At 36.3% G+C, this 142690-nt stretch overlaps 13 protein-coding genes, 1 long non-coding RNA gene and 1 pseudogene across 18 annotated transcripts in view; 6 read left to right on the top strand and 9 right to left on the bottom strand.

Annotated features, from left to right (window-relative positions):
• Window positions 1–2371, top strand: part of LOC142545051 (adenylate isopentenyltransferase 5, chloroplastic-like) — a 2894-nt gene extending 523 nt beyond the window's left edge. The window contains exons 1-2 of one of the 2 annotated variants that reach the window (XM_075652040.1): window positions 892–984; window positions 1119–2371. In XM_075652040.1, the coding sequence (XP_075508155.1) occupies window positions 963–984; window positions 1119–2131 (1035 nt within the window). In that variant the 5' untranslated portion in view covers window positions 892–962 and the 3' untranslated portion in view covers window positions 2132–2371. Of the gene's footprint in view, window positions 1–891; window positions 985–1118 lie in introns of those variants that run through there. The other variant, XM_075652041.1, reaches the window with a different exon arrangement.
• A 45836-nt stretch (window positions 2372–48207) lies between these two features.
• LOC142544492 (uncharacterized) lies at window positions 48208–49390 on the bottom strand. Its single transcript, XM_075651535.1, has 3 exons — window positions 49151–49390; window positions 48613–49068; window positions 48208–48501 (listed from the first exon to the last, which is right to left on the bottom strand). Exons 1-3 carry the CDS (start codon window positions 49388–49390, stop codon window positions 48208–48210), a joined length of 990 nt encoding a protein of 329 aa, XP_075507650.1.
• Window positions 49391–49904: 514 nt separating this feature from the next.
• Window positions 49905–50648, bottom strand: LOC142544491 (uncharacterized). Its single transcript, XM_075651534.1, has one exon. It carries the CDS (start codon window positions 50646–50648, stop codon window positions 49905–49907), a length of 744 nt encoding a protein of 247 aa, XP_075507649.1.
• A 9662-nt stretch (window positions 50649–60310) lies between these two features.
• On the top strand, window positions 60311–68459 carry LOC142547782 (DUF21 domain-containing protein At4g14240-like). The gene is made up of 13 exons (XM_075656239.1): window positions 60311–60709; window positions 61319–61395; window positions 64778–64861; window positions 64997–65110; window positions 65324–65407; window positions 65537–65608; window positions 65861–65928; window positions 66529–66616; window positions 66689–66762; window positions 67136–67487; window positions 67562–67608; window positions 67691–67772; window positions 68152–68459. Exons 1-13 carry the CDS (start codon window positions 60460–60462, stop codon window positions 68227–68229), a joined length of 1470 nt encoding a protein of 489 aa, XP_075512354.1. The 5' UTR covers window positions 60311–60459; the 3' UTR covers window positions 68230–68459.
• A 6427-nt stretch (window positions 68460–74886) lies between these two features.
• Window positions 74887–77834, top strand: LOC142547781 (uncharacterized). Its single transcript, XM_075656237.1, has 6 exons — window positions 74887–75160; window positions 75792–76028; window positions 76197–76308; window positions 76390–76564; window positions 76720–76960; window positions 77400–77834. Exons 1-6 carry the CDS (start codon window positions 74986–74988, stop codon window positions 77687–77689), a joined length of 1230 nt encoding a protein of 409 aa, XP_075512352.1. The 5' UTR covers window positions 74887–74985; the 3' UTR covers window positions 77690–77834.
• Window positions 77835–79035: 1201 nt separating this feature from the next.
• LOC142547780 (glutamine synthetase leaf isozyme, chloroplastic-like) lies at window positions 79036–83575 on the top strand (annotated as a pseudogene).
• A 460-nt stretch (window positions 83576–84035) lies between these two features.
• Window positions 84036–88090, bottom strand: LOC142547779 (protein FAR1-RELATED SEQUENCE 12-like). Its single transcript, XM_075656236.1, is given in 4 exon segments — window positions 84036–86513; window positions 86515–86582; window positions 86943–87045; window positions 87969–88090. Coding segments are annotated over 2 exon segments (2295 nt in total). The 5' UTR covers window positions 86575–86582; window positions 86943–87045; window positions 87969–88090; the 3' UTR covers window positions 84036–84278.
• A 1242-nt stretch (window positions 88091–89332) lies between these two features.
• LOC142547777 (serine/arginine-rich SC35-like splicing factor SCL28) lies at window positions 89333–93247 on the top strand. 2 transcript variants are annotated; one of them, XR_012820729.1, is made up of 8 exons: window positions 89333–89559; window positions 90142–90219; window positions 90326–90490; window positions 90600–90658; window positions 90877–90916; window positions 91730–91930; window positions 92023–92278; window positions 92536–92619. XR_012820729.1 is itself a non-coding variant. In XM_075656235.1 (7 exons), exons 1-7 carry the CDS (start codon window positions 89423–89425, stop codon window positions 93022–93024), a joined length of 750 nt encoding a protein of 249 aa, XP_075512350.1. In that variant the 5' UTR covers window positions 89333–89422; the 3' UTR covers window positions 93025–93247. The 2 variants fall into 2 exon arrangements, 1 of the variants encoding a protein (XP_075512350.1); XM_075656235.1 differs by lacking the exons at window positions 91730–91930; window positions 92023–92278 and adding an exon at window positions 93018–93247 and having other exon boundaries at window positions 92536–92799.
• A 183-nt stretch (window positions 93248–93430) lies between these two features.
• LOC142547778 (uncharacterized) lies at window positions 93431–95729 on the bottom strand. 2 transcript variants are annotated; one of them, XR_012820730.1, is made up of 4 exons: window positions 95398–95729; window positions 94711–95295; window positions 94244–94591; window positions 93431–93834 (listed from the first exon to the last, which is right to left on the bottom strand). It is a non-coding gene; the product is annotated as an uncharacterized LOC142547778 (long non-coding RNA). The 2 variants fall into 2 exon arrangements; XR_012820731.1 differs by lacking the exon at window positions 93431–93834 and having other exon boundaries at window positions 94247–94383; window positions 94629–95295.
• A 265-nt stretch (window positions 95730–95994) lies between these two features.
• On the top strand, window positions 95995–100363 carry LOC142547776 (uncharacterized). Its single transcript, XM_075656234.1, has 8 exons — window positions 95995–96141; window positions 96781–97188; window positions 97689–97806; window positions 97994–98288; window positions 98758–98830; window positions 98986–99076; window positions 99157–99236; window positions 99870–100363. Exons 1-8 carry the CDS (start codon window positions 95995–95997, stop codon window positions 100005–100007), a joined length of 1350 nt encoding a protein of 449 aa, XP_075512349.1. The 3' UTR covers window positions 100008–100363.
• Window positions 100364–100583: 220 nt separating this feature from the next.
• LOC142545050 (acyl carrier protein 1, chloroplastic-like) lies at window positions 100584–102588 on the bottom strand. Its single transcript, XM_075652039.1, has 4 exons — window positions 102396–102588; window positions 101396–101488; window positions 101051–101173; window positions 100584–100898 (listed from the first exon to the last, which is right to left on the bottom strand). The coding sequence occupies exons 1-4, from the start codon at window positions 102459–102461 to the stop codon at window positions 100776–100778; spliced, it is 405 nt and encodes a 134-aa protein (XP_075508154.1). The 5' UTR covers window positions 102462–102588; the 3' UTR covers window positions 100584–100775.
• Window positions 102589–110492: 7904 nt separating this feature from the next.
• On the bottom strand, window positions 110493–112930 carry LOC142547775 (uncharacterized). Of its 2 annotated transcripts, XR_012820728.1 has the most exons (6): window positions 112602–112930; window positions 112165–112265; window positions 111349–111998; window positions 111071–111268; window positions 110879–110968; window positions 110493–110777 (listed from the first exon to the last, which is right to left on the bottom strand). XR_012820728.1 is itself a non-coding variant. In XM_075656232.1 (5 exons), exons 1-5 carry the CDS (start codon window positions 112757–112759, stop codon window positions 110930–110932), a joined length of 1146 nt encoding a protein of 381 aa, XP_075512347.1. In that variant the 5' UTR covers window positions 112760–112929; the 3' UTR covers window positions 110493–110929. The 2 variants fall into 2 exon arrangements, 1 of the variants encoding a protein (XP_075512347.1); XM_075656232.1 differs by having other exon boundaries at window positions 110493–110968; window positions 112602–112929.
• A 1157-nt stretch (window positions 112931–114087) lies between these two features.
• LOC142545049 (uncharacterized) lies at window positions 114088–114991 on the bottom strand. Its single transcript, XM_075652038.1, has 2 exons — window positions 114641–114991; window positions 114088–114528 (listed from the first exon to the last, which is right to left on the bottom strand). Exons 1-2 carry the CDS (start codon window positions 114904–114906, stop codon window positions 114168–114170), a joined length of 627 nt encoding a protein of 208 aa, XP_075508153.1. The 5' UTR covers window positions 114907–114991; the 3' UTR covers window positions 114088–114167.
• A 1547-nt stretch (window positions 114992–116538) lies between these two features.
• On the bottom strand, window positions 116539–120423 carry LOC142545048 (E3 ubiquitin-protein ligase MIEL1). The gene is made up of 12 exons (XM_075652037.1): window positions 119869–120423; window positions 119078–119165; window positions 118848–118904; window positions 118720–118752; window positions 118548–118625; window positions 118344–118387; window positions 118217–118257; window positions 117539–117621; window positions 117374–117465; window positions 117204–117273; window positions 116960–117001; window positions 116539–116869 (listed from the first exon to the last, which is right to left on the bottom strand). The coding sequence occupies exons 1-12, from the start codon at window positions 119922–119924 to the stop codon at window positions 116744–116746; spliced, it is 810 nt and encodes a 269-aa protein (XP_075508152.1). The 5' UTR covers window positions 119925–120423; the 3' UTR covers window positions 116539–116743.
• An 8481-nt stretch (window positions 120424–128904) lies between these two features.
• On the bottom strand, window positions 128905–132950 carry LOC142547774 (serine/threonine-protein kinase PBL27-like). Its single transcript, XM_075656231.1, has 6 exons — window positions 132729–132950; window positions 132455–132633; window positions 131397–131593; window positions 130674–130863; window positions 129860–130251; window positions 128905–129760 (listed from the first exon to the last, which is right to left on the bottom strand). Exons 2-6 carry the CDS (start codon window positions 132591–132593, stop codon window positions 129179–129181), a joined length of 1500 nt encoding a protein of 499 aa, XP_075512346.1. The 5' UTR covers window positions 132594–132633; window positions 132729–132950; the 3' UTR covers window positions 128905–129178.
• Window positions 132951–142690: the final 9740 nt, after the last annotated feature.

The following is a 142690-nucleotide window of genomic DNA, read 5'->3' as shown; positions in this document are numbered from 1 at the left end:
CGTTAAATTAAATTTATATGTTGCAAGATTATAGAAATGACTAATTTTGTTGTACTTTATAATGAATGCAATGCATGTATATATTTATCATGTACGTACACAAAGTAGTTATAAGTATTCATAATTAGTAAACAGTCAACATGGTGCAATAATAATATATATATATATATATATATATATATCTTTACATTGAAAGTGACAATAAATTAGTAGATTTAACACGGAAAATTAAAGTAATTAGTCACAACATAATGATGAGATGCTTATATAGATTATAATATATAGTAGAATGAGAGGCCACTATACTTAAAATTATTCTTGACTTGTTTGATAACGTGAATACTATTTTTTTATTGGATGATAATGACAAACTCGAACAACCTGAGAAAAGTCCGAGAATTTAAAATCTTGTGTTTGTGTGTACGTGTATTAAAATATGTTTTATATATATCTACCAATCGTCGTTCATTAAAATATATACATGATATATATATCATGCAGTATGAGATGGACATATGAAACTTACACAATTGAGTGTGTATATTATGTAATTTTGTAGATTAAATATCTCTAATTTTTAGAAAGATTTTCGAGAGATATATATGGCAAGTTTAATTCAAAGTAAAGACATTCGATAATCTCATGCAAGCGGATAAGAATTGACCATATGCTATAATTTTAAGTCCAAATGCACACGATGTAACATATGTTTCATAAGATTATGTATTAATGTATATAATGTCCTCGGATTAATCAAATAAGGAGGGACGAATCTTGTGTGGAAATCTAATCACTTGGTTTGTAAAAGAAATATGTGCATGGCTAAATCTCCTTCTCCATCACATTATAAATAACTCCACCACCTCAAAGTATTCCGCAAATCGAGCTGATCTCCGATATTTAATCAAATATCGCTCTGACATAACAAAAAGGAGGTTTTGTGCATATTTTCTTGGTTTCCCATGCTCGATCGATGGATTGAAGGTATACTTGTAGAGGTTTCTTTAGTTGTTTTCTTGGGTTTAACCGAAACCAACAATATATATATATATATATATATATATGTATGTATGCATGCATGCATGTAATCATTTTACAGTACCATTTATTTCTTGCAGAAACTGCAAGCATGTTTGTTCGGTTTTTCTGTTTTTACATAAAGATCGCGTACATGAGGATCTCATTATCTGTCTGCAAGAGAATAGAGGGCCTCAGGAACATGGTGGACCAATCGATAAGTCCCGGGCAGCGTCGCAAAGACAAGGTGGTGATTGTAATGGGCGCCACGGGGACGGGGAAATCCCGGCTTTCTATCGACTTAGCCACCCGTTTTGACGGGGAGATCATAAACTCAGACAAGATGCAAGTTTACAGAGGTTTGAGCGTGATAACCAATAAAGTCACGGATGAGGAATGTCGTGGCGTGCCACACCATCTGCTCGGGATCGTCGATCCCGACGAGGATTTCACGGCCGAAGATTTCGTGTATCATGCAACCATCGCTGCTGATGCCATAACCAGGAGGGGACGACTGCCCATCATTGCCGGAGGGTCTAACTCTTACATAAAGGCACTTGTCCTCGATGACTTTGAGTTTAGGTCAAAGTATGAGTGCTGTATTCTTTGCGTGAATGTTACCACGCCGGTTTTGCATTCGTTCGTGTCCAAAAGGGTTGATCAGATGGTGGATGCCGGATTGGTGGCGGAGGCGAGGGAGTTTTTCGATTCCAGAGGCGATTACAGCCATGGCATCAAGCGGTCCATCGGCGTGCCGGAGATGGACGAGTACTTTCGGAATGAATCAGTCCTGGATGATGAAACTAGAGCCAAGACTCTCAATGCGGCTATCGATCGAGTAAAGTCCAACACATGCACCTTATCTCTTCGTCAACTCGAAAACATTTCTAGATTGGAGGAGAACTTGGAGTGGAGGATGCATCGTCTCGATGCCACCGAAGCTTTCCTCCGTCCAGGCCGGGCAGAGTCGGACCAAGCATGGGAAGAAGCGGTGACGGTCCCCGCCACCATGATCGTGGGGAATTTCATTTCGACTGTTGCTGCTCCACCTCCCTGCATGGTGCAGACAACCACCTCCTCTGGTGGCAAGGTTGTCTCTGCTACCATGTATTAGTTTCTCGAGTCATTCTTACAAACAATATGCACATCCTTTGATTATCCCTTTCATATTGGAACTTCAAAAAATGAAGTCAAATATTCGAAAACGCACCACGTGGCAAGAACCCGAATGATTCTTTCCATTTATATAGTTTGACTTGGAGTCATGCATAAGTACCTAAAATGGTCATCCGTACGATTGGGAGCATTGAAGGGTTTCTCATTTCTTTTTTGTCTTTGTTCTTTTCACTCTTTAATTTGGCTGTATTATTCATAGAGTTGACAACTCTATGGTGTAAAACAGTGGTCTATGAATAAATAATCTTTTTTATTTATTTCTTTTTCATAAGATTGGGTATCATATTCCTCGTGGAATTGCAAAATTCACTCTTAAACTAGTAATACATCATACACAAGAAAATTATTCTTAAAAAAGTAATGACATATTATATAGAATATTATCAAAGAAGAATTTTAATATTTTTTTTATGACGATGGAACTAGGGATGGCAATGAGACGGGGCGGGGGTGGGTTTGCCATCCCCATCCCCGTCTCCTAATTATATCCCCGCTCCCATCCCCGCACCCATCCCCGGATCTACCTTATCGGGGAATCCCCGTCCCCGAACTCGCGGGGATAAAATCCCCGTCCCCGTCCCCGAATCCGTTTGAAATACCCGAATATATTATTGTATTTATATATATATATAAGTATTATATTTTTTATATAATATATATATATATATATATATATATATATATTACTGTATTTATATATATATAAGTATTATATTTAATATATATTACTGTATATAATTTATATATATATATATTACTGTATATACTTTTTTATATAATATATATATTACTGTATTTATATATATATAGATATATAACTGTATATGTATATATATATGTTATCGGGGCGGGTTTGGGAGGGTTTGGTATGGGGATAGGATTCCCAAATCCGTCCCAATATATTTCGGAGATTTTTAAAAATCCCCGAACCCGAAACCAAACCCATTAACATATCCCCGAACCCGTCCCATTTCGGGTTTTCCCCGCGGAGCCCCGAAACCGCGGGGAAAATTGCCATCCCTGGATGGAACTCTCTTACTTACTATAAGCGGTGATTTTTAATTTTTTCCTATTTGTAATTCATGTATATATTAACCAGTACTAGAAGTTCTGAGTGATGAATTAATGTGGAAAAAATAATTAATATTTTCTTTTACATTCCTTTGGATTTTCAAAAGTTCAACTTTAAAAAATTCCACTCATTTTCTACGCTCAAAGTGGATCCTTCGCTCAATTAAAATTTATTGGGATTCTATTCTTGATCGAGTTGCATCACATAAAGTAATTTAAGTTATCATTAGAATATAAATAGTCGTTGTGGTCACTAGCTAGGTTGGAATAGGAAAATCGTATACTTATTAGAAATAAAAAGGTGTGAATGAACTTTTTAAAAAATATATATATTATTAACCAAAATACTTCATACACTAAATCGATCTTTTTTCCCTAATTATCTCTAACGCCATAGAGTTATCACATTCACATTTAAAAATTTCTACTAATTTTTTCGAGAAATTATTTGTAATTTTTCTATTATTGACCATATTGGAAACAATGTTCAAAAGGTTATTAGTTTATGTTGAAGATTATAGGAGTATATATATTGCAGAGAAAAGCTTAAACTCCATTGCTCCACCTACTGAAGTATTTATACATTACATCTACAGATCCACATTAATAGGATCTCCAACAAACCTAGTGCTACTAAATAGGAAACTAACTAACACACACCATAAGATTAGGTACAAGCTAACTAACTACACTCCCCCTCAAGCTTAATCAAAGATACTCAGTAGATTAAGCTTGTTACACAATTCCTGGAAGTTTGGACGTGGTAATTTTTTGGTCAGAATATCAACAACTTGACAGTGTGTTGGAACATAAGTCAAACTGATTGTGTCATCATCCACCTTCTCGCTTATGAAATGCATGTCAATCTCCACGTGTTTAGTTCGATCATGTTGCACGGGGGTTCTTTTCCATACTCAATGCCGACTGATTGTCACAAAAGATATTTACTGAACTTATGATTATCAACTCTGAGTTCCTCGAGTACTCTTTGATGCCACATTCCTTCACATATCCCTAGAGCAAGAGATCGAAGCTCTGCCTCTGCACTAGTCCTCGCTACTATAGATTGTTTCTTACTGGGCCAAGACACAATATTTCCCCAGACGTATGAACAATGTCCTAAGGTAGATCGTCTGTCTGAAGCATCTCATGCCCAATCAGCATCTGTGTATACTTCCACGCTGCGGTTGGAGCACTTTCTGAACATAATGCCTTTCCCCGGGTTTCCTCTCAAGTACCGTAGAATTCTCAAAACAGCTTCCATATGCACCTCAGATGGGTTGCTCATAAACCCACTGACCACACTTACTGAAAATCCAATATCAGGGCATGTATGAGCAAGATAAATGAGTTTTCCTACAAGCCGCTGGTACCGATCCTTATTACATGCAGGTTCATTCCCTCGTGCAACAAGTTTGCTGGTTGAGTCCATAGGGGTTTCACTCGTCTTACACCCTATCATCCCTGTGTCCTTGAGCAGGTCCATAACATATTTGCGTTGAGATATAACAATTCTATCTTTGGTTCTCCCTACTTCCATACCAAGAAAGTACTTTAAATGACCTAGATCCTTGATCTCAAATTCCTTGGACAACACTTGTTTCAGTCTGTGAGTCTTCTCCTTATCATCACATGTGATTACAATATCATCAACGTATACACTCAATATTGAGCACTTCCCTCCTTGTGAATGCTTGACGAAGAGGGTATGATTTGCTTGACACTGTTTGTAGCTATTCTGCTTGAGAACTTTAGAAAATCGCTCGAATCATGCCCTAGGTGATTGCTTGAGACCGTATAGTGACCACTTTAATTTACAAACCTTATTCTGAGTAGTACTATTACAGAATCCATCTGGAATGTCCATGTATACTTCCTCTTCCAGTCTCCCATTCAAGAAAGCATTTTGTCCAACTGCATTAAGGGCCAATCAAGATTGACGGCTAGAGAGAGTAAAATTCGAATAGTGTTGAGCTTCGCTACTGGTGCAAATGTCTCTTGGTAATCAATTCCGTACGATTGCGTATATCCCTTCGCAAATAATCTGGCCTTCAGTCTCTCAATAGTTCCATATGGCTGATGTTTTACCGAGAACAACCACCGACACCCTAATGTTCGTTTCCATGGTGGGAGATCAGTAATATCCCACTGTTCCATTTTGCTCAAGAGCCTGGAACTCCTTGAATGTGGCAGCTCTATCTTATAGTGCTTCATGTACTATTTTAGGCACTCTAACTTCATCGAATTTAGAGAAGAAGGCTCGGAAGTTTGCTGACAACTTTCCATAGTACAAGAAGTCCACCTGTTCATTTGAACTTCGTGCTCGAGGCTACTTACGTAGAGCAATTGGCAACTCATTGTCAGATAATGTGTCAGAACTATTACCAGGAATATTATCTTCCTCCGTTGAGTCAGTCACTTCATCTGGTGAGAGTTCTCGGCAGTTTGGAGTCTGTGTACCTCTAGGGATTTCTTGAGAGGTTTCTGAGGTGGTTTGAGGCTGATCATCTGATGGAGTGGCACCGTCTACTTGAGATAAGGTGGGACCTTGATCGAGAGGTTGAGTGAGTTGCGTGGGAGTTGATGAATGTATATGAGAAGGCTCTATGATAATGTCCCAGAACTGAGATTGCTCCCCCTCAATTGCAGGTCTGGTATAGAATGGCTGAGATTCATGGAATGTTACATCCATGGAAACAAGTGTTTTCCTAAGAATCGGGAAATAACACTTGTAACCTTTGTGCCTTGGAGAATATCCTATGAATATGCACTTAAGAGCTCTAAGATCAAGTTTTGAGTGATGATACTGATGAACAAACACAGTACAACCAAATACTTTTGGTGTAATGGTATTTATGAGGTGTGTGTTAGAGTATGTACTAAGGAGAGATTGGCATGGTGTTTGGAACTTAAGTGTGAGGGAAGGCATACGATTAATGATATGTGGCCGTTAGTACTGTCCTCTCCCCAAAATTGTTTTGGTACCCTATATGAGAACATAATTGCTCGCGAGACTTCCAAAAGGTGTCTATTCTTACGCTCGGCAATATCATTTTTTTGTGGTGTGTCGGTGCATGAACTCATTTGGACTATACCCTGAGATGAGAAATATTCTCTTAGTGTAGCATTGAAGTAATGTCGTGCATTATCTTAGTGAAATACTTGGACATGAGCATTGAACTGAGTTTTTATCATACGGTGAAATTCCTTGAATATTTGGCAAGTCTCATATTTATGTTTCATTAAAAATACCCATGAAAAACGTGTGTGATCATCAACTAAAAGCAAGAATCATCGTGCACCTGATATATTGGTGACTCTAGATGCCCTCCAAATATCACTATGGAACATGGAAAAGGGATGTGTTGATTTATATGGTCTTGGTGCATAGGTCCTGCGAGTGTTTTGAAAGCTGACGAACATCACAAGTGAATGAATTGATATCTTTATGAATGAAAAGAGAAGGAAACATGCATTTGAGAAACACGAAGCTCGAGTGTCCAAGACGAGCATGCAACAACATAATGCTTTCGTCTTTATTAACAACTAAACCAGAATTAAAACAAAGATTGAGAGAGGTTGGTTTTATTTCATCCTGAGGTGGTGTGATGGTTTTGAGGAGATAGAGCCTCCACAAAGCTCAGCCATTCCAATCATTCTCCCAGAATTCATGTCCTGAAAAACACACGATTCAGTTATAAATTTGGTAAAGCAGTGATGATCCTTATTGAGTTTCCTGACAGACAGTAGGTTGCAATCAAGTTGAGGCACAAAGAAAATCGATTGCAGTGTCACTTGTGGCAACACGTGAACCGACCCTATGCCTATCACACATGATCAAGAATCATCCGCAATACTAACATAGATCTCTTGTTTGCAGGGTGTATATGAAGTGAACAGGGAGTAATTACCAGTCATGTGATTCGAGGCACCTGAGTCAACAATCCAAGGAGTGGATATTTCTGTATGTAATGATGTAGCCAAGTTACCTTGTTGAGCAACATGTTCTGAGTTCACTGGTGGAGATGGAGATGTTGATGAGGGGTTGCCTTGGACCCGGTTGATGATAGACTGCAGGATGTTCATCTGATCCGGATTGAACTGAGCTACGGTTGCGACATGTCCACGCGGTTTCCAGTCTGCCGGCTTCCCATGCAACTTCCAGCATGTCTCCTCGGTGTGACCAGGTTTGCGACAATGCTCACACCAAGGACGTCCACGAGGATTTTTGTGTTGTTGAGCCTGAGATGCCACATGACCAGTACTCCATGGAGACTGATCACCGGTGGGATTTTATGTGCCTTCATGAGAAGCCAAGGCACTACTGTCAAGTGGATTCAAAGAGGTCCTTCCGAGCATAACTTTGCGATGAATTTCTTCACGCCTTACTTAAGTAACCGCCTCGCGAATGGTAGGCAATGGCTTGGTTGATAGAATCCTGCTCCTTACTTCATCTAGTGATTTGTCAAGACCAAACAAGAACTTGAAAACTCGCTTGGTCTCAACAATTTTCCTGTGAATTTTCTCCATCATCTTGACACTTCCAGCAATGTGACTCAAGGAGATCAACCTTCTGCCAGTAGCGAGTCAGATTAGTAAAGTATGCTGTGACTGAGTTCTCACCTTGTCGGAGGTCATGGAGCAAGCCCTCAATCTCAAAGAGTTCAGCCGTATTGTCTTTGCACGAGAAGGTATCTTGAACTGCCTCCCATATTTCCTTGGCAGTCTGGAATAGTAAGATATTCTCACTTATCTCCTGAGTCATGGAGTTGATTAGCCACGCCATTATCATTGAATCATTTGCCTTCCAAGCTTTGATCTGATCCACTGAGCTTTCGAGGATGGACACACTGTCAGAGAGGTGACCTTCTTTCCCTTTCCCTCGGATAAACATGAGAACCGAGCTAGACCACTGCAAGTAATTGTGGTATGAGAGTTTGTGAGAAGTAATTGAGAGGAGGGACATGTCTTGAATGCTGTTTCGAGGTTGACATAGATTTGATGAGTCTGATATTGATGATGAAGGAGGAATGTCTTCAATCTTCCCTTGCTCTGATACCATGTTAAAGATTATAGGAGTATAGTAGTGTGTGGAATATTGCAGAGAAAAGCTTAAACTCCATTGCTCCACCTACTGAAGTATTTATACATGGATTTACATCTACATATCCACATTAATAGGATCTCCAACAAACCTAGTGTTACTAAATAGGAAACTAACTAACTAACACCATAAGATTAGGTACAAGCTAGCTAACTACAGTTTATGGTATGAAAACAATTATCAAGATTTTTTAAAATAATTTATGAAACATATTTATTTTCGCGTAAAACTTCAATGCAAACGAATAATATGCACCTGATCAAGGTTTTAACATCTATCTTACGACAAAGATTAGAAGCTGTATATATAAAAAGATATGAAAACTTACTCTTTTGAATATCTGACAAAATTAATCAATAAGATTGTTTTATAAAATTTTTTGTATATATATTTATATGTTGCTAATGTGAAGTGCTAAGATGAAAAATACAAGAGCATCACATTTTCGCAATCGATTCAATAACATATAAAAATAGTACTGTAAGGTTTGAGACCTATTTTGTTTGACAGTAATGAGTATAATTGTATGTGACAGTAAATTTGTGCTTTATCAGAACTAAGTGTTGTGAGAAATGTTACGATTTTTCGGATAATATGCAGCGGAATATAAAAGTTTATGACACAAATTGACGTTAAATAAGTAAATGGACCAGAATGAATTTTGCACAAGTATAAAATACTTGCAGTTCCTCAGGGCAAAAATAATCAATAGAAAACCAACGAGTTTACACAAAAACCAACACTAGTGATCTTAAGCAAAAATCAATTTTCTCAACACGTTGAGAAAATAAAATGCTTTCTAAAACAACACTAAAACGTACTCAAGAAAGCCAAAATGTGATGTCAAAAACTGGAGCAACAAAAATAAATCTTCAGCCAACTCCTTCACAGATGTTGTCTGCAGATGTCTACAACAATCACGACAACACGTGAATTTAGCACTATTCGATCAGCAGCAAACTTGTAGATTATTTTCTCTAAAGCTCATGGCGTGCAAATGTGCAATATTATGTATATGTTTCTGCGTAAATCACCTCATTTACATTATATGAATCATCTTATTTATAGCCCTAGGGTTTATCAACAAGGAAACCTACACAATATGGAAAGTAAGAGTTTTATTAGAAACAAACTTTTTTTAAACAAAGATATCATATCACAAAAATTTTAGCATAATTATCATATCATTTACAAAAACAAAACCATATTTAAATATTCAAAATCCTATCGACAAAGAAAAATTAATCATGAGAAATAAATTAAATATAGAAATTATATTAATGTTCAAGTACAAAGTACGGAAAGTATTAGGTGTCAAACAAAATGAATATGCATCATAAATTGACCATCATGAAAATCGAAGGGTATAACAATAGAACAAAGGCACGAACACATGTACCCTTGGGCCCCAGCCATTACAATTTATTTAGTAAAATGTTTATATATATCAAATATATAGAAAACATTATATATGATTTCAATTCAAGGTTTATAAATAGAAAATATTATTATTCTATAAACTGAACGAATTCGTCACATATTATTAATTCAAAATTTTAATTGCATCACCTCATGAGGCACTTCAGTTGTTGGGGTAATTGAGATCGGAGCCCAATGACCGTGAGTTTGATTTTTCTAATCAACAATTTTTCGATCGAGTTTGTTGCACAGTACTCTTTCCTACGTGGTTTGCTCGCGGGCTGACATGATTTGCAGGTTATTACTTTATGTCCGGATGTTTAGCCAATGTTCATCCCAAAGATAACAACCGTGGATCCCTCGTCACCAAAAAATAACTTTTTATTACATTATGCCACAACCGCATGACTATGGTCTATGAGCAAGAAATATATGTAAGAAAAAAATGACACATATCAAAAGAAGAAAAAATGTGTAGGAAATGACGACAGCCATTGCCTACAACTTTTGACAAAAGATGCGTACGCCGCCTCAACTTTAGAAAAATTGAGGCACACATGCGACTCTTTTTTGAATCTCGGGCTCCCGCAATAACTCATCGATGCTATGAGATGCCTATAAATAGCAGTGATTGAGGTCCCTAAGCACACACCTCGTAAGAAAAAAATATACATCATCTACAGAGTGTGTTGAGTGCTTAGAAGACATCAATCGGAGGAAAGCCGAGAAATTAAAAATTTTCAATGGTCGGAGTTAATGCTCGATCTATTTCCGCATATTATTTATTATGTTTATATATATACGTAGAAACATGATTTTTAGAAAAATTATGACATTTGGTATCAGAGCCGTGATACCTCTGCCTTGAAAATTTGTTTTCATTTTTCCGATATCATAAAGTTTTGGAAAAATTTGTTTCTGAAAATTTTCATAAGAAACATGAAAATTGAAGATCGGATAAAATAACTTATGTGAGAATTTGAACTTGGTTGCACTTTGAAATTCTTCCTTGAAGTCTTGAAGATAATAATTGATTCTTGAATTTTTCATATGAAATGAGAAAAAAATTTAGGGAGCAAATCTTTCGGAGCGAAAAGTAGCAGAAGATCAAGAACATTTTCATAAAGAAGAAACAAAATGTTTTGCGTTCAATAATTTCAATGCAATCATCTGCATGTATGCCTTGAAACTATTGAAAATTAAAGATCCACAATATTAAAGACACTTGAAAACATTGTCAGTTGAAAACTTCAATTATTTATTATTATTATTTTTAAAAAAAACAACAACAACAATAAAATATAGACCCACAATTGAAGATTTTGTCTTCAATCATTCGATCAATTATTTAATTTTATTATTTATTTATTATATTATTAATAAATAAATAATTTGGAAATAGATTTTAATAGTTCCAAGTTCAATGCAATTTCTAATAAATGTTTAGAAATTAATTTTCCACGGGAGATATTATGTCAAATAATATAGGTATTTATTTGATGTGTACATACAAATTTAATATTATTTTTGTATTTCTTCTTGAAATTTAAAATGTAAATAATATTAAAAAATAATTGGTACATCAATATTCACATTATGTTCATATTAAATTATATCAATTTGTTTATAATTTGAAATGAAAATATCAAGTAAGATGTGAATATAATATTATAAAATAAAATATTTCAGATGTTCACAAATAAATAAATAATCCTCACTTTATCATTTTTTCAATAAAAGAGAAAAACTGATGAGGAGCCCGCATTTTCACGTAAATGTCATCCTCACTTTATCACTACTCTGATTGAAGAAAAAACTGATGGGGAACATATTTGTTCATATTAAGTAAAATGTGAATATAAAGTTATTTAATGAAAAAATTTGGCTTATAAAAATTCACATAAATGTGGATAATTAAGTTGAATAATAATAAGGTGACGTAAGAAAACATGATGTGAAGGAGCTCTTCATAGATTGGTTTAAACTGTCTTGACTTACCACTGGTCTCCATTAGGAATGTTGCTCTGACTAGGAGTTAGGTTTTTAAAGGGCCTTAGCACTACCTATCTTTCCTGGGAGCACTCTTGGAAAATGTTGATTATGTTACTAAATAATTATTATATAAAATATTAAAATAAAACGAAAATTTTTTCCGGTGAACAATATAATTTTAAATAATTGAGGAATAACCACAACATCCTTAATTATTAAAAATTATGTATTAAGTGGATTTGGATCACATAATAGACATCAATTATATATAATTATATAAACATAATAAATTTTACCCCACATAGATTTTTATTATATTTATATAACTAATTAGGTTAAAATATCAAATTATATTTTTCTTAATTTACCCACAAGAGTTAAGAAAAATGCATATTGATAGTTTTATCATAAAGTTACAGAAAAATCTTATTGAATTAAAATTTTAGCCAACAAAGAAATTTTATGTCACTAGATTCTGCGTAATGTTCATAAAGACCGAAATCTCTGCTGGTATGCGTGGTTCTGTTGACCAACATAATAATGTCAAAGAATTACTAAAGGCTATTGATGAACAGTTTCAATCTTCAGATAAGGCACTTGCAAGCACCCTAATTATGGAATTCTTTTCATTAAGGCTCACCAGTGTGAAAGGTGTGCGAAAGCACATAATGAAAATGCGGGACATAACGGCTCGACTAAAGACATTTGAAGTGGAAATGTTTGAAACTTTTCTTGTACACTACATTTTATGCACTCTTCCACAAAAATATGGACCCTTCAAAATTTCCTACAACACACATAAGGATAAATGGTCAATCAATGAATTGATGACCATGTGTGTATTCAAGAGGAATGAAGGTTGTTGATGGAAACAAGTGATAATGTATTTATGACTACACAAGGAAAGTATAAGAAGCAAGCCAAAGTCAAGGGAAAATTGAAATGAATAATTCCACCCCAACCTGACATCAAGAAAGAATCCAAGCGTTTCTTCTGTAAAAAAACGAGACACATAAAGAAGGATTGAATTAAATTTAAGGGTTGGCTTGAAAAGAAAGATATTCCTATTTCATTTGTCTGCTATGAATCTAATATGGTTGATATGATTTATAACACATGGTGGATTGATTCTGGTTCTACAATCTATGTTACAAATACCTTGCAGGGTATGCAAAACCTAAGGAAGCCAATAGAAAATGAGCGGAGCATCTATTCAGGAAACAAGATGTCTTCGCATGTAGAGGCTATTGGGACTTGCTGTCTAGTGCTGAATAGTGGTTATATTTTAAAATTGAAAAAGACATTTTACGTTCCTAGTTTTTCTAGGGATTTAATTTCAGTTTCAAAACTTGTACATCTTCTTTATTCCTTTCAATTTTTGGATAAATCAATAAATTTGTTTTATAAATCAAATCTTATTGGAAATGGTACAATATTTGATGATCTTTTCTCTATTTCTTTACAAAATAATAACATCACTATGCATGTTCAAAGAGTTATTAAAATATGTGTTATAAATGAAAATTTCTCTATACTATGGCATCGGAGATTGGGACACATCTCCATAGAGAGAATTAAAAAGATTAGTAAATGATGGAGTACTTAGTACTTTAGATTTTACTGATTTTGAGACTTATATGGACTGCATTAAGGGAAAGCATACCAATAAGTCCAAAAAAGGTGCCAAGAGGAGTACAAAAATATTATAAATTATACATTCAGATATTCGTTGTCCAGATATGGACATGCAAAGTCCGAAATACTTCATCTCTTTCATTGATGATTACTCACGATACATGTATATCTACATGCTTCATAACACAAACGAAACACTTGAAGCTTATAATGAAACGTCTGCCCTTTTTATTGCTTTAAAAGTACTAGAAATTTTTTTTTCAACACTCAATTTCGGCCATTAGCATATAACACCTAAAAATATTTTACCCCTTTAAAATAAAATACCAACCAACTAGCATTTTAAAAACCAAGTGATATAGTCATAAAAATGAAATCGTCGCATGCTTTACCAAACCTAAAAAGCAATAATATTTGAAAAGTATAGCCCATACTAAACCTCTCAAAAATCTCTCAAAAGCATAAATAAATAGTCTCAAAATCTTTAACATAAATCATAAGTCATAATCGTAAATGCGGAAAAATGGAAGCGTTGGTCCTCGGGTTGTGTGCGCCTTCAGTCCAGTCAAATCATCCGTCAAGACCTCCCTCAACCTCACCTGCATCCATCACACCTAGTGAGTCTAAAGACTTAACACACCATCATCTTTATAGCAAGTAATACGTAATACAGTCAACATATAACAGTGACAAATACTTGTACTTAAAATATCGTTTTCATGAAGATGCATAAACCTCAAACATGAACGTTTTCGTAAACCTTTTATGATGCATGAACTTTATATAGAAACATTTTCATAATGATGCATCAACATTAAGCATAAACATTTTCATGACATGCATAACATAAACCTTAACATTTTCCTTTTTCCTCAACCTGACATGACATAAAACATTTTTCATTATCATAAACATTTTTCCTTTTCCTTTGTTGAATTCAGATCGTTAATTATGACTTTCCTTAAACCTCAAAAGTCGATGGATCCATCTACATGAAACCGCAGTACTGGGCGGCGGGGGACACCAGCAACACTCTCACCGGTCAACTGGGCCCTGGCCTATCCTCTTTCGAATAGAATACGATCGTCGGGGCTCCCTCTGGGGCCTTTTCCCATAAATGAGCTCCCTCTGGGGCCTTTTTCCTCACGATATTCCATTCTTTCCGTTACCACATACCGTTACCACATATTCGTAATGATGAAAATACGATCGTCGGGCTCCAACTGGGACCGTCACCCTCACGATATCCCCAACATTATCGAATTAGTTACAATTACTTCACTTTCTTCAACGTTTTACATTCACATCACTTTACAAAATCATTCATAACATAACATTTTGTTTTTGAAACCAAGCATGCAACATGTCTTTTAAATGTCTTCCTTAAATCATAAAAATCCCATAGGCACTTAAAAATCATAATTTAATCATGAACATTTCATAAACATTTAAAATGATATTTTAACATCAAAACATTTAAAATAACATTTTGACATATTAAATCATAAACATATAAAATTCCCTAAACATTTCAAATATCATTTTAACATATAAAACCCCATAAACATTTAAAATATCATATTAACATAAAAAAATCCATAAACATCCATAACTATAGGAAATAATCATATTATCACTTAAAACAGCATTCAGGGAACTCCCATGACGTTTACTAATTTTAGGTGCAAAAAGATCGTTTTACCCCTAGACATAAAACTCCTCGATTTTGACTTTTTCTTGAATTCATTGACTTTAACACGTCCCAAATAATTATTTAAACTTACAAGAATTTTTCATAATTTTATTTAGCTTAAATATTAGACTTTTTCTTTTATCTTTAATTAATTATTTTGACGGCGTTTTAATCCCGAAAGAAATCCCAAACTTTAATATAAAATTTCTAAACTCTAAATTTAGTATTTTTATATTATTTTAGCCCTTGTGAACCATGACTCGACCCCCGTGAGCCGTTTTTCAATTTTTTCTTAGTTAAAAACCCCTATTTGACACCTAAACTTCGACCTCGAGCCAACTTTCGATTTTCACGAGTCACCCCCGAACCAAGTTGATCCAGAACTTGACCAACATCCTAGAGTACCATACTGGACCCTTAGACCACTTAGAAACCTATCTCAAAACCAAAAACGAGAACCCCACCTTCACCCATAAGCTGGCCGAGAGTTTGGCTTTGCTAGGACTCTACTTTCTTGCGCTAGGACCTAACCAACGAGCCCAGCCCCTGAACCAACACATTGTGCACTTCCCTAGGACCCTAGTGCATCACCTTAGGCCAGCTCGAAGCCCCCAGGCCGAGCCCCTTGCCCTACGCGCGGCTGCACATACACGCAGCTGCTTGCGCGATTTCGGGTGGGAGTCCTAGCATGGCTAGGACTCTTTCCCCATCCCTTAGATCGAGTCCCATTGTGGTTAGGACTCTCCTTGACCCTTCCCCAACTCTTAGCCAGGCCCTGGGTTAACCGTGACCCAACCAAGCGCCCATGAACCCTAAACCGACACACCCCATGTGCATGACAGAATTTTCTTTTCCTGAACCAGCTTGCTTCGTTTGTAATTACAGCGTGTACGGTGGTGTTCTAGGACCCTAAAGCGTGTAAAAACCTTACTTGATCTTTCCCTAATCATGGCAGCCCCTTCATCATATATTAAACATGAATTTGCTTAAAAAATCTTAAGTTTTCTCATGTGTGCATGCTATATCCGAAATTCTGAAAAAAAATAAATCATGTTCTTCATGCATACAATAATTAAAATGATAGTATGATATGATGGATGAGAAAAGGAGATGTATGGCGTGCCTTTGCGTTTTATACGCACGAAATAACGTTGGCGACGAAGAATGGATCAAAACCTTGGCTTGTTTCCCCTTTGCACCTACGAAATTTCTTTCCCTTTGTGATGTGTGTGTGCCGTGGGGTCTTTGAGAGGGGTGGGGAGAGTTTCAGAAATTGTGAGGTGTGTGGCCGTGAATTCCCTTGCAAGAGTAGGGTTTTAGGTGTTTTATATATATTAAATACACTAATTAAATTACTAACTAGGCTTTAGGCCTATCAAGCCTTTAAATTAAGAACATTAGTCTTAATTAGGATTTAATAAAATATTAACAAGATTTTTGTTTAAATAAATTTGTGAATTTATTAGCCGGATTGCCAAAAAGCTCGTATTTTTAGTGAAAAACCAACACCGATAAAATTTACGTCCCGGCGTATAAAATCACCTCAAAACGCCATATTTTCAAAAATATGAAAAACCATCAACCTTATTTTAAACAATTAAAAATAATTATTTAATAAAAACATTTTACGTTTTTCAGCCATCGGTCTCCGTTCCTCGATCGCAACTCGAATAACCTTTTAAAAATATATTTTAATGCAACCATGAAGAAAATATATTTTAAACATGTAAATATGCACAACATAATTAATTTATGCAATTAAAACATTTAATTAAAATACAAGATAATTTAATAATTGCATGCATGTGGTTTACGAGGACCTTTAAATTTTCGGAGCGTTACAATATAAGGTTTCTAAGGCTGAAGTGGAGAAGCAATGTTAAAAACATATTAAGATTGTGAGAACTGATAGTGGTGGAGAATATTATGTTAGATACACCGAGAATGGACATGAACTTGGTCTGTTTGCGAAGTTTCTCCAAGAACATGGGATTGTTGCCCAATATACTATGTCTGATTCTCCGGACCAAAATGACGTAGCTGAAAGGAGAAATCGAACATTATTGGACATGGTGCGGATCATGTTAAGTATCTCAAAACTTTCTAAATCCTTGTGGACTGAAGATCTTAAGACAGCTGTGTATAAATTAAACCGAGTTCCAACTAAGGTTGTCCCAAAGATGCCATTTGAGTTATTAAAAGGTTGGAAACTGAGTTTGCAACATATACGTATTTGGAGTTGTCCTTCTGAAATAAGATTTTACAACCAACATGAAAAGAAACTGCACCCAAGAACTATAATTTGATATTTCATTGGATATGCCGAAAAATCCAGAGGGTATAAATTCTATTGTCCATCTCACAAAACTAGAATTGTGGAATCAAGAAATGCAAAATTTCTTGAAAATGACTTGATTAGTGGGAGTGATCATGACATAGTTTTTGAGAATGATCACATTAATGCACAACCCTCTAATTCAGATGACAGATTGGTTGTTATTCACACCTCTCAAGACCAAATGAGTGTTAGACAACCAGTTACTAAAGTTCCACAAATCGCTAATGAAAATCCAGTAGATCAAGTTGTTAATGAAGAACAACAAGAAATTTTTTGATCAACCAAACAACCTTAAGAGATCTACTAGAATAAGAAGATTCAGCAATATCTAGTGATTATGTTGTGTATTTACAAGAATTATACTTTAACATTGGAGCAGAAAATGATCCTGAAACATTTTCACAAGCCATGAGTTGTAATGAGTCAAAACTATGGTTTAATGCTATGAAAGAAGAGATGAATTCTATGGCAATTAATGGAGTATGAGATCTTGTTCAGTTGCCTAATAGTGTAAAAGGCATTGGATGTAAATGGGTCTTCAAAACAAAGAAAGATTCATTAGACAACATTGAAAGGTATAAAGCAAGACTCGTTGCTAAAGGATTCACTCAGCAGGAAGGAATCGATTATAAGGAGACTTTTTCTCCTGTATTTAAGAAAGATTCTCTCCGTATCATTCTAGCATTAGTTGCACATTTTGACTTGGATTTGCAACAAATGGATGTGAAAACAGCTTTTCTCAATGGAGAACTAGAGGAAGAGGTTTATATGAAACAACCTGAAGAATTCTTCTCTAGTAATGGTGAGCAATTGGTTTGTAAGCTCAAGAAATCTGTATATGGATTGAAACAAGCTTCTCATCAATGATATTTAAAATTTCATGATTTTATCTCTTCATTTAGATTCGTTGAGAACTCCATGGATCAATGTATATACCAGAAGGTCAGTGGGAGCAAGATTTGTTTCCTTATTCTATATGTGGGTGATATATTACTTGCAACCAATGATAATGGTCTGTTATATGAGGTGAAACAATTCCTCTCTAAACACTTTGATATGAAATATATGGGCGATGCATCTTATGTCATTGGTATTAAGATACATAGAGATAGAATTCAAGGTATTATAGGTCTGTCTCAAGAAACTTATATCAACAAAGTTTTAGAGAGATATCGGATGAAAAATTGTGCACCAAGTATAGCTCCCGTTGTGAAAGGTGATAAATTCAATTTGAGCAAATGCCCAAAGAATCATCTAGAGTGGGAACAAATGAAAAACATTCCTTAGGCTTCTGTTGTCGGAAGCTTAATGTATGATGAGGTCTGCACTAGACCTGACATTGCATTTATTGTTGGGATGTTGGGAAGATATCAGAGTAATCCAGGTGTAGACCATTGGAAAGTTGCAAAAAAAGTAATAAGGTACCTTCAAGGGACCAAAGATTATATGTTTATGTTCAGACGAATTGAGAATTTGGAAGTAATTGACTACACTGATTCAGATTACGCTGGCTATATTGATTCACGAAAATCCACTTCTGGATATATTTTCATGCTAGCTGGTGGAGCTGTATCTTGGAGGAGTGCAAAGCAGACATTGACTGCTAATTCCACTATGGAAGCTGAGTTCGTATCTTGTTTTGAGGCAACCTCTCATGGTGTATGGTTGAAGAGTTTCATTTTGACGCTTAGAATCATGGATTCTATACCTAGGCCATTAAGGATATATTGTGACAATTCAGCTGCTGTTTTTATGGCTAAAAATAACAAAAGTGATAGTCGAAGCAAGCACATCGACATTAAGTATTTAGCCATACGAGAACATATTAAAGATAAGAAGTTACTTATCAAGCACATTAGCACTGAATTGATGATTGCAGATCCTTTTACTAAAGGCATGCCACCATTGAAATTTAAGGATCATACAGAAAGAATGAGACTTGGTTTAACTTGGTTTCTTATGTAATTTTGTTGTAAGAACAAATTAATGAAACTATGATGTGATATTTTCTCATATTTGTTATGCACACATTCATTGATTTGAGAAATATCAATAAAGTTGGACCTCAAATAAACATAAGGTTTATTCATTAAGTTATACAGATTGAAATACATAATGCATTGTAATACATAGAAGATAATATTCGTTTTAAGATGACATATCGCCATGATTCATATATTTTGTTTTCTCCTATGGTAAATGAGATATATGTGTCAAGTTGGAGAATGTAAGAAAAAAATGACACATATCAAAAGAAGAAAAAACTTGCAGAAAATGGCGACGACCATTGCCTATAACTTTTGACAAAAGATGAGTATGACGCATCAACTTTAGAAAAATTGATGCACGCATGCGTCTCTTCTTTTGACTCTTGGGCTCCCGCAATAACTCATCGATTGTATGATATGCCTATAAATAGCAGTGATTGAGGTTTCTAAGAAAACATCTCATAAGAAAAATATACACTATCTACAGAGTGTGTTGAGTGCTTAGAAGGCATCAATCGGAGGAAAGCAGAGAAATTAAAAATTTTCAATGGCTGGAGGTATAATGCTCGATCTATTTCCGCATATTATTTATCATGTTTATATAAATACATGTAGAAACATGATTTTTAGAAAAAAATTCTGACAATATACTTCTTTCAAGTGTATTTATACTACCTTTTTTACGAGTAAATTTATTTTATCGAACCAAAAAGCACAAAAAATGTTCTTATTTAATATTAAATGTGACGCACATGGTCAAAAACCAAGCTTTTGCTGGCATATATAGATTGGAAAATCATGGATTCTTGTTTCCAAACTCATTCTAAAAGAAATTGGATTTTAAATTTTGTCACTACAAAAATATTTAACAACGGAATTAAAAAACCATTATTAAGATAGCGTTTTTTGTAGTGTATGATGTCAAACACCACATCATAATATTTGATCTAGAAAATAATTGTTACTTAAACATCATATCTTATAAGTTAATTCAAATAAAACTCAGTTATTTAGCTAAAAATAAACAAAATTAGAAAGTGAAGTTGCGATTGGATTTGTTGGTTTTATGATCTCTGTGTATATGATAAAGGCAAAAACTTGTGTGAGACGGTCACACTGGTCGTATTTTGTGAGACAGATCTCTTATTTGGGTCATCCATGAAAAAGTACTACTTTTTATTGTGAATATAGGTAAGGTTGATCCGTCTCACATATAAATAATCGTGAGACCGTCTCACAAGAAATCTACTTTATGATATATTTCACATCAGGTTTTTCTCGTATAATTATATTTAAATATTTTCCGACTAAATGGGATCATATGCAAATCCTCACCGAAATTCGATTTGGTCAACGATTCAGCAGTTTGTATATATCTGCTGTGGATCGCTATCACATTCATTCTTTTCCAACGTCTGTATTAAATTGGTTATTATTTTAAAAATAAGATAAGAATTTATTTATTGAAATTTTCTGATTTTTAAATCGTCTCAAATCTCTTATATTACATCTGTATTATATTATTATTTTTGAATCATGGTGAATTTTTTTAAAATACCAACAATATTCCTTTAAAATTATAAAAATAATTAATTTTCATTTAATAAAAATCTATTTTATTAAATTTATGTCTTCCCTTATCACTATCATATATCCATTTTCCTAAATTTTAAAACTACTAAAATATTTTATTTAATTCTGAACTTTTGAATTTTTAAATGATTATATCATTCATAATATAAAAATTATTATAAAATAACATTAAACTGAAAATACTAAAAAATATCATATATACAAGTAACACGTGCAAAATGTCAATAATATATAGAATAATAGAAGAGTCACAAATATATGTCTTGGTCTTTTAATATGAAATTTATTCATATTGTTTTTTGATAACCATATTTTGAATTTTTTAAAAATATATCTTACCCCAGCACCTATGCATTAGATATTATTTATTTCGTCATTTCGATATTATTCATTCTCCAGTTACATTCATTATGTAAACATATGTGAGCACCGATGATTTGACATTCATCTATTGAATGTGATGAAATATAAAAAAATTGTATATTCAATAGATGAGTGTCACCTAATCGGTGTTTATATAAATATGCACGCGAATTCTGATGTTTCTAAATTTGTTGCATATGGCTAGCTATATATTATTGCACAGACCATGTCAAGCACGATACTCATTGGAGATCTTATCTGATGCACCCTTTGACATTTTTTAAAACTAAAATAAAATAAAAATGAACACATGTGTTGGAAAAAATATATGGTACAAAAACAAATATGCAATTATATCAACCATAAAAAATTACTTAGACATGTTTATAATTTTTAAAAATAAAATTTGAATACAACGCTTTAAGACTATGAAAATCTATTTTAAATAGAAGTAGACTTTTATAGAATATATAAAAATTTAATTTGAATACGTCTATATTTTTCTAAACTCTACAAAACTGTTTAAAGGTAATTAATAATCAAGAATGAATATACCCATTAGTTTGGTCCTTTTGTATTAAATTTGAAAGCCTGAGTTATGCTATTTCATGCAATCAAACGTTTGCTAGAGTTATTATTTGGTTGAGTAGGTCTCTTGTGAAACGGTCTCACGAATCTTTATCTGTGAAACAGTCTCACGGTCAACCCTGTCGATATTCACAATAAAAAGTAATATTCTCAGCATATATTTTCGACATGCAACCCGCAAAATTTTTTACAAAAGAGAACAATATTTAGCCTTTTAAGTTAATGCTAAAGTACTCAAAAAAGTTTTGGATGCCATCATTCCTAGTTGAGAAGGATGGAAGAACTGAGTTCTAAGCTCATGTGAAAAGACCAAGAATATCCTGGAAAAATTTGGTCTGGAAGTTTCTAGAAAATCTAACAAGATATAGAGACTTGGATGAAGAACTAAAATATTCAAAAACACTTATATTTTGTAAAACGTAAAATCTAGAAGTTTCTAGAAAATCTAACAAGATATAGAGACTTGGATGAAGAACTAAAATATTCAAAAAATCTCTTATATTTTGTAAAAAGTAAACGTTTTGGAACTTCTAGAATTATCTGTTTTGTAAATTAGTGTGGAATGTTCTTCAGAATTAATCTTCACTAAGATTAGGATGATCCTAGCCATTCATTACTTGAGAACACTTGCATATATAAGAGTATAACTTCGTTTGTAGTGCATCTTTGCTTGTTAGGATGATCCTAGCCATCCATATTAGGATGATACTAGCCACTTGCATATTAGGATGATCCTAGCCATCCATCATGAATTTATAACTTCCTTTGTAGTGCATCTTTGCACAATTTTTCACTCGAGTCCATAGGTGTTATCATGTGTTTGGTGTTTTCATTTGCAAATTTCTTAACCAAATTTTTAGCATATTTACTTTGACATAGAAAGATGTCATCATGCACTTGTTTAATTTGTAAACCAAGAAAGAAACTCAACTCACCAACCATGCTCATTTCAAAGGCGGATAATATACACTCAACAAAATTATCAGCATGTTTTTGATATGAAGAACCAAAGATTTTATCATCAGCATAAACTTGACAAATAAGAATCTCACATTTGGATTTCTGAATAAAAATAGTTTTTTCTACCTCACCTCGTTTGAAGCCAATTTCAAGTAGATACTTTGTCAATCTTCCATATCACGCACGTGATGCTTGCTTCAAACCATAAAGTGCATTCTTCAATTTGTAGACTTGATCCAAATGATGTAGATCCTCAAAACCCTTTGGTTGTCTAACATACATTTCTTCACTCAAAATTCCATTTAAAAAGACAATTTTGACATCCATTTGAAAAAGTTTGATTTTTATGTAGCATGCAATGGCTAGCAATAGTCGAACTGACTCAATACGGGCTACATGAGAAAAGGTCTCATCGAAGTCAACCTCCTCAACCTGTGTGTACCTTTGAGCCGCCAACCTTGCTTTGTTTCGAATGATGTTTCCCGACTCATCAGTTTTATTTTTGAAAATCTATTTTGTACCAATTATATTACCATGGTCAAGAGGTGGAACCAAATATCATACACCATTTCAAACAAATTGCTCAAGCTCATCATGCATTGCATTAATCCAAAATTCATCTTTTAAAGCCTCATCAATATTTTTGGGTTCAAGATTGGATATAAAACATGAAAATCTGACATGTGAGTACATAGAGCTCATGCATATAAGTCCAGCCATCTTTCGGTAATCCACTTTTTCTATCTTTCGAGTTTGAATATCTCCACACATATTTCCGATTACTTGAGATGATGGATGGTTTTTCTGAATTTTACTTAAAATATTCTGTCCATAATCTACTGCATCATCATCACTGTGTGTTTCCTCACCAGATTCAATGACTTCAGTGTCACTTGTTGTGCTAGGTGTTGCAACATCTGGGGCAACACCTGCATTTTCCAGTGATATAGGAATTTCCGGAAGGTCTTCCACATCATCTTCAGCTGTTTTCTTTTTGAGATCTGAACATTCATAAAAAACAACATTAATGGATTCCATAATAGTGTTAGTTCGTAAATTAAACATGCGATAAGATCGCCTATTAATGGCATATCCCAAAAACAAACACTTATCACTCTTAGAATAAAATTTTGCAATTTGATCCAAGTCATTCAAAGTATAACAAACACAACCAAAAACAGGAAAATATTTTAGATTAGGCTTCTTTCCCATGATTATTTCATAAGAAGTCATGGTTGAACCACTTCTCAAATAAACCCCACTTGAAATATGGCAAGCTGTATTAAGGACATCTGCCCAAAAACGCTTTGAAATATTCTTCGAAGCTAGCATCACCCTAGCCATTTCTTGTAATGTGATGTTCTTGCGTTCTGCAATGCCACGTCGTTATGGGGTTTTTGGTGATGAGAATTCATGTGAAATTCCTTTCATGTCACATAAAGATGAGAATGAAGAGTTTTCAAATTTCTTACCATGGTCAGTCCTGATCCTTCTCACAAGTGTCTGATTTCCCCCTAATGAAACTAACCCATGAAAACTGTGAAGGGGTAAAGTAACCTTTCGCTCCCCCTCCATAGGTTACTCTACCACCTTTTTTTCAACATAATCAATGAGATGATCTCGTGATCCTGTCATATGGCGTGAGCTCCGACTATCAAAGTAACAATGACCTGCAGTGTTAGTTTTTAATGAAATATAAACAACATTACAGTGAGTTGTTACCTTTGGTACCCAAATTTGTCTTACTGTAGGTCGACGGTTGGACGTGTTGCGGGAAGTGTTGGGCAACATTCGGGGCAACATCCAGCTCGTCTTTTGATCCATGCGGTCATCCCTGAGTTTAAAATAGTAGGGCATGATATGTCCAGGCTTGAAACAGTAATGACATACATACTTGCGTTTTCTTTTCTTAGGAACATGTGTAAGAGATAGTCTTTTTGGTGGAGAACTTTTGATCGATGACGTGGATTGTGACTGTGTGGATGTATCAGCTTTTCCTTTCACAAAGATAGTTGATTTTGAAGATTCACCAATTTCAAAAACACTGTCTTTGAAACCTAAGCCATTCTTGTCATATCTTCCCTTCAAAAGTATGGATTCAAGCTTGGATGTACTCGAATTGAACTTGAATAGAGTCTCAGTTGCCTTTTGAAGCTCATCTTTGGTCTTGCCTAATTCTAAGTCATTTTTGCTCAGGATTACTTCAAGTTTGGCAACCACAGCTTTTAGTTCGGTGTTCTCCTTCATGAGAGTTGAGTTAAGCTTGTTTATTTTGGTCCAATCGGCATACATCTCCTCACAAAGCTTTTGTACACTCTCAAGAGTGATTTCTTCACCATCAGCTTCCAACTCATCATTTACACTCGAATTCCCAAAGGATGTAGATTTTAAACAAACTGTAGTCAAGGAGTGCAGTCAAGGAGGTGTGATTATCTTGTAGCCAGCGTTTCTCTGTTAAGAGTGCAGTCAAGGAGGTGTGATTATCTTCATCATTGGATTTATCCTCCTCATCAGATTCTTCATCGCTTAAGGAAATATTATAGCCTTTGTTCTTTCGTAATCTGTTAGCACATTCGTTGGCATAATGGCCAAATCCATTGCATTCTCTACATTGCACCGAGTCATACTTCTTCGAATTAATTTAACCCTTGCCTCCATTTCTTGGTCGAAACTGTTGTTGGACAAGAAGTTTAGGGGCTGGAAGGCTGGGAAACTTTGATGATTGTTCAGCCTTCTTTTTATCTCTGATTCTCTTCAAGTAATCCCAAAATTTCATTGTGATATAAGCGATGGAATCCTCACAAAGATCCGATTCATTAACCTCTTGGGATATTTGAAGAAAATCATTATAAGAGTCATTTGAGACTTGGAATGTAATCGTCTTCCCCTTATCCTTCTTCTGCATGTCCATGTTCATTTCGAATGTGCGAAGTGAACTGATAAGATCTTCCAAAGCCATCTGAGACGTGTCCTTAGCCTCATAGATTGCACATATTTTTACGTTGAATCTTTCAGCAAAGAACATAGAACCTTGCTAACTAATAGTTCATTGGAGATGTGGTTTCCAAGGCTGAACGCCTCATTAGCAATTTTTCGTAGACGACGATCATAATCCAGTATATTCTCATATTCTTCCATTCTCATAATCTCGAACTTGGAAGTAAGCATCCTCAATCTAGTTCGTCGCACACTCTCAGAACCTCACAATGTCTTTGGAGAATATCCCACGCATTCTTAGCAGAATTACAGTTTGTGATCAAACTGAACATGTTCATATCGACTGAAGTAAATATTGCATTTAAGGCCTTTGAGTTGTAATTCAAATTCTGCACTTCATCGGTAGTCCAATCAGTTTCCGATTTTGGCCAGCTGTCACCATTTTGATCTATCATCATCGGTGAAGTCCATCCATTGATAACACACTACTTTGCACTTTCATCTATGGATTTTATGTAATATCTGATTTTGACCTTCCATAGGCTGTAGTTGGTTCCGTCGAGGACTGGAGGTCGAAGTGCTGTGTTTGTGTAATGTACCATAATTTTAAGATATTTAAAATTTGCGGAAAAATAAAAAAATTTCTTAGATATAAACATAATTGGTCACAAGACATTTAGCATACCTAAAAAACGTAAAATATTTTTCCTTGCACGTCGAATATACAAATACATTATGCATGCCTGTCCAATAAAAATAATTTAATTTTTTTTCCCCAGAATTATTGGCGCTTGGACGGTAAAATCTTACCGCTCGTGCGTCGCTCTGCGCGAAAAACTTCGAAAACGAACACAATTAAGCAGTCACACGAGAATGATCATAACTCACTCATCTTTTGTCCAAAAATTACGAATTTACTGTCAAATCGAAGATATCAAAAAGTAATATGTTTTATATGTTGAAAGTTTTTCCAGAAAACCGACCGAAGATTCACATGATTCGAAATGACAGCGTATTCGGTTTTTGAGATCTAAAAAAAATCGTTTAAACATCACAGTTTGAGCAGTCACACGAAAATAATCATAACTCACTCGTTATTTGTCCAAAAATTATGAATTTACTGTCAAATCGAAGATATTAAAAAGTAATACGTTTTATTTGTTGAAAGTTTTTCCAGAAAATCAAACAAAATTTCACAGTAATCAAAATGGCAACAAACTCGGTTTTGAGATCTAAATTTTGATCCAAAAGCGTTTCAAACTTTTTGCTAAAACTTTTTTGCACAACATACATAGATTTCGCATACAATACACATCAAAATACTTACTACGACAAGATCGATGCAAAAATGAAAGAATATACATGCCTTTTGATATTTAAAACTAACGATACGACGAATACCGAAGCGGTGCTATGCGAGAAGCGATCCGACGACTAGAGGCACGATTTTCTTCCAACAAAACCAACTTGAAATCTCAGAATTTGTAGGGGAAGGGTCATATGGATGCTGCTGAAAATGAGAACTCAAGAACCCTACTCTCTTTCAAAGGTGAACGTGTAAGTGTGTGTGAAAAAGTGTGTGTGTGTGTGTTTTAATAAATTAGGGGGTAGAATTTGTTTAATTAACAATTATCAACTAATTAAAATATTAATTCACTATTACTATACTAACAATTCCATAAAAAATTTAAAATACACAATAAAAATGCCAATTACAATGTTAATTCCCACCAACTACACAAAGTCCCCTAATTTAAAATAAAATGCACAATTGTTAAACTTTAAAAGTTTTAAAATCCTAAAACCACTATTTAAATAAATTAGACTTTAAAATGCTAAAAACTTAATAAATCATTTAAAATGACATTTTCTTGACTTGAAATAAAATACCACATTTTAAAATCGCCAAAATCGTCGTCGGTCTCTTTTTTTCGATCTCGCATCGAATAATCGCTTGAAACATGAAACTCGGGAAAACATTTTAACGTGCATCACCTAAACATAAATAATTTAAAATAATACATTTAAATAATTCATGCATCTCTAAAATCATTTTAAACTTAAATAAATAATTTAACAATTAAATAAACGCATTGGTTTTACGTGTACTGAATTTGGGCTCTACAGTTTGCAAGTGATGTGTCCATTAAATATTTCTGTCAAAACAAAACAAAAACCAGAATCAGCACTTAGTATATCAAGAGTAAGCTATGATACCACTTGTAAGGGATATTGCTTGACAGATATAAGTTTATATGATAATAGTAATGTAAGATTATAAATTTGTGTTTTATAAGAATTAAGTGTTGTGCTAAATGTTAAAACATTTAAGACAACATGCAGCGGGATATTAAAGTTTATAACACAAATTGACTTTAAATAAATACGATGAACAAGATTAAATTTGCACAAGTATAAATACTTGTGTGCTGCCTCAGGGCAAAAATTAATCACTATAAAAACCAATGAGTTTACACAAAAACAATACCAAGAGTGATTACTACTAAAATCAATTTCCTCAACACGTTGAGAAAATAAATAGATTTATAAAACAACCAAGAACAACTAAAACATAATTATGAAAGCAAAAACGTGATGCCAAAAAAACTTAGAGCAACAAAATCCGATCTTCAGTCAACACTTGCACGCGTGTTGTCCATAATGTCTTCAACAATTACGGCAGCACGTGCATCAGCACTCTTCAAAATAGCAACGTCCTTGAAAACGTTTTTCTCTGAAAACAACGATGTGCAAAAGTGTGTGAATGATTGATTGAGGAAGTCACGGCTCGCGTATCCTAGTTTATGTTCTTTATAAGATATCTCCACAAGGAAACATATTCCACAAGGAAGGTAGAGTTGAATTGAATTGAAGCATTTTTCATAGCAGTTGAAGCAAAATTCGAAGTCTTCTTTAAGCTTTCTTCTGCAAATTCTCCGAAAATATTTTGCTACTTCTCCGAAAATATTTTCCTCTCAAAAATTCTTATTTTATTTTTCAAGATTCAAAGAAAACTTCAAACTCCGATCGAGAACACAATTCTAAGGTAAGTATCTTAATATTATTACGTCCGATCTTTAAATTTCAAGTTTCTTACAGTAAAACTTAAAATTTTTTTCCAAAATTTCATGATATGAAAACAAATATTTTCAAGACAGAGGTATCACGGCTCTGATACCAAATGTTAGAGATTTTCTAAAAAAAATCATGTTTTCACGTATATATAAACATGATAAATAATATGAGGAAGCGAATCGAGCGTTACCTCCCGCCATTGAAAATTTGTAAATTCTCTGCTATTTCTCCGATTGAAGCCTTCTAAACACTCAACTCTCTCTATATTTGTTGTATTATTCTGTATGAGATTGTGTGTTTAGGGACCTCTGAAATATGTGGATTTTACGTGTTTTCATATTATGTGATAGCTCATTGTGTCGCACATATTGTTTAGATTGCATGCATTTTGTGACATTTTGGCATATATTATGTTTTATTGTTTCTCATGTGTCTCGTAGATGAAAATGCAGGAAAATTCGTGAATAAACTGAAGAAAATTCATCAACTTGTGAGAGACCCCCGCCTGGGCGCTTGCAAGGTGTGAGAAAAAAGATTTTTGCGAAAGTCATCCGCCCGGGCAGGAAACTTATGACCGCCCGGGCACGTCGATTAAAAAATTAAAACAAGATTTGCTCAAGCCATCCGTCCGGACGGAAACTTATGTCCGCCGCATTTGTAATTTTGGAAAGATTTCTTGACCAATTTCTTCCCTTATTTCTGGATATGGATGATATGGAAGGGATTTTGGGGGACGAAATTGATGGATCATTCAGCAGCCAAGGAGTCTAGAGAAAGAGAAAAGCTTGGAGTAATTGCTTGAGGTTGAGGATTTCAAGATTTCTGGGCACTGTTCTTCGCAGATCTCGTCTCTTCTAGTATTTCTTATTCATAATTTATCGTTTAAACATTGTGTTATTTATTTTCACTTTGAATTCGAGTAGCTAATTTACAATATTTGTTGGATTTAAGGGGATCTTACCCCGAACTTTGATTTGATTAATTCGGATGTTGATGTTGATATATTCTTGATTATACTACTGTCTTTCATTACAATTATTAAAGTGTAGCTAACTTTAATAATAGTCTCATATCATGAGTGAGTTCGAGAGAATAGCTTGTGATATAATCGAGTAGTATAGTCCGTGGATCTACAATTGACATAGAAATATGAAATTGGATACATTGTTGGTAGTTATAGTCCTAAGGGTCGAAAACTAGGGGATTTCATAGATCGATATGTGATTCACTCTTGATAAATAATTAAAGACATTTAATTACTTCACTGAGTAGAATTAGTTTGGTATAGCTTGAGAGGACATGTTCAATTGAATAGGAAATCATGTCGGAAGCATAAATCAATATCGAACGAATTAATTAATTAACGAGGAGTAGGTGAACCAATATTTCCAACAAATTCATTTCTCATTGAAATTTAATTAATTGGTCTAGATTCTATATCTCATTATTTAATTCTTGAATTTTATCTTTGAGTTTTATTTAATTTTAGTAGTCACAAACAACCATTCAAACTTCGTTGCTAAAGATTTGATAACTGGAAATAATAACTGTAAAATTCAGTCTCCAGTGGAACGATACTCGTACTCTCGTACATCATACTACTACTTAACATCGTGCACTTGCGATTAATTTTCGAGCTTACAAAATATATTTTTATTGAGGATTCTACAGTGCAAGTTTTGCTTGATCAACCTCAAACTCTTGTATATATAGCCGTCTCATACCATCAATGAGTTAATGCGTGAGCACGAGATTCAAAAGAAAAATTGTTTACGCATCTCAATTTTTCTAAAGTTGAGGGTGCGTACGCAAAATTTGTCAAAAGGTATGTGCAATAGCCGTCGTCATTGTTGACACACGTTTTTAATTTTTCTTTTGAATTTTCATTCTAATATGTGTCATAATTTCTTACATTCCTTACATATTATTAATATAAAAAATATTTACTTATGAACCCATAAAAGGCTTATAGGGGATGTGTTTCCTTTCGGCAGATCAACCAAAATCTGTTCCAGGAGGAATGGAACCAGCAGCAGCGGGAGGCTTGTAGACAGAAAGAAGTGGTTTCACGCTGGAAATCGTTAACATCTATACTAACTTATATGTATCACTCTTTCAATTTCCGTGCACCGCCACTACAGCCTATCATCTCCTAAGGGAAGGCGGAATCCATCGTGTTGGGTTGCGGTTTAGGATCCAATTTGGGACGGGAAATTGTATTCGACCCGGTTACTTGTCGGGTATATTAAAAGTTTTTTTTTAAAATCATTGAACTATTTTTAATTAACGTTTATTAAATTGCAACTTGATATATTTTGATATCTGATGCGATCCGGGTGAAATGGATGAGTCGGTCGTGAAAAAGATCGATTTTAGGTGCCCGAATGCGCAACGGAAGGTACAAAATTTTCGGTTTTTGCAAGAGAAAAATCGAGCACCTTAGTACTAATATGTAACATATACTAAACACCTTTGTCATACATAGGGTGTTAAGAAATTATACCTATCAACCTCTTGAGGTTGATGATGGCTCCAACTAAGGTGTAAACACCTTAGATCTTGATGGGATGAGTTGATCTACAAGCTTCCTCCTTTGAACACTCCTTGTTCAAAAATTAGGCCCACCACTTGCTAGGAAGATCCACTCATATTTTGCACTAGAAAAATATGAGGATTTTTCTTTGAGAAGTGAATTAGTTTCTCCAACAATTGAAGAACAAAAATGAGGGAAAAATTAAAGAGAAATTTCGGCCAAGTGTGTTGGAGTGGGAGAATGAATTAGTTGTCTAGGTTGTGGGAAAAGTTAAAGCTAGCATGTGCATGCCATGCCAATTTTTTAATCAAAAGTAATTCCCAACTCTTCACCTCCCGAGCATGCAATTTGAGTGGGCTTGTAACAATTACAAGGCCCATGAACTTTAATTTAATTGTCTCAAACATATTTGAGCCCAATTAAACTTTACTTGATTTTACTCAAGTCCACTAGTTAAATAATTATTTTCAATTGGGCTCTACAAGGCCCAATGTTATTTAATTAATTCAACACGTGAACTAATTTAATTATTTGGATTCTACTAGGCCCACTAGTGTTTAATTAATTCAAGCCCACTAGTGTTTAATTAATTCAACACTTGAATTAATTTAATTTAGACCATAACAATGTTTATGAAAATCACAATTTTCAAATACATTATTCACTTGGCCTACTTTTTAATTTAGGAACACATTTCTCTCATAGAAGTCATACTTCTATTTTTCTTTACACTTATAAACTCATTTATAAGCCGTTCAACACATTGAACTATTTTACTTCTCAACGGGATCTAGAAAGCTAGTACTTGTGTGGCCCTCAATGGTTCATTGATACAACTAGCCGTGGGTTCACATCTCCATGTGATTCGGACTAAACATGTCCTTATATGAGCATACCCCAATTGCTCCATTGTTACTTATCAACTCCTTGATAACAAGAACGTCAGAACTCAAATCTGATAGTACCCAACCAATCATGTTAAACGCCTAGCAGCATCGCTTACATGATTCCCTAGGTATCAAATGATAGTGCCTGCAAGAACCATTCAATTATGGTTAGCGTACAGTACGGTCTCTTCAACTCATATATCCCGATCGATTCGTTAACCATTGGTTTATCGAGAGTTGTCAATGAATCGATAATATGTGTCATGGCGTAGTTGCATCGATGGTGTAATCTATGAAACCCATTTCATAATTACCACCATACTCTGATCAGAGATTTCATACTACATACATATAGGATATCCATACCCGAAGGTAAGCGGTGAATCCCCGACTACAATGCATCGACTCCTATATGTTTCGACAGAACACCCAACCCTGCCACCTGATGACCCCATGAGAGTCGGTAAACAAGTCAAAGTGTAATTCTAGCACATAGAGTCTCAATGTTGTCCCGGGTCATAAGGACTAATGGTGTACAACCATAAACTAGGACGTTTCCACTCGATAAGTGAGAACCACTTGGAAAGTCCTTTATGGAGGGTTGTTCAGTGCACTCTACCAGGAGCACCTATCTGCATGCTCGGACATCACAATGTCCCCTACTAATGAAACATGGTACTCACATCACAGATACTAGTCTCGAACTCGAGCGGCCTATATCCTTCTTAGCGGCGGCTGAATCGACTAGGAACTGTTTAGAATATACAGTATTCCAAATATGAGTTTCATGATACTCATCATATGAGCATCTCATATTCTTTCTACTATTTGTATATTCAAGGGCTTTATCTATGCAACTAGCATGGGTATACAGATAAAGAAGTGCCAAAATGATAAATTCAAATATTATTAAAATAAAGACTGTTTATACATAGAGTTTCATTTTGAACACTCGGCGACCACTTGGCTCGACGTGCACCTACTCTAACAATCTCCCACTTGCACTTGAGCCAACTACCCATATGCTTCAAACCCATCGATTCGCGATGCTTCTCGAATAATGGTCCAGGTAAAGGCTTAGTTAGCGGATCAGCAACATTATCTGCGGAGCCGACTTTGTCAATCGTGACATCTCCTCTTTCCACGATCTCTCTGAGGATGTGGTACTTTCTCAATACGTGTTTGGACTTCTGATCAAACCTCGGCTCCTTTGCTTGAGCAATGGCTCCCGTGTTGTCACAAAACACCGGGACAGGAGCAACTCCATTAGGAATGACGCTCAACTCTTGGACGAAATTCCTTATCCAAACAGCCTCCTTTGCTGCAGCTGATGCAGCAATATATTCTGCCTCAGTGGTGGAATCCGCTGTACTGTCTTGCTTGGAACTCTTCCAAGAGACAGCAGCACCATTGAGCATGAATATGAATCCAGAGGTTGACTTCGAGTCATCGATATCGCTTTGGAAGCTAGAGTCGGTATAGCCTTCCAATTTCAGTTCTCCACCTCCATAGACCAAGAACAACTTATTGGTCCTTCTCAAATACTTGAGGATGTCTTTCACATCTTTCCAGTGTGAAAGACCAGGGTTGGATTGATATCTACTCACTACACTTAGTGCAAAAGCCACGTCAGGACGTGTAGATATCATCTCATACATGATGCTACCAATCGCAGATGCATAAGGAATGCTTGTCATCGCCGCTATCTCTGCATCAGTCTTGGGAGACATAGACTTGGATAGGGACACGCCATGACACATTGGTAGATGTCCTCTCTTGGACTCATCCATCGAGAACCGCTTCACGATAGTATCAATGTATGTGGATTGGGTGAGACCAAGCAATCTTCTTGATCTATCTCTATAGATCTGTATTCCCAATACAAAAGATGCTTCACCCAAGTCCTGCATCGAGAACTTACTCGCTAACCATATCTTAGTTGATTGCAACATTCCTACATCATTCCCAATGAGTAGAATGTCATCAACATAAAGCACAAGGAATGTCACAGCACTCCCACTGACCTTCTTATACACACAGGGTTCCTCAGGATTCTTAGTAAAACCAAACTCTTTGATTGTACTGTCGAATCTGAGGTTCCAACTCCTAGATGCCTGCTTTAGACCATAAATAGATCTTTGAAGTTTGCATACCATATGCTCACTTTCAATAGATGTAAACCCTTCAGGTTGAGACATGTAAATCTCTTCCTTTATATCACCATTAAGAAAGACTGTCTTGACATCCATCTGCCATATCTCATAGTCATACCATGCAGCTATGGCTAGCAATATCCTTATGGACTTGAACATTGCAACTGGAGAAAAGGTTTCATCAAAGTCAACTCCTTGTCTTTGAGTATATCCTTTTGCCATCAATCGCGTCTTGAAGGTTAATACCTTCTCATCCGCCCCAAGTTTCCTCTTGTAAATCCATTTACACCCTATGGGAACAATTCCCTCAGGTGGATCCACGAGATTCCACACTTGGTTCGAATGCATGAAATTCATCTCAGATTCCATCGCTTCAAGCCATTTGGATGAATCGGCATCAGATAACGCTTCCTTGAAGGTCCTTGGATCACATCCATGGTTAGGCTCATCATGGCCCTCTTCAAGAAGCAGACCATACCTCATAGGTGGTCTCGAGACTCTCTCGGATTTTCTAGGAGCTTGTATCTCCTCTCTTGGCTCTTCGGGTGTGGGTTCTATAATTGTGGGTGTCTCTCGAACCTCTTCGAGTTCTATTATCTCGCCTTTTCTATCCAATAGAAATTCCTTTTCCAAAAAGGTTGCATTCCTAGAAACAAACACCTTTGTTTCTTGGGGATGATAGAAATAATATCCAACTGAATTCCTTGGATATCCCACAAAGTAGGATAAAATGGATCGACTATCCAATTTATCTCTCACTGTCTGCTTCACATAAGTAGGGCACCCCCATATTCTAAGATAAGAATATTTGGGAGGCTTACCCATCCATATCTCATATGGTGTCTTGTCAACTGCCTTTGAATGGACATTGTTCAACAACAGTGCCGCTGTCTCAAGCGCATATCCCCAAAAGGATGACGGCAACTTCGTGAACCCCATCATAGACCGAACCATGTCCATCAAAGTCCGGTTACGACGCTCCGAAACACCATTCAACTGCGGTGTAGCGGGCGGAGTCCACTGCGAGAGAATCCCATTCTCCCTAAGATACTCTTGGAACTCGGCACTCAAGTACTCACCATCTCGATCCGATCGAAGTGTCTTGATGCTTCGTTCCAATTGCTTCTCTACTTCACTTCTGAATTCTTTGAACCTTTCAAAGGCTTCAGACTTGTATTTCATCAAATACACATACCCATACCTTGAAAAGTCATCGGTAAAGGTGATGAAGTAGGCATGTCCATGCTTAGTGGTGATGCTAAGCGGACCGCACACATCGGTATGGATCAAATCCAATAACCCTTTGGCTCGCTCCACATGGCCCTTAAAGGGAATCTTGGTCATCTTTTCTTTTAGACAGGATTCACAAGTCGTGAGAGCATTAATATCAGACATACCAAACATGCCCACTCCCACTAGCTTGTTCATCCTTCTTAGGGAAATATGTCCTAATCGAGCATGCCATAATTGTGCCGAATTTAGAGTATCTTGTTTGCGCTTGTTTGTTGTTATAGCTTGAACATTGTTAAGTGGCATATCTTTCAATTTTAAGGTGTAGAGATCGTTTTCAAGTTCTCCAGTACCAATTAAACATTCATTCTTGTAAATATTGCAAACACCTTTGCTAAATAAACAAGAAAATCCATCTTTATCTAACATAGAAATGGAAATAATGTTCTTCACCAAGTCTGGTACAAACAAAACATCTCTAAAAAATAACTTAAAATCATTGTTCAAATACAAGCAAACATCTCCTACGGCCTTAGCAGCAACCCTTGCTCCATTGCCCATCCTCAAGAAGTTCTCACCTTCCCTGAGCCTCCTACTTCTTCCCATCGCCTGCAAATCATTACAGAGATGTGAGCCACAGCCGGTATCCAATACCCAAGAAGTAGAGTTAATTGAAATGTTTACTTCCATATAGAACATACCGTTTCCAGAACTCTTCTGGGCAAGATATTCTCTGCAGTTACGCCTCCAATGTCCAGGCTTCTTGCAGTGATGACAGATGTCAACAGTCTTGTCAGCCTTCACTGGTGTGGCTGCCACAACGGGACCCGGAGTCTGCCTCTTCAAGGGCACGTTCTTCTTGGGACGTTGGAAAGAACGCTTCTTTCCCTTCCCAGGTGGACCGGTCTTCGTACCAGATGAAGAGCCCACAAAAAGAACCGGCTTCTCTTTCTTGATGGTGGACTCAAAGGTCACAAGCATGTTCACCAACTTCTCAAGGGTCGGCTCCATCTTGTTCATGTTGAAGTTCACCACAAAAGGATCAAATGAGCTAGGCAGCGATAACAGCAACACGTCGGTGGTCAACTCCGAAGGCAATATCAAATCCATGCCAACGAGCTTGTCCACGAGCCCAATCATCTTTAGGCCATGCTCATGGACCGAGGCCCCATCTCGCATGCGCAAAGTGATCAGCTCCTTGACGGTAGCATGCCTAAGAGGACGTGTTTGCTCTCCAAAGAGCTCCTTCAGGTGCAAATGAATGTCAGCAGCACTCTTTGCATCCTCAAAACGCCTCTGCAACTCATCATTCATAGAAGCCTGCATATAACACCTGGCCTTCAAGTCATGGTCACACCAATCCTTGTAGGTCTGCAATTCCTCAGGAGTGCAGCTAGCCGGAGCCTCAGCAGGGGGCGACTCAGTCAGTGTATATGCAATCTTTTCCGAGTTCAAGACGATTTTCAGATTTCTTGGCCAAGTGATGTAATTAGGTCCGGTTAATACGTGTTTTTCGAGTATGGCAGAAAGCGGATTGCGAATTGAAGACATTGTCAAATTTTGTACTGAAAAGTAAAACAGATAAATGTTAATGACTATTTTAAAATATTTAGTAAGATATAACGTATGGACTTTTACTTTATAAATTTTCGCTCCCACTGTTTTGACATTTTCACTACCCTCTAGTGAAAACGGGAAACTCCTTTCCTCAGTAGGTACGTAAGGTCCAATTAGCGAATTATGATCCCGAATAATATCAGCCAATCATAATCCCTAAAAGGTAGTTTCATATTGCATCACAATGCAACCCTCTACGTAAACTTTTGTCTCACGTTTGATTAGGACCCAATAATATGACGTTGTTCATCATCACGTGTCAAGCCTTACCCATCGATGTTGAACCTTAATGGACGGTCGTCACGAGTTCCCCCAATAATATGAGCCGAAATCATGGGAGTTCCACGTTGTTCACATCACCATGTCAATGGATGTCACAGCTTTCTAGCACCCAGGGCCCCCCACCCAATAATATGAGCCGAGCCCCGAGTACGGGTAGCGTTCATCATGCACCCATTGTCGATGGAAGACATGGAAATTATAAACAAATTTATAATTCCCCTTTTCGGACTTGATACTAATTTTGAATCTTATTCAAAATGAGGGTTTTTTAATTTTGAAAGGTCTCATCATTAATTTTTATTTAAAAGCTTGTCATGTTTGATCGTGTATGTTTGCCGGATTCATGCAACTTTGTTATTATCATAATAATAACGCACATACTCATTATTTATAACATATCATGCATATATTATAAACAGTAAACAAACAAAGATGATCAATCGCCCCAATACTAATGGCCCGTGTGAGCTAAACACGGGCCTAGGTCCAATCCTAGAGAAATGCAAGGGATGCAAATGCAACTATTACATATGCTTCCAATATTTACATGTCTTCGATCTTCATAATCATCATGGCCACCATCTTCCAATCTTGATCATCCACTATACTAATATTTACAAATAAATATCCATGGCAAATAGGGATACATCTCATGGGGGTGGGAACGGGCCATAAACCAAGCCCACTTTAAATTTGATAATTATTACAATCATTCAACACAAAATATCCTAGCATACACCTAGCAAATTGGGCTTGGGCTTTTGATCATCCTTCATGCATAATATCATATATCATACACCATCAATTAATCATCACAATAATTAATTGATCCAATATTATATATCTTGAACCAATCACTAACCGCCACGATTATAAACTAAATTAACAAAGTATACAAACACCTTTGTCTACTTTCCAATTAATTTATTTATAACCGAATTTCTTGTAAATCACAACTCGAGCGGCCTATATCCTTCTTAGCGGCGGCTGAATCGACTAGGAACTGTTTAGAATATACAGTATTCCAAATATGAGTTTCATGATACTCATCATATGAGCATCTCATATTCTTTCTACTATTTGTATATTCAAGGGCTTTATCTATGCAACTAGCATGGGTATACAGATAAAGAAGTGCCAAAATGATAAATTCAAATATTATTAAAATAAAGACTGTTTATACATAGAGTTTCATTGTGAACACTCGGCCAACACTTGGCTCGACGTGCACCTACTCTAACAGGTCGGGTGCTCCACCAGATCTGCTATCAGTATGATGAGGGAAATAAGAGCAAAATGTTCGGATCAGGAGCGCTTTCTTCCTCAAGCAGCCGAGAAGATCTGCAAACACGAAAGTAACCACGTGAATGGGCGCCGGAGGGGTATCCGGCGTGGCCACTCCGATGCTTAAGTCAGTGAAGGACTCAAGCAAGAAACCAATGTAACCAAATGATGGTTGTGCGATTGGTGTGGAAGGTGAGTAGTAAATGAACAATAAATGTGAGCATTCAATATCTGAATAGATAGTAATTGCAAAGAGAAAACCTGATATTTATAGTAGAGGATGTAATGATGACCTCGTTCTTTGCGATGCTCATTAATTATAGTAAGGCGACTGATTATACCTTATTATTCTGACATGTCAAATCTCATAGTAGTCACATCCAGCCTACCTGATTTTGTCAACAACTTGTATTAGTGTCAGAGATAGGACGGCTGCACACACCCTACTTTGTCGGCGTAATTAAATGCGGCACTCATATCGAAACGTAACGAGTAAAATGCTTCTTAGGAATTTACATGAGAGCCCGGGCATCCAGCAGCTTGGGGAGATTACGTCCCGGGTGTTCAACGGCCCGGCCCTTTGATGGGCCTCTTCACCGATTCTCCCTGTCAAGCTACTTCTCCGCGGTTTTGGGTCGTCCGAGACCCGAGCTTCCTTTGCCGGCCTGTCTTGCTGCCTTGGGTTGCCCATGATCCGGGGATAATCCATCTTCCTGACCCGGACACTATCCATGGCCCGGGGCATCCCGAGCATTATCTGTGTCCCGGGACATCCCGGGATATCAATATCAAATGGTTAAAGTTGATAAATAACGATAATTTAACTAAATTTGGAATTCGGGATTCTAAGCAAAAAAAGAAAGCTAAATTGGTTACATCAATCAACTTTTTAGGTATATTTGAGATAGATTATTATATTGTGTTAAAGACCAAAATAGAATTGGAGATGCATACGTGTACAAAAAGTCAGTCCACTTACTCATTCAACCAGCTTTGTCATATAAATATCTTTTTTCTTCTTCTTTGCATATACTTGAACATTCATTCTAAGATTCACTGGATTTCATTATCATTTGTCCTAAATTGCCTAAATCGCTCTATGAACATAATCAAGCTTCACGATAATGGTTTGTTAAATTCTCTCTACTCTATAAGTCTTGGCTTCTCACAATAACTTGTTGATTTAATGAACAAAAACTGTAATTTTGGTATAGATTATATATCTGAGAGTTTTTACGCCAAGCCCAACTGGTCTGACTCTAGATTAAGTTTAGCAAAGCATGACTCTGTGAAGGGTCAACTTAACCGATATCACAACAGTAATGTACTTGGATCACGTTTGATGATAATTGTAAGACAGTGGTTATGGGTAAGATAATCATGGAAATATTGTTATTAATGATATTCTGCTTGTCGAAAAATTATGTTATAATTTAATTGATGTGATCTCGCTGAAATGGGTGAGCCGGGCAAGAAGTTCCAACGGATCAGATCAACAATTTATAATATTTGGGAATTTTGAGTGAGGATAACGGCTGTGGTAGCACCTGCAAACAATGAAAAGAACTCGTGAATGGGCGCCGGAGGGGTGTCCAGCGTAGCCACTCCGATGCTAAAGTTAGCAGGTTGAAGATGAACACAAGTAATATTTGAGAGAAAATTTGTTTAATGCTTAGAGTTCAAAGATTTCAGAATGTTTAAATGAAATTAATACATGCTATTTATAGTAGAAAATGAGGTAGATACCTCGATTCTTGTGCCACCTACTAAGTATGGCAAGTCGGCTGCCCATACTTGTAGCTTCTGATGACTTCTAGGACACTCCAAGCCCAAGTTTTTCTGACATATTAGACTATCTGTACCAATCACACTCGAGTATTGTGCAAGTTTCGAGGTGGCCCGGGTAATAGAGTACCCGGTTACTTGTATGAGAGCCCGGGCTATGATGATTGCCCGGGAAGAAGTGGAATACCCGGGAAGCTGGCTCTAATATGGGCTTCCCAATTAATAAACCGTGTTAAAGACGACCTGGATCCTTATGGGGGTATCACCACCCATCCTTAAAATAGTCGGGCTAGAGCTTGACTCGCTGTCCCGATCAGTCATACTTGTACTTTTTGTTGAAAAATAATTTAGAGTGTGTAAGAGGATCGGGGGCTTCAAATACCTCATATAGGAAAATGGGATATCGGGGTCTGACACAACCCGGGCTTTAGGTATTGTGTCGTTTAGTATTCTCGAGAAATTAATGTAGTGTCATAATGGCGCATGCTTTAGCATTAAATTCTCGCCGAAAATCGTTTCGCATTCCGAGAATCCGATAAGTCTGACACATTGATAATCGTGCACGTCCTTTCACATGCCCGGTACAATTTACAAGGCTCATCACGATCGTCCACGTGTTCTTAGATCAACGGCTGAGATCTTTCCCCCACCGCCTATATATACTAGGCCTCCTATTTTCGAAAAAACACTTTCAAATTCACAAACTCGGCGAAGCCTTTGCAAAATTTTTTCTCGAAGTCTCCTCTGCGCAAACTCCTTCTTCTCCGGTGAACATCCGTCGCTGCAACCACCCATCTCTCTTTCTTAAAATCGTAAGTTCTCTCTCCCAACCATGTCTAATTCTACTTCCTCTACTTCTGAAGCCAATGCGCGAGGCTCTCCCAGTGATGAGTCCACCGCCCTGCGCTCCCACTCCTCCTCATATCCCCCTCGCCGTCGCCTCCTATCCCAAACTTCTCAAAAATAAAAAATTCTTCAAACCAAACCCTCCTCTTCGGGTACCTCCCGCGTCTCTAAAAAGGACAAGGGTAAGGGCAAAGCCCGGGCTTCTGGCCATCCTTCTACGAAGACCCTGGGAGTTCCTTGGTTCTCCTCAATGAGCAGCTCTCTGCGCTCGGGGGCGGACGAGGAACTCAGAACTCTGGGGTCTATTCCTTCGTCCTATTCTATCGTAATCCCCGGGGCCTCTAATAGGGCAAACAATCCTCCCCCGGGTTATACCATCTTTTTTTGGGACCAAATCAGAAATGGTCTTCGTTTTCCCCTCCCTCTCTTTTATATTCAGGTCGCTAAGTTTTTCGGTGTGCCTGTCAACCAATTCCATCCCAATTCCTTTCGCATCATGGCTTCGGCCTATGTTCTATTTAAAATGAATAATCTTCTTATCAACCCCCTTGTTCTTCAGTATTATTTTTCTTGCCAGCTCGGGGATAATGCATTTTCCTTGACTGCCTGGCAAAATGCCCGATTTCTTGATGACATCCCTTCCTCACAGAAAGGGTGGAAAGGAAGATATTTCTTTATTCAACTCCCCGATCCTCTCCCCTGTTTGACCGGGTTTCTCCCTTCTTTCCCAGCGCAACCCGCCCTTCCTCAAGCTTACAAATTTGAGGAACCTTTCCTCACAAGTCAAACCCTGATGGAGGGCCACAAATATTCCTCCTTCGTTCTCATCTCCAAAGAGAATCTAGACGCTTATGGGTTGAGTGCCCGGGCTGAGGACGCTTTGGACAGAGCGATTGATGAGGCTGCTGGCTCGGGCGCTCAACCTGGTATATTTATTTTAGACCTATACTTTATTTTTCAGTAAATTTGCAATTTATACTGACGCTACCTTTTCCATGTTTGTGCAGATAACTCAAGAATGCAGGAGACCTTTGCAAAGAAGTGGGAAACCGAGAAGGCGACTAAAGAGAAGAAGCTGGCAGCCCGGAAAGCTGCTTTGGAGAAGAAACAGGCCGAGGAGGCGGCCCAACAAGCACAACGGGCTTGGGTCGAGGCCCAATGGGAGGAGGAGGCCACCCAAGATGAATCCCGGGAGGATTCTGAAGACCACGTCCCCCTGACCCAGAGGAAAAGTAAGGCTGTCACAAGCCCGGAACAGATTATGGTCGAGGATAGTTGGGAGGTGGGTCAAAGCTCCTCCCAAGCGACCCGGTCAACCACCCCTCCCCAGCAGCAATGTAACCAACAGCCTCCCCTCCTCGAGCAGCCTCCCCGAGCCAATATCCTTGATGCGGGGTCCTCGGCCAGGGGGCTGAAGATTCTCAAGCAGCTCCTTACACCTGAGGAAGAGACCCGCTTGAAGAATTCCCGAGCCTCTGCCAAGCTCTTTGAGGGTTCAAACAAACTCTTGGAGGTAAGTTCTCACGAATTTTCTCAATCTTTTCTTGCTCTGATCATTGTTCATTCTTACTGATTTTGGTTTTGAACAGGCTGCTCACCTACTGGTCTCGGCCTTCGAGGAGTTTGCCGGGGCTGCCACTACCTCCGGTAAGCGAGCATGGCACTTCCAAGATAATCAGGAGAGGCTACAAGAGGAGTTAGCCCGGGTCCGAGCTGCTCACGAGGAGGAAGTAGCTAATCTACGCGCAGCCCTGGACAAGGCTCAAGAGGACATTACTGAAGGCCTTGTCCGAGAGGAACGTCTGTAAGGTTCTCTGTCTGTCTCGGAATCGAGTCTCCGCGCCGTTTCTGAACAGGCAGAGTTACAATTGCATCGAGCTGAGAAAGCTGAGAGTGCCCTGGCCCTGGCTGAATATAATAAGGGCAAGTGGCAGGCCTCCTTCCTTCAATCTCCTGAGTTCAAGAAGGCCGTGGTAGATAAGGCCTATCCTCTCTTTCAGACCGGTTTTGAAAAATGCCGGGAGCAATTTGAGAAAACTGGACTCTTGCCTCCAGATAGGGAAAACTTTCCCGATTTTGGTCTGGCCATTGTTTCCCTTCCCAAGGAAGCCGAGGAGGAGAAGGAGGCATCCCGATAAGAGCAGCCCGGGCCTGAACATGTAGATATAGATTAAGATCATTTTTTCATTCGTATTTTGTAATCGTCTTGGCCTTCGGGCTTTTATTAATGAAAATTTTCATTTCCCCTTATCTTCTCTGCAGTCATATCCCGATAATTCTTTCAATAACCTGGGTGATATAACTGTTTGTATGCAAATAACCCAAAAATTTTCTAAGTGTTGCGAATTAACCGGTAACTTTAAATAAGTACCTGGGATCTTGATCCCCGTAATGAATAAAATGCCTCATACTCCGTAAATAACCCAAATGTAAGCAACCTTAAACCCGGATGTAAAACTTTGGCTGGCGCGTATAACCAAAGCAGAAAAATCGGGCAAGAGAGCATATCTTCGGGGTTTAGAATGGTCAAGGTATAGTGCCCCGAGCCAGGGATGTAGTGCCCTGGGCTTTTAAGAACCAAGGTGCGGAGCCTTGGGCCGGGAAGCATGTCCCAGTACTTGGGAATGGTCGAGGTGTGGTGCCCCGAGCCAGGGTGTAGTGCCCTGGGCTTTTAAGAACCAAGGTGCGGAGCCTTGGGCCGGGGAGCATGTCCCGGGACTTGGGAATGGTTGAGGTGTGGTGCCCAGAGCCAGGGTGTAGTGCCCTGAGCTTTTAAGAACCAAGGTACGAACCCTTGGGCCGGGGAGCATGTCCCGGGACTTGGGAATGGTCGAGATGTGTTTCCCCGAGTCAGGATGTAGTGCCCTGGGCTTTTCAGAACCAAGGTGCGGAGCCTTTAGCCGGGGAGCATGTCCCGGGACTTAGGAATGGTCGAGGTGTGGTGCCCCGAGCCCCAGGGTGTAGTACCCTGGGCTTTTAAGAACCAAGGTGCGGAGCCTTGGGCCGGGGAGCATGTCCCGGGACTTGAGAATGGTCGAGGTGTGGTGCCCCGAGCCAGGGTGTAGTGCCCTGGGCTTTTAAGAACCAAGGTGCGGAGCCTTGGGCCGGGAGAGCATGTCCCGGGACTTGGGAATGGTCAAGGTGTGGTGCCCCAAGCCAGGGTGTAGTGCCCTGGGCTTTTAAGAACCAAGGTGCGGAGCCTTGGGCCGGGGAGCATGTCCCGGAATCTTGGGAATGGTCGAGGTGTGGTGCCCCGAGCCAGGGTGTAGTGCCCTGGGCTTTTAAGAACTAAGGTGCGGAGCTTTGGGCCGGGGAACATGTCCCGGGACTTGGGAATGGTCGAGATGTGGTGCCCCGAGCCAGGGTGTAGTGCCCTGGGCTTTTAAGAACCAAGGTGCGGAGCCTTGGGCCGTGGAGCATGTCCCAGGACTTAGGGAATGGTCGAGGTGTGGTGCCCCGAGCCAGGGTGTAGTGCCCTGGGCTTTTAAAAACCAAGGTGCGGAGCCTTGGGCCGGGGAGCATGTCCCGGGACTTGGGAATGGTGGAGGTGTGGTGCCCCGAGCCAGGGTGTAGTGCCCTGGGCTTTTAAGAACCAAGGTTCGGAGCCTTGGACCGGGGAGCATGTCCCGGGACATGGGAATGGTCGAGGTATGGTGTCCCGAGCCAGGGTGTAGTGCCCTTGGCTTTTAAGAACCAATGTGCGGAGCCTTGGGCCAGGGATCATATGTCCCGGGACTTGGGAATGGATCGAGGTGTGGTGCCCCGAGCCAGGGTGTAGTGCCCTGGGCTTTTCTTTAACAACCGGGGCCTAGTACCTCCCGTCATAAGACAATAGAAACATTCATAACACTCTTTGAGAGAATATATCTTTCATTCATTTCTTCCATCAGATAATTACATCTGTTATGCATAGTACTTCTTTAAATTAAATACATTCCAAGGCCTTTTGAGGGGATGTCCTTGAGCATCCTCTAAATAAAAGGATCCCGAGCTGACTCTCCGGGCGATTTTATAAGGTCCTTCCCACCGAGCTTCTAGCTTCCCAACATCCCTAGCAGGGTTGACCTTCTTCATGACTAGATCCCCTATTTGGAAGTCTCGAATTCGTACCTTTCTGTTATATGATTTCATAACTCGGTTCCTGTATGCTTCCATTCGAATGAATGCTCGGTCTCTCTTTTCTTCTACCAAGTCCAGATCCATGGCTCGGCTTTGGCCATTATTATCCGGGTAAGATTCTACCCAGGAAGAAGTTTGCCCGATCTCAACTGGAAGGACTGCTTCAGAACCATATACCAAGTTGAAAGGAGTTTCCTTGAGTAGTGCGCGGGGAGTAGTTCTGTAAGCCCATAGAACACTGGGTAATTCTTCCACCCAATCCTTTCCTTTGCCTTGTAGCCTTGTCTTCAGTGCTTGTACAATAATTCTATTGACAACTTCTGTCTGGCCATTATCTTGAGGATATGCAACAGAGGCTAAAAGATTGAGTGATCTTCATTTCCCTGCACCATGACGTAATTTCTTTGCCCTGAAACTGTCTCCCATTGTCCGAGATCAGTTTTCTGGGCTCTCCAAACCGGCATACAATATTCTTCCACAGAAATTTCAATACCTCCTACTCAGTGATTTTTGCCAAGGGCTCAGCTTCTACCCATTTGGAAAAGTAATCAACAGCTACTAACAAAAAAATTTTCTGAGCCCGGGCAATTGGGAACGGACCCACGATATCCATGTCCCATTGATCAAAGGGGCAAGATGCCCAGATAGGCTTCATGAGAATGGCCGGGCTGTGCTTAAAATTCGAGTGATGTTGACAGCCCTCACAAGCTTGGACCACCCGAGCATAATCTTGACTTAAGGTTGGCCACCAGAAATCCGACAAGCATTGTTTTTCGAGCCAAAGACATTCCTCCGAGGTGCTCGGCACAATAGCCTTCATGAATTTCTCGGAGGACATAATCCACCTCTTTCTCAGATAAGCATATCAAAAGAGGTCCCTGGAATGATCTCATGTACAAGATATTATTTAAGAGTACGAACCTAGGAGTTTGTCTCTTAATTTGTTGAGCTCGGGCTTTGTCCTCGGGTAGTTCATTATTTATAATGAACTTAATAAGAGGTGTCATCCAAGAATCCTCGGGTACTAGTACTATTCTTCCTCGGTGGAAAGGATCAGCCGAGAGACATGCAGGACCTCCCGGGTGCTAACTTCTGACAAAGAAGCAGTCATTTTTGCCAAAGCATCTGCCTCGCCATTCTCCTCCCGGGGTATTTGCTCAATACTCCAGTCAGCAAAGACTTCTGCTTGGGCTTTGAATGAGCTGTAAGTATTTGAGCATCCTGTCATCCTTAGCTTCATAAACACCTTTTATTTGTTGAGTGATGAGCTGTGAATCAGAATACAGGATAATCCGGGAAGCTCCAACTTCCCGGGCAGCTCGGATACCCGCAAGAACAGCCTCATACTCGAACTCATTATTGGTTACCCGGGAGTCAATCCTTAGTGCTAATTTAATCTTTTCTCTCGGGGGAGATATTACTACCACTCCAAATCCACATCCAGCAAGGCTAGACACCCCATCCACAAATATTCTCCATACTTTTTCTTCCTCGGGTTGAACCATTTCTGATAAGAAATCTGATAAGGCTTGTGCTTTGATGGCAACCCGAGGCTTGTACTCAATGTCATATTCTCCCAACTCTACTGTCCACATGATCATCCGCCCGGATACTTCTGAATGAGTCATGATCCTGCCAAGAGAACTATTGGTAAGAACAATGATTTGATGTGACAGGAAGTAAGGTCGTAACTTCCGGGCGGTCATGATCAAGGCCAAAGCAACCTTCTCTATTTCACTGTAACGGAGCTCGGGACCTCTTAGAGCATGGCTGACGTAGTAGACAAGCTTTTGATCAGAGCCTTCTTCTTTTATTAGAACCGAGCTGACAGCATGCTCCGTAGTAGAAAGATAAACAAATAGTTTTTCCCCGGGCTCCGGCTTTACCAATACAAGGAGCTCTGCAAGGTGAATCTTCAAGTCCTGGAAGGCCTGTTCGCATTTCTCATCCCACCCGGATTGTTGGGCCTTCCTTAGAACCTGGAAGAAAGGATAACTTCTGTGTGCTGACCAGGATATAAATCGAGATAAAGAAGCAATCATCCCGGTCAGCTTCTGCACTTCTTTGACAGATCGGGGAGATGGCATACACAACACGGATTTGACTTTTTCCTGATTCACCTCGATCCCCCGATCTCTCACTATGAATCCCAAGAATTTGCCACTCTTGACACCAAAAATACACTTGGCAGGGTTAAGCTTGATCCCATGATGCATGAGAGTGGCAAAGGTTTCCTTTAGATCGACAATAAAGCTCGCAACTTCCCTGGTCTTGCCCAGAATATCATCCACATAAACTTCAACATTCCACCCCAGCTGTTTCTCAAAGACTTTGTTCATTAGACGCTGGTAAGTAGCCCATGCATTCTTCAACCCGAAAGGCATTACGATATAACAAAATGTATCTCCCGAGGTAATGAAGCTGACTTTATCTTGATCACTCTTGGCCAGGGGAATTTGATTATATCCCTGGTATGCGTCCATGAAACTCAGTAATTCAAAACCTGAGGTGGAATCTACCAGCTAATCAATACTAGGTAGGGGATAATGATCTTTGGGACAAGCCTTATTAAGATCGCGGAAGTCTACACACATCCGCCACTTTCCGGTAGATTTAGGCACCAGCACCACATTCGAAAGCCATGTAGGAAATTGAATTTCTCGAATGTGGCCGGCCTGCAGCAGCTCCTTCACCTGTTCGTCAATAACTTTGTCTTTTTCAGGACCAAAGTGTCTCTTCTTTTGCTTTATCGGGTGAGAGCCCGGGAGAATATTCAATTGATGCTCCGATATCAGGGGTGAGATCCCTGTCAACTGCTGTTGGGACCAGCAAACTACATGAATATTAGCTTTTAAACAATTGATCAGACTAACCCGGGTGGATGTGTTGAGGTCTCGAGCCACCCGGATTTGTTGCCCCGGTCCGACCTCTATCATCTCCTGCTCCTCCTCTACCACAAAATGTACTTCGCCTTTCTCTATCACTCTTCCTCTCACTTCATCCATCCTTACTTTCTTCCCTTCCCTCTTAGTTTTGCTCTGATCAGCCCGGACTGCCTCCACATAGTATTTTCGGGAAGAAGGTTGATCCCCCCGGACTTCTCCTACTCGGGCTCCCACAGGAAACTTTATCTTTTGGTGGTAAATGAATGCCATCGCTCTTAATTCATTCATAGCTGGCCTCACCAGAATGATATTATATGAAGATGGGGAGTCCACTACAGTAAAAGAGGTCATCACTGTCTTCTTGAGATCCTGAGAGCCCAGAGTTAGTGGTAGGACAATCTCCCCTTCCGGGTAGACCACATGGCCAGCAAAGCCAAAGAGGGCAGTTTCCACAGCTTCCAAGTGAAAATCCCTGCAAATCCATCTGCACAAAGGCATCTTTAAAAATCACATTTACAGAATTGCCCGAGTCAACAAAGACCCTTAAAATGTCATAATTCGCCACCCGGGCTTGGATCACCAAGGCATCATTATGGGATAGATTCACCCCCTTCAAATCTTCTGGGCCGAAACTAATGACCGCCTCATTCCTCCTCGTCTTCTCTACCTCCATACATTTTCTCCTATTTCTCGATTTCCTCGCTCGATTGGAGTCTCCATCAGTGGAGCCTCCTGATATCATTTTAATCAACCCCGTGGCAGGGGGCAAATTCTTTTTTCTCTCGGGCTCGGGCTCTCCTCTTCTCCCGAGATCACTCATTGGATTACTCCTCATACCTCCTCCTCGGGCACTGGATCCTGGCTGCCGAGATGTCCAAGGTGGCAATCTCGGTCTCTTGTTGTCATGACTGGGTCCCGGGGCAGAAGGTAGGGCTGTAAACGAATCGAATCGAATCGAATTTTATGAAATTTTCAGTATTCGAGCTCGAGCTCGAATTCGAATAAACATATTCGAAGCTCGATTTGAAACTCGAACTTTTATTATTTTCGATTCGAACTCGATTCGAACTGAGGCTCGAGTTCGAATTCGATGCGAACTCGAATAATATTATATATATTATAATTATAATATTATATATATTATATATATACTTAATAATATTATATATATATATATATATATATACTTAATAATATTTTATTTATTTTTTAAATATAATGCTAAAGTTCGCGAACAATCGAACAATATAATTTTAGCTCGAATTCGATTAGAAAAATATTCGAACATGTTCGAGTTCGGCTCAAATTCAATAATTTCGAATTCGAACCAAATATTATTTGAACCGGCTCGAAAAGTTCGTGAACGTGTTCGGTTCGTTTACACCCCTAGCAGAAGGTAATACATAATCTCCCTTCACTGTCTTGCAATCCTCGGTGTTATGATAGCACACTTTGTGGAGAGTGCAAAATCCTATCTTTTCTAGTTGGGACAATTGATGGTCCGGGGCCAGATCTTTACTGTATTCTTGTACTTCCCTTTCCCGGGTAATCTTCAGAGGCACATGATGAGAGAAGTGCCCTGGATTACCCCTCTTCTGTCCTCTCTCCTCGGGCTTGGACACCCGGTCCACTCTCTCCTTCCTTACAGCCTCCCTCTTCTGTTTCTGAGCTTCTTCCATATTGATATACTTATCTGCCCGGGACAATAAGTTTTCGAAATCCCCGGGCACTTTCTTGGTCAATGATTTGAAGAACTCCCCCTCCCTTAAGTCCTGGGTGAATGCGGTAGTCTTTGTCTCGGTGGCGCAAGTAGGAACGTCGAGAGCCACTCTATTAAATCTTTTAATGTAAGACCTCAGACTCTCTTTCGGGCTCTGCTTGACCTCGAAAAGACTAAAAGCAGTTTTCTTGTACTTTTTGATGCTGCTGAAATGGTGTGAGAACACCTTTTCGAAGTCTTTGAAAGAATTAATACTTTGAGGAGCCAAACCCTCAAACCATCTTTGAGCCGAATCCACCAATGTAGTCAGGAACACCTTACACTTGATTCGATCAGTGTAACAATGCAGCATGGCCATATTCTCAAACCTGGCCAAGTGCTCCTCGGGTCTGCGTTACCATCATAATCTCTCACCTTGGCCGACTTGAAATTTTCCGGGAAGGGGTTCCCAGACAATAATGTCAGCAAATGGGCATTCCTTTGGTGATTTCCCGGGAAGTTCTCCGGCTTTCTAGCTGTCCTTCCAGCACCTTCATCTTCTGTCTCAACTCAACAACTCTTCCGCCATGGTAGGAGATTTGGACCCGGCGCTGGATTCCTCGTCTTCTCCTCTTACCTCCTCCTCCCTTATCTCCTGCTCCCGCTCCTGCTCCTGTCCTATCCCCGGGTGGTGTAACATGATGAGAAACTTCTTTCCTGGCCATAGCTTGCTTTATGGCATCAGATACAATCTTTTGCAGCTCTTCCGGGGTCAAAGTAATGAGATTTGGTCCGGTGTTACTAACATCAACTTGTCTCGAAGTCTGCCCTCCATCATCCTGGGCGCGAGAGTTATCTTGGTTGGTTCTTCTCGTACGAGCCATATCAACGTCTTGAACTCAAATTTCCCACAGACGGCACCAATGATGTGATCTCGCTGAAATGGGTGAGCCGGGTAAGAAGCTCCAACGGATCAGATCAAGAATTTATAATGTTTGGGAATTTTGAGTGAGGATAACTGGCTGTGGTAGCACCTGCAAACAATGAAAAGAACTCGTGAATGTGCGTCGAAGGGGTGTCCGGCGTAGCCACTCCGATGCTAAAGTCAGCAGGTTGAAGATGAACACAAGTAATATTTGAGAGAAAATTTGTTTAATGCTTAGAGTTCAAAAATTTCAGAATGTTTAAATGAAATTAATACCTGCTATTTATAGTAGAAAATGGGGTAGGTACCTCGATTCTTGTGCCACCTACTAAGTATGGCAAGTCGGCTGCCCATACTTGTAGCTTCTGATGACTTCTAGGACACTCCAAGCCCAAGTTGTTCTGACATATTAGACTATCTGTACCAATCACACTCGAGTATTGTGCAAGTTTCGAGGTGGTCCGAGTAATAGAGTACCCGGTTACTTGTATGAGAGCCCGGGCTATGATGATTGCCCGGGAAGAAGTGGAATGCCCGGGAAGCTGGCTCTGATCTGGGCTTCCCAATTAATAAACCGGGTTAAAGACGACGCGGATCCTTATGGGGGTATCATTAATCAATATCAGTTATATTTGTGATAATAGTTATTTGGTGGAGTTTCATAAGAAAAACTATTTAATTAAAGAAGATGGTAATCTAACTTTGTTGAAAGGAATTAGAAATGGAAATACCTATAAGATTGATTGGAATAATAACTTCCTAGCCTCCTGTTTTGTAGTAGTTAATCAGGATAAAGTGGTTATGGAATAAGCGATTGAATCATATTAATTTTAGATCAATTAACAATCTGCGTAAATTGAATTTATTGGTTGGATAACGTGATTTGAAATTTGCTAAGAATCATGTATGTTCAGTATGTCATTTAGACAAACAGACCAGATCTAGTTTTTAAAAATATGGGTAGCAAAATGACATCTAGATGCTTAGAACTATTGCACATAGATTTCTTTGGACCTATGCTTGTAATGAGCATAGCAGAAATGAAATATACTCTGATAATTTTTTATGAATTTTCTAGATTCACATGGGTTATATTCTTGAGTAATAAAGACTATACATGTGCCCAACAAATTAAGTTTCTTAGACAAATCCATAATGAAAAATCAATTTCAATAATCAAAATTAGAAGTAATCGTGGTACTGAATTCACCAATAAAAATCTTGAATCTTAATTATTAGAACAAAGAACTAATCACGAGTACTCAGCTACCGAAACTTCTAATCAAAAAATGGAGTCGTTGAACGAATAAATAGGACCATGAAGGAAACTGCTCGCACTATGATTGCCGATTCAGGGATTTTACAAAGATTTTGGGCAAAAACAATCAACACTATATGTTATACTCATAATCGCACAATGATCAACAAGAAGGCTGGTGAAACACCATATGAAATACGGAATGAGAGTAAGCCTAATATATCTTATATTCATGTATTTGGATGGAAATCTTATATTCATGATATAAGTAAAAATCATTTATCTGCATTTGATGCTAAGTCAGATGTTGGTATATTTCTTGAATACTCTGCTGTCAATAAAGATTTTCACGTATTTAATAATAAAACTTTGAACGTTGAAGAAATTGTTAATGATGTATTGGATGAAACTGAACTGATTGATGATCAAATTAACCTAGTTGATCTAAGTAATCAAATGAAAGACATCGACATGTTCAGATTCTATCAGATGAAGGTAAAAACAAAAATCCACAACTTTCTTCAAACTATAAGGTCATTATATTTGACAAGTATTATATATGAGATTAGCTAATGCTCCTCAGATATATCAAATAAAAATTATCTTGACTTTATGTTAGGGGTGTTCATCAGTCAGTTCGGTTTTAGTTTATCTAATTTTGGTTCGGTTTTCGATTTTTGAATTATGTAATCCGAAACCGAACCATTGTAATTCGGTTCGGTTTCGGTTTGGTAATATAATGGACCGATTTATACGGTTCGGTTTGTTTGGTTTAATTAATAATATATCATAAAGTGAAAAAAACATTAATTTTTTCAAGCATTTAATTTAAATTCATAAACACATATATTCAAAATTCAAATCATAGCAATGAAGTAAAAAAATATGAAGCAAAAAAGCTACTGAAGATAATGTTTGATGATGGTGTCGCAATTCTGAAGGAAGAAAGGGAGGTGATCCAAGTAGTTGATGCCATATTGCCTGCTGAATATTAAATCAATGCAACATCTTCCAAAAAAAAACGCCCAAATGTTAATCATCCCACTAATTATTAAATCAACAATCAAATATGAAAGTCTATAAATCATAAATTCCTAATCTTAATACAAAAATTTAATATAAATTAATTTATCATACCTGATTAATAGATGCAATTATATGTCAGTCATACAAGGAACACCTCTTCCCAAGCTGGCCAAATCTGGAAAAAAAATTATTTTTATCATCTAAAAAATACAATATTTGTCACATTAATATAAAAAAAATTTGTAACTTTTACCATCTTCAAATTTCTCGAGCTTATCCAAGTCTTCTTCTACTGTAATATGTGAAGATTCATTACGAATCCAGTCTTGTGCACAAACAAGAGCTTGCACTAATTTAGGAGTTAACGAACTCCTAAATGGATCAAGCACACGGCCTCCAGTACTAAATGCACTTTCTGACGCCACAGTAGAAATAGGAATTGCTAACACATCACGAGCCATTTCAGTAAGAAAAGGAAATCTAGGCTTGTTAACTTTCCACCAAAGCAAGATATCAAAATTTTCATTTCCAGGCTCTACTTCTTCACCAAGATATTTGTCCAACTCTGACTTAGCACCCATAATTCCACACATGGCTCTGTGCCTCAAGTATTCTTGTTGAATTAAGGTTTTTTTATGTGCGCTTCCAGAACTTGACATGTCATTGTCAATTGTTTTACTAGCTGAAGTCAATGATTCAGATTGAGATTCTTTTGAAGTTCTCATTCGATACTCATCATATAAAGATATCACATAGAGCTTTAGATCATCTCTCATTTTTCCTCCTTTCTCTTCTCCATACATACTCAAAAGAACAAAAGCAACATACTCAAATTTGAAACGAGGATCTAACACACAAGCAACAAAAATCATTTTATTCATCTTTTTTGGAGCGCCCCAATACTTTTCAAATTTAGCTTTCATCTTCTCTGCCATACAACTCAAATCAGTATCATCACTATCCACTAACATTTTCAAAATGCAAGCAACTTCACCAATTTCATGAAAGTGAACATTTGAAGTAACATATGATGACCCCGATACTCTTAAGATAAGTTTGTAAAAAGTTTCAAGAAACTTTACCATGTTTCTTATTTTCTTCCAGTCATCATTAACAAAAGCACCCACAATATTTCCATCTTCACAAGTGTGATTAAGAAGATTATCCAACAATCCAGGATCAAGAAAACCATATCTCACAAAGGCATTCTCAAATTGTTGTGTTGTATTCAACATCAAATAGGTCGAATTCCACCTAGTAGGGACATCCAAACACAATGATTTTTTACTCTCTATTTTTTCAATTTCACAACAATCTTTGAATCGTTTCATCCTTGCAGGATATTGCCTAATGTATCTCAAAGCTTGTCGCACACGTTTCACAGAATCACCAACTTCTTTCAATCCATCTTGAACAATAAGATTAATTATGTGAGCAACACATCTAACATGAAGGTGACTACCATCCATGAAATTAGTTCCCCATTTGCTAAATTGTTTTGAAAGTTCTTTAACTGCCGTATCATTTGAACTAGCATTATCAACTGTAACAGTGAACACTTTGTCCAAACCCCAATCAATTAAACACTTAGTTATTGCAATTTTCATATCATCACCTTTATGACTACTAATTGGACAAAAATACAAGATCTTCTTGTGCAGTTTCCAATCTTTATCAATAAAATGAGCTGTGAGACACATATAATTGATTCGCTGTATTGAAGTCCATGTATCTGTTATGAGACAAACTCTTTGATGTGTGTCTTTAAAAAACAACTTAAGTTTTTTCTTTTCTTCCAAGAAAAGTTCAAAGCAATCTCTCGTTATTGTAGCACGGGAAGGAATTCGAAATAGAGGTTGTATTAAATTAATAAAATGCTTGAACCCTTCTCTTTCAACAAGACTAAAAGGTTGTTCGTCCATAATTATCATATGAGCTAATGATTTTCTACATGCTTCTTGGTCAAATCTCCAAATATTAACTGAATTTCCACTATCTTTTGAATTTTCTTGAAATCTTAATTTGGCTTGTTTAGTCCCAGCATTATGAGGATTTTGCGTACATTTTCTCAGATGATTATTTAAAGAAGATGTTCCATTGGCATTTGAATCAGCAGCATAGTTTGAACTACAATAAAGACACCTTGCTCTTTTATTCCCATCACAATCAACATACCTTTCAAAATGTTCCCACACAATTGATCTAGGCTTTACGATTTTTCTCTTCTTTGAATCCTCCGTGGTTTTTGCAGAAGATGCAATAGGCGGCTCGTTATTTGAATTTCTACTTTCACCGAGTGTACTATCAATTTCAGCCATCTAATAATACAATAAACATAATATGAAGATTAAAATAAGAACAAATGAAAAAATCCAACAAAGGTAAAAGAAGTGTGTAATTAAATCAATGTATGACATACCCACACGAAAACCATAAATCAAATTATATGATCTTAATGATTTAGCCATTCTGGCAAGAATATAATTAAAAACAATGGATTTTAGTCTACATCTTGTTATTATTACTTGTCATTCAACTACTTGACCCCATCATATATATATCTGTCAGGGGAATATCAATATTCATGTTTGTTCTAAAGGCAAAAATATAGACACACATGAATAACAGCATATTTAAATATCAAGATATTAAGTTTAACTATATCTTGTAAGATCAATATCTTGTCTCTTCTGCCACGTTGAAGAGAGCTATTGGCTGAGACAATATACATGCTCGATTCCGTGCATTGTGCTGTTGCCTGTCTTGGCTCCAAAATATATAGATAATCATCGAACTTTCCTAAACTCTCGAAGTGACAATTGAATTTGTTTACCCCTCACTCTCTCGTTCCTGAGCTATTAATAAAAATGGGCTAAGAAACTTCATCCCAAGTTCGAAATTTGTCTTTGTATCTCCTTGTGAATGGTGCTTCGTACTTCGATTCAGTAAAACTACATGCCCACCGAAAAAAAACACCTAAACTACAAATCTTGACAAACATACACCTACATTTTGGATCCTGGTACACTGTTCTTGTACATACAGAGGAGGGCTCAAACCCAGAACGTACAACCAACAAACACAAAGAAGATCATCCACTTCACCATCCCAAAAAAAAGAAACTTAAAAATTCGAGAAATCATAAAAAGTACCTGAAAACTGAAAATCAACGAACAACGAACAAAACAGTCAAAACTCAAGAAAAGAGGAAGAAAGCGCTGATTTTCTGTGCATAAGAATAGCTACTGCTAGGGCCGGCTGAGTTTTTTAAATGTTAGATATGAAAATAAATTATATTATAAATACTAAAAGTTTTGGACTAAAATCTATAAAAGCTGGAAACACTAGGGACTAAATAATAATATAACATAAAATGCGGCCGGTTCGGTTATTTCAGTTTTCAATACATAAAAACCGAAACCGAACCGGAAAACCGAATATTTCAAAAACTAAATCCAAAACCGAACCGAAAAACCGAAAAACCGATTCAAAAAAACCGAATTACAAAATTCGGTCGGTTTTTTCGGTTATATCCGAATAATGAACACCCCTACTTTATGTTTGTCTATATTAATAATATTTTAGTAACATCTAAAAATATAGATGAACATATTAAACATTTAGATATTTTCTCAAAGATTTGTAAACGTGATAGACTAGTCCTACATGGAAATAAGGCAGTCATCAATACAAAGAAAATTGAATTCATTGGAGTAAAAACCGACGAGTCAGAAATAATCTGCTAGAGCACATTGTAGAAAAAATGCATAATTTTTCAGATAAACTCGAAGAAAAAAGACAACTTCAAAGTCTCTTAGGAGTTGTTAACTCTGAAAAATGTTCATTAAGAATCTAGTAAAACACATTAAGGTTTTCAGCCAATTACTCAAAAATGATATAAGATTCATATGGATAGAATAGCATACGAAATGGCTTAGCCAACTAAAAGAGATTTACAAAAATCTTCCAAAAATGGCTAGTTCTCAAGATAAAGATGATCTGGTATTATACACAGATGTCAATAATCATTGGCAGACAGCAGTTCTTACAAATCTCACACTAGAAGGAGAACAACCATACAAATATTGTAGTGAGTTATTATCAGATACAGAAGTCATATGATGACATATCAACGAAAATTAATATTATACAGTAAAAAAGCCTTTTGAAAAATTACCTGATTTACTGGACAATAAATTCACCTTTAAATTTGATAATACACATGTTAAAGTTTTCTTTCAAAATAGAATTAAATCTAAACCTGATAAGACTATATTATTAAGATGACAAGATTTATGTTAAAACTACGATTTTGATATTCTTGTCATTAAATCTCACGAAAATATTCTTTCAAATTTTCTAACAAGAGATGGATAGCACTGATATTGATGTCAATGAAAATATAGAGACATCTGAGGGAACACATTTAAATGCTTCAAAATGAGTTCAACAAGCTTGTCCTAAATGCATAAGTTGCGGGTAGTTTACGACAAGTTGATAAGAACACAATCTTTGATCGTATCACAAGTTGTTTACAAATTTATACTCAGTTATGATCTATATTGCAAAAGCCTATCCTCTATGCTATTGGCAAAACACTGGCTTCTCAAAAGGAGATTTTTCGAGAACAATTGTTTAAACATGGAGAAGGGGATTCAATTACCCCTGGCACGAGTGTTGAGTAAGGATCATATTTATATGAATCGTCCAAGAAAAAATCGAAACTCCGGATTCTTATCTCGAGTCATTAAGTTAACCTTTCACCTCGTGGTTGAAGAGGAAGATATCAACCTCATACCTTAAACTGATAAAAGAAATCTAAAGTGGATACTAATGAGTTTTCAGTTTTTCCATTTCAGATATACCAACACTATTGAGAAAAATTAAACAATATAATATGAATCAACCATGCCACAAGTTGGGTTGCAATAGCAGGAAAACTTCAAAGGATGTGGATGAAACCAAATTCATATCCTAGGAAGTAAAGACATGATATGATTTTGGGACTCTTGTCTCGATCTTTACCACATCGCCTAGCTTCTCAGAGATATTTGCACTACTAAAATGGATCCAAGAAGCTGTTAAAGAAATATGAACAAATGATGACTATTTGTCAATATGAGACATTCTAGAGCTATACTTCTTTAGTGCAGCACCAGAATCAGTTGGGAAACGGTGAGAAGCTTCATAGGGTCTTTTTGAAAAGATCGCATGAGGTATTTCATTTCATCGCTCAGGAGGCCATATATTAATATCCATAAATTTATCAAAGATCCTCCAGAAAATTAAACACCCCTTTGTTTATTCACTTACAGAAAATGACACATCCACCGTAAAAGCATGTGGCTTATGGCTCTGTCTCACGGAGATGGACAATGTCAATTTTTCATTTAAAATTTATGAAAATTCAGTTAACAAATATTTCTTGTTAAATATAATGACATGAAACACTACATGATTTGCAGAAAAATATTTGAAAGAAAAAAAATCTTATGTAGAGTAGCAAGCTACCAGGAATTAAAAAAACTCATCGCAATTTTTGTAATATGACTCATTCGTCGCAAATTTTTTAATATGACTCATGTTAGAAGATGATCAAAAAGATTCTGCCCAAAATGTCTAAACCAGAAAAAACCATAGTTCTAGAAAGGTTTTCGACTAAGATCTAACCGGAAGCATATTTCAAAGACAAGTCCAAGTGATGAAAGACCACAAAAGTCACGTTTTACTCAGGGACCACTAAAAAGTAAAAGATTTTTCTATAAAATTAAATAAGATATGTGATCCAATCACCCAATTAATAGAAGAGATGACCACTCAACTATTACCAAGAAGAAATAACAAAAAAAATGGGTCACTTCACAAATAGATGTCATCAATAAATCACAACAACATGCATGCAATAAAGAAGAGTTATCATTGAAGTATGAGTTCAGATTTCAAAACCGCTATTGACCTCTATATATATCAAGACAGAAGAAAGTTGAAGGCATCGAGCATCATCTTCAATTTTATCTCAAATAAGATTTGTAATATTTCATTTAAGTTTATGTGTATTATATTTTCAGTTACAATACGTAGTCAAATAAGTTATCTCATCCTCTATAGAAGGTTACTAATTTCATATGAATGAATAAATTCACCTGGCTTTTGCCCATCCCATATATTATTTTCAAAATAAATATATTCACTATGTATCTTGAGGTATGAAAGGAAACAAGGTTGTGCTAGATGCTGCTAAAAGAATCTGTGATATGAACCATCAATTGTGACTGCGTGGTTAGGCTGTGAAGATCAATATGTAAAACTCAATGAATAAGACTCTATGATATTTGGTCAAATCAGATACAAAGTTTAATCTATTTTACGAATGCATGATGAACTATATAAACAAAATTAATTGCAAAAAATTAAATAAAATAATAGAAGTAAATAAATATAGGAATCATGGGTAAAATGGGATGTTGGGCTAAATTGGATAAAAATCTAAACAAAATGGACTAAACAACATGAATGAAGAAAATACTATTATTTATTCAAACAAGTGTCATTTGCAAAAATTATTAAAAAAATAAATATAATAAACATCATGCATGAAGAAAATTATATATATCTTAAAAACAGAACATCTTATTCATCTATTTTTTAAAAAAAAAATCGATAATAAATTATATATCAAACAATTTAAATTATCAAAATAATATATTGATGATTTTTTTAATTAAAAATAGATTAATAGAATGTTTTGACTTGTGATTTTTTTTATACATTATGTTTAAACGATGTTTTAATGAATTTAGTTTTTAATCATTTTTGCGATTTAGACCAACGAGCTTAAAAGATCACAATTCACAAACGACAACCCCAACTCTCTCTCGTCTCTTCCTCTCCACCTCTCCTCCTCACACAGTGACGCAACGCAGAACACACACGGTGAAGCTCCACGGGAAGAGAGGGAGGGGAGCAATCTAGAAGGCGATCATGCACCTGGTGAATGCTGTGGCGCTGGCATCTGTGGCTATCAGGCATGGGGGGCTCCAAGATAGCGGCTTTTTGTACGCAGAGATTGAATTCGGAACTGTCTGGTGGTTCATGTACGCGGGGATCTCATGCGTGTTGGTGCTCTTCGCCGGTATCATGTCGGGATTAACTTTGGGTCTCATGTCATTGGGGCTGGTCGACCTCGAGATCCTTCAGAGGAGCGGCACTCCCTCTGAGAAGAAACAGGCTGGTCTGCCCGCTTTTCTTGCCCTGAATTCTATCCCTGTTTTGTTTCTTTTGGTTGATTAAAAAAATGGAAAGTATGGGATATTTGTGTGTATTGTGATGGTTTATGAATTATGATTGGGGGATTTGATTGGAATTTGTCATGATTTTTGGAAAAGATGGCATTTACATTTTGTTTTTGTGTTTCCTGTGTCCGTCTTCAACCTTTTTGCTTATACGATATGTTGTATTGACAACAGTTTGTATCACAAGCTGATCTCTCAATGAAAATAGGAGTTTGAATTTGATGCGTAATTTTCTGAAAAATGCAAGCTTAATCAATTACATACATTCAGTTTCCCCGTACACTTAAATTGTGGCTTGGGCTGCTGATTTCTACGTGTGTTTGTAGTTTAGGTTCAAGCATCAGTTGTGGTATTTTTTCTGGCTCAGCTGAAAAATGAGGATAAATGTCCATCCTGAATCTGGCGATGCTTTAGAATATGCTTTATATATATTGCAGTTTTATGTTGGAAATCTATCACTTTTCTACTGCTCTGTCTTGAAATTTTTATGCTTGAAGTTGTCCTGTTATTTGTTCCTTTGATTTTGATGGTTAGTTTGTAATGTTCAGCTGCAATACTTCCAGTGGTTCAGAAGCAGCACCAACTTCTTGTGACATTGCTTTTATGTAATGCTGCTGCTATGGAGGTACCGATTATGACTTTAAAATTGTTTTATGAAATTTCTTGAATGTGGGAATGTTGGTGTTGTGCGAGGAGCTGTACCTATTTTCTTGCTTCTTATTATTTGTCCATGTGCTTTATTGAGGTAAGTGATGCGTTTTAACTGAAATTAAACAGCTTAATTGGTGAAGTTGTAATGAACAAAAATCTGTAGTTTCCGTGTGTTTTTGGCCATTCATAATGTTCAAATCTGAACAGATACGGAATATCAAGTAACTTAACAAATCAAGGTAACGGTCGCCTAAGAAATCCCAGTGAATAGAGACCAACTAAGAATCGAATTTTGGAACTAGAACAGCATAAGTTAAGCATAATCATATAATACATGGCTATCTGACAAAAGTAAAGTGGAGCCCAAAAGAACTAGGCAATCGCTCTCATCTTTTAATGGTTACGATCCAAATTGAGATTCATTCTTGGTAGAACGAGTGAGTGAGCCTTGCTGGTTAAAGCAAGGAGAGGCTAGTATGATCTAGCTCAATTGGCTATAGATCTCATCTTCTTTAGTAAAAGACCTTGCTCTATCAGTGGGCTTCCTGTTGGATCTTGTTATTTTACGACATCCATTTCATCTGCTTCTTGGGCTGGGACGACTGATTGGAAATTTCTGAAAATTATTTGGGCAACATGCTGGAAAAATCATTAAACTTAATTCATTTTGATATGCATGGCTGCAACCCATGCAAGATTATTTAGGTAAAGTAAAGTGCTAGACTTGAGGTACCTCTGCCTCACAAATGAGTTGTGTGGGCTTCGATGTCTTAGAGGTACCTTTGCGTTATTTTTCTCGTAGCTGTCTTATCAACTGAGGGAGTACAGAATTTTAATCATTCAAAATATACATCTACATAAGTTTAAATATTTCCCTTTTACTATTTGTGCCAAACCTTTTCCACAGGCCTCTCAGTTACGCATTTGGCGATGAGATTTTATGTGTTACAAGTATTATTACTGTAGCGCATTTACCCGAGCCACTACTAAACATACTGACTAATAAATAAACTTGATAACAACGATTAAACAGCGGAAACCAAATAACTTAATTATCTTATGACTCAAACGAAAGCAGTACAATAATTTCAATCTTAATCGTTAATACAACTAAATTGATGCGATTCTTCGACCACAAAAAGCAAACACGCTCAAAAACAGAGTCACACCCTCGATTCGATGAAACAAAGAAAGGTCTTGTTGTCCCGATCTTTTTGAATAAAGTAATTGGTTAATATTCACCTCTAAATTACGAATAATTTAACAACAAATATTAACGAGATAAACAATTGATTTCAAGCGAAACTTCGAAGAACTCGTCTTTGACAATCCGAGTAAAAAACAATCGACAAACGTCATAAAATATTAAACTCTGATAAGTTTGATTTTAGAAATACACAAAGGTGTATACAAAGTTAAGCTTTGAAATTTGAGAGAAAAACTCAAACATATGATAAAACTCAATAATCTATCTTCAAAGTTCGTGTTTACAAAAGATTATATAATAAAATACAAGAAAATCGTAATCTAGGGTTTTCATATCTAAAATCCGCAAAGCGGCGCGCTCAGGCACGAGATTCTACCGCTCGGGCGCCGAGTGTTCTGGAATTCACGTTCTGGACAGTGATATTTGCACTCGGGCGGTAAGATTTGACCGCTCAGACGTAGAAGCTTCTGTCTTCCTCTTCGTTTAACACTCGCGCAACGATCCTATGGCCCCCAAGCTCATTTCCATTCATCACAAACCCTTCGAGGCTTGGAACCTTGCTTGCAGGCTCCCCTCGATTGCTCATGACTCCATGCAATGCTCCCTTGAACCTCCTTTCAATCATTTTCACGCCATGCCCAGCCAGATTCATATCATAAATCGAAATCATAAATCAAATAAAACCTCCACTTGATCACCACCGAAAAACCAATTGCTCTAGTCACTGCCCTGGCCGTCCGAACCGTCCAACCTAAAACCTATCTCGTGGAACAGTGTGTCCAAAATGAAAACGAGGACGTGATCGACAATTGCCCAATATTCTCGGATATCAAACTAATATGATGCATGTGAAATGCAATATTCTCGGATATCAAGAATCAAGTCATATGTTTAGTCCAGAGGCTTCTGAGTGTGTAGTCTCTGATCTACCTAGGCATGTTTTGGTTCATATACTCATCATCAAGACTTGGACCTACAATGTCCAGGGTCATCAAAGCCTGCGGGTCCTATCAGACACTGTAGCTCTCGATACCCAACCGTTCACAATACAGAATAGGGCTGAGCGGCCCTAACAAACGAGGCATATCTCAAAAGATATCAGGCTCAACGTGATATGTCACACATAATATGTCAAAACAGTAAAACACGTATTATGCAACCGATAAATATGCAGCATATAAGTGTGTATACTACGATTGGATATCTCAGTCAGTACATCACATATCTTGTTAAAACAATCTGACAGAAAGTTGATTCGTCTGAACGTAGAAATACCAACATGTTGATCCTCAATTAATGAATTACTTAATAATGCTTAATTAACAACTCTTTAATCATGTCTTAATTAGTCCTTCATTAAAAATAAGGATTCGGGTAATTACAATTACATTAGGCTCCTGATTGCAATTTCATAACTTGCGGTTTAGGTTCAAATGGAAGGTGTAGCCATAACTAGAGCTTGGACACGAATTGGTTCCAAATCTTTATGTTCTAGTTTTGATTTTCTCATCGCTCGAACAGATTTGCCTTGAAGTTATTCTTTTAGCTTTTAATGGTTAAAAAAATGGTACTGCTTGTGGGTTCATCAACATTGAAATTAATTAATTATAATTATTGAGTAAATATCATAAATATGGATATTTTATTTTGTATCAGGAAAAAAAATAAGAGCGTTTGAATTTAATATATATAAATCAAGTAAGTCAAAATATATAGATTAAGTTATCGATGTATGCTCATGATTTTAACGCTTGAGATGAATTTGTCGTTCCTGTTAGTTCCAGTTTACTATTTCTAGGAATTGGAATGAAACCGCAAGTCTTGATTTTGGTTTCACTTTTGGTTCTGATTTTTCTGTTTCAGTTTTTCAATGATGGCTCAGATATCTGCTCACAATTAAAAATGAACCGGCTTGGGGCCTAATTATATTACGTGTTACAGTTGATAGGGAAAATGTGCATGTGATTTAAAAGAGAAGACTGTGAAAGGCATGAAAGTTGTGTCAACTTTTGTTTGCCTGCAATAATCTTGAGCTAGTCTGGGGAAATTTCTTTTTCTTTTATTTATTCAATTCAAGAGGTTTGTATGGATTATCTTACTGAATTACATCGCTGATATTCTGCTTTCAAACCATTGTTGAATCTTGCAGGCCCTTCCGATATACCTGGATAAGCTTTTCAATCAATATGTTGCTATTATATTGTCGGTCACTTTTGTTCTATTTTTTGGAGAGGTACACATGCATCTACTATGTTATGTATTTGATGTAATATTATTTCAATGATACATTCTTTACTGAGCTGACATCGGCTAATTAAGTACCGAGACTCATATGATGATGAATTCTCTTGTTACTTGATGCTATCAGGTTATACCTCAAGCAATTTGCTCTAGGTATGGACTTGCTGTAGGTGCAAATTTTGTATATCTTGTGCGCTTTTTGATGATCATTTGCTACCCAATCTCTTACCCAATTGGAAAGGTAAATTTTATTTTACCTAAGCAAAATGTCCAAGTTTACTCTTGGATTTAATTGTTTGACAATCAATTTTATTTGCATGATTCAAAATTTTTGGTGCTACAAATGCATGTTGATATATGGATATGGATTGCCTCTTGTGACATCATGCTTGAGACCTACTCATCAAAGATATATTTTGACTGTCATTTTTATTCATTATTTTCATTATCATAGATTCTAGATTGCGTACTGGGACATAATGAGGTGTTGTTTAGACGAGCTCAGCTGAAGGCTCTTGTTTCTATTCACGGTCGTGAGGTAATAAAAATTCCAATATATCTATTATGCCTCTTCTTTTTCTAACTGTTTGTACCCGTTATTCTACTGAAATCTTCTATGCGCTGAATGTTTTCTTCGTTTGGGATAATGTTTGTTCTGTATCTTTAGGCCGGGAAAGGAGGGGATCTCACACATGATGAGACAACGATTATTAGTGGAGCGCTAGATTTAACAGAGAAGGTATGTCTGATGCTGATGCTGTATATGGCATACATTATAGGGACTCATCAAACATTTTCGTTTTCAGCTATTAGAATCTTCAATAGCTTCCGTATTTGATTAATATTGGAAAATTTTATTAATGGTCTTTCATTAATAGTACCTTAATTTTCATCAGTCGTCATCATTACTTAACTTTTTAGTGTTTCTATAGTTTCTTGAAAGTGATGTTCTTTCTGTTTCTCTCTCTTCTTTTACATCATCTTCAAACAGACCGCTGAGGAGGCAATGACACCAATCGAGTCCACATTTTCTTTGGATGTCAATTCGAAGTTAGACTGGTAACAAATGGAAGTTCTATAATGTTTGCGTGAGAGTGGAAATTTCTTATTAGGATCTAGTCTGGAAATTTCTCTATGTGCGCAAAGGCTTGTATTAAGATGGTGCTGAGATGGCGAAACTGTTTAAAAGAAGTGCTCTTTTTTAAAATGCGATGAAACCCGATGTTGAGAAGCTAAAAAATATGATTCATATGGTTTCTGTTTTTTTAAAAAAACTAATATAATAAAGTAGAAACTTTATCTTTCACTATTAATGTAGACATAAAGTCACTTTTTTGAGGAAAAAAACTCTTAAGAAGGCTTTGCTTAATTAATTGTTCATAAGCCAAGTACTTCTGCATCCAAACTCGCCGTAAGTGAAACCACTCATTGACCATTTTGTCATTGTTCGTTGTCTTAAGCACAAATGTAAAACTATTCTCTTATTTTTTTGGAATATCTTAAATTTTGATTGTGGCAGTTACGCCTATCTCATATACAAGTACCAATCTGAAAGATGTTGGTTCCAGCCAGTATGACAGCGGGCGGCTTTTATTTCACTCTTGTTTTATAATTCTTCTTTTATTCTGTATATTACACAAAATTTTCTTGTTACATCAGGGAAGCAATGGGTAAGATTCTGGCTCGGGGGCATAGTCGAGTTCCTGTCTATTCTGGGAACCCAAAAAATATAATTGGACTTTTACTGGTAAAATTTCATAACATTGGTACATTTTTCTTATACTTTGTATATATGTACTAGTAACTCTGTTATCATCAGGCTAAGAGTCTTCTTACAGTGAGAGCAGAAACGGAGACCCCAGTGAGTGCTGTTTCCATACGGAGAATCCCACGGTACAGTGGAGTACTTAACGGCATGATTAATGATAGGAAGCAAATTATATCAAAAGATTTTTTGTAATCTCAATATTATTGCATCTTATCCCATGATATATTCTTTATTTCCAAAGTTCCTGCACAAGTGCACAAGTTTTGCGTGTAAATTTGATCTGTGATGTTCAACTTAAAACACAATAATGCCTTGAATAAAATCTTGCACAATGTTCTATTCAATCCCTGAGACAGTCGGCGATCAGAGATCCATTAGCAGCAACAACATTCAACATTTCATTTTATTCCATTATATGATTTCTCTGTACCTAACTATTGTTCATCCAACTGTTTGTTTACGATGGTTGAAGTGTTAATTTACAGAGTTTCTTCTCAGTGTTCCAGCAGATATGCCGCTATATGACATACTTAACGAGTTCCAAAAAGGTAGCAGTCATATGGCAGCTGTTGTCAAGAGCAAAAACAAAAAACCTCCTTCGATTGTGGAGAAGTCTGAAGAGAACGAACCCACGGATGGGGATTCAAATTTAACGGCCCCGTTATTATCCAAGAAAGAAGAAAAGGTGGATAGTGTAGTGGTTGATATTGAGAAGGTCCCAAGGCCTGGCTCGAAAAATAACCTTACATATGACATGATCGTTGGTAAATTGCCTCCATCAGATGACTCTGAAGATGGTGAAGTTATTGGTATTATCACCTTGGAAGATGTATTTGAAGAACTCTTGCAGGTAAAGTACTAGCGCTAGATACACTATTCCCCTCTATTTTATACTTCTACTCATGGTTCTATTTGTTGACACAGGAGGAAATTGTTGATGAGACGGATGAATTTGTGGATGTGCACAAAAGGTGCTTGAAATTTGGAGGTTCTTGTTGCTATTTTTGTGATGATTATGGTTGAAAAACGATATAATGTTGCTTCATTTTGCAGGATACGAGTGGCAGCAGCTGCTGCAGCTTCATCAGTTGCTCGTGCACCATCTTTCCGACGGGTATCCGTCCAAAAGGGGCTTGTAAGTAAATAATCACAGAACTCGCCTTCTCCTAGTTTTCTCAATATGATTGGAAAAAGCTCAGCATTCAAGCGAACTCATGGGACTTACTTACTCAGACGACTCGAGCTATGTTCGGTTTTGTTTTTGGCGGTTTTTCGAAAATATTTTTCTCGAAAATATATTGAAGAACTCGTAGTATATCCAGTTTTCTTTTCCGACCTTTGACATTTTTATCACGAGTATCATTTTCATGTAAAAAATGCAACATTATGTTACACACATTTATAACATAGTAGTATACCTGGTATCTAAATTTTAAAATATAATTTTATTAATATAATATAATATCAAAATATATCTGATAGTTGCTTATCAAAATTCATCTTATCCTTTCTAGGGAAGTCAAAATAAGCTAGGACACCCTCTCAAGAAACCACCAGGTGAGGATGATGAAGTTCCAGCAAACAAGAGATGAAACCAGTTGCCGATACGGAAACCGAGACGTTCGTGTAGGTAACATAGTCATCAAGAAGCTCAATGATGCCGCGATACGTAGTCGTTTTTATATAAGGACCCTAAATCTTGCAATGCAATAAAATAGAACTTGAGGTTGTGAAAAGTGCGACACCAAATGGTTCTTTAGTGTTGTTGAAGTTTGATGCAACGATAAATGTTTAATAAAAAAATTTAATATGATTGGTGTGATCACTTGTATGATATTTGTCGTCAATTTTGGAATATTAATTGTTGAGATGTTTGTGAGACATATACACTTATTATTATAATTTATAATGAATATATATAATTTGGAGCGTAAAAGCTGTACAATTAATAATATTATACACTCTCGTTCAATTACAAAATTGTGAAATTTTCGATCATTTCTTTTATGAACAAAGGCCATCAATTGTATTTAGTTTTCTCATTGGAATTCTTCGAGTTAAGTTGGAAATTTGGAGTAAACAATTGTTGGTTTATTTTATTCGTCGACTACGATTTGTATTTTTTGAGGTAATTATATTTTATTAAAGAAAATTCAAAACGCACTCGCACAAATATTACAAAATTGAACGCAATTAAAGCTGAGCTAATCCAAACAATTTCCGACATTAATATTTAATTAATGAGTAGGTCTCATGTGAGACGGTCTCACGAATCTTTATCTGTGAGACGGGTCAACCTTACCGATATTCACAATAAAAAGTAATACTCTTAACATAAAAATTAATAATTTTTCATTGGATGACCCAAATAAGAGATCCGTCTCACAAAATACGACTCGTGAGACCGTCTCAAAAAAGTTTTTGTCTTAATTAAAACACCTCATTCATTCATTGATGATTCTAACAACGGTACTGTCTTTATTAATTAAATTTATTTCAAAGTAATGTTCTAATTAGATGATCTTGTTGTGGAAAAATAAAAAACATATGTAAGAAAGAATCATTTCGATACAATCAAATCAAACTTTTAAAAATTTATTTAAAATATTTATCATGGCTTAGTTTTACGCGAACGATTAAATCAATTTTTCAAGTAAGAAAACCAATAATTATTTTGATGAATTTGAATCATTTTTGGATAATTAAATGTTTCACTATCGTATATCATATTAGATATACTCAATACATACATACATACATATATATATATACATACATACATATATATATATATGTCAAGTGATGAGACCAACATTTAATTAGGTTCAAAATATTTGCGCTCGAACCATTAATCAACGAGAGGTAGAAAAATCAAATTTAAGACAACTTGGTTTCATATCATATTATAACAAACGGGAGAATATTCAATATTCATAATTAATTAAAATTACTTATTTGATCTTATACAAAACCCCTCAATTTGTTAATGAATCAAAAATATATTTTACATTATCTAATTAACACGCACATTCATCTTTACTCTAAGAAATGAAAAATGAATAATTTATGTAGCTAGTCTAGATCATCAAGCTAGGAATTAATTAAGAGCACAATATTATTGAATCCAAATGCAAAAAATATAGATTAACTGCCTATTTATTAATAACTCACACATATGCTTATTATATACACAAACTTTTCGCATGTCGCTACAAAAAAACGTTATATTAGCGCCGGTTTTAAAACACCGTCGACCGTCGCTAATGGTCAATGACGACTTAACGTCGGTCAAAATCGTCGCTAAGTTAGCGACGGTCAGTAAAAATTGAACCTATAAATTAATTACCAAGAAACAATGACTATATCCGCTGAACTACATATAACTTGCATTAAAATTTTGACATTGTATTAATATATATAATTATTAAAACAGACCATGACACCAAAGTTAGTTACTTTAAGTATCTCAAACTTAATAAAATAATACAGATTACAAGAGTGTTGCATTAATATATAATAGCTCAGATACTACACAAGATCATGATTTTCAAACTTCCAGCCCTTCATTAAGCTAAAAGTTACATATATTTTTACACGAAATAAAAATTCGAGCTTCAAACTTGTCAACATATAGAGGAACTGCTACTAAAATATATATCCATGCATCAAATTAATTGCTTGCATTTTTCCCACCATATATACAACTTAACGATACATGTATCGATTTTCGCATTAGTTGTCCTCGATCTTCAAAGTTTACACGTTCAAATTTCAGTTGTACGAGCGTCACCGAGCACCTCCATACGATGTATATGCGGGTCCTTTGTTCTTGTATGTATCGGCAGCAGTACCTGGGCCATAACCGGAACTTCTGCACTCGAATCGAATCCATAATAATACGCTTAATTTAGGTGGATGGGAGAACAATATTCAAGAGTTTAGTGATCGATCAAGATTTTGATGTTCTTGGGGAGAGGAGAAGAAAATGGAGAAGGATGGAACAATGATTTTGGTAGCTGAGATATGGTCAATCTGACAAGTGGCAGTAGGAATACGAATACAGGTTATATTAGGGCAAGATTTTGTTGTGGGTGATATGTGTCGGGTCCTGATTGGATGCCAAATTCCAGAGGGCCCCACTGTTAGATGAATATGCAGTGTCATCAATTTGTCTGCCTCCAAAAACTCCATGGGAAAAAGATCAAGCTAGTTTCTAACCCTAATTTGGCACAACATGTTTATTTTCATATTGATCATTTCAATTCCCATATGTCAAGGATGGAATTGGATGTATTATAGTCATGTGCATGTCCTCCTTTAGATTTTTCTTTTACACGAAAACGAAATATATGTCGTACAATATTTTTCTCTTCTCCCTTTGTTTTCACCTTTATTTCATTATTTTCTAGTGAAATTAATGCATATAAACACAACATACAAGAGAGAGAGCCACACATAGTGAAATTTCGATCGATCTCGAGCTGATTCCGCATGCCTCCCCAAAATTGTTATAGCTAGAACTCGAACGCTCTTGATTTTTAATTTCCGGACCAGGAGAAATACTAGCACATGCAAATGTATAGAGGGAAAGTCATGAACCTGAGTAATGATCATATAATTAAGTTCGAAATTTTAGTAAAATTAAAAATCGAAAGTAATTTGGTCCCTAGCTATAATATGTGCGTGGAATAAATAACAAAGGTAATTCGAATGAAGTCCACGAGCATGCAAAAAGGAGTGGCAGAGAAGGGTTTTCAGAGTACGACATGATGCCTTATCTCTCTAAAGCAAGAGAATCAAAGATAAGATTTCTAACAACATTTTCCATCGATCTGGGCCCCTGATTTGATAGATAAAATAATAATTTTTTTAAAATTCAAGTGGTGTCGTGTATATGGTCGGTCCACCCCCCAAATATTACCTTCTAAAATGTAGTAAATATATAATGTTAAAAAATAGACAAGATAGGGACAAGGGTAGTATGTATCTACCATTGGAATGTTGAGTGGATTGGTTCAAGAGAGAAAAAGATTTGATCCAAAAAATGTAGGGGTATAGTTTTTATTCATCATTTTATGCAAAAATTGCATTTTACAAGTACAAAATGTATAGAAAATTATTATTATTATCTCTACAACTGGAGATGTGACCAACTGAAACACCTCCATCACAATATTCTCCTTTTTACGCAACATTGATAATTTGCATTTCTTTATTTGACAATGTCTTCCAAATTCTTTGTATAATTAAATTTGATACAAGAAAATGTTGAGCTTTAGTGCAACAAGATCGAGTGATGGCAGATGGGTCTGGTGTTGTTTGGTATTCAATTGTATGATTTAATATTGCATGGAGGACGATTGTATTGTTTCAAATTTAATAATTCATTATTGCTTAGTTTTGTTAAAAGTAAAAATTTATGGTAAAAAGTAAAAATCTCAAACTTACAAAATATATTTTACTACACACTTTATGCAATTGTGTCTACTCGATTGTGTTCTTTTTCACAAATTGAGAGACATATTTATAGAATTTTTTTGGAAATAATCCAAAAATAAATACATCAGTACGTACATCATCACACACTAATTTTCAATATTTACAACTCTTATTTTCAACACTCAATCTCTTATGTTCAACACTCTCCCTTGTGATGATGATTATGATATAACCATGATTGTCTTCATTACGTGTTTTATACTGTTTCGTTAAAAATCTTACTATGAAAAACTCATAGAGATAAAAACCATAGTAAGGGAAAAATAGTGCAGTCACGTAAACTCTTCCTCATGTTAACACGAACGATTCTTCATAAATTTCGTAGATTGCACATCTCAATATTATATATATGTTTTCTGAATATTGTCGTAGGAAGTGCCTTTGTGAAAAGATATGAAGAGTTTTCACTTGACAGAATATGACGAATATCAATATCTTTATTCCTCTCAAGCTCTTGGGTGAATGCGAAGAACTTAAGGGGAATATGTTTAATTCTGTCGCTTTTTATGTATCTTTCTTTCACTTGAGTAACACATGCATCATTATCTTCATATAGTGTCATAGGTTTCTTGTCGAATGATAATCCGCATGAGATCACGGGCGGTCGGAAATATAACTTCCCTTATATGTTCAAACCTTTCTTTTAATCCTTTTCATAAAGCTGGAGATCTTTTTCAATGATATATTCATATTTTAATCCTTCATCAAGATGTCGAAGCAAAAATATAATAGCTTTTGTTTTTTCTTGTGATGATGAGATACCATTTTTTTAATGGTCTCACTTATATCCAATGACTCAAGATGCGTTTCTACATCGAGAGTCCATGACATATAAATTTTTCCCGTAATGTCGAGCGCAACAAATTCGAGCTTTGCCAAATTTGACGCGGTGGTACTAGAAAAATAACAATGAATTTTATTAGTTAAGTTTTCAATCTATTAATATGACAATAAAAAGTAACAGATAAATTATAAGTATAAATATTCTTAAAAATAAAGAAAAAACGCGATGCGGATATTCTCCGATAAATACAAAAATATGGAGTATAATAACCAAAATAATTATAGAAAATAATCTTGTAAAAAACAATCTTCTTCTTCTCTGAAAATTTTGATGAAAAAAATTTTTAGAGAGGAAGTGTAAGTTTGAAGTTATTGATTGTGTTTGTAAAATCATATTTATAAGGTAAAAATTAGCTATTTATAACAGTTTATGACCGTTACAAAATTTTAAAAAAATAAATGTATGTATATGTAAATTTTATGGTAATAATATGATGTATATCATGTAAATCATGTTTAAATAATTATGTATATCACATCACAATATTATAATGAGGTGTCAGAGACTCCTTTTATATAATATTGTAACATTATACATATATATATATATATATAATTATTATTATATAACACAATAAAAATATACAAACCGTGAAATAATCACATCACGTTATTATAATGAGGTGCATAGACTCTTTTATATAATAATATGATATTATTCAAATATATATATACAATAAATAAAAAGTAACACAATAAAATTATATAAGCAGTGTAATAATATAATCACATCACGTTATTATAATGAGGTGTCATAGGCTTCTTTTATATAATAACATGATATTATATATTAAATATATACAAAATAAAATAAATAAACAGTAAAATATATATATTCTTATTTTTGAATATTTTTACTTTTTTCTTGTTTTTTGGAGCTTGGAAAAATATGGAGAACCGAACTTTCGAGTATAGTGCTGATTGTTGGGTGGAATAATTGTCCCTGCTTGGTAGAGCGATCGAACCGTGGTGCATAAGCTGTTGTGCGGTTTAAAAGATTTGAGTTGCACCTTTACCACCAGCTATAGTTTTTGGTAAAGTGGTAAGCACTCGGTCCTACAATTGGTATCAGAGCCAATGTCATGGTTTCGATTCCCATTGATTGCAAGGAGTGCAATTATTGGGAGGGAGATTGTTGTGTGCAATAATTGTCCCTGCTTGGTAGAGCGATCGAACCGTGGTACTCGAGCTGTTGTGCGGTTTAAAAGATTTGAGTTGCGCCATTACCACCAGCTATAGCTTTTGATAAAGCGGTAAGCACTCGGTCCTACACTGATAACGTGTTAAAAGTAAAGTTTACGTTATAAAGTAAAAATCTCAAAATCACAAAATATATTAAACTACACACTTCATAATATTTTGTCTGCTCAATTGTGTTCTTCTTCACAAATTGAGAGACCCATTTATAGAATTTCTTTGAAAATAATTCAAAAATAAATACATCGTTACATACATCATCACACATTAATTCTCAATATTTATAACTCTTATTTTCTAAGACTCAATCTCTTATTTTCAACAAATTTTTATTTGTGGATACTTTTTAATTTAATATGTTAAATTTGGGCCGGTAGATCCACTGGGCCGAAATTTATTGGGTTAGGCCCACGACTTTGCATATCCCACCAAAATTAAAGATAATAAATCTTTTTTGTTTATATCTGTGTTTACATTATTAATTAAAATTAAATCTCAGAGTAATAATATATTGGTTGAGCTTATTTCAAGCATTTATTTTATTAGGGATTTTACAAATCATCAATTTTTATAATATAAAAAATTCAATTTGTCACATTTTCATTATATATTAAATATAAAATGTCACTATATAATGATGGTAAATATGGATGTTATACCGAAAGTTTAGCATTATTCTTATTTTATATATGTGATTATTTAATTTTTTGAATTTTTGTTAGGAATCAGAATATTCCCATGTGTGTGTAGCTGCTTACAACATCAACAGGTAGAGGTAGAGGCGTAGAGCGGGAGATCGAAGAAGAGAGATGTCGTGCCTCGCATCGTGCTGTGTGTCGTTGACGTGCGGGCTCTGTTCATCGGTGGCGTCCAGCATCACCAAGCGCTCTGCAAGAATCGCATACTGCGGACTCTTCGGCTTTTCTTTGATCGTGTCTTGGATTCTTAGAGAAGTAGCTACACCTGTGCTTAAAAAATTCAGCTGTGAGTGTGTTTTGATTGAAATTGAGGAGGATATAGTGTGAATTTTTTGCTTTTTGGGGGATTCTGAGCTGCGCGGGGAATGGGTTATCAATGGTTTCGGCTTTTCTTGGTCATGTAGCGTGTTTGTGTCGATTTTACTTTTGTTTTCTTGGCATATTCGCAAGTGTGTTGTTTATGTGGGGCTCTTTGGTGGACCTATTAACCAAGGGGTTAGCTTCTTTGGAGCTGAAGAAGTTTGTGCTTTCTCTTTTTGAGAAAAAAATTGGATAGTAACAGTTTTATGTTCTTTTTTATGTATGAGATAGGTACAAATGAGAGGAACCCTGAACACGTGTTGATGAGTGAATAGATATATAAATGAATTGATTTATTCAGTTTGCTGTTTATAAGTACATGAGACTGCTGGAATCTGTTTATCAATAATCGAGTCGAATCAAAATTTTGTCTTTATTTGCGTACTTTGCAATGGAGGAAGTAGCTGTTATTGCTTGAAATATTTGTGCAGGGTCCTCTTTAAAGTATCCAACTTTTGTTTCTTGATCAGTCCATACATGCATGAGTTGCCCGGTTTAAGATAATCATTCATGCGTGCAGAATGAGATGCTGGTATGATCTTTGGTGTACTTTGTAGGGATAAACACTTCAGACAACCTCCCAAAAGAATGGTTTCAAATGCAAGCTGTTCTTCGTGTCGGCTTGGGGAATTTCTTGTTTTTTGGAATACTAGCCCTCATAATGATTGGAGTGAAGGATCAAAATGACAAACGTGATTCATTGCATCACGGTGGATGGATTGCTAAGATGCTGGTTTGGACTTTGTTGGTTATCCTCATGTTTTTCCTCCCGAATGCCATCATATCAATATACGGTCGGTGCCTCAATCCCTTTTTTGCAATATGTTATATAGATTTTTTGTAGAAGTTTAGCTAGTATTTGTAATCTTTTCTTACAAATTCTTATTGAAATGCTAATATTTATCTGATGCCTGATGGTGACATATTATTGACGGCCGGGAGAAAGCTTTTTGTTCATATAGGATTTATTTCGAAGTTTGGTGCTGGGCTTTTCTTATTGGTACAAGTCATAATATTATTAGACGCCACACATTCGTGGAACGATTCATGGGTAGCCAAAGACGAGCGAAAATGGTAGTCCAAATAAAAATCATATTCTCTTTTTAATCCTGGCTGTTTTTGGTCTCCTGATAATTCTATCTTTGTTGTTTTCAGGTATATCGCCTTACTTGCTGTATCAATAGCATGCTATCTTGCTGCATTTACGTTTTCGGGAATTCTATTCATTTGGTTTAACCCTTCCGGACACGACTGTGGCCTTAATATCTTTTTCCTCTCGATGACCATCATTCTTGCTTTTATCTTCGCTGTTGTTGCATTACATCCCAAGGTGAATAATTATTTTCTATATATTATTGTGTTAATTCAACTTAAATTTTGAAAATTTTACGATATAAATTATAAATAACACAAACCTGTTGCATGACCAGCTAGGAAAGCACTAGTTTGTTAATTTTGAATTGGTAAAACTTTTTATTTCGACAGGTTAATGGCAGCCTCTTGCCTGCTTCGGTGATATCCATTTATTGTGCTTACGTTTGTTACACTGGACTCTCTAGTGAACCTATAGATTATGTATGCAATGGTCTCCACAACAAGTCAAAAGCCGTTACCTTGAGTACCCTTATTCTTGGTATGCTTACTACAGTTCTCTCAGTTTTATATTCCGCTCTTCGAGCTGGATCGTCGACAACCTTTTTATCTCCACCAAGTTCACCCAGAGCAGGTATTTAAAACTGGTTTGGAATCTTATTAACTTTTCATGCTTGTAGTATTTGCTTTTTCGAATTTTATCTTTTGGAACTTTGTTAAGAGACGTTTGGCTCACTTTTAATTATCAAAACCTTCAAATGGTAAGATGTTATTGTTAGTTCCATATGGTGTTGCGACATATTTACTCTTTTATGTTTATGGTCATTATTTAATTCTTATTAAGGACTAAAAATATCATGATCCTATAATTACATGACTGCAAATGTCATTTCTACCTCGTTAATAATGGCTCATCTCCTAATCTTATATGTTTTTTATTTCAAATGTACCTTTACAATGATACTGTCTCTTACTTTGTTCAAAATCTTTGCTCAATTATTAGCGTGGGGCGAAGGGGTATATTTTTTACACAGATTTTTATAGAATTTATGTGTTACAACATTATGTGACAGGTGACAAGAAACCTCTTCTCGACTCAGACGAACTTGAATCCGGTAAAGGAAAGGACTCAGAAGCACGGCCAGTTACTTACTCTTACATGTTCTTTCATCTGATATTTGCTCTAGCTAGCATGTACTCAGCCATGCTTCTTTCTGGTTGGACGAGCAGTTCAGAAAATGCAGACCTTATAGACGTCGGTTGGACGTCAGTTTGGGTTCGCATCTGTAGCGAGTGGGTCACAGCTGGATTGTATGTGTGGTCTCTAGTGGCTCCATTGCTGTTCCCCGATCGTGAATTCTAGTAAATCTTTGTTATTATGTTTAGATGTTAATATCAGTATGCGTGGATTTGCAATGTGGTGTGCGAAGATTCTAAATAATCACATGTTTTATTTTATGTATATGGAAATGCTTATTATATGAAAAAGTTTCCGGTGTGGCTTCCCATTTTGGTTTCTTGACTATTAATTTTTTAAAGCATATAATTACACAAAATTCATTAAAAATCTAAAATCAATGTCTTACGAGAGATTCTCGACTCATTTCTCAAGGAACGTGCAGAACAAAATTAAAGGATAAAAAATTAAAGCAATTAGACAAGATTCATAAGAAAATTGAGATTTAGACAATAGTAAGAGGCTAAGTTATCTCCGAAATGTTTCATGCGGCCTAGCTATCACATGGGAGAATATTGCAAGTTTTATATCTTATAACCGTTCTTTTATGATTTTGGTTATTTATGATGTTGAATTTCACTATTAATCCGTTTTTTATTTTATTTTTATAGTTATGATATTCTTTCTGACGTGACATTGATATGTTATCGAATTAACGTTGATGTTGTCTTAAAGTGGTGTCGAGTCTGCTGACTTGGCGTGATATGATGCTGACGTATGCAATGCCACACCATGACTCAAAAAAACCACCATAGTCAAAAATTGAAAAAAAAATATGATTAAAACACGATTTTAATATATAGAACACGTCACAAAATGGCAATTTCCCTGTTAATAAAAGTCGACGGAGCATTATTGAATTTGCATTGCAATCAGCAACGTATTTGGATTTCTGATGGCCAAATTATATGTCTACCATTAGGCTACGTTTGGTTGGAAGTATAGGATAAACTAATGATTAGTATGTAAATGATGAAGAAAATGATTGTGGTAGGATTGTAATATATGGTGTAAAATAATATTATGTTTGGTAAGATTTTTAAGTGTAGGATAATTTTGAATTTTTTGATTAAAAGACAAAATTGCCCTTCCCCTTTGCGACGGTGGCGACGGCGACAGTGGCGGCGGGGGCCGGCGGCCGGAAATGGTCGGCCGGAAACGGCTGACGGGGCGGCGGCCGGAAACGGCCAGCCGGAAAAATCGGCCGGTGGTAGGCCGGCGGCGGCGGTCGGTGGCGGGAAGTGGTGGTAAGTTTGAATATAATAGAGGGGTAAAATTGAAAAAATAGGAGGTATTAAGAGTTGGATAAATAATCATAGGGGGTGATGAGGTATTATTTTAACCTACCTAATATAACCTAATCATTCATATGAGGGATTGACTTGGTTAAATAATCACGCGTACCAAACAGCGGAGTAGGCCGGATAAAAAAAAATAATACCCCCTAATCCTGCCAACCAAACACTCCCTTAGAGGGTAGAAGTTATCTCAACTCTTGCAACTTTGCATTTGCGCAAGGGAGTGAGACAAAGAAGCCTTATCTAAAATGTTCGTTTATTACATTGCCAAGTTCGTTGGTTCGTTGGTGGCGGAAATAGGGAGAGTGACCATTTCAAGAATATTTTCCTCCACACAGGCAGCCCTATCAACTCATCACTATTTTACATTTATATGCAACTCTTGGATTCTTAATTCTAAACTATACTCCTCTATATAAATATATAGTTTTTTTTTATTCTTTCTGTCTCGGGACTTCAGGTACGTATGTTTTAATTTCATGCAAATTTCATTTATTCTTTTGATAATCAGGAGTGGTGGAGCCAGATAGAATCAATATTTCATTGACAGAATATTCATGCTCTTCGATTTATTGAGTATTAATCTTACACTGTACATGTCGATTGTCGACTCTTACATGAAGATTTTAAATGACATTATAATCCATTTTCTGCTATATTTTTGAAGTGTCGACTCTTAATCACAAATTTGCACCATCGTTTTCGACTTTTACACACTACTTGGAAAATTTGGACAGTGGTTGGCAATCTGGGATTTCAAACTTGTGTAAGAAACTGAGTTCAAGAATCTATTTAGGTAAACTGTCTCCCTCTCCAATAAAAAGTAAACTAAATAAACCCACATGTACTCATGCATAGTTTAGTCGAAGTTATATTTTTTTCAGGTAAATTTCATTCATACACGTCTGTGAAAACTAAGTGTTAATTCTTTCACGAGTTTGCCATATATCTAAGGTCTCACGTGACATCTAAATGCATTTTACTAGAGATTTTTCTATATATATATATATATATATAGCATATGAATGCTATAAAAACTTCCCAAGTTATTCTGTTATCAAATTTCTCAGCAAAATAAGGTGCAAATGGCACAAATCTTCGCTCCTTCAGCGCAATGGCAGATGAGAATTGGGAAGAACTCAGCAGATTCAAACCCGTTGAATACCAAGATGCTGAGCTCACTTGTTATAAAGCAAACCAAGAAAGTGGCAGTTAAAACTTCAACCAAATTTAAGGTCTTTGCTACCTAGTCTGAAAATGGCAGCACCGTCAACCGTCTTGAACAGCTCCTAAACTTAGACATAACTCCGTACACAGATAACATTATTGCTGAATATATTTGGTATGGTTTCTGCCAATATTTGGCTCAATAGATTTCAGTAGCTACTACTTTGTGCTCAACTGATTAGATGGTGGTGCATGGTGACATCGGTTTTTTCATGAGTTGCATGCTCGGGTTGACTAACATTATCTTATAGCTTGCTGGTTTTTGACAGGATTGGAGGATCTGAAACTGATGTTCGTAAGTCAAGGGTACGGAAAACAGTGATACACTTCTTGATCTATGCAGCATTTGCAAAACCTAAGTTGCGTGTTAACCATGCTTAATTGTCAATTGGTCAGACAATAACAAAGCCAGTCGAGCACCCTTCTCAGCTACCAAAATGGAACTATGATGGATCAAGTACAGGGCAGGCCCCTGGAGAAGATAGTGAAGTCATTCTATAGTAAAAATCATCCAGCAAAAGCTGGAAATATATAGAAACATTCCATTTAATATTTCCGATGAAAACTTGAAACTGTCATTTTTCAATGTAGCCCTGAAGCAATCTTTAAGGATCCATTTCGTGGTGGCAATAACATCTTGGTGAGTCCAATAATTTGATTCATTTTGCTGCTCTGCTTCCTAGTTTTCTTTAAGCGTCTTGTTACATGGATTTAAGTTTTCCATATATGTATGTGGCTTGAAACAGGTAATCTGTGATACATATACACCTGCGGGTAAGCCTATCCCCACAAACAAGCGCCACAAAGCTGCTCAGATATTCAGTGATCCTAAGGTTGTTGCCGAAATTCCATGGTAATTACTTGGGACATTTGGTAAGAGAATCTTATGGACTTTATCCGAAAATGCAGCAGACATTCCTCCGACACTCGATGGATAACTAGAAACCGACCAAAAAAAACTTGATAGCTTTTTATTGAAACATCGAAACCCTAACTAGGCGAATAGGGTTTCGCCTTAAGTTAGAAAGAGCTCACTATTATTTGTTTTTTCAGTTAGTTTCTTACTATAGAGGTTTTGGCTCAGTCTCCTTTTCTTGTACATTTTACTCGATCTCCTCTAAAATTTGGCTAATCTTCAATTAGGTATGGCACTGAGCAAGAGTACACTTTACTCCAAAAGAATGTAAAATGGCCATTGGGCTGGCCTGTTGGAGGTTACCCCGGCCCTCAGGTATAACCTTTCCAGTCTAATACTCTCCACGTAGTACCTGAAAGAAAAGTTTAAGTAAATCATAAGCAGGCTTCACGTGGTCCTCACGTCCAACGAACATTCATAAACTTGGCTCCTTACATGGACAATTTCTTTGGTTCAAAGCGGCACACCGTGCTTATAAATCAGCAATTCAGCTCGGATATGCTACATCAGAGACGTTTACTGATCCTAATGTGCCGTGTTTAGGGACCTTACTACTGTGGAGCAGGGGCAGGCTAGTCATTTGGTCGTGACATATCCGATGCTCATTACAAAGCTTGCTTGTATGCAGGAATAAATATCAGTGGCACCAATGGAGAGGTCATGCCTGGACAGGTATCTTCCCCAGCTCGTCATGTTTCAGAAATGAACATATATTTTTAGTCCTCCAGTTACAGGATCGGCCCTTGATTGATGCGTCTTGCAGTGGGAATTTCAAGTAGGTCCGAGTGTTGGAATCGAAGCCGGAGATCACATCTGGTGCACAAGATACCTTCTCGAGGTAGACCATATTCTCACTTGATGGAGTCAAATGGAGATTTTCTTTTTTTTCTTTTTCTTTTCCAAGGACGAACTTTAACAAAGTAATGCCACAGACATCAGGGGAAATGCAAGAAGTTTGGTTAGAGAGTGCGCAGATGAAATTAGCTCTGATTGTCATGAAGTGAAAATGGAAGCTTGTCACAGAAAGTTAAAAGAAGGTTTAACAAAGAATCTTGGTTAAAAAGAGAGACACCATAATTTTAGGGACAACCGCCTTTTTAACCCCGCCATGCTTGGTCCTCCATGGATCATATAGTTTCATCACTTCAATAGAAGAAAAGTGTGGCAATCCCCGTAATAGTGGTTTCTGTGAATATTATATTCAGAAAAATATAGAACACGAACAAATGCGTAATTATATTTTAGATATGTTATCTATCCAGAGAATAACAGAACAAGCAGGAGTTGTTCTCTCGCTTGACCCAAAACCAATAGAGGTACCATTTTACATTAAGATAAACATAAGATTTCTTCCTGGGAAAAAGCAAGAAAATCTAAAGTAGTTTCTTATTGGAACATTCAGGGTGATTGGAATGGTGCAGGATGCCACACCAATTACAGGTATCCACTAATTTTATTAAACTTAACAGTCCTTCAGCATGCTGAGGTTATTTGGTTTGGACACGGGTAACAAACAATATGTTGGAATTTTTCAGCACAAAAAGTATGAGAGAAGAAGGAGCTTTTGATGTAATAAAGAAAGCGATTTTGAACTTGTGGCTTCGCCACAAAGAGCATATAAGTGATTATGGAGAAGGAAACGAAAGAAGATTAACGGGCAAGCATGAAACAGCCAGTATCAACACATTTTCTTGGGTATGTGTACTTAAATACGTATACGGACTCGAACCCAAGATTTAGGCATTGTGAAACCAAATGCTTTACCAGGAAAATTTCCACCTTGAATTCATACAAGATGGAACACATTATCTTGGGGGTGTATGCTTAAATTACACATGATACACGGGGATACCTACAGTGCTATGCCATTGCATATGACTCGGATCCATGATTTAAGGATTGCAAAACCAAATTATTTACCAGCAAAATTTCCATCTTGAATTCATACCCATCTTGCTTTATATTTATATCCAGGGTGTTGCCAACCGTGGATGCTCAATCCGAGTGGGGCGTGACACTGAGAAGAATGGCAAAGGTAATAGACGACACACCCTACATTTACCTCAGAGAAAGCAAATCGATATAGATTTCATTTATGCCAAAGTTAGGCCTAAGCTTTCTTTTATGGAAAATTAAACCTACGGCAACATCTACCAGTCCTAAGGTTTAGAAAAATTTAAACTGATATCAAATGTTAACTATTATTTTCTGATAGGTTATTTGGAAGATAGGCGCCCAGCTTCTAACATGGATCCATACGTTGTGACTGCACTGCTTGCCAAAACTACGATCTTGTGGGAGCCAACACTTGAAGCTGAAGCTCTTGCTGCTCAAAAGCTCTCATTGAAAGTCTAAGCCATCAGATATTCAAGTAAACTGGCATGGAGTTAACAGGGTTTATGGGCCAAGGTGCAAAATCGTGTTCTGCTGTTGAGTGATCCCTTATGTAAGATATTTGTAAATAGGGGATTGAAATAAGGGTCGTGCTAATGTGCTAAAGGTTCCTTCGACTTTTATTGTTTGAATTGGTTTACAGGAATATCTTGATCTTGGACTGTTTGGCCCAATTCATTCTTATTTGGTTACCATAATCTATTGTGTTTAAAACCTATACTGTTTTGCAGCATCCCCTGTTAATTGCTCTAAGAGTAAGTGAACTAAATTGGTGCCTCGTGAAGCTTAATCTAATTACATAAGAACTATTAAGGTTAGAATGAAACAGACACCCTGTCATGGGTGGTTAATCCTACATTTAAACTTATTGTAAAATGCAACTTCACAAACAACATTTTGAGGGATAGTGGTGATTATTAGGCATTGACAAGTGCTTAAGTAACACCACACTCAACAGATTGCCTGATGTAATTTACCCTTAAGAATACTACGGGAATGATGGGAAACAAGGAAAGAAAATAGTGAAAACAAAAAATATGGTAAGATGGAAAGCAAATAAATCAGCCTATAAACAGCTTAATGCTACAAGTTTCTTGCCTTTGCATCCAAAAAAGAAAAAGAAAAGAGCACATTGAGGTTGACACAATATATTCTGTAGTGATGATATATTCAAGATCAATGATACATGAGATATAAATCAAGCCAGCTAATTTGCTTTTAAAGAAGAGAGAAAAAGAGCTACAATCAGTGATATTACATGGTGTCATGGCTGAAAATGTGCAAACCAAGAACAGTACATAAGAGTTACCATGTTTAAAGAACAGATGAATATTTTATTAGAATGACAAAAGATCACTCTAACCTGTTTTTGCGATATTCGCTAGTTCTGCCAACAGAAATTCCTTCTACCCTCCTGCATGATCTCAAAGGCAAGTTTGTATCTTTCTAAAGATGCAACTCCTGCTTCGATATAATTCCGGGCCTCTTCTCTTAAACTCCACAGCATCAAAGGTTTTAAATCTTGCAGCCCACCTCCTGAATCAGTATCTCTTATTATACCATATTTTGCATTTTTACTCCATCGATGCAAGATATAGCGAGATGGAAGTTCCTTTATATTCATTATTTGGAACACCTTCAAAGCATGCCTACAAAGAATACCTTCAAACTCAAACATTCTACAGCTACAACTGATATTCAGATTTGATGCATTAAAGGCAATGGTGTTCCTCTCATCACCATTTCCACACTTTTGCACCAGATATCTATTAATGGATCCTTCAACATTTATCTTTATTCCAACATAACTAAAGCATTCCAGAAGCTCTTTCTGAAAAACTTTGAACATTGAGACCGTGTAAAGACTTCTACATTGCTCTTCTATCGGGTCTTTTGTGTGCAGAATTGCTTGCAAATTATATGAATTGAAATCTTCCTTTTTTTCCTCTTCACGGCAATTTTCCAGAGCTTTCTCATACCGTACAACAAATTCACTCAGAGGTGTTTCTGCAGTCAAAAGTGTACCGAAATATGATTTTAAGCTTCCATCCACTGGGATTCCAGCAAAGAATGTTCCCTTTATGTACAAGGGAACCCAACTTTTACGCATTCTATACATCTCCTGAAGCCATGTATTCTCTCTCAGATTATATTTGTTCATAATCATGTTCCAAGCAGAATCAAATTCACTGGCTGTCTGACTTTGGAAAATGCAAGTTTCATATTCATATTTGAACTCAGTATTCATGGAGAGTAATGCACCCAAATTCTCCTGCTCTTTAGCGAGAATTTGCCAGGCAGAAAATCGATGATGTGTCCCAGGAAAAACTTGTGCAATTGCACGTTGAATGTTCGTGTCCTGATCGGCTATTATAGACACAGGGCGGCGTCCCAACATTGCTGTAAGCCAAGCCTTGAAGATCCAAGTAAACGACTCCTCGGATTCATCAGCAATTAAAGCACAACCAAGAAGAACAGGTTGGCGATGATGGTTGACACCAACAAATGAAGCAAATGGCACCAAATAATTACTTCTCTTGTATATTGAATCAAACACAATGGCATCTCCAAACTGAGCACAGGAAAACCTAGATCGAGCATCAACCCAGAAAATATTCATACCTTTACCATCACGGATTTCCACAGAGTAAAAGAACCCTGTATCTTCAGATTGCCGAGATTGAAAGTATTCAAGAAGCGTATTATACCAATCACTTCCAATTTTGCTTTCATGAACTCGTTTGACAAGGCTAAGGCCTCCATTTGTTTCAACCAAATCCAAGTTTTCCAAAACGCTGCTTCCTTCCTCTCTATATCCCTTTGATGCCACAGTCACCGGTCTACTAGGAGCTGTTGGACTGTCAAATTCATGATTGTGTTCTTTCTGAAGACGATCAACCACCCACCTTCCCGATTCTTGTCTTTGAATTCTCATGTATGCTCCACAGCCAACCCTTGAAGGATGCTGACGCCCTTCCTTTGAGCACACAAATCTTCTAGATGTAATTGATCCATCATGTTTAGAGCGGAATAATTGGCCGATCCTGACTTTGAACCCAGCACTAGCAGCAAAAGTGTTGTAGAATTTGTATGCTTCATTGGCAGAATTAAATTCAAGACCTTTGTAAGGTTCACAAGAGGAACCTACATATTCATCCATCCCTTCATTTCTGCGCCTTTTTACATCAACGTCAGATAGATCATCATTCTCATATGATCTGATTCCTGTCCTACTAGCTCCACCAGCAGATGATCGTGGAGTTGGAAAACTCTTCCTCTGTACCTGTGGTGGAGAAAGTTCTCCAGAGACTTCAAACTCATGATTGTGTTCCTTCTTTATATTAGCTAAGACCCATTTCCCAGAATCTACCTTCTGCACTCTTATGAAAGCCGGACAACCAGTTCTTGAGTTCGTCTGAAATCCCTCCTTCGAACACACAAATTTCCGGGAAATGATGGCACCATCAACTCTGGATCTATACAGCTGCCCTATCCTGATTTTGAACCCCAATTGACTAGCATAGGTATTGTAAAATTCTTGTGCCTCTTCAGCCGAATCAAACTCTAACCCCACATAAAGTTCCATCTTAGATTCTCCACCATTCCGATGCCCAGTTAACTAGAGGTGGAAGCTTTGTTCTAACAGTCATGATATTTTCCAGTACCTCCAAATTCATATCAATTTCTGCAAATGTCAGTAACATAAGAAATTATAAAAGCAAAATATGCTACGTGCATATGTGTTCAAGCTTATCTAACAGTAGACTGCTTTTGAAAAACGAGTGCAATCATGGAGGCAATAGGCAGATACGAAAACATAAACATTACCTCAAAAGTCCAAACTCCACATAAATGCAGGAACCATACGGTGTTATGGTAAGGACTAAATAAATAAATCTTAAAGCAATTTAACCTTAGTAAAGTTCAACATGATGATTTTGAACAGAATAATCAGTCTACACACAACGAGTTAACAAAATTCTTAGAAACTGAAGCATGAAAGAAAACCAATTCCAGAGAGGTCATAGGATTCAGTGACACATACCAAATTACACCCAGTTTGAAATCCACGTAAACTGAAATTTGTTATAAAGAGTGCAAGATTGTATATCAGCAGAAACTGGCCACCAGGTTTTCTGGAGGACTACCTGCTCAGCATACAATATCATCAACTTACAAGTGTAACAGGGAATAAACTGAAACTGACATCAAATATAGTAGGTGAAACCAAACTTTAGAAATCAGGATTGCTGATTTGGTTGCCAGGAGATTAACTGAAATGTACAAGTGTAACAGGGAATAAACTGAAACTACCATCAAATATAGCTGGTGAAATCGAACTTTAGAAATAAGGGTGACTGATTTGGGTGCCAGGAGGTTAACTGAAATTGTTGATGGAGTTAAATTGTCCGAACACTACATGATAATTTTTATGTTACAATTTAAACCTGGAGTTCATGCCGAGTCGCCCACCAATAAAATAAATTTCCATTCACGGATCCATCTTGCAGAGGTAACCATTATAATCAATAAAACAAATATTTATGCCCAGAAATTGACATACAAGATGTGAAAAGCCCATAGATTCATAAACCCCGTGAATTAGATCCCATCACAGAATTAATTACACAAAAATTCATACACTAAATAGATTCCAAAGCTACAATTTACATTTCTTCTTTCCTCCCAGCTAAACTCTACCAGGTAAAAAAAATCCATCATAACGGCTAGCCATAGACTCAGCAATTAGCAGACCTAAAAGGAATCAACCAAATTCCAAAATCCTGACCAACCAGTTCAGTACATACAAGAAGCGTCACAAATGCATAGAAAACAGTGACGATCAAATGTTTGGAAACAAATGAGGAACACCGAAAAAACAAGGAAATAAGCAATCAAAGTTCACAAATAGCCGTGTACCCACTAGAAAGGAGTTAAAAATCCCAACTTTTTAGTTCCCAAAAAAAAATGAAGATCGATCCAATTTCATCACACTCCAACAAAGATCACACATACGCACAAAGATCAAGAAAATACATGAGTACAAATTAAGAACCAATTAGGGATTCACCTATTGCATACCCAAGGAGCTGAATCAAACTCCCATACAAAGGGTACGTCCCATGTCAAATATCACAAAAAAAATGGGCAAGCCAGTGAGCCACTCGCTCGCTTAGCAACTCCGAATAATATTTATATATAAACAGAAATTTTGAAAATTTATTAATATTAACAAAATTCATATGTTATATTAAATATTTGGAAAAAAAAAATCAATAAATAAATACATAATTAAATATGAATATTTTAAAAAAATTTATTCAAAATTCAAATTTAAATTTGATGTTCGTGAAAATATATATTTTATTTAAATTTTTATATAGATTATATCATTTTATTTAGTTTTGATTATGATTTTGAGTTTTGCGTTATTTTTTATATATTTAATTTCAATAATATATAATATATTAAATAAAATATAAATTTTTTTATAATAATATTTTTTCTACTTTAAAAAAAATATCGTTGTGAATTTTTGATATACTCAATTTCCTTAAATTGTTCTTATTATTGTTATTATTATTTACTTTAATTAGAACTTTAGACTAAATATATTTTAACATGCTCTAAAAAATAATAATAAAATATAATCAAAATTAATTTATCTAATAAATTATAAAAATTGTGAATTTTTGAAAAATATTTATTTATTAATTAAATTTTGATAAACAAAATAACATATTATTTTTAATTATTTTTTAATTTATTTAATAGTAACCGTTATACTGAAATAATAAAATAAAATCAATTTAATGATAAAATATTGATATTCTTATTTAAAAACTGTCACAAATCTCATAAACATTTTCATATAATAATTTATTAAATAATATTTAAATTTTAAATATATTAATTATATTATATCAATAATTTTAATTTTCGATAGTTAAACGAAAAATAAGAGCAAAAACTTGTGTGAGACGATCTTACGGGTCGTATTTTGCGAGACAAATATCTAATTTGGGTCATCCATGAAAAATTTTTACTTTTTATGCTAAGAGTATTACTTTTATTGTCAATATCGATAAGATTGACACGTCTCACATATAAAGATTAGTGATATCGTCTCACAAAAACCCTCCTAAAAAATAAGCCAAGAACAAGAAATTTAATGGTTAGATTAAATGTTGGGCTCAGCCGCAATCTGAGTTTATGTGGTCTCTATTTTATTAAATTTCAATTTATTTATAAAATTTAATTAATTTGAATTACGTTGTTTATTGCTTTATTTTATAATATATATAATAAATAATAATTAATTATCATAAGGAAACAAATATTGTCAAAAAAAAAAAATACGTATTGGGCCAGTTTGAGATAGGCCCAACTAACTAATAATCGGTCGTCTTGTTAATATAGGAGCCTCCCCTTTTACCGACTTCGTCTTCTTCCTAGGTTAAGGGTTTCCAGATTGCCTAAATTAGTTATCGGGGTTTTGGAATAACTGCAAAATCAACAGTAATTATGCCGAGATACAGAAGCCGCAGTCGCAGCCCCGTGAGGCGAAGCAAGCACTACGACGACCCACGTGACCGCCGCCGGGAACGGCGCTCGCCCGCACCCTCTGGTCTCCTTGTTCGAAACATCTCTCTCAGTGCGAGGTCTTATTTTTTCGGTCCAGTTAGCCTTCGTCATTTCTATGCTTCTGCGAATTTGTGCTCTATGAATATTGCTGGTGTATTTTTTTTTTCATTTTTTTAGTTAATTGAAATTTCGTTTTGGAATGCTTCGAAAACTTTCCTGAAATACAGGTTGTCATGAATTCGAATGGGTTTTCAATTTTTTGATTGGTAATCATTCAATTTATAAAAAAGCTATTTTTTTGTTGTGTAATCATGCGATTGGTGTACATTGTCGTAGTTGAGTTATTCAGGGTGTTCGATTCTCTTTGTACACAATTTTCGGGCTCGCATTAAAGAAAATATTGTGACTTATTTTGTTTGATTCTTTATATTCTTGTAGAATTTAAATCTTCGTATTACGTTGGGAAACCTTCCAATTTGGTGTCCTCTTATATGGCAATGGTGCATCTGTAAACTATATTCTTTGTTGTTCTTGTTCCATAGAAAGCATGTTATTTTATGAAAGTCTGCCAAAACTGTTTGCTCTTCATTTGTTTCATTTCAGTTCATAAATCTGTATCTGTGAGAAGTGGAGAATTATCTTAATTTACTTGTTGGCAGGCCGGAGGACCTCAGAGTTCCTTTTGAACGTTATGGGCCGATAAAAGATGTTTATTTACCCAAAAATTACTACACTGGGTATGATTTCAACTCTTGATGGCTTTACATGCTTCAGTCATCCTTGCTCCTGCTTTGTTTCTCAAATACCATATAAAATCTCCCATACATTTTTAATGCAATGTAGGGAGGCACGTGGCTTTGGATTCGTTAAGTTCCGTTATCCTGAAGATGCAGCTGAAGCAAAGAGCCAATTGAACCACACGCTTATCGGTGGACGTGAAATAAGAATTGTTTTTGCTGAAGAGAACAGGAAGACTCCTCAAGAAATGCGTAGGGTTTCACGAGTAAGGTTGGTGTCCATGTTGATGTTTACTATGTTGATGGTTGCTTCTTTTTCCTAATCTGCAGACATGTACATCTTCGTTGCTAAGTCTTTTTACTTTTATCATCTGTTGAAGCTCTCGTGGAAGTTACCGGAGGCGGAGTCCATCGCGGTCCCCTAGGCGGCGATACCACTGTTAGTAGAATTTATACTCCTCTCAGTAGGCATTTTACTCCAAAAGTTTTGAGTAATATTCTAATATTTAATAAGTGCAATCATCTATCTGATTAAATTCCGATTGGACAGACAGACTCATCTAGAACATCTAAGAATAAAAAGAAAGAAAGAACGAAAAAATAATACTCTTATGATATTGTTATCCTGCTGAAAGAGTTGTGTTTCATATATGGCAGCTGAATCACGCACCCCTTCTCCAGCACGCCGTGAATCAAGGTCTGCTTTATAATACTTAAATGTTATTTTTTCATCTGGTTTTTGGCTTCTTTCAACTTCTTTTCACGTCTTGTGATGAGTTTCGAGGCTTAGAAATTTTTTTTCGTCAATCTTCTCTTTCTTTATCTTGATCTTGAGTTTTAAAATGTCTGTCATGGTTCCACACGATGGCAGGTAAAATAGAAATTATTTTTGTTCTGGCATATTAGCTTATTATTATATCGTGGATCAGTCTGTTTCCATAACCTTTTTTAAAATATATAGTGCCGTTCAGTTGGAGTTGGATGGCCATGTTTCTTATCAAATCACAGGACTTGAGAAGAAACTAGTGTGCACTCTCAAAGCTTAATATTACTTAGTATTTCATTTGTGTGATGAGTGAAGCTACTGTAATCCCCTGCATATCCTTGATAGTTTGGAATAAATACTAGTTTATCTGGAGATTTTGATAATAGTATAACATTTATCATATTCTTCTACTGCGAGGAAGGTGGTAAAGAGGTTTTTTTAATCTATTTGTCTGATTTATATTTATATTTCTTTTTATCTTTTGAAGACTACCCTATAAATAGGATGCAGGAGCTATAGTGTTTAAAACTATATTAGTGCATTAATACAGGAACACAAGCTACTGCTTGTTTTTTTGTCCCAATTTCTGTGCAAAAATTGAAATTAATTCTTAGTTCTTTTACCTGGTTGGAAATTGATCTTTTACTCTTCATTTTCGTGAGATTACTTTTTAAATTATCTCAAGCATCTGATGGATGACTTCCGGTAGAATTGAATGACGTGCTGATGCCCTTATCTATGCAGATCTAAATTGACAAAGACAGACATAAAGAACTCAAGACTAATAAAGGGAAATGAGAAAGGGATGAAAAGTCAACTTGCTTTATATTTTTGTCAATACCTTCCAAAATCATCATGGATAAATTTCAATTTGAAGAAATATTGTTTTGTTTGGCTTTCCAGCTTGTAAGGTTTCTGCCTTGCATTGGACAACCAACTGACTTGGTATGGAGTATCACTGTTATTACAAGGAAAACAAAACTTTATTTGTTTTTTGTTAGCTTTTTAGTTTGATATCTATGTTGCATAATATCCAGTCAAAGAAAGAACATAGAGCATATAGTTGCCAAAGAAAGAAATCATCTTCAAAGAAGCAAAGCCTTTCAAAGTTATTACTGATTGAGATGATGTGAAAATGTCCAAGAAAAGATAGTGTGAGGTTTCTAATTGTTGGGCGCAAAGACAGCTATGAAGTTTTGAGATGCTGGTGTACCTGTATACTGCTATAAAGCCTTAAACAGTGTGTGGATCAAAATATCCTTGTTTTTCCCAGAAATTCTGAAAAAGTTGCAGGTAAAAGAGTAATGCTTAAGTCACTAGATATTTCAAGGGAGATTCTCGTCTTGGTGCTGAGAATATTATATTGTTATTAAATTTTTTACTTGTGATTTTGTTATAAGTGGGGGTTCTGAAATGCTTTCTGGGAAGGCATTCTTTTTTATTAGAATTTGGTATTGCTAGGCTATATTAGCTGGTTTGATGTGTTTGCATAATTTATTATTGTGCAGTGAAAAAGTTGCAGCAAATGATTTTATTTTATGAATTGGCAGGGGCCATGGAGCTAGGGATGATTACTTATCACCCGGCAGATCAAGATCTATTTCTGGATCAGTTCCTCCCGGGGATGATAGAGATCACAAGTATCATGAGAGATCTTCCCGACATTCCAGATCAGTCTCTCATTCCCCTTCTCCACGTGATGAGAAAAAACACAGCCCAAGTCGCGAATCCTCGAGTCCTACAGGAAATGGTCGGACTGGTTATGCACCAGCTAGCACATCCCAGAGTCCTAGGAACTCCAGGAGTCCAGTCAGGTCTCGTTCTCTCGATCTTACAGCTTTGTGTTGCGTTAAAATTATCAACCCTGAGAAAAATATGCTATCATGTACCTAAAAATGCTTTGAGGCCAGTTTGAATATGAATTTTTCTACTGCATTCCATGCTACTCTTCGGCGACAATTCTCATTTTAATGTATTTTAGCATATCCTGCAGAGTTCAATAGGAACTGATTACTATTTTTCTTATGTTCAGTCGTTGAAGCTCCGTGGGCCGTTGTAGTGCACTTGCAAGTGTTGTGTGAAGCATTAACCGAAAATGTTGGGGAGTTGCGCATGGGGAACTGCTTGATTTTTTATATTTCAATACTTCTATGTTTGATGTAATCATCAAGTGCTAGGCATGGGGTTGGAGCGTGTAATGTTTGTGATTGTTCAATTGTTTTAAACTTTGACGCCCTATCTATTTCACTAGTTTTTCTGCTATGTTTGGGTTAAAATTTGTTTCCCTTTAGATTTGGTGAACTGTGATTTGCTTTATCTGAAAAGTTGCGATCACAAGAGAAGTTATAGTGTAGGATAAGGCAAGGCAGGTGCTCTATTTCAACAAATGTCCCATAATTTTTCAATATAGCTAATATTTTTTAATAAACCGCGCTTCCTCCCATGTTTCAGGTACTTGTCCATTGATATGGGTTCATTGAATTATATTTAAGAATTTTTTTATATGTGAAACAAATCACTGATGAGTACATTTGACTTGAAACTAGAAGAATGCTTATTGTCTTCTCAGGTAACTTACACAGTTCAAATGGTATTTCCATGCAAGGTAACCTCAGAGTATTGTGTGTACGAAACTCCAGATACCATATGCTAAAAACATCCGTCATAGTTGGCTACGACAAGCCATATTCCCCTGATCATCTACACTCACTTTAATTATCTTGTTCATCTTACTGATCGCGTTCTGCAAATGAACAAAGAAAATGACAAAATGACCGAAGAAGAAATTATCAACGCCATGGCATTATCCATCTGTTCACTCACACAACTTTCAACGATTGCACAAACCTCTACTTAAGGTACAAAAATAAAATTTCATTTTACCTGTAGGCAGCAGCTAATTTTGCCTATATCGATGACATGTAGGTAATATATGCTCAATGTGTCTCAATATTGTTTGCGAGCTAACTCATACTCCTAGACGAAGGATCTTCAGTTCGCTCAAAGGCCTGTCATTTAAATTTCAATAGTTCCAAAAATAATAACAATAAAAAACCAGGGTGACGAGGCAATAACACGATTAAATTATATACAGGCTATAGAAAATACACCATGGAAACAAAACCACACTTATTTAGGTGAGCTTGATAATCAGATTCAGATGTGTTTTTCATATAACTCATCAACTTATATATTAAGAACTTCTTATACTTAATTAAACTCAAGTAATTTCAAGAATGGAACATTGGTGGACCGGACCTTCGAAAACTGGCCCTACAAGCTTTTCTTGGCTTGTTTACCATGTTCTCTCCGGGGATTGAGGGCATCTCTAATTGCCTGAGCTTCGGGGGTGCTCTCCCAAGACCTCTTCTCTGCTTCCAAAACTGTCACTTTATCATCTGCAATTATCCACGCAGAAAATCAAACAAAGTTTTGCATCTCAAGTGGTTGACCTGACCAAACAAATGAACATTAATCTGAACTTGATAATCCACCCCAAGAATCATATTGCAATTATAAACAATCCTAGTCCTTCACAACGAAAACAAAAAAATGGAAGTTTAAAAGAATGACATCCAAGATCACTCAAATCAATCATAAGAGAGGCTCGCAGCTGCTATAGGAAAAAAACGTTAGGATCTACCTCGTGGCTGGAAGGAAGTGTTAGAACATGTGTGAGCAAGTTTCTTGGCCGTCGCCAATTCCTACACGGTACTTCTTATGACATGTGTCATATTTCTTACAGGAAGGTCATCCATTTGCATCACCCAATTCAGTACCTCAAAACAAATAATGCTATTTTTGACTCCTGGTTATGAAAACAAGTATTTATCTTTGGACACAGCAATTAAGCCGTGAGACATTGTCTCATCTTCAAGTTCAAATCTAGTCCACAAAAATGGGTTCGGGAATCGATATAATGCTTTGAACAGGACCAGCATGAGTGAGCAATATCAACAATATTTCTAACATATGCTATCCTAATATACATGTAAGCGACACCACTGAGCTTCAATCCTGGTTTCACCTCTACTTTTTTCCAAGCACACTCAGTTACTTGCAGCCATAGTTTCGATGATACTAGAGATGGGTTCACATCATTAATGGGTAAAGAACAAAATCAAGAACTGAAAAATGGAATTCTGAAACGTGGAGATTGGATGTGAAAAGGAGGGTTCTCATACAGAACCCAGTTTTGATCATGAAGTACTCCATGGAACCTCCAATCATGGCCTGGCCGAAACACTCGCTATCTCAAGTACCAATCCACAAACTTCATCTTTTTTATTCTTCGAGCTTCCCACTAAGCTCTGCTGAATTGGGGATGAAATGCAATTTTATTAAGTAAATATACAATAATTCAAAATAGGATTTGAGTAAAGATTTGAAATTTAAAATAGAAAATCACTCACTCGGCGTTGTTGGCTTCAGACTCGGAATTGATGATGCAATGCAACCCTTTTTCCACGCAGTGATTAAATAAGGTGAAAATTTAGCATTCTGATGCAATTTCAGTCAATTCAGGATAAATATTCCTGATTGGTATCAAATTTGCATTTTATTCTTTTCCATATATTTTTTCTTGCCCGACTGACTGATTCTGGAGAGGAGGATCTTCCCATGATTCGTGTTCAGGGTCAATACAAATGTGGTAATTGGAGTGGACTCTAATTTATTTTTATATTTTTTTTTATATGAAGTGGGAATTCGTTGTGTTTTTTTTTTACGTGTACTTATTAACGTTCAAACTACAGTTTGCAAATCATGTTATTAGGACAAACTTATCTGATCTTGGTAAAAAAATGGAACTAGTGGTGCTTAAGTTATCATCCAAATGTTTTTGCCGTTGCAGTGTGCAAAGGGCATTTTTTTTTTCTCTTCTTATAAAACATTCTTGTGATCATTTTTACCATAAAATACTGTAAGAAAAACGACAGCCGCTGTCGTGGGGCCTTAATTCGTACCCATCCAAACAAGACCAGAGAGAAGATAATTTCACGAGACTGCGCATGTCCTACAAGTTTACTGTCGATCGTGCAGTCCAAAGTCTTGATTGTATTTCTGTGAAAATGGAGAATCCAAAAGAAAAGGATGGAGTTGATAATGAGATTTCAGAGGAAAAAATAGGAGAAACGCTGGCTAGAGCAACATCACAGGTAAGCTATTTAGATTTGATCGATGGGTTGTCTGGATTTTGAAGATATCTGTGATTTCAAAAGTAATATGTATATAATCTTTCTATATATATATATATATATATATATGTTTATGTACATATACAGATAACAGATGATATCAAAGAAGATTTTCTACATATGAAGTCCCTCTATACTAATTTGGAGCTAAGGCCTCTACTAGTTATTTTTGGTGAATATAAGACTGCACCCATGTTTCCTTTACAGGGAAAGCTAAGAGAAATCATATTGCTTGCTGCCAAGCGATGACTTCTAATTTTTTCCCCCGAACTTGAGCATCCTTGAAACTTGTATAATCTTCCCGTATGCACCTTATGCTAATTATTTTTTTATTATATACATCTCCGTGAATGTCGTGGTAAATCTCATGTTTTTTAGTTTTACATATGTTAATCGTGGTTCAGATCTGAATAAAGTGACGGGGCCTTATGGTTGAAATAATTGCCCATTTTTGTGTGCACTCAAGCATCAATCTTGTCCCTTGGAATGACAACCATGTCAAGAATATAATTTCTTAACTCTCTTCTAAAGTTTCTTTATATTTGATTATGTCATGTGAAGTCAAAATTATATTAGGGAGAAGTTTCTTTTTGCACACAGGCCGACTGTCTTGGCAATGAATCCAGGAATACGAAGGCGAATGCAGGGTCTATCAACCGTTGTTCGGATTTAGTTCTTCAAATACCTCCAAGAACTTCAAGTACTTCGGGCGTTAGAAGTGGCAAGGATTTGCTCCAGTCTCCAAGTGTCTTAAATGGAAATTCTTCAGCTGGAGGGTTTTTTCGTGGTTTAAGCTTTAAAAAGAGGACTACGACATTAGATGGTGAAAGAAGTCATCTTCTAAATTCAGATGCTAAGGCAACTCCTGAAAGTCCCATCTTGAAAAATCTTATGCGAAATTTGACTTGGAAGTGTATGTCCCTTCCGGTGACTCCTGCATCAAACTTGTCCCCTTTGATTACAACCCCTTCATCGACCACAACGTTTAGTGAAAGACAAAGAACTCAGGTAATATGAGTTATATACTCTTTGTGGATGATGTGAATATTCTCGTTCAAGTTTGGTGTCAAAGATTAATGAAAAGGTCTATTAGCGTACTTTATTTTCAAAGTTGTATTCAGTATATGTGGAATATGATTTAAATTTATTTTTTCAAGATTGGATGCCCATTTTTTAAATCTTCTTGTGATTATAATGTTTCTATTTCTTGTTTCCATTGTTGAGTATAGCCTTTAAAAGTTGCTGTTCACTCAATGGACTGTGGAATGTTAGTTCGATTATTTTACATTGTTGTTCTGGTTAACCTCATTCAATATTTTTAGATGGATATAACAAAAAAGAAGTATCTTTTGCTCTTCCTTATGGCTGGCTTTCCTTCAAGTCCATTCCCTATTTCCATGCCTATTTGAGCGTTAAGAAAAAGAATTTACTGTTTATATATTAAAATTGACTAGAAATTAATTAAGAGCTGTGCTGAACTTTCACATTATTTGGCATATTTACTGTAGGCAAGCACATCTCAAGCTACTGTTTCACGATCTCTCTCTATGCCTGGGAAGAATGTTGTCATTATAAGATCTTCATCTTTTGCCACCAAAGAAAATCTTGCTACAGATAACGATGTTGGTATGTTTCATAAATATGCGCTTTGTTATTTATCTCTCTTTTAGCTGTCTTGGTAAATTTCATGCATACTTTGTTAATTAAAATATGATTTCTCTAGGTTTATTTTATTTTGATATTACACTTTGATTTTTTTGCTAAAGCTTTCATTATCTTCCATTTGTGAAATTGACGGCTTTGTGCAAGTTAGATCAAATAACACCTGCGCTTGTCCCGGAGGATCAAGAGATTCCAGAAGAGGAAGCTGTCTGCCGAATCTGTCTTGATACGTGTGATGAAAGAAATATACTCAAGATGGAATGCAGCTGTAAAGGTGCCCTCCAACTAGTTCATGATGATTGTGCAATCAAATGGTTTAGCACGAAAGGAAACAGATCTTGTGAGGTCTGTGGGAAAGAAGTTTCAAATTTACCTGTTATAATACTTCGAGTGCCAAATGCTACTCAGAGAGAGAATCGAGAACAGAGCCAACCAAATTCAATTAGGTGATCTTTATCTATCACATAAAGGCTTATACTTCCAGATTGTCACTATTCTTGCTTAGTTTGACAATCGAAGTTCATCAAATTCGTTATTTTGCCATGATACAGATTATTTTCGCTATATCAAAAACTGCTGATCTTTTTCAATAAAAATCAGATTATTTTACTTGGTTCAAAATTTTATTTATGATAAAAGAAAATTTCAAGTTCTAACTGTCTATATAAATAAAAAAAAGTAAGGATATTTTGATAAATTCGTTCTTTGAGGAACCAAAGATATCAAAGAAGACCTTTTGCTTGATATGTAGCATGAATGCTGGTATTTCTAATCATTATTGAAAAGTGTCTATGGTATTTTGATAATTTTATATATGTCACACCAAAACACACCAAATTTCTTCCTCTTGTGTGACATACGGTTATAGAAAAATGATTGAGGAACTTAACTATGCTTATTCAACGTGTTACCCAGCGCTTGGCAAGACTTTGTGGTGCTCATCTTGATTAGCACAATTTGCTATTTCTTCCTCCTTGAGCAGCTATTGGTAAGTTATTTAGCAATAAGACGCAAATAATTTGGTTCACTTACATATTTCCCCCATCGAAAGATGGAGTAGAAACTAAGCCCTCTGACAATGCATATTTGGGGTTGACATTTTTATGTATTTTTACTGTTTATGCATTCTAATTTATGTCACAGATTCCTGACTTGAAGACTAACACACTTATAGTTTCTGCGCCATTTGCTTTCACTTTGGGATTTACGGGATCTGTCTTTGCAGTTATCCTAGGTATGCAGATATTCCATGACGTTTTGTTTGGTGTGTACATTGACGGCATGTATATTGGAGTTTACCTGTTTTTGTTGCAGCTGTTAAAGAGTACATATGGACATATTCAGCTGTTGAGTTTGCACTTGCAGCCTTGTTTCTCCATATTTTCTATGCACTGGTGAGAATCATTTAATTATAGCTCAAACTCGATGCCTGAAATCGGTTTCAACGTGAATGTCATTGTTTTTTCCCATTTGGAATAATCGTTTGGAGGATTGTTGGTCCCTCGGGCCAATAATTTCTCTCTTTGGCCTCTGGCATAATAACAGAAACATATTGAAGTGAGCTAAATACTTCTCGTCCGTCTAAATTTGATCTCGAGCTCGAACTTTCTTGGGGAGCTCGGAATTTAGTTCAACTCAAACCAAGGATTGAATTTTACTTCAAGTTGAACCAAACCATTAGGTTTAAAAGTGGAGGCTAGAATATTGCTTGAATTCGTAAGCTTGATTAATTTGAAATGTGTTCATGAATGATAACTTGGTGAAGCTCGCGAGCTGTCGAACATGATAACTTTGTCTCGAATTTGGTTCGAAATATGTTGGAACGTGGATAATTATCATCAAATCAAATAATATTGAAGTTAGCTCAAAAAACTCGTGCTATTGGTTTGAACCTTTTGCAAAACCCGAGAAATAAAGCAAGTTGAGACACACGAGAAAGAAACCAAGCATGCTTATCCTCTAATATTCATATTTGCTACCAATGTCTTTTTTTCTTATCCTTCGTTTCATTGTTGTTGGTTTTGCAGCTTCAGTTATCACCAGTTTTATCAATTCTGCTAGCATCAGGGCTAGGATTTGGACTGACTATGTTTTTCAACACTCTGTTTATTCGGTTCCTTTCGTGGCGGCGCGTACAAGTTGCTCAAAACAGCAATCTGGTATAAGTAACTGGATAACAGAATTATGAACTGGTGGCTCAATGATTTGGTTGCTCGATATTAGACGAAATGTGAGCATATAAGACGATGGGATCGACTAGAATTTAGTTGGGACGATATGCAGGACATTGCTGAATTCTTTGTATGCTGCTGATGGAGAGGCCACATTATCAGAAACTGGTTCTATCAAGTAAAAATTTTGTATTCTTAATCATGTAACGCATGATGGAAACATGATTTCTTGAGTCCGAATTCGTTGGATTGAATTAAATAAACTGTCTATTTCTGTCGTGTATGTGAATGAAGTTACCTGTATAAACTTATGAATTGTTTATTGATCTATTGTGTGGTTTAGTTTAGAATTCCAATTGTTATTGTTTGAACTTTTCATCACTTAGATGAAATCAAATAATTTACAAATAACGACGGATCACATGATAACATTTGAATTTTAAACTTAAAACCAAATGAAAATCGATTCTAGTGGTGTTACTGTTATGACATTATTAAATATTTGTGTCATCGGAAGAAAGTTTCTGCCTCGTATTCTTATTTTAATGTAGCTAAACATAAGAAAACAAGTTATTCAAACTTCAAACCAAGCAGGAAGAGCAGGTATTATTAGCTATATTTTAGGCATGGCCCAATTCAAGTCTAACATGAAAATGTAAACAAAACAAGCTAAGCAATCTTTGCAAACTAAGTAAAAGTCTCCAAAGATCTGCAGTTGCTAAGAAGCTTTTCCCCTAAGCAAGTGGTCTCCTTCGAGGCTCGTCAATTTTTCGCCATGAGTTTCTCTATGAGATCTGCAGCATCTTGAACGGTGGTGATACTCTGGGCACTTTCTTCCTCCACGCTTATTCCGAATTCCTCCTCGAGCCCCATCACTATCTCAACCTAACAATGTCGAGAAAACCAAGTTTTCTACTGAGTTGTCACCAAGAGATCCTCGTTTCATTTACTAAATGCCATCTAGCTATCATGCAAAGGATTAATGATTATATAAAGAAAGTTTGCCTTGTCCCAAGTAATTTGGAGCCAAGGATTACCGTGTCAAGAGAATCAGCACCAAGTGTTGCAAACTTTGAGTCTCCAGTGACGTCACGATCAGCAGGAAGAGCCAGTTGCTTTCTCACAATTTCACACACTTTGTTCACTGTTTCTGGTTTGGCCTGCTCAAACAAATCATCAAGAAACTAATGTAAGATATTCACAAGTGCATACTGAAATTACTTCCCATCCAGGTATTCCCCTCCACTGGATTTCCTACTTCTTTTCTTGCTAAAACAATTCAATCGACAGAGAGTTACAGCAAGAAGCTTAAGCAAGCGATGAATCAAGCAAAACATGTTAATATGATGAAGAACTGCGATAATAGTCATATAAAAACATACTGCGCAGGAAACTCGGAAACGGAGGGCTGGACTTTTCCAATTCAGGAAGCCCTTTCCACTGAACGAAATTGATGCCTTCCTCAGATTTGAGACCTGCTCAAGCCCGTAAACACAATCAGTAAAACAAGATGCGGACATAGACAGACTTTTTGATCAAATGAAACCCATCTTAAACAGAATTGATAGAGTGAATAATATTGCTAGCTCAAACAGCCTGAATAATGCTTCGAAGACAAAGATTCATCAAGAAAATCGATAACAACAGAGCCAGTGAATTTTTTTAAAAAGTTGGAATGAAGCTGCAAATTCCCAAGAGTATATTCCAGCTCTGGTGAGTTGAGATGCACCAACTAAGTTCTTTTTCGACAGATAACAAAGATGGAATTGAATCAGTTGGACGAAAAAAACATGACTCCTGAGATTGCGAGATACTCTGCACCATCAAATTAAACCAGAACTCGAGAAACCTAGATTATAAATAAATCCACTTGGTAAGCTCAAACTTATAACCAAAGCCGTCATGGAAGAAAGTAAACTTTCATGCAGTAAACAACACATCACAAAAAAAAAAAGGCGTTATAATACCGAATGGAGATCATGAAACAATTATGCCCAAGCTCAATAAATCTCCGAACAACGAAAAAATTGATTTTTTGTCCAATAATCGAGAAGCAATACTAATGATCGGGCATACTAATATAAGACGTAATAAAAATAAAACGCTTAAAAATGCATGCCTCATTCCCAAAAATCAATCGTTCAAAAAAAGGAATATTCTACAAATAATAAAATCAGGATCAACGACACGCATCGCCTAATAATCTGTCGACAGATTCCCGATTCAAGAATATCATATTTTCATAAGAAAATGAACCAAATAAGAACAACAAAGTTCAAAAATCAAACATACTTCTCTCGTACCAATGTACCATGAAAATAACAAAAAAACACAAACAAACAAACAAAACAAAAGCTGCCGCAGATATCGCAAGATTGTAACCTGATTCTGTTTGAATGAGCAAGAAACGGGAGAGATGTGAACGATGGAAGCAGCGAAAGACGCCATTTTTGTACGATCAAAGGGAAATGGATCTCTGAAATTCAGCAACGGGCAACGAGAAGAGGGTGGCGGAGAACTCAAAGAATGTTATGTATACGTAAATAAGTGGAAGCACTCCACTTTTATAGACACTCCTTTTCGTATTGACAAAAATTTGGTCAAAGAGTCTCACGAGTCATATTTTGTGAGACGGATCTCTTATTTAAGTCATTAATGAAAAAATATTACTTTTTATTGTAAATATCGATAGAGTTGAACCGTCTCACAGATAAAGATTCGTGAGATCGTTTCACAAAAAACCTACTCTTTCTCGTCTCACAAGAAACATACATGCTAATTTATATGTAATTTACTAAAATTTATCAAACAAAATCTGACATCCTTTCAAAAATATCTTTTAAAATAACGATATTGTAACGTAATAATGTTTAGAGAACAATCAAAGCATGACGTTTGAGCTGATGTACGATATAAATATTGGAGTTATAGTATTACCACCGACTATATCTTTTGATAAAGTGACAAATGTTTGGTCCTAAAATTTTACAGTTGATATCAGAGTCTAGGTCATGTGTTCGAATCTCATAGATATCAAAGAGCACAATTATTGGGTTGCACATGTACCACCATCTATAATTATTGAAATATGATACTTGAACTATTGTTATCATCAGCTATAATTTTTGTTAAATAACAAACGCATGATATTGTAAAATGTTAAAAATTATACCAAACATCGCAAATTAACTTTCTTACTTTCTTCTACATGAAATTGGACTTTCATATAAATGTCATCATCACAGGTAAAAACAAACATTGAGCCTCATTTTATAAAAATAATACAATCTTCATGATCAAATGAAAATAAATTTAATACACATATTCATGTTGTGTTTGGTTTGGATATTCAATTACGATGGACATATATCAGTATTATGAACTTGCATTAAAGCCTAACTAAAGCATATAAATGTAGACATTAATTTGCGACTCCAACCTAAGAAAAAGTAGCACACAGATAAGACATGTTCCAAACGGCGTTCCTCTATTCATCTAATAAATATATCAATGAACCTATATCTTTTTTTTAAGAAAAAAATTATTGTTATTATTATTATTATTATTTTTCTCTCCGGGTATTTGCACCTGTATATTCTCTTCGCCCCGAATAGTTGTATATATTCTTAATCTAAAAGTTTATTTATAGATAAATAATCGAATCTGATATTTTGTTAGAGATCGATACTTTAAATAATCTTGAATAAGATTACTCCAGTGTAGATAGATGAATCAAGCAGTGCATGTTTTAGCACATACGAAGTCTATTTCTTCGTGATGTTTATCCGGGTGAAATGGTTGAGTAAGGTCCGGACAATTTACCGGATGATAATATAAGTGTTGTGTTTAGAAAAGTGAGCAAGGAAATGTTAGGTGAGTTTTTAATGGAGGTGGGGCCCACGCGGAATTTAAAAATGTTTTCTCACATATCCCACATCGGAAAATCCTCAAAGTTGGTTCAAGAAATTTGTTATAAATTGAGCCTTCCTTGTTTGCTTTTAGTATCCCAAAATCAAAAGCTTTTCAGATTTGATAAAAAGAGAGTGCATAGAAAAAGAGTGTATTTTTTCTTGAGTGCGGGAATTCTCTTGTGTGAGTTAGAGAAATTATTTTCTCGGTATACACGGGTTTGGGAGTGTGAGGAATATTGAGTGTATTGGTGTATATACTTGTTGTAATATTTCTTCCAGTTATAAAAGTTGCAGTGCTCCGTGGGCGTAGCCTATTTTGGGTGAACCACGTAAATCTTTGTGTTCTTGTTGATTATTTTATTCCGCATTTTTTTCGGTACTATATTATCATCGTGATCGGCATCACTTCGGGGTAATTTCCCAACAACTGGTATCAGAGCCTTGTTGTGAAAATTCTTAAGAATTCTGAGTATGCTCTGTGGTTGCAGCTTTGTCCGATCTTCCACATCAGAAAAGATTTTTTTAGATTTTTTGCTAAGGCTAGAGAAGTGATGGCCGGAGATGATGGATCGGGACCGGGAATCAACAAGTTTGACGGAACAGATTTTTTCGTTCTGACGGTTATAGATAAGAGATTATCTGTACAGTAAGAAGCTGCATCAACCTCTATCAGGAAAGAAACCAGAAAAGATGGAGGATGATGATTGGGAGCTCCTTGACCGACAGGTTTTAGGTGTCATAAAATTGACCCTAACAAAGAACGTGGCGCATAACGTGGCGGAGGCCAAAACCACGGAGGAGATGATGTCCATTTTGTCGGACATGTACGAAAAGCCATCGGCAAATAATAAAGTACATCTCATGAAAAAGTTATTCAACTTGAAGATGGGAGAAGGTTCTTCGGTGGCAAAACACATAAATGAATTCAACACGATTGTCTCCCAGCTGACATAAGTGGACATCAAATTTGATGATGAGATTCGGGCACTTATTCTTCTGGCGTCTTTACCAGACAATTGGGAACCGATGCGGGCAGCGGTTAGCAACTCTGTTGGAAAAGGGAAACTACAACTCAATGATGTTAGAGATCAAATCCTTGCTGAAGAAGTTCGCAGGAAAGACTCGGGTGAAGCAACATCATCGAGATCTGTTTTAAATCTTGATAACAGAGGAAGAGGCAGGAGTGGTAAAAGGAGTTCCAACCGATGGCGCGGTAGATCCAAATCAAGAAATGGAAAAGACAAAAACATCTTTGAAAAGAATATGAAGTGCTGGAGCTGTGGTGAGACTGGTCACCTGAAAAAGAACTGCAGATCAACGAAGAATAATGCAAATGCTGTCACTGAGGAAGTACATGATGCTCTTCTATTATCCATGGAAAGCCCTGTTGATTCTTGGGTTATGGACTCGGGAGCTTCGTTTCATACCACTGGTGATCGCGATGTATTTGATAATTACATCGCTGGAGATTACGGAAAAGTTTTCCTGGCTGATGGAAAACCCTTGGAAATTGTTGGTATGGGTGATGTACGAATGAAGATGTCAAATGGATCTGTCTGGAAAATCAACAAAGTCAGACATGTACCAAAATTGACACGCAATCTGATCTCGGTGGGATAGCTCGATGATGAAGGCCACAATGTGACTTTCGGTGATGGTTCCTGGAAAGTGAACAAAGGAGCCATGATTGTTGCTCGAGGAAAGAAAACTGGAACACTGTATATGACTTCCAGTTGCAGAGACACACTAGCAGCTGTGGAAGCTGGAGCCAATTCAAGTCTATGGCATTATAGACTTGGACATATGAGTGAGAAGGGAATGAAGATGTTGGTGTCAAAAGGAAAGCTACCAGAATTAAAGACTGTTGAACACCAACTATGTGAAAGCTGTATCCTTGGAAAGCAAAAGAAGGTGGGCTTTTCAAAAGGCGGTAGAGAACCAAAAGCAGCAAAGTTGGAGCTGGTTCATACTGATGTATGGGGACCATCTCCTGTGACATCCCTTGGAGGCTCGAGATACTATGTCACATTCATTGACGATTCAAGTAGAAAAGTTTGGGTTTATTTTCTGAAAAATAAATCTGATGTTTACGAGACCTTTAAAAGGTGGAAATCCATGGTGAAAAATGAGACCAACTTGAAGGTGAAGTGCTTACGGTCTGACAATGGTGGAGAATATGAAGATGATGAGTTTAAAAAATATTGTGCACAGAACGGGATCAAGATGGAGAAAACCATTCCTGGTACACCTCAACAGAATGGTGTAGCTGAAAGGATGAACAGGACCACGAATGAACGAGCAAGGAGCATGAGATTGCATTCTGGATTGCCAAAATCATTCTGGGCTGATGCTGTTAACACTGCAGCATATCTGATCAACAAAGGACCTTCGATACCGCTTGACTGCAGAATACCCGAAGAGGTATGGAGCGGCAAAGAAGTAAACCTTTCTTTCTTGAAAGTGTTTGGATGTCTATCCTATGTTCATATTGATTCAGCAAGCAGAACAAAACTTGATCCGAAATCAAAGAAGTGCTTCTTTATTGGTTATGGAGATAATGAGTTTGGTTATCGTTTCTGGGATGACCAAAATCGGAAGATCATTCGGAGCAGGGATGTAATATTTAATGAGAATCTGTACAAGGACAAGTCAGACATTGGAGCTGGAGATGAATGTCCTGAAGTCAAGAAGACTGATGAAGTGCCATTGACATATATTCCTGTGAATGAATCGAAAACCAGTAACCAGGAAGATGAAGAAGAAACTGCACAAGATGATGACCCACAAACTCCGGTGATTGAACTCAGGAGATCTTTGAGAATCATTAGACCACCTGAGAGGTACTCCTCTGCACTTCACTATATTTTGCTGACAGACAAAGGTGAACCGGAGACCTATGAAGAGGCAATGCAAAATGATGATTCAACCAAGTGGGAGTTGGCCATGGAGGATGAGATGGATTCACTGTCATCCAATCAGACGTGGGAGTTGACAGAACTTCCACAAGGCAAAAAGAGGTTACATAACAAGTGGGTGTACCGGTTAAAAGAAGAGCATGATGGTAGCAAGCGGTACAAGGCAAGACTTGTTGTAAAAGACTTCCAACAACGGGAAGGAATTGATTACACCGAAATTTTCTCTCCGGTGGTTAAATTAACCACTATCAGGACAGTACTTGGACTAGTGGCGAAGGAAGACTTACATTTGGAGCAGTTGGATGTAAAGGCTGTGTTTCTTTACGGTGACCTAGATGAAGAAATTTATATGAAGCAGCCACAGGGCTTTGAAGTACGGGAAAAAGAGAGAATGGTGTGCAAACTTCATAAGAGCTTGTACGGTCTCAAACAAGCTCCAAGACAGTGGTACAAGAAGTTTGATGGATTCATGAGTGAAAATGGTTTCCTAAGGTGTCAAGCTGATCACTGCTGTTATATGAAAAGGTTTGACGGTTCTTATATCATACTACTGCTATATGTAGATGATATGCTGATAGCTGGAACTTGCCTGGAAGAAATTGATAAACTCAAGAAAGATTTATCAAAGGAATTTGCCATGAAGGATTTGGGTGCTGCAAAGCAAATCCTTGGAATGAGGATCTTTAGAGACCGGGTGAATGGATTCTTGAAGTTATCTCAAGAAGAGTACGTGAAAAAGGTGGTTAGCAGATTTAATATGGATGAAGCTAAATCTGTGAGTACTCCTTTGGCTAGCCATTTCAAACTAACCAAAGCACAATCACCATCGACGGAGCAGGAGAAGGCTTATATGAATAAGGTTCCTTATGCTTCTGCTGTCGGAAGCCTCATGTATGCAATGGTGTGTACAAGACCAGACATAGCACATGCAGTGGGAGTCGTGAGCAGGTTTATGAGTAATCCAGGAAAGCAACACTGGGAAGCAGTTAAGTGGATTCTCAGGTATTTGAAAGGTACTGCTAGTTGTTCTTTATGCTTCAGGAGGTCAAAATTGGGCTTACAGGGTTTTGTCGATGCCGATATGGGTAGTGACCTGGATGGCAGGAAAAGTACTACCGGTTATGTGTTCACATTAGGTGGTACAGTTGTAAGCTGGGTGTCTAAGCTGCAAAAGATTGTTGCGCTTTCGACTACAGAGGCTGAGTATGTTGCAGTTACAGAAGCTAGCAAGGAGATGATATGGTTGAGATCCTTTCTGGAAGAATTGGGTCAGAAGCTTGAAGATAGCACGTTACACTGTGACAGTCAGAGTGCTATTCATTTAGCAAAAAATCCTGTTTATCATGCTAGGACAAAACATATACAGGTTAGGTACCATTTCATTAGATCGGTGCTGGAAGATGGAATCTTGATGCTGGAGAAGATTCCTGGAAGTAAGAATCCAGCCGATATGCTCACAAAGACAGTAACCATTGACAAACTGAAGTTGTGTTCAACTTCAGTCGGACTGCAAGTATAAATGGAGATATATGAGCTGCTGCAATGATGGTGTGAAGACATGATTGAAATCAAGTCTTCAAGTGGGAGAATTGTTAGGTGAGTTTTTAATGGAGGTGGGGCCCACGCGGAATTTAAAAATGTTTTCTCACATATCCCACATCGGAAAATCCTCAAAGTTGGTTCAAGAAATTTGTTATAAATTGAGCATTCCTTGTTTGCTTTTAGTATCCCAAAATCAAAAGCTTTTCAGCTTTGATAAAAAGAGAGTGCATAGAAAAAGAGTGTATTTTTTCTTGAGTGCGGGAATTCTCTTGTGTGAGTTAGAGAAATTATTTTCTCGGTATACACGGGTTTGGGAGTGTGAGAATATTGAGTGTATTGGTGTATACACTTGTTGTAATATTTCTTCCAGTTATAAAAGTTGCCGTGCTCCGTGGACGTAGCCTATTTTGGGTGAACCACGTAAATCTTTGTGTTCTTGTTGATTATTTTATTCCGCATTTTTTTCGGTACTATATTATCATCGTGATCGGCATCACTTCGGGGTAATTTCCCAACAGGAAATACAACTTGTGATGAAGTTATTTCTCTGTAATATGACTTCAACTGTAACTTGCAGACAATGAGATGAACTCGTGAATGGGCGCCGGAGGAATGTCTGGTGTAGTCACTCCGATGCTTAAGTCAGCAGGTGAAGAAGAGTAAAATGGATGTATATGTGGTGATATACGTGAGTGCTTGAGAGTTCAAAATTCCAGAATCTGTAAATGAGAAGTATACATGTTATTTATAGGAAGAAATCTCATGATTATCTTGTTTTCAGTGCCCACCTGCTAAGTATGGTAAGACGGCTGCTCATACCCTACTTCTGATTACTTCTCTGACACGACAAACTCATGTCGTTCTGACAGAAATGATTGTCAAGTATAAGGTAGCCCATACTGATACACTTGAGTGTGGTATGGTTCTCGAGGTAGCCCGGGTAAAAGTTCTCGGGAGCTTGCACGAGAGCCCGGACTCCTGATTGCCCGGAGAGAAAATATCCCCGGGCATCCCCATGCCCGGCTGCTGAAGAAAATAATCTGCATATTGATTCTGATTTGGACTATCCATTTAGTTTTTCAAATCATCCATAACTTTAGCTCTTCTAAAGATATCGATTCGTATATTGTAGGATGGATCACTGACACTCCTGCATTTATTTTTGTTGTATGGCTTAATAATAGTTTCGTGTTATTTAAAAGAAGAGATGCAATTCTCCAACCTATTATTTTTTTTTGACCTTTCTGCAGCCTATTATATATTTAATTATAAATACCATTTTATATATAAATAACTAGCTGCGCGCACGGAAAAGCCTGAAGTACTTTTATCAAATACATACAATCCTTTCAGTTTCAGCATCGAGGGGAGAAGAATGATATTTCCGCCGTTTTGCTTGATGGGTGATTAGCTACTACGTATAACACTTTTATTTTATCAAGTTAAAGCCCACTAATTAAATATTCATTTTAAAATTTAAACGAGTGCAGCCTAACTTCATTAATTTAACCTTCCTCGATTTGTTATTCTTTGAAATTGTGAAATATCTCATTTTCCACCATTATTTTGCTCTCTTTGTCAAGAGAAAAACTTTTGTAAGATTATCACATTGGTCAATTTTATGATGCTGATATTTGATTTTTAGTCGCTCATTAATTTTCATGTAAAAAATATTATTTATTATTATAAATATTGATATGATTGACACAACTCACACATAAAAAAATCTATAAAACAATCTCACAAAAGATTTACCAGTTTAGTTTGATAATAAATCGCTTCTCTCCTCGGATTATTTTGTTGAAATGTTTTTTGAATTAGTTGAGGGTGATGATTTAGTTTTTTTTAAGAAATACAAGCTTGAATGTTTTTTTTCTTAAAAATTATATATGTAAAAATAAAATTCAAAAATTTTCATTAACTTGTGGGTATGTCAAAGTATTGTCCATCACATGGACGAAATTAGATGTACATTTATTCATTTCAAATAATATGTTCACTTTTTTTAATCTAAACTATATTAAAACAAATAAAATAAAATTATCCTTTACACTAAGAAATGAAATTTAATAACATAAAAAAACTCCCCGAAACTTTTGATAAAATGACTAGCATGTATCTTTAAAACAAAAAGATTAAAAAAAAAAGAAAGACTTTACTAAGATGTAGCATGCATGGTTCTTGATGGATCCAACTGGATTAGGGAAGATCATATATTGACCATTTGCTCTGACGTGGCAGTGATTGGCTTAGGAAATGTCCCGCATGATTATGCTTGTGTTGGGTTCGACACCTTGATTGACTTAACATGGTCTCCATTAGCCCTAAACAAAACTCTCTAGTACTCACCACTAGAATACCGAGGTGTTTTCAGCCATGGACACGCACACCTACAGCTGCTCAAATATGTCGGACCAAACTATTGTTTATTTTCATTACAATATTGTACACTGGTAGTGTCCAAAAGTATAAGCAAGTGCAAGAAAGCATATGCCACCTTTACTGAGCCATGCTACCAAGAATAGAAGCTCCTCGCAAGCAAATACTACTACACGGAAGTTGCAGTTTCAACTGCTATAGTGATTTCCTGAAGGAGATTTAGTGATTGGCAAATGAGTGATTTAGGCAAAGTAATGCAGCAACCGATCTTTATAAGATCACAATAGGAAAACAAGTGTATTTAAATTACCATGACCTCCGCAGCACTTGAAAAGGTGCATTTTGAGGTGATGGCTTGTCCTTGATCCAACAACCAGCCAACTTCACAATAAGTTTCCTTGTTTTCTCCTCTCTTGATTGAACACCAAAGATTTTTTGGCAGCAATATGAGGTCTCCTTCATCTCTAATTGACTTGCATACATATTCATCCCCGAGTTGTTGGATCATCTGTGAAATAACAACACGACTCCATAAGGTTCGTGTAAGATTGGAACATATAAAACAATGATCGCGTGAGCAGTTATTACTTTTTGAGAATTATGGAATGCGGCGGTAGCACCGACCCCTTGCCAAGACCCGGTAACTTTTGAACCGCTCAAGGGCTGTGTAGTGGCAAAAGCATGATTGCTTATAGCACATCCACCTAGTTGATCACCATTTCTAAAGGGGCCATACCATTGCTCAACAAACACCTTTATATCCTGCAACCTCAACTCAGAGTTATTAAACCGGAGGACTTGAATGATCCTCACTCGAGACTCTTTGTCCCTAGGATCAATCAAGCAGTGTTCCAACTCCAATATTTCATTCACACTTTTAATCTCGTCCTTGGAAATGGGCCACACAGAAACATAACATCCACTAGATTGATAAGCAAAGGCGGAATGATGGGGTGGAGTTACAATCCTTTCTTGCACACTGTACCTGGTAGCGGCATCAGCTTCACATCCAACAGTGGGAAGAAGCTTAATGGCTTTGTACATGAAATACGGGACGCCATGATTGAAGTGAGCAAGAGTAGGACATTGGGTTTGCCAGTCGAAAACCTGAACCTCCCATTCTCTGTAAGCCTCTGGGACCACTGATTCTGGCAATTCAACAGGCTTCCCCTCCAAGGTGAAATCCGCTCTAAATCCATCCCACTCACCGGACACTCGTTCAGAAAATTCTGACCAACCTGTATTAGCCGATGAAAAGACATACCCAATAATTTAGAAACGTCTAAACCTATTATGCACACAACAAATTAGTTTGAATTTACTTTTGGCCACATTATTACACACCTCGCATACCTTCCAAGTAGCAAGAAGTAAGTTAACTAATGAACTAATTACAGAACATACCAGTGTTGGTGATGGTAGTACTAGGACTAGTTAATGTTGTTTCCGCAGAAGTTACTCGTAGGCCAGGGTGATTGGCCGAAGCCATAAAAATTTGAGCATCCCTGCAAGTATTAAAAGTTGATCCCACATCACAAAATTTAAAAACCCAGCAATTCATAATTATTTTATTTTTATAAACCTTTATTTGTTTTTACCAAATTAAGGAGAAAATCGATGTCGAATTAACAGTTATTTATCAAAATTAAAGACTCCAGTTTTATTGAGTCATTCCAGAAAGGGTAGGGAAGGTAAAAAAGAAGAAAGGAAGATAAGCAGAATACCACACGGACTGAAATAATTCACATCTATTTTCTACTTTCATTAGCAAACGAAAGGGCTGAAAAGCTAAAGCTTAACACCCAAAATCGATTAAATTAACAGTCTCAATGAAAAATTACTTGCTGAAGGAAATTCCGGCGATCTTGAAACGGCGGAAGGCGCATGCTGCTGCTGCGGACGAAGAAAGCCTCAAGTGGCGCTCCTGCTCATGAGTTTTCGGCAGTGACACCGGAAGCGATTGCTTACCCTGAATCTGGAACATCGACCGGCAGCTCATTCTCCGATTCTATGAGCTAGGACTCTTTAGGCTATAAATATGTGGAACAAGTTCCGTAAGCGGAAGGCCAGAATTCCAGATGTGGCGGTGGAGTGGCGGCAGAATCCAAGGATAGGAGGTCTGGCGATAGAGAATATTCTTCTACGCACGGTGCGTATTTATATCCAATCCAATCAAAGTGTAACATCACGGGCTGCTCTAATTTTTTAATTTATTTCAATGTCAATATTTAGACCTCTTTCTGGTTAAAATAACGGAAAATTGATCTTCAGTCCTCGGTCGTCGATTTTTTGTGTTCAGTCCCTGGGTACTTTTTTAGTACCACATTTCCACATGAAGTGTACCACATTTTGTATGACATAGTACCACAATTTTGTGGGTAGGGAGTGAACCCAAAAAAATATTTTGATTGGAGATTTTTCACCAACTTCCCCTAAAAATAACTCCAATTTTAATTTTTTTATTACTTAAATACCTTTTTTATTTACTAATAAATAATTCCAATATTTACTTTTTAAAAAATTGAATTTTATTAATGCAATTTCAAGAATTTTTTTGTCAATTTTATAGAAATAGAAACTTGTATAATTAAATTAAAATTATATGAACAACATTTATAATAAAAGGTTAAATGAAGAAAATTTTAAAAATTTAATTATGGCTAAATTCGTAAAACGAACACAAAAAGGAGCTATGCTGCATAATAATCAATTAATAGGCATTTGAATTTTATTAACTTGTTTTTATTATTTAAGAGACAAAATTACTTTATGACCTTATTCCGGTGAAAGGCGAGTAGGGATGACAATTTTTCTCATGTGTTTGGGACCCCACGGAGAAAACTCGAAATAGAGACGGAGATCTCCGATTTTTTCGGGTTTGGGGTTAGAGTTTAGGAAATATCCGTGAACCCGTCGTCATCTTGTTCCATCAATAATTTTGAAACAGGGATGAATGTAGAGATGAGAATTTGATCCCTGCGGTTTCGTCCCGAACCCGAAAAAGCAGAGATCGGGACGAATATGGGTTGGAGATAGAATTCGAGGATGGGAATGGAGATGACAAACTTGCCCACAGCCCTGTCTTAATGTCATCCCTAAAAGGCGAGGGATGAATTTGAAAATGATTTTAAATATCGGGGATGGAAATAAATTTTAACCTTAAAATCAAACAGGTAAAGAAAGGGAGCAAGACAATTAATCATTTTCAAATTAATATTATCCTCATTATTATAAATCTCAATAAAAAATATCACTCATCTTCATTAATAATTTTTCCTTATATTTTGAGGAAGAAGTATATTTTTAGTTCTATGATGACATATTATTTCTTATTTTTTATATTTAAATAAATAAAACATATTATCTCAAATAAACAAAAAATACAATAGACATGTATTCTCCACACTTCAATCTTTTCTGAGAATGTTGAAAGCGGCAAACAGCATGTTACTAAAGAAAGCATTGCTCTCACTCACATCTTTGGCGATTCGGACGTGTTCTTCCCCCGATTTATCGTCGTCGGAATGGAAGGATTTGATCTGAGAATCGCAAGACGCGATGTTTGCGATCGCGGCATCCATGAACTTCTCTGCGTCGGAATATACGTTCGCCAGCACTGCATTGATCGCGTCCTCGATCAGATCATCGACGGGATTGTACTGATCCATGCACTCGCTCAGCGCGGATTGAAGAGTTGGAGGAAGATATGGAGTCGCGGCAAATTTTTTTATCTTGAATGAGAGATTGGCTGCGCGATCTTCCACGAACCTAGGAAATCAAAATAAATAAATAAAATTAGTTATTTAATTTAATATATGTTTTCCGGTTGAAATGCATGGTCTTTTTAATTCAATATTTGTTCTGAATATCAGTACTTTACCTGAGAATGAAGAAAGCCAATCCATTGGGGTCATTTTTTTGGTGTGGAGCTGAGGATTGCAGGGTGGATAAGCAATCCGATTCATAATCGCCTAAACCGTGGCACGCCTTTTGAATGAGAGTGGTTTCTTGGAGGCCGGAGGTTCTTTGGATGTGGCTGATATGGGGGAGAAGGTGGTGGCGAAGGGCTGCAGCGACCGGAGGAGACTCGAGGCCAAGGCAAATGAGGAGGATTAATGCCAATGGCAAGAAGTGCTTGGAAGACATGGTCGTGTTCTTTGTCTCCCTTCCACAAGTATTGTAGGAAAAGAGAGTCAAGAAAGTTAGGAGGGATTTGTTTTGTGTATAATAATTATGACTGATGGCTTGAAATTATTTGGCAAATGAACAATGTCCATTCAAGGGACGGAGTGATGCTTCAATTAAAATGGCATGAAATTTGATGGGCGGTGGTTTTTCTTTTCTAATTATTATTATTAATTTTGTTTTTTTTTTGGATGAAATTTGATTCCAATTTCGAATTTATCCCTATATTTTGAATCTCTTCATACTCGTTATTATTGTGAGTTGGTCTCTTGTGAGACGGTCTCACGAATCTTTATATGTGAGACTGATCAACCCTACCGATATTCATAATAAAAAGTAATACTCTTAGCATAAAAAATAATATGTTTTCATGAATGACCCAAATAAGAGATCTGTCTTTCAAAATACGACCTGTGAGACCGTCTCACACAAGTTTTTGCCTATTGTTGTACTTGTCATTCTTCAATACAAATCCATGTTTACACCGTCGGCTTACATATATAGAATATTATTTATCTTATTTCAGATATTTAATTTTACTAATGTCTCTGGAGTAGGTCTCTTGTGAGACGGTCTCACGAATCTTTATTTGTGAGACGGGTTAACCCTACCGATATTCACAATAAAAAGTAATACTCTTAGCATAAAAAATAATACTTTTTATGGATGACCCGAATAAGAGATTCGTCTCACAAAATATAACCCGTGAGACCGTCTCACACAAGTTTTTGTCATGCCTCTGCATACATATTATAATCTGTTCCTATTAAATAGTTTTTGTATGAAAAAACTACTGTAATATAAATTTTTTCATAATATCAATCGCATGATCATTTAAAAATTTAGAAGTATAGAAAAATATAACGACGTATTTCATGGGAATTTATATAGTAATATAGATTAACTAATAAGAACCAAAATAGGTTTTTATAATAATTTTTACTAATGAAGATGGTTACTTTCATGATTAGAGAGGAGTATTTTTGGTTACTCATTGCCATGCAAGACATGTTTGTGGGAACGAGAAGTTGGGATCTTTGGCGTCTGACTTGATATATGTACTGATGCTGGTTGACTGATCAGTTGCTTGGTCCAAGTGCCGCGAATTGGACAGTCCGCAGACGGTTGCAAGGGAACAAGTTTGGGAGCCCAAGGTTAAAAGATTCTGAATATCATCAGAATGCAGCTTAAGCTAGAATGGATGATGTTGGAAAAGCTGGAATTGGACATCTGGAAGCTATGACCTTAAGAAGATCAAGCCTATGTGATCGGTCTCAGTCGTATGCTAGCTTAGGAGGAAGTCCACGAAATTGTAGCAAATGGAGCTCTACTGATTCTATCGAGTTCTTCGACAAGTTCTGTTCAAGAAAGTTGTTTCTTGAACTGAAATTGATCGCGGTGGGGCACAAGTATACGTGAATGTTTATTTGCACCACAGTTTGTTTGGCTAGTTCTATTGTGGGGAAAAATGTGGCCATGAACCAACATGTTAACGTCAGAATACCCAAGCATGGCTTTTCTACTTCCATGGATGAATATATATACTTGTGGTTTATCCAAATGAAGAAGTGAGAAAGTAGCCCCCGCAGATGGTCGAGTAAACAGAATATCTTTTGTTTCCAATATAATAAAGAGCACACTGTAAATGACAAGAAAAAAGGACCGGTCTCCAACGAACTTATATAATACATACACATTGATTTCGAGTCAGAAAGTGTTTGTAAGTCGTTTTCTGGCTCGCTGCACTAGCTTTTAGTGCAACAATACAAAAGAATCCAATCCGATTAACGGCAAGGGCTTACTGTGGGAGAACTGGAGGCGCGATTGTGCGTGTATTGTATGATCCACAATGGCTGCATTTTTGGCCAATTATGTGGAAGTTAACCTCGGTAGTGTCGTTGCAGTCGTTACAAAGAATCCAAACCTGTAAAGCATTGGGGGATGTGTTTTTAAGGAAATGGAAGCTTTCATGAGATTTTAGAGTAATATAGCAAGGTTGCTATGAGTTAAATACCTTCTTGTGTCTGTATTCATCTGGCATGACAGTTGCTTCAATCTGTGTATATGGGAACATTTTAAAGTGAGACAGCAAAGGGCGGGCAAGTGGTGGAAGTAAATTGAGTCGATCAAGTCCAACATAGTTTAGCTTTCGAAGATCGAGCAAGCTCGATAAATTCGAATATCTTAATATAAATAGGGATCGGCTCGATGTGATTTGTTTATACCCCTGATTTTAAAGACAGAATAACATGAATTACCTCCTCATCTATCATCTCCCATGCTCGGGACATATCCATGATGGATCTTGAGCATATTGGGCAGCAGTACCTACGTCCACATTCCATGAAAGATCCAGCAAATCGTGTAAATATGATTAGTGGATCGTAAAAATGTTCAAAAATAATTCTCCAAGGAGACTGCACTTTACTTCTCACGCTTTATCATCTCATGGTAACATTCACAATGCATCGTGTGTCCACATTTCATGACAGCCGTGTCTTTCAATGAGTCGAACAGATACTGCAAATATGATTTATTTTTTAAATCGCAAGTTAGATTATATACCGGACATTTAAGAAAACTAGAGGAAGACCTCGTAGCATATTGGACAATGATGCCTCATGGAGTTCTCCACGCACAAGTGATTGTTCCGTAAACTAACCGAATAACAAGACCCTGCACAAGTAAACTTAAAATGGGATGAAAATAGACCTTATGGAAAATACAGTTACATGTTACAAAAGGGTAACCTCAATGCTCCTTGAAATAAGCAAATCTCAAGATTTTAAGTTTTATGTGGCGAGAGATCGAAGAACGAGTTAAATATAAACTTTAATTACAGTTAATATGATAGGAAATTGCTTACTAAGAATAGTAATTTGTGAGCACAATATTATTCTCAATCTTTTCAAACATCATCGATAGAGCTAGCGTTCGAGTTTGACGTTACATCAATAAAAATACTCTTTTCGGCAGTAAAGTATATGGCTGGAGAAATAGAAAAGCAAGCAAGCACGATTCAAATTGTTACTCGAACTTGACTCAGGTCTTGATCGAGCTGCCATAAGCAGTTTGGTTCACTTACCGTCTAGGTTTAGGGACTGTTTAGCTTAATTACTATCACAGAATCATGATATTTGTTTTAGGACGAACTAAGAAATATACAAACTTAAAAGAAGAGAACATAATCAGGCATTGTTCCAACAGATTCTGACGACATGTGACAGGAAATTTAGTTAAATCGATCGAATAGGTAACAGTTAAAGCATACCACATTTGTTGCAGTGAAAGAAGTTCTCGCGACCACCAATTCTAACAAAAAAAATACATTCGATCAATTTTCACAAGCACTCCAAAATCAAACATCCGTATTAACGCATGTTTGTCAGTTCACTAACCTGCAGATTCCACAGTCATCGCAATGAAATAGTCCTTTGTCTATCTGCACCAAGTAAACACAAATTTCGTCGTTGAGATTTCAAAGGTCGTAAAAGAAATTTTATAAACATTTTGAGCTCGACTAAAAGGTATGAAAATGGTGAAAAAGACTAAATATTGAACTACTTTGGTTATCTGTTTCTGTAAGGTAGCAGGTTTATTACATCATCATCAAAAAATTTGCACACTTCGCAAAAGTATTCTCCCATGTTTACGCCACAATTTGTACAAACACGCGCAACCTAGATCAACACGAAAGAAGACAATTATCTTTAATCACTCTGAACATAGAATTATAGAACAAAGAGTGTCACGAAACAATGGAAGAAAACCTACGGGCTGCTCTGTGTCACAAACAGAACAAATAACCTGCAATATTAGCAAGAATTTAAATAAATCTTCAATAAAATCCTATACCAAGAAGATTGCAGCATATGAAATTAAAATTTCTTTGAGAAACATACTTGCTTCACATCGTACCGGACCATTTCATGGCGATCAAAAACATTACGCAGCATATTCTGATGATTCACACAGAATGAAATCCATAAAAACCAGATCAAAAACATAGTCTTTGTCAATCATTCAAATATACAATTTCTACAAGTTTGAATTAGGAGGTGTATTTCCACAAGGAAGATCCATTTCCGCCCAAGAATTGGAGACCGTGATAAAGAGAGGAATAATAGGTTACCGCTGCTTCATTGTGGCAGTGGCGACAATCATAGACCTCGTTGCAGCATGGAGTTCGAATCTTGCATCTTCTTCTATAATGCTTGCACCTACAACAAGATCAAAATTATTATTTTTTTAAAAAAAGAAAAGATTCAATATCTGGATTTTTGATGGTCTATCAAATGATACTTGTAGAATATATATACTCCGCAGCTGGATACTGAAAATTTTATATATGTCTAGCCCCAAAATAGCTAATCGGCTAGCTTCATCTCTTGTCCCAAAAATCTTATGCTTTATAAGAGAAATCCAGATAGTACAAACTCATACTTATGCGGAAATCGAACTATCAATAACGAGTAAAACATGAGCTTACAGCAAATACTACAGAACCCTTTCTCGCTAAAGAGGATAATAATGGAACTTAAAAAAAACAAGAATACTACACATCATAACCAAACAAAAGAAATATGGGCAAAACTAATATTTTTAAACAAATTACAAGGGCCCTGAACATAGCTGTGAAACAGAGAGTCGAAAAGATTCAATTTTCATGCATAATGTATCACCAGAATACAAATTTGGCTCCAAGAAAAGTGTGACAGTATCTGAACACACAAGCAAACATATACCAAAATTCTAGCTAGTTAAGCAGCTAGATGATTCATTTCTTTCCACAATGATGGAATGCTTTCATATATCACGAGTAATTCATGAACAGAGAAATTATAAATAAAAAAAAAATCCCCATGAATTATCTGAACACACAAGCACGTATACATTAAATAACAAGAAAAAACCAAAATTTACCCATAGCCCATCTTCCCAAAAGTTAGGCGATCTTTCGAGGCGCCTTCCATAAGCATTTCCAACCGATAAAACGACAGCACAAGCCGAGGCGCAAAAGTGGATTAGGGGAAGATGAGATGTGCCCAAAATCCAAAATTTCTCAAACCAAAAATACCACCATATTTTTATACCAAACGGGCAGTGACCCTTTATATACCCCTTCATTTAATGGCCTGAAACAAAACAAACCCCCCATTTTTTTAATTATTGTGGCCCTTAAATTACTATATTTGGAAAGTGTTGCACGATAGCTTTAATGGAAAGAAGATAAGGTGGCGTGATAGAGACTAAGTAGTTGGTGACAAGGGGGACACAGCACCGCATAGATAGGCCAATGAGAAAGCAGTCTCAAGAAAATAGTGCTGATTTTCTTGATTTCATGCTGAGAGTTGAAATCGTGTGGCCCGTACTTTTTTTCATGTTTGTTTTTGAGTTGAACTGAAGCGATGTGGGGATTGATTTCTCTATAATTCCTCCATCCTTTTGGTCAATTCTCCACCTTTGTTTGTGAGGATAAGTGTTCCAGACAGACACCACATTCATATTTCATGAACAACAATAAGGTCTTTAAAAAAAATTTGGAATAAAGATTTGTTATAATTGAATATCTAACATTTAAGTTAGATATTTTGGTATTAAATAAATTATAAATCATCGACCACGGAATTTTTTTATTGTCTCTTATTTTGGACATATTGGGATTAGTTAATATTTTAATAATGGATTAGCGTTATATTGAATTATGATATTCTTAGATTATTGTATTATATGACATATGGTAAATCATATAATATAAATTTTTAAATTAAATCATCTCGACGATAGTTCGGAATGAGGAACAAATAGATGAACCCAAATTAATTGAAATGAAACATTCATCAGAAAAATTTCCCTCTTCACGTTTAGTTGATGTGATATGTTCATCCTAAATCCAGATGGTCGATACTCGATGCCCACTAATTTGAGAGTAGGTCTCACGAATTTTTACCTGTGAGACGGGTCAACTCTACCGATATTCTCAATAAAAAAGTGATACTCTTAACATAAAAAGTAATATTTTTTCATGGATGATCCAAATAAGATATATGTCTCATAAAATACGATACGTGAGACCGTTTCACACAAGTTTTTGTCTTAATTTGATGCAGTGGTCTCATTTGGTTAAGTCAAAATTTTACACGTACATATTAAGTGGGATGGTATGTAAACAAACTTCTCCAAAATAAATAAAATGTATGGATGGAAATTAGATATTTTTTACTCTTTCAATAGTTTATACGTCGTTGACACGTTGCTTCCCATACTTTGCAGAAAGCGAAACACGATTTCGCTAGAAGTCCTAAGAATGATGTCAACTGAAATGGGGTGTTGCCCATTCCCAACATCGTACTTGATCATCTACTACCGCAAAATGCTGGAAAATAAACCCTAATTAAATAAAATAAATAAATAAACTTTCTTGGATCTCTTTATTTTATTTACTCTCATGGGCTTTATCATTTCACAAGCTTTATTTTAACTATTTACATGTCATCAAATATGTAAATGAATAAAGCTACTCGCAAGCTATTCAAATTTTGATTCGATAAAAAAAGTCATTCGAAATTGTTCGTTAAGTCGGCTCGATAAGTTCGACAATTTTATCGAACCGAACTCGAGTTCGATGATATTTGGCTAGTAAGCTTGCGAACATTTTCGTGAACTCGAGCTTGAACTCAACTAGGTTTTGGATCTTGAGTATACAATAATAACTTGCATTATCTCACGTCGAAATAGAGTGTAAGGTGTTGGGAAATTACCCCGAAGCGATGCCGACCACGAAGATAATATAGTACCCAAATTGCGGAATAAAATAATCAATCAACAAGAACACAACGATTTACGTGGTTCACCCAAAATAGGCTACGTTCACGGAGCACTGCAACTTTTATAACTGCAAGAAATATTACAATAAGTGTATACACCAATACACTCAATATTCCTCACACTCCCAAACCCGAGTATACCGAGAAAATAATTTCTCTAACTCACACAAGAGAATTCCCGCACTTAAAAAAAAAATACATTTTTTTTCTATGCACTCTATTTTTTTATCAAAGCTGAAAAGCTTTTGATTTTGGGATACAATAACTGAAGGAGTTGAGCTCTATTTATAACCATAATTCTTAAGCCAAAACAGAAAATATCCCGATGTGGGATTTCATTTTCTGATTTTTAAATTCCGCGTGGGCCCCACCTCATTAAAAACTCACCTAACAATTCTCTCACTTGAAGACTTGATTTCAATCATGTCTTCACACCATCATTGCAGCAGCTCATATATCTCCATTTATACTTGCAGTCCGACTGAAGTTGAACACAACTTCAGTTTGTCAATGGTTACTGTCTTTGTGAGCATATCGGCTGGATTCTTACTTCCAGGAATCTTCTCCAGCATCAAGATTCCATCTTCCAGCACCGATCTGATGAAATGGTACCTAACCTGTATATGCTTTGTCCTAGCATGATAAACAGGATTTTTTGCTAAGTGAATAGCACTCTGACTGTCACAGTGTAACGTGCTATCTTCAAGCTTCTGACCCAATTCTTCCAGAAAGGATCTCAACCATATCATCTCCTTGCTAGCTTCTGTAACTGCAACATACTCAGCATCTGTAGTCGAAAGCGCAACAATCTTTTGCAGCTTAGACACCCAGCTTACAATTGTACCACCTAATGTGAACACATAACCGGTAGTACTTTTCCTGTCATCCAGGTCACCACCCATATCGGCATCGACAAAACCCTGTAAGCCCAATTTTGACCTCCTGAAGCATAAAGAACAACTAGCAGTACCTTTCAAATACCTGAGAATCCACTTAACTGCTTCCCAGTGTTGCTTTCCTGGATTACTCATAAACCTGCTCACGACTCCCACTGCATGTGCTATGTCTGGTCTTGTACACACCATTGCATACATGAGGCTTCCGACAGCAGAAGCATAAGGAACCTTATTCATATAAGCCTTCTCCTTCTCCGTCGATGGTGATTGTGCTTTGGTTAGTTTGAAATGGCTAGCCAAAGGAGTACTCACAGATTTAGCTTCATCCATATTAAATCTTTTAACCACCTTTTTCACGTACTCTTCTTGAGATAACTTCAAGAATCCATTCACCCGGTCTCTAAAGATCCTCATTCCAAGGATTTGCTTTGCAGCACCCAAATCCTTCATGGCAAATTCCTTTGATAAATCTTTCTTGAGTTTATCAATTTCTTCCAGGCAAGTTCCAGCTATCAGCATATCATCTACATATAGCAGTAGTATGATATAAGAACCGTCAAACCTTTTCATATAACAGCAGTGATCAGCTTGACACCTTAGGAAACCATTTTCACTCATGAATCCATCAAACTTCTTGTACCACTGTCTTGGAGCTTGTTTGAGACCGTACAAGCTCTTATGAAGTTTGCACACCATTCTCTCTTTTTCCCGTACTTCAAAGCCCTGTGGCTGTTTCATATAAATTTTTTCATCTAGGTCACCGTGAAGAAACACAGTCTTTACATCCAACTGCTCCAAATGTAAGTCTTCCTTCGCCACTAGTCCAAGTACTGTCCTGATAGTGGTTAATTTAACCACCGGAGAGAAAATTTCGGTGTAATCAATTCCTTCCCGTTGTTGGAAGTCTTTTACAACAAGTCTTGCCTTGTACCGCTTGCTACCATCATGCTCTTCTTTTAACCGGTACACCCACTTGTTATGTAACGCTTTTTTGCCTTGTGGAAGTTCTGTCAACTCCCACGTCTGATTGGATGACAGTGAATCCATCTCATCCTCCATGGCCAACTCCCACTTGGTTGAATCATCATTTTGCATTGCCTCTTCATAGGTCTCCGGTTCACCTTTGTCTGTCAGCAAAATATAGTGAAGTGCAGAGGAGTACCTCTCAGGTGGTCTAATGATTCTCAAAGATCTCCTGAGTTCAATCACCGGAGTTTGTGGGTCATCATCTTGTGCAGTTTCTTCTTCATCTTCCTGGTTACTGGTTTTCGATTCATTCACAGGAATATATGTCAATGGCACTTCATCAGTCTTCTTGACTTCAGGACATTCATCTCCAACTCCAATGTCTGACTTGTCCTTGTACAGATTCTCATTAAATATTACATCCCTGCTCCGAATGATCTTCCGATTTTGGTCATCCCAGAAACGATAACCAAACTCATTATCTCCATAACCAATAAAGAAGCACTTCTTTGATTTCGGATCAAGTTTTGTTCTGCTTGCTGAATCAATATGAACATAGGATAGACATCCAAACACTTTCAAGAAAGAAAGGTTTACTTCTTTGCCGCTCCATACCTCTTCGGGTATTCTGCAGTCAAGCGGTATCGAAGGTCCTTTGTTGATCAGATATGCTGCAGTGTTAACAGCATCAGCCCAGAATGATTTTGGCAATCCAGAATGCAATCTCATGCTCCTTGCTCGTTCATTCGTGGTCATATTCATCCTTTCAGCTACACCATTCTGTTGAGGTGTACCAGGAATGGTTTTCTCCATCTTGATCCCGTTCTGTGCACAATATTTTTTAAACTCATCATCTTCATATTCTCCACCATTGTCAGACCGTAAGCACTTCACCTTCAAGTTGGTCTCATTTTTCACCATGGCTTTCCACCTTTTAAAGGTCTCGTAAACATCAGATTTATTTTTCAGAAAATAAACCCAAACTTTTCTACTCGAATCGTCAATGAATGTGACATAGTATCTCGAGCCTCCATGGATGTCACAAGGAGATGGTCCCCATACATCAGTATGAACCAGCTCCAACTTTGCTGCTTTTGGTTCTCTACCGCCTTTTGAAAAGCTCACCTTCTTTTGCTTTCCAAGGATACAGCTTTCACATAGTTGGTGTTCAACAGTCTTTAATTCTGGTAGCTTTCCTTTTGACACCAACATCTTCATTCCCTTCTCACTCATATGTCCAAGTCTATAATGCCATAGACTTGAATTGGCTCCAGCTTCCACAGCTGCTAGTGTGTCTCTGCAACTGGAAGTCATATACAGTGTTCCAGTTTTCTTTCCTCGAGCAACAATCATGGCTCCTTTGTTCACTTTCCAGGAACCATCACCGAAAGTCACATTGTGGCCTTCATCATCGAGCTATCCCACCGAGATCAGATTGCGTGTCAATTTTGGTACATGTCTGACTTTGTTGATTTTCCAGACAGATCCATTTGACATCTTCATTCGTACATCACCCATACCAACAATTTCCAAGGGTTTTCCATCAGCCAGGAAAACTTTTCCGTAATCTCCAGCGATGTAATTATCAAATACATCGCGGTCACCAGTGGTATGAAACGAAGCTCCCGAGTCCATAACCCAAGAATCAACAGAGCTTTCCATGGATAATAGAAGAGCATCATGTACTTCCTCAGTGACAGCATTTGCATTATTCTTCGTTGATCTGCAGTTCTTTTTCAGGTGTCCAGTCTCACCACAGCTCCAGCACTTCATATTCTTTTCAAAGATGTTTTTGTCTTTTCCATTTCTTGATTTGGATCTACCGCGCCATCGGTTGGAACTCCTTTCACCACTCCTGCCTCTTCCTCTGTTATCAAGATTTAGAACAGATCTCGATGATGTTGCTTCACCCGAGTCTTTCCTGCGAACTTCTTCAGCAAGGATTTGATCTCTAACATCATTGAGTTGTAGTTTCCCTTTTCCAACAGAGTTGCTAACCGCTGCCCGCATCGGTTCCCAATTGTCTGGTAAAGACGCCAGAAGAATAAGTGCCCGAATCTCATCATCAAATTTGATGTCCACTTATGTCAGCTGGGAGACAATCGTGTTGAATTCATTTATGTGTTTTGCCACCGAAGAACCTTCTCCCATCTTCAAGTTGAATAACTTTTTCATGAGATGTACTTTATTATTTGCCGATGGCTTTTCGTACATGTCCGACAAAATGGACATCATCTCCTCCGTGGTTTTGGCCTCCGCCACGTTATGCGCCACGTTCTTTGTTAGGGTCAATTTTATGACACCTAAAACCTGTCGGTCAAGGAGCTCCCAATCATCATCCTCCATCTTTTCTGGTTTCTTTCCTGATAGAGGTTGATGCAGCTTCTTACTGTACAGATAATCTCTTATCTGTAACCGTCAGAACGAAAAATCTGTTCCGTCGAACTTGTTGATTCCCGGTCCCTGATCCATCATCTCCGGCCATCACTTCTCTAGCCTTAGCAAAAAATCTAAAAAATCTTTTCTGATGTGGAAGATCAGACAAGGCTGCAACCACAGAGCATACTCAGAATTTTTAAGAATTTTCACAACAAGGCTCTGATACCAGTTGTTGGGAAATTACCCCGAAGCGATGCCGACCACGAAGATAATATAGTACCCAAATTGCGGAATAAAATAATCAATCAACAAGAATACAACGATTTACGTAGGTTCACCCAAAATAGGCTACGTCCACGGAGCACTGCAACTTTTATAACTGGAAGAAATATTACAATAAGTGTATACACCAATACACTCAATATTCCTCACACTCCCAAACCCGAGTATACCGAGAAAATAATTTCTCTAACTCACACAAGAGAATTCCCGCACTCAAGAAAAAAATACACTTTTTTTTCTATGCACTCTTTTTTTTTATCAAAGCTGAAAAGCTTTTGATTTTGGGATACAATAACTGAAGGAGTTGAGCTCTATTTATAACCAGAATTCTTAAGCCAAAACAGAAAATTTCCCGATGTGGGATTTCATTTTCTGATTTTTAAATTCCGCGTGGGCCCCACCTCATTAAAAACTCACCTAACATAAGGGAAGTGATTGAAAGACTATAAAATGAGAAATTTACCCTATTAAATTCTCATATCTTAGTTGATCTTTTTGACTAAGAATATTCGATGAGTTCGAAAACGAGCTTGTTTAATGAGGTAAAAAATTATCTTATTTAACGAGTTCGAAAACGAGCTCGCTTAATAAGTTGAGCTCGAGTCAGATTTATTAAACATGATAAACGAGATATTAACGAGCCGAACTCGAGCTATTCGCGGGATTAATAATTTTAAAACAAGCGGAGCTTGAACCTGATATTGTTCGACTCGACTAGTTTGCATCCATAAATGTCACATGCATCATCGTGGTACAAAAGAAAAACAGTTTTATTTTAAATTGAAAAAATGATGGGTCGCAATGAAGGTTGTACTTTGAAATCGATCATACCAAAAAGACAATTCAATTATTATGTTGACTTCTTGCTTTAATAAAATAGAGTAGATTTATTATTTGCATGGCACACCATGCATTAGAAATAAGAATAATTATAACTAAAGAGAAACAAGAATAATTGATTATTGTTATAATAATCATGAAGGGTGGTTTGATAATGGTTAATTGCATAAATGTAAATAAAATCACACCAAACCAAGAACACAATTAATCTCATTTCATTTCTTATTTAGAGTTAATTTCCTTTCTTTAATTTCTTCCCCTCCAATCCATCAGCAATTGCTCAAAAAATTGTGGGGAATCCAAGCATGGCCGTTAATGTCACTAAAAGCACATTTCCAAGAAGTAGAGCCTTTCCAAGAACAGATCTCAAGAGAACCGAACCCTTTTATTTTGAGCTCGAGGTCGAGCTTAATCTTTTGTAATCAGTGTATGATCATCTCCTCGACTCGTTTTCACTCTTAGTTTTTACCCTAGACACCATGGTAATACCTATGTGTGCCTAAGTTTATAAGTTGTTCAAAATTTTAAATAATCAATAAAGTTTTTGCAAGTGTTTGTTTAAATTTTTTTCTGCGAAATATATAACCTAATATTCAAGAATAGGCCGCTAAGGTCTTATAAAACATTTTTTTAAAAATAAAATGGCCAACTTACTTTTAAAGATTATTTAAATTTTATTTAAATTTTATTATCTTAATACTTACAGTGTGTTTGACAACCAGGATTTGGGAGGATTTCATGGGATTTGGATTTCAAATCCTATTTTTACTGTTTGACAATATGAATAAAAAAAAAATTCGGATTTGTTAAGAATTTTATGGGATTTCTTGGGATTTCAATGAGTATATCCAAATCTCATCAAATTTGATAAGATTTGATGGAATTTGGATTTTAAAAACATACAATTACTTTTTTTTTTATCCAAATCTCATCAAATTTTATTTATATTTAGACGATTTCTAAGGGTAGCTTAGTAAAATTTTAAAATTCCAAATTCGAATTTTTTTCTCCAAACAAGAAATGGATTTGTAAATACTATTTTTAAATTTTAAACCAAACATCAAATAGAATTTCAAACTACTTGAATTTCCAAATCCGATTTCAAATCCAAATCCAAATTCAAATCCAAATCCATATTTCGAAAGAACCAAACATACTGTTATTATAATTCCCCAAACTATCTGCAAAGTTTATTTATGAACACCTTTTACATAATAATTTTGTTGTAAAAAGTTAAGGTTTTTGTTCTTCCATAGTTGTCTGCTGGTTCTTTAAGTAGTCCATACACAAATTCAAAGTGGTTCATGCACCATTGAAATATGTTCATTGTTGAAATAAATAAAAGCACCTAATTAACATAATCAAATCATTAATTCTAATTAAAATAATTCAGCTAAGATCCATTTTTTGTTATTTGTTATTCATTGTTGAAATAAATAAAAGCACCTAATTGACACAATTAAATCCATTAATTACAATTCAATTCATTCGGCCAGGATCCAACCTTAATTATTTATTTTTTAATCTTATAGAGCAAGTATGATTTTACAAAAGGGTAAATTCCTATTTCACCACAATATTCCGGAAAACCGAGTGAGGGGTTGAAAGGTCATTTCGTCATTCAATAAGCCGATGACAAGAGACTCATTTGACTCAAATATCCACACACAGTGTAACTATACAACACAAGATTAACATCCCAATTGGCTCTGTTACCCAAAACCAAAGGAAGCATCCTCATGTAGTGGACAAGTAAAACAAGGATCACAAATTTGAAATCTTCCCTAACTTCTTTAAATACATATATTTAACACATTCCATACACCCGTTCTTCCATATAATATCGTAAAAACCTCGGTTTCTGTGATGAAGTTACTGAACTATTCAGCCTAATATCAAACTACAAGAATGATGAGAGGACAAGTAAAAAACAATGCATGAAAATTGGATAATGAAGCTTCGCGTTTTTAGATAAAACCTGAAGCTCAGTTCTTGGTGTGTCATCCTCTCCAAGGAAATGGATCCTTAGACAGATAAACGATGTCATTCGTTCATGCGCTTTCTTTCCCTCCAATTCTCACCCCAAACTTTGGCCTCAGCAACTGCACGTTCCCTGTCTAAGTCCCGGTTTCTTGGAGTCTCCCTTGCCTTGCCACCAGGGCTATTTCTCTGAGAATCGGGTTGTTCTGATTCTTCCAAACCCCATTTACGACCTGACCCACATCCAGTTTCGACCCTTCTCAACTCTGCCCCGTTGTTGAACTCCCTCTTTCTCAAATTGGGGGAGTTTTTATGACTGGATGGGGAACCCTGGGTGGTGGACTCATCTAGGTTATCAGTTCCATCAGATATACTCCTCTGGTCAGCCCGGAGTCTGGTTGTGGGTCTAGATGGACCGATCTTGTTACCTTGTGAGACGGGTGCATTAGGATCGTAACTTTGGGATGCTAAATAAGTCAAAGCGGTCACGACGTCTCCGATGAGAGGTCTTGTGGCAGCTTGCTCTTGCAAGCACATGGCTGCTACTGCCAATGCTTGATAAAGCCCACGAATTGGATATCGACCTTGCAACAGAGGATCAGCCATTTTCGGAAACTTTCTTCGATCTTTGAAAAGAGGCCTTGCCTAAAAGTGAACAAGAAACCATTATAGGCCATTTCAAGATATATTAATTAAAGAATTAACATGTAATTTCCCCTTTGCAAGAATAGTTTATCAACTTACCCATGCGACAAGATTATTCTCCCCCGCTCCCTTGGTGTTGTCAATAGCCTTTCGGCCGGTGATGATTTCGAGAAATACAACTCCAAAACTGTACACGTCAGACTTCAGTGTAAGTTGGCCGGTCATGGCATATTCAGGAGCACAATAACCATAAGTCCCCATCACCCTCGTTGAGACATGTGTTTTATCCCCAACAGGTCCGAGTTTTGCAAGTCCAAAATCTGATAACTTGGGGAAGAATCCTTCATCGAGGAGAATATTTGAAGATTTTAAGTCTCTGTATATAACCGGGGGATTCGCTTTGTCATGCAAATACTCCAACCCCTTTGCTGCACCAGCAGCGATCTTCATTCTTGTATTCCAGTCCAATGGTTCTTTATCTGGTTGAAGATCTACAGAAACATGGAAATAAAGTTGGATAAATCACTAAATAGTATCATCAGATGAAACGATGGATGACAAACATGGCCGTAATCAAGGATTTTATCAATAACAAGTCCAAAAGTGGTAAAGAAGATGATATGTTAGAATTTCGAGTGTAGCAACACTAATGAACGAAAAACATTTTGCAATATTAGTGGTCTTGCTCGCTCAAGTTCCATAGTACTCCATACAAGCCAAGAAATCACATGAAGTGGTCCATTTTTCAGTAAGCTTTTGTATTGATATCTAGCTGTTCATGCATTTTAAACACAGTAATATTAACCAAGTATTCACAGCCAAAGATGCTGATTTTGGTTCAAATTACTCTCAACTTCTTGAGATTTAATGTAGACGAATAGATTTGTGATAAATAATAAAATTTTATGCTAACCATGTAAATGGTCCTCTAGCGATCCAAATGGCATGTACTCATAAACAAGAAGCCGTTGGTCGCCATCAGCACAATATCCAATTAAATTGACAAGGTTTTGATGGTGTAAGAGGCTAAGCATAAGAACCTCCACCAAAAATTCTCTATTCCCTTGAAGGCCATTCCTGTCAAGCTGTTTCACCGCAACCACCTGCAAAAAAGCATAGGTTTTCCCACTTCATGTAAATAAAATGACTCAGCATCGTGAGTAACGTACTAAGACATCATATTTATTCAAAGAATATTTTTTAAAAAAGTCAATATTTCTTGGCTGGGTAGTAATAATTAATCCCATTGTTATGTGTGGCTACCTATATTAAACACCCAGCAAACCATGGTCTCTAGGCTGTTTTGGAATCCAAGACATTCGAATCATGGCTAATGTCATATGTTTGATTGCCATAAATTTCAAGTAGATGCAACTGTTGTGAAAACAAAGGTTGGATAGCAATAGTTATCACACATTCTATGGGATTTCCTATGTGCCATAACGACCAAAAAGTGGTGGATTAGTTAGTGTACAGTTAAAAGATTTTAACTGCATCATTGCCACAACTATGATTTACTACGGCCAGAAGCGATTGATCATAAGTCTTGACTAGTTCAACTTCAAACTTGACATAAAGAAGGGAAATTTTGAAGTAATAGCAATATGATTTATTCACAATAACCAAAACAATCTACCTGGCATGTGCTTTCCAGTCGACCTTTATAAACACGTCCAAAACCACCTTCACCAAGCAAACACTCTGGTCTAAAGTTCTTTGTGGCTGCAGCAAGTTCACGGAAAGTAAATGTTTGTGCAGCAATATGGGCTATTGGCTCTTTGGCAATGGCAGTTTCCTTCTTAGACTCATTGCCAATCCGTGATTTTGATTTATCTGAAATGCATTGAGGCAAATGCAAAATTAAAAATAGATTATTTGAAAAATCTCGAAGCCAAGACATCAACACATTCACAAAATTTCAAAAAGGAAATGAATCATGACTGCCTCTTGAACAACATAGCATCTCACATACTTAACCTACACTAATCAAAATAATTCAATATCCTGAACCAAACACATTCCACTATCTACATCTGATTTCACTCAATATGCATCTCAAATCTCATAGGGATCCAACTCATAATAGCAAGTCACCTGCATTTACCCTACCCACTTCACCTTCTTTCTTATATCAAGATATAGCTCAATTCAGGAAATTATGCATTTACCCTACCCACTTCACCTTCTTTCTTATATCAAGATATAGCTCAATTCAGGAAATTATGGGTCGAGCAATATAAACTGTTACCAGTATCCCCATTTATCATGTTCAATTAGAATTCAAAATAAATTAAAAACCAAATAAAACAGAGAATCTGTCTCCAACAATCCAATCTAAGGCAACATTTCAACAAAGAAAGGCAAAAGTTCAAAGACACGGCATAATCGATAGCCTGATAAATATTACAGCAAAATGAGAAATAAACCAACAAGCCAAAACTTTAATTCTTCATAAAAAAAAAAAAAAACCATGTGCCTTGGCCCTTGGACCAGCAAATTCAAATCACTAAAAAGAAAAAAATACAAAATAACCACGGATCAAGGCTGTGAAACCAACCATATTGCATCACATCGCAAAGAAAATCAAACAAACAAAATAACTCATATTTATGACATTCAAACACACTCATGAACCCCCAAAATTCAAGAAAATATAAAATTCAAAAATTGGAGAAAAGGGTCAAAATTAAATACCAGAGCTAACTCCCTTCAAATGACTGTTAGACTGAGCTGCTAGTCCTTCTTTAACAGACTCCTTAGCAACTTCCTTAATTCCATTGTTATTATCACACCCTTCTTCTTTTGATGATCCAAAACAAGGAAAACACCCCATATCACCTCCAGAACAATAAAACAACCGCAAGATTCTCACACTGAATCAATATACAATCTTCCAATTACATAATTTTGAACAAATATAGTAAATTTTAACAGCTATTCCAAGTATCCCATCTCATAAAAATCCCACCTTTAGATAAGATTATGAGGAACCGGCAACTCGTCGATCACTCAGAACAGATCAAGACAAGAGATCAGTACGTACACAGCTCGTTTTAAAAGAAAAAGCAGATCAACAAATCGAAGAAAATCTTGATTCTTTAAGACAAAGGTAAAGCAAGAAAAGGAAACATGAAAGAATATTGCAATATATAGTGAAGAAAATTGTGTTGATGCATAAATGTGTACATTTTTCATGTAATAATGGAAATAAAATAAAACGTGAGTGGTGAAAAGTCAAAAAGAAGATATTTTATCTCTTTTTTTTTTTTAGTTTAAATTTTGCGTGAGCGAAATTAGGTGAATGGAGTGTGCGTAGTCGGCAGTCTTCTTGGAATAGACTACTATGTGAAATCTATGTACAGCATACAATACTTCTTGGGTTAGACTCATATTTTACTAAATTTTAGGGGCCAAGTGGGAATTAACAATTCATTTGAAATTTTTATGTACATTTACTCTAAAATAAAGAGGACGATGTAAAAATAAATTCTAACAAAATTTTCAGTTGAGATTCCGCCATTTACTTGTCTCCCAACATTGAGGAATTTATCATGTAGAATTATATTTGATTCGACTTAGAAAATAATGAAATATTCAAAGTTCAAGTTGAAACTCGAACTTGATTTAATGAAATTTATGCGTTAAATCAAACTCGAATAATTTACGTATAACTGGATCTCAACTCCAAAAAATTCGATTTTTAAGAATATCAAATCAAATCAAACTCGAACATGAGCATTAGTTTTAATCATTTTTAAGTTAAAATCTACCGTTTATTCAATTTATTGATATCTATACTATACTATATATATATATATATATATATATATATTATATATAAAAGCAGAAAAATATGAAAAAAATAGAATCAAAAATTTTTCGCCTAAAATTATTACTGAAAATAGTATAGGAAAATAATATTAAATATACGTATCTAATCAATTAATACATTAATGAGAAAATATCATATTAAATATATGCACCGAATGCATTAATGTATTAATGAGAAAACATCATATTAAACGTTAAAAAGTAAAAATATTAAATTTATATTTTAATCTCAGTAAATCTTAAAAACACATTTATAAAAAAATTGATAGAAGACAGCTCGGTTTTACATGAATTATGTCTTTAGAAAAATCATTTTTTAATGTTAAAAGGAAAAAATCATATTAAACTTGTAGAGTAAGTCTCTTGTGAGACGGCTTCACGAATCTTTATTTGTGAGACGGGCCAACCCTACCGATATTCACAATAAAAAGTAATACTCTTAACATAAAAAGTAATAATTTTTCATGAATGATCTAAATAAGATATTCGACCCACGAAATTGATTCGTGAGATCCTCTCACAAGAGTTTTTGTGAAATTTGTATTTTAATCTCAAGACCATAAAAATATATTTAAAATTAAATTGTTTTAATATACTCAGTTCTTCAATGAATAATTCTAAATATAAAAAAAAAATCCGACAGTTGACCAAGAACATAGCTACATAAACATGAATAGATGTCTGTCATCTGAAAATTTAAATTTGAATTTTCAGATTAGCTAAAAACCTTTCAAATGCTTTTTTCGTCATCAAACAAAATTTAATTTTGCTTTTAATAGGTTGGTTGTTTTGCCTATATGCATATATACATATACCCAGTAGTCAAAATATACAACAAAAAATTCTTTTTTTTCAAATTCACTTCGAAAAAATCAGCCTAAGATTTAGAAGAATTAAATTGTGTGTCTTGAAGCTCAGTATAGTTCATCGCTATGAACCTATATCCAAGAAGAACGAAATATAATTTTCATCTTATAATGTACGTATGTTCCACGATCGAGAGATTAGGTTTCCAAAAATAACGAAATATAATTTTCATCTTATAATGTATGTTCTGTTAGAATTTTTTCTAAAAATCATGTTTCTGCACTTATATAAACATGATAATCAATATGCGGAAATAAATCGAGTGTTACCTCTGGCCATTGAAAATTTTTAAGTTATTCTGATTTTTCTCCGATTGATGTCTTCTAAGCACTTCACGCTCTCTGTAGATGGTGTATATTTCTTATGAGGTGTGTGCTTTGGGACCTCAATCGCTCTATTTATAGGCGTTTCTCATACCATCGATGAGTGTATCGGGAGCCGAGATTCAGAAGGAGAATCGTGTACGCATCTAAATTTTCTTGGCCGACGCCAATATCAATTTGTACACGCTACTTTTTTTAATATGTGTCACGTTTTTCTTACGTTCTCCCACTTGACACATATATCTCATTTATCATAGGAGAAAACAAAATACATGAATCATGACGATAGGTCATCTTAAAACGAATATTATCTTCCATGTATTACAATGTATTATGTCTCTCAAATATGTATAACTTAATGAATAAACCCAATGTTTATTCGAGGTCCAACTTTATTGATATTTCTCAAATCAATGAATGTGTACACAACAAATATGAGAAAATATCACATCATAGTTTCATTAAATTTGTTCTTACAACAAAATTACATAAAGGAACCAAGTCTCATTCTTTCTGTATGATCCTTAAATTTCAATGGTGGCATGCCCTTGTCAAAGGATCCGTAATCATCAATTCAGTGCTAATGTGCTCGATAAGTAACTTCTTATCTTTAACACGTTCTCGTATGGCTAAATACTTAATGTCGATGTGCTTGCTTCGACTACCACTTTTGTTATTTTTAGCCATAAAAACAGCAGCTGAATTGTCACAATATATTCTTAATGGCCTATATATAGAATCCATAATTCTAAGCCCTGAAATGAAACTCTTCAACCATACACCATCTGAGGTTCCCTCAAAACAAGATACGAACTCAGCTTCCATAGTGGAAGTAGCAGTCAATGTCTGCTTTGCACTTCTCCAAGATACAGCTCCACCAGCTAGCATGAAAATATATCCTGAAGTGGATTTTCTTGAATCAATGCAGCCAACGTAGTCTGAATCAGAGTAGCCAATTACTTCCAAATTCTCAGTTCGTCTGAACATAAGCATATAATCTTTGGTCCCTTGAAAGTACCTCATTACTTTCTTTGCAGCTTTCCAGTGATCTAAACCTGGATTACTCTGATATCTTCCCAACATCCCAACAACAAATGCAATGTCAGGTCTAGTGCAAACCTGAGCATATATCAAGCTTTCGATAGCAGAACCATAAGGAATGTTTTTCATTTGTTCCCGCTCTAGATCATTCTTTGGGCATTGGGTCAAATTGAATTTATCACCTTTCACAACGGGAGCTATACTTAGTGAACAATCTTTCATCCGATATCTCTCTAAAACTTTGTTGATATAGGTTTCTTGAGACAGACCTATAATACCTCGAATTTTGTCTCTATGTATCTCAATGCCAATGACATAAGATGCATCGCCCATATCCTTCATATCAAAGTTTCTAGAGAGGAATTGTTTCACCTCATATAACAGACCCTTATCATTGGTTGCAAGTAATATATCATCCACATATGGAATAAGGAAACAAATCTTGCTCCCACTGACTTTCTGGTATATACATTGATCCATGAGGTTCTCAACGAATCCGAATGAAGAGATAACATAATAAAATTTTAAATACCATTGACGGGAAGCTTGTTTCAATCCATATATAGATTTTTTAAGCTTACAAACCAATTACTCACCATTACTAGAGAAAATCCTTCAGGTTGTTTCAAATAAATCTCTTCCTCTAGTTCTCCATTGAGAAAAGCTGTTTTCACATCCATTTGTTGCAAATCTAAGTCAAAATGTGCAACTAATGCTAGAATGATATGGAGAGAATCTTTCTTAGATACAAGAGAAAAAGTCTCCTTATAATCGATATCTTCTTGCTGAGTGAATCTTTTAGCAACGAGTCTTGCTTTATACCTTTCAATGTTGCCTAATGAGTTTTTCTTTGTTTTGAAGACCCATTTACATCCAATGGCTTTTACACCATCAGGCAACTGAACAAGATCCCAGACTTCATTAACTGCCATAGAATTCATCTCTTCTTTCATAGCATTAAACCATAGTTTTGACTCATTACAACTCATGGCTTGTGAAAACGTTTCAGGATCATTTTCGACTCTGATGTTAAAATCTGATTCTTGTAAATACACAACATAATCACTAGATATAGCTGATCTTCTTATTCTTGTAGATCTCCTTAGGTTGTTTGGTTGATCAACAATTTCTTGTTGTTCTTCATTAACAATTTGATCTACTGGATTTTCATCAGCGATTTGTGGAACTTCAGTAACTGGTTGTCTAACACTCATTTGATCTTGAGGAGTGTGAATAACGACCAATCTGTCATTTGAATAAGAGGATTGTGAATTAATGTGATCTTTCTCAAAAACTATGTCATTTGAATAATCACTCCCAATAATCAAATCATTCTCAAGAAATTTTGCATTTCTTGATTCCACAATTCTATTGTTGTGATATGGACAATAGAATCTGTACCATTTGGATTTTTCGGCATACCCAATGAAATATCCACGTATAGTTCTTGGGTCCAGTTTCTTTTTATGTAGGTTGTAAACTCTTGTTTCAGACTTATAGTTCTTGGGTCCAGTTTCTTTTTATGTGGGTTGTAAACTCTTATTTCAGAAGGACAACCCCAAACGCGTATATGTTGCAAACTCGGTTTCCAACCTTTAAATGACTCAAATGGCGTCTTTGGGACAGCCTTAGTTGGAACTCGGTTTAATATATACTCAGCTGTCTTAAGAGCTTCAGTCCACAAGGATTTAGGAAGTTTGGAGCTACTAAACATGCTCCTCACCATGTCCAATAATGTTCGGTTTCTCCTCTCAGCTACGCCATTCTGGTCCGGAGAACCAGGCATAGTATATTAGGCAACAATCCCATGTTCTTGGAAAAACTTCGCAAACGGACCAGGTGCTTGTCCATTGTCAGTGTATCTACCGTAATATTCTCCTCCTCTATCAGTTCTCACGATCTTAATATGTTTTCCACATTGCTTCTCCACTTCAGCCTTAAAAACCTTAAAGGCTTCAAGTGCTTCATTTTTGTTATGAAGCATGTAGATATCCCTTAATGCAGTCCACACAAGTCTCAAAATCAGTAAAATCTAAAGTAGTGAGTACTCCATCATTTACTAGTCTTTTAATTCTCTCTATGGAGATGTGTCCCAATCTCTGATGCCATAATATAGAAAAATCTTCATTTATAACACATTTTTCAATACCTCCTTGAACATGCATAGTGGTGTTATTATTTTGTAAAGAAATAGAGAGAAGACCATCAACCATTGTACCAATTCCAATAAGATTTGATTTATAAAATAAATTTATTGATTTATCCAAAAACTGAAATGAATAACCAAAAGGTATAAGTTTTGAAACTGAAATTAAATTCCTAGAAAAACTAAGAACATAAAATGTCTTTTCCAATTTTAAAATAAAACCACTATCCAATATAAGGCAGCAAGTCCCAATAGCCTCTACATCCGAAGACATTTTGTTTCCTGAATAGATGCTCCGCTCATTTTCTATTGGCTTCCTTAGGTTTTGCATACCCTGCAAGGTATTTGTAACATAGATTGTAGAACCAGAATCAACCACCATGTGTTATAAATCATATGAACCATATTAGATTCATAACAGACAAATGAAGTAAAAATACCATTTTTTCAAGCCAGTCCTTAAATTTATTGCAATTCTTCTTCATGTGTCCCGTCTTTTTGCAGAAGAAACACTTGGATTCTTTCTTAATGTCAGGTTGGGGTGTAATTATTCCTTTCCTTTTTCCCTTAACTTTGGCTTTCTTCTTGTATTTTCCTTGTGTTGTCATAAATACATTATCATTAGTTTCCATCAACAGCCTTCCTTCCTCTTGAACACACATGGTCATTAATTGACCATTTATCCTTATGTGTGTTGTAGGAAATTTTGAAGGGTCCGTATTGCTGTGGAAGAGTGCATAAAATATAGTGCACAAGAAAAGTTTCAAACATTTCCACTTCTAGTGTCTTTAGCCGAGCCGCTATGTCCCGCATTTTCATTATGTGCTCTCGCACACCTCTCACACTGGTGAGCCTTAATGAAGAGAATTTCATAATTAGGGTGCTTGCAAGTGCCTTATCTGAAGACTGAAACTGTTCATCAATAGCTTTCAGTAATTCTTTGACATTATTATGCTGATCGACAGAACCACACATACCAGCAGAGATTTTTGTCTTTATGAACATTACGCAGAGTCGATTAGATCGCTCCCATTTTTCATAAAGATCAACATCATCCGGAATGCTGTTTTCAGTAATAGCAGATGGTTCGTCTTTCCGTATAGCATAATCAATATCCATCCATCCCAATTGAAGAAGAATTCTTTTTTTCCATATTTTATAGTTATCGCTCTTTAGTTCGGGAATGTCACATTTTATATCAGAAAAACTCGCAGGTTGCGTAACTGCACAAAATATCATATGCTTAAAATTTTTGAGACAATATCATGTTTTAAAAATCTAGTGACATAAAATTTGCCTGTGGGCTAAAATTTTAATTCAATAAGATTTTTCTGTAACTTTATTATAAAACTATCAAAATGTATTTTCCTTAACTCCTGTGGGTAAATTAAGAAAAATATAATTTGATATTTTAACCTAATTAGTTATATAAATATCATAAAAATCTATGTGGAGTAAAATTTATTATGTTTATATAATTAATTGCAATTGATGTCTATTATGTGATCCAAATCCATTTAATGCATAATTTTTTTTAAATATAATTAAGGATCACTACAACAAATTTTTAAATCAACAACACCTCTACGACAACGGTTTTAACTAAAACCGTTGTTAAAAACTTTTTGACAACGATTTTAATTAAAACTGTTGTCGTAGAGCGTATTTTTAAGCAAAAGAAAACGATTTTTATAAAACCGTTGTCTTTTGGGGGTCAAAGACAACGGTTTTTAGGGTCAATGACAACGGTTCTATAAAACCGTTGTCTTTGAGCATTTATGACAACGGTTCTGCGAACTGTTGTCTATTAGCGTGTTTTTTGGAAACTGTTGTCATATTTAGCGACGGTTTCAAGAAATCCGTCGCTAAATTTAGCGACGGTTTCTTCAAATTCGTCGCTTTTTCAGATTTGTGACGGTTTGAAATATAATCGTCGCTATAATTAGCGACTGTTTTAATAAACTGTCGCTACATTTAGCGACAGGTTAAGTTAAACCGTCGCATGTTTTCATTTTGCGACGGTTTTACTAAACCCGTCGCTAATATTAGCGACAAATATAGCGACGGTCAAATGAAAAACTGTCGCAAATTTAAATTTTGAAAATGTCGCAATTATTAGCGACGAATTTGTCAATAACCGTCGCTATTAGCGACGGTTTAACCAATAACCGTCGCACAATTTTCTATAAATACAGCCACTTTGGATCCATTTTCTTACACCTCCCTCACAACACTTAAAATTTTTCTCTCTTACACAATTTTACCATTTCACAACACTTAAAATTTTTCTCTTTTACACGATTTTAGTTTCTATTTAATGTAAATTTTATGTCTTTAATTTTTGGTAAATTTTTAAATGTTGGTTAAGATCATGAATTATGTTATTATAGTAATATTGTAAGTTTGTTTAGATTTATTAAATTATTAAAAGTAATTTTTTTTTATTTTACCGAAAATATTAGCGACGGAAGCCATGATACAACCGTCGCTAAAATAGCGACGGAATGCATGAACAAATTGTCGCTAATTTTAGCGACGGTTTTTTTCTTCCGTCGCGATATTTGAAGACGACGGTTTTTTAATCCGTCGCTATTTAGCGACGGATTTATGTAAATCCGTCGCTAATGTTGTAGCAAATGGTTGCTACAACAACAGAAAAAACCGTTGTCTTTGAGCGCATCCTTTAACAACAGTGACTTTAACAACAGTTTTAAAATACCTACGACAACAGTTAAGACAACGGTTTTTAACCGTTGTCGTAGGCCTTTTTTCTTGTAGTGGATGTTGTGGCTATTCCTCAATTATTTAAAATTATACGGTTCACTGGACAAAATTTTGGTTTTACTTTAATAATTTATATAATAATTATTTAGTAACATAATCAACATTTTCCAAAAGTGCTCCCAGGAATGATAGGTAGTGTTAAGGCCCTTTAAATACCTAACTCCTAGTCAGAGCAACATTCCTCGGGGAGACCAGTGGCAAGTCAAGACAGTTTAAACCGATATATGAAGAACTCCCTCCGATCAAGTTTTCTTACGTCACTTAATAATTATTATTCAACCTAATTATCCACATTTATGTGAATCTTTATAAGCCAATTTTTTTTATTAAATAACTTTATATTTACATTTTTACTTAATATGAATAATTACACTCCCCATCAGTTTTTCTCTTCAATCAGAGTAGTGATAAAGTGATGATCACATTTACGTGAAAATGTGGACTCCTCATCAGTTTTTCTCTTTTATCAAAGTAGTGATAAAGTGAGGATTATTTGTTCATTTGTGAACATCTGAAATATTATTTTATTTTTTTTAATATATTTTCAGAATATTTCAAAATCAACCCCTTGATTTTAAAATCAAGTCACCACAATCATCGAATGCCACCATTACAGTATTAGCCCCAATTTTCAACTAATGCCAAAACTGTACATTAGTGGACATAATCGAGTAAAAATAAATAACATAAATTCATGCAACATTTATGCTACAATTTTCCGAATGAAATCCAGAAAATTTTGTCAACATAATATCATGGACAATAGGTTGATTAATGTTACACAGTGAATTTCATCCATTTCTTTGAACAAATTGACATAATATATATAGACACACATATATATCATATTTGTGTAGACAACTTGAAAAGTAAGGGTCGGTCAACTCTTTAATAAATAAATATATATTTATTTATTTTTCTTCAATTGAATAAAACAAGATCCAATTAAATTGAGTTGGTTGAATGTCTATTTATTTCATCCAATTCATCATCTCAATAAATGAGATTTTAAGGCTTCTCGTGATTGTTTGAATTTTGTCAAATGTAATAATACCACATCAACAGACAACCATCATTTATCATTTTGATAACATTTATCATGTTCTTCGACTTCCGAGTAAAGTTCTCTGAGTTAACATCTTTGGTTCATGCATTCTCAAAATGATTATTTCATCCGATCTTCAAGACTTCATGGTTCAACAAAGAACTTCAATCGAGAACAAAGTTCTTCTACCAGTTCTTCTACGAGTTTTACTTAGAAGAATTTTCAGGTAAATTTCTCATTATTATGACATACGAACTTCAAGTACTGAAATTTCTTACGGAAAACTTTCAAAAATCTAAATTTTCCAAAACTTCATGATATCCAATTTTCAGGAAATAAATTTTCAAGGTAGAGGTATCACGGCTCTGATACCAAATGTTAGAATTTTTTTCTAAAAATCATGTTTCTGCACGTATATAAACATGATAATCAATATGCGGAAATAAATCGAGTGTTAACTCCGGCCATTGAAAATTTTTAAGTTCTTCTGATTTTTCTCCGATTGATGTCTTCTAAGCACTTCACGCTCTCTGTAAATGGTGTATATTTCTTATGAGGTGTGTGCTTAGGGACCTCAATCACTCTATTTATAGGCGTTTCTCATACCATCGATGAGTGTATCGGGAGCAGAGATTCAGAAGGAGAATCTTGTACGCATCTAAATTTTCTTGACCGACGCCAATATCAATTTGTACACGCTACTTCTTCTAATATGTGTCACGTTTTTCTTACATGTTCCACGATCGAGAGATTAGGTTTCCAAGAAGAACGAAATTTTCATTTTATAATGTATGTTCTACGATCGAGAGCTTTTTTGTTTTCTTTCTAAAATATTACATTTATTGATCTAAACTTTCTATATAATTGTCATATTCTCTAGGGTTCACACATTC

Source organism: Primulina tabacum, chromosome 5, assembly GCF_025594145.1.
Source record: "Primulina tabacum isolate GXHZ01 chromosome 5, ASM2559414v2, whole genome shotgun sequence".
Classification (NCBI taxonomy): domain Eukaryota; kingdom Viridiplantae; phylum Streptophyta; class Magnoliopsida; order Lamiales; family Gesneriaceae; genus Primulina; species Primulina tabacum.
Note: the sequence above shows the minus strand (reverse complement) of the source record. Positions and strands in the feature narration are given on the sequence as shown.

What these genes read in the sequence shown, in the direction of transcription:
- LOC142547775 (XM_075656232.1), bottom strand. Translation starts at nt 112,759, where the DNA reads ATGAGCTGCCGGTCGATGTTCCAGATTCAGGGTAAGCAATCGCTTCCG. An exon ending in GCCGGAATTTCCTTCAGCAA is followed by an intron (nt 112,266 to 112,601) that starts GTAATTTTTCAT and finishes TAATACTTGCAG; the next exon opens with GGATGCTCAAATTTTTATGG. An exon ending in CATTCCATAATTCTCAAAAA is followed by an intron (nt 111,269 to 111,348) that starts GTAATAACTGCT and finishes GTTATTTCACAG; the next exon opens with ATGATCCAACAACTCGGGGA.
- LOC142544491 (XM_075651534.1), bottom strand. Translation starts at nt 50,648, where the DNA reads ATGGCCATGCTGCATTGTTACACTGATCGAATCAAGTGTAAGGTGTTC.
- LOC142547781 (XM_075656237.1), top strand. Translation starts at nt 74,986, where the DNA reads ATGTCGTGCCTCGCATCGTGCTGTGTGTCGTTGACGTGCGGGCTCTGT. An exon ending in TGTGCTTAAAAAATTCAGCT is followed by an intron (nt 75,161 to 75,791) that starts GTGAGTGTGTTT and finishes TGTACTTTGTAG; the next exon opens with GGATAAACACTTCAGACAAC. An exon ending in ACCAAGTTCACCCAGAGCAG is followed by an intron (nt 76,961 to 77,399) that starts GTATTTAAAACT and finishes ATTATGTGACAG; the next exon opens with GTGACAAGAAACCTCTTCTC.
- LOC142545049 (XM_075652038.1), bottom strand. Translation starts at nt 114,906, where the DNA reads ATGTCTTCCAAGCACTTCTTGCCATTGGCATTAATCCTCCTCATTTGC. An exon ending in TTGGCTTTCTTCATTCTCAG is followed by an intron (nt 114,529 to 114,640) that starts GTAAAGTACTGA and finishes TTGATTTCCTAG; the next exon opens with GTTCGTGGAAGATCGCGCAG.
- LOC142547774 (XM_075656231.1), bottom strand. Translation starts at nt 132,593, where the DNA reads ATGGGGTGTTTTCCTTGTTTTGGATCATCAAAAGAAGAAGGGTGTGAT. An exon ending in GACTGGAAAGCACATGCCAG is followed by an intron (nt 130,864 to 131,396) that starts GTAGATTGTTTT and finishes GCTTTTTTGCAG; the next exon opens with GTGGTTGCGGTGAAACAGCT. An exon ending in AGAATAATCTTGTCGCATGG is followed by an intron (nt 129,761 to 129,859) that starts GTAAGTTGATAA and finishes GTTCACTTTTAG; the next exon opens with GCAAGGCCTCTTTTCAAAGA.
- LOC142547777 (XM_075656235.1), top strand. Translation starts at nt 89,423, where the DNA reads ATGCCGAGATACAGAAGCCGCAGTCGCAGCCCCGTGAGGCGAAGCAAG. An exon ending in AACATCTCTCTCAGTGCGAG is followed by an intron (nt 89,560 to 90,141) that starts GTCTTATTTTTT and finishes ACTTGTTGGCAG; the next exon opens with GCCGGAGGACCTCAGAGTTC. An exon ending in CGTAGGGTTTCACGAGTAAG is followed by an intron (nt 90,491 to 90,599) that starts GTTGGTGTCCAT and finishes CATCTGTTGAAG; the next exon opens with CTCTCGTGGAAGTTACCGGA.
- LOC142547782 (XM_075656239.1), top strand. Translation starts at nt 60,460, where the DNA reads ATGCACCTGGTGAATGCTGTGGCGCTGGCATCTGTGGCTATCAGGCAT. An exon ending in TTTCTATTCACGGTCGTGAG is followed by an intron (nt 65,408 to 65,536) that starts GTAATAAAAATT and finishes CTGTATCTTTAG; the next exon opens with GCCGGGAAAGGAGGGGATCT. An exon ending in TATTTGAAGAACTCTTGCAG is followed by an intron (nt 67,488 to 67,561) that starts GTAAAGTACTAG and finishes TTGTTGACACAG; the next exon opens with GAGGAAATTGTTGATGAGAC.
- LOC142544492 (XM_075651535.1), bottom strand. Translation starts at nt 49,390, where the DNA reads ATGAGTGATCTCGGGAGAAGAGGAGAGCCCGAGCCCGAGAGAAAAAAG. An exon ending in TATCCCATAATGATGCCTTG is followed by an intron (nt 49,069 to 49,150) that starts GTGATCCAAGCC and finishes TGATTTTTAAAG; the next exon opens with ATGCCTTTGTGCAGATGGAT. An exon ending in AGGAGCAGGAGATGATAGAG is followed by an intron (nt 48,502 to 48,612) that starts GTCGGACCGGGG and finishes TGGTCCCAACAG; the next exon opens with CAGTTGACAGGGATCTCACC.
- LOC142545050 (XM_075652039.1), bottom strand. Translation starts at nt 102,461, where the DNA reads ATGGCGTCTTTCGCTGCTTCCATCGTTCACATCTCTCCCGTTTCTTGC. An exon ending in GCTCATTCAAACAGAATCAG is followed by an intron (nt 101,489 to 102,395) that starts GTTACAATCTTG and finishes GGGCTTGAGCAG; the next exon opens with GTCTCAAATCTGAGGAAGGC. An exon ending in GTTTCCGAGTTTCCTGCGCA is followed by an intron (nt 101,174 to 101,395) that starts GTATGTTTTTAT and finishes TTGTTTGAGCAG; the next exon opens with GCCAAACCAGAAACAGTGAA.
- LOC142545048 (XM_075652037.1), bottom strand. Translation starts at nt 119,924, where the DNA reads ATGCTTATGGAAGGCGCCTCGAAAGATCGCCTAACTTTTGGGAAGATG. An exon ending in GCAAATTTTTTGATGATGAT is followed by an intron (nt 118,388 to 118,547) that starts GTAATAAACCTG and finishes TACTTGGTGCAG; the next exon opens with ATAGACAAAGGACTATTTCA. An exon ending in GATGACTGTGGAATCTGCAG is followed by an intron (nt 118,258 to 118,343) that starts GTTAGTGAACTG and finishes TTTTTTTGTTAG; the next exon opens with AATTGGTGGTCGCGAGAACT.
- LOC142547776 (XM_075656234.1), top strand. Translation starts at nt 95,995, where the DNA reads ATGTCCTACAAGTTTACTGTCGATCGTGCAGTCCAAAGTCTTGATTGT. An exon ending in GTGAAAGACAAAGAACTCAG is followed by an intron (nt 97,189 to 97,688) that starts GTAATATGAGTT and finishes TATTTACTGTAG; the next exon opens with GCAAGCACATCTCAAGCTAC. An exon ending in TCCATATTTTCTATGCACTG is followed by an intron (nt 99,237 to 99,869) that starts GTGAGAATCATT and finishes TTGGTTTTGCAG; the next exon opens with CTTCAGTTATCACCAGTTTT.